The sequence below is a fragment of the Conger conger genome, chromosome 6 (assembly GCF_963514075.1).
Source record: "Conger conger chromosome 6, fConCon1.1, whole genome shotgun sequence".
Lineage (NCBI taxonomy): Eukaryota > Metazoa > Chordata > Actinopteri > Anguilliformes > Congridae > Conger > Conger conger.
In genome coordinates this window covers 39,728,221-39,872,399 of record NC_083765.1, presented here as the reverse complement: position 1 = coordinate 39,872,399, position 144,179 = coordinate 39,728,221, and the positions used below count along the sequence as shown (strand labels likewise).

The window sequence follows — 144,179 nt, the reverse complement described above, 5'->3', positions numbered from 1 at the left end:
CAAATCATCAGACCACACAATGTGTACTTACTGAGGCCAGAGTACCGTCATAAATACTGTCCACTCTGGCCAAGTGGAGTGCCGTCTCCGAGTGTAATGAGATTCAAACGGCCAGTTAACACGCCCCATGCTGAGTCAGCACCATTTAAACGACGGGAGCGTTAATGCTAATGAAAATGTTCGGATGCTAAGAGACGTGTGACGCGTGAAGCGGTTTCGCAAGGTCGTTGGGGACGTGCAGTACGTGCCTGAGCTGTCGTCTGTGCGGTGAGACATCGAGGTGAGAGGCCATCTTAACGTGCTGTAGAGCTCTGTTTGAGCTGAACGGGAATCATGACCACTCACAGGACTGATCTGGGATCAGTCCTTCCTCTAACTCCTAGAGGATAAAGGTGTGGTTATGGACTGGGCAAAAATGACCTCAGATCAGTCACAGGGCTCATAAAGCAATTGGCGTATGTACTCTGTTACACTGCAACAAATGACCGTCTTAACAAGTGTTTTAGTCTTGCAAGAAGAATTAAAAGCTTATTTTTTCTATCTCAACTAGAAATTCTCACCTCATTCCCACTGAGTTGCTAACCGCTACCATGAAAGCCTGATTTATACTTCTGCATCAAATCTGCGCAGAGGCTACGGTGTAGCCTACGCGTAGCCATGTTCCCTACGCCGTAGGCTACGCAGAGGCTACAACACATAGTTACATTTTCTGGGGAGGTGCGCATCAAGCTACGATGTAGGCTACGCCTTAGGGAACGCGGCTATGCGTAGGCTACACTGTAACCTCTGCATAGATTTGACGCAGTAGTATAAATCAGGCTTAAGGCTAACCGATACAGCTAAGGCTAACAGATACCACTAAGGCTAACTGATACTGCTATGGCTAACAGACACAGCTAAGGCTAACCCATACTGCTAAGGCTAACTGATACTGCTATGGCTAACCGACACAGCTAAGGCTAACCCATACTGCTAAGGCTAACTGATACTGCTATGGCTAACCGACACAGCTAAGGCTGACCCATACTGCTAAGGCTAACTGATACTGCTATGGCTAACCGACACAGCTAAGGCTGACCCATACTGCTAAGGCTAAGGCCAGCCATGGTGGAATGCTACCGCCCCAACTCACTGCAGTGTCTGTGTCGGTCATACAGGGACTCTCATACAGAGTAACGAAGACTGATATCTCTCTCCCTCTCTCTCTATCATTCTCTTTCTGTCTTCTTTCTGTCTCTTTTTATTGCTCCGTCTCCCTCTCTCCCTCACCCTCTGTCATGATCTCTCTCTCCTCTCTCTCCCTCTCTTTCTATCTATTTTATTACACTCTGTCTCCCTCTCACTTTCTCCCTCAGCCCTCCCTCTCTCTCTCTCTCTCTCTCTCTCTCTCTCTCTCTCTCTCTCTCTCTCTCTCTCTCTCTCTGAAACCCCAGCCGAGTGAGCAGCTATTATTACAGCTTTGCCCGGGTCTGTCTGAGGGGAGAGGAGGAGGGGAGGGGTTGGTGGGTATAGGGGGAGGGTGGCAGTTGGACCATATAAATTACCCCACTTCTAGAACATCCTGTTCTGTAGTTATGGAGATGGCATACGGGCAGACTGCTTTAGTCTGGGGGGGGGGGGGGGGGGGGGCAGCTCCTGTGGGCATTGTGGGGGCACCATTGTGTTGTTGTCGGGGGGGTGGGGGGTTGTCAGGGGGAAGTAGGGGTGATTTCTGGGGCTTGGGTGGTATTAACGGACAGTCTTTGCCCCCTGTAAATGCCCTGATGAGTGTGGCAGGGGTGGGTGTTCGGGTACTGGCAGCTCTGCCCAGTTCTGCACATAAGCACATCCTCACTGCTACATCTGTGTTCATCATTTTCCTTCATCACCCTGATTTAAGAGCACTTCATTACTTGGTGAGTATGATTTACAGTAAATCGCACAATATTAATATTCTGCTGCTCAGATTTGTTCTCTCCACAGCATGGCAGTTCATACGATGACAGGAGACATGGTAAAAATGATCTCATCATTTACAGAACAGTGAGATTCTGGTTTAGGATACATGAGGGTGAGACCTGGGTTTTCTCACACACACACACAAACACACTCACACTCACACACGTGTGTTTGAGTAAAAGGTTTGAGGGACTATGGCCCTGTCCCCAACCCTAAGAGCAGGAAGCAGTGCTGGACTGTGCTCCACTCTCTCCAGGGAGGAAGATGAAGATTCCCGGAGGGAGGACGGGAGAAGGGGGGAGGGGGATGGTGGGGGGGGGGGGGGGGTGATTAATGGTGGCTGCACATGAATGAATGTACTGGAACAATCATGACTTTGTCCTGGGAGTAATCCCAAACAACGGTGGGCATGGGGGAGAGGGGAGAGGGGGTGAACTGGCACTGTCAGTGGGGAGGGGGGTGAGAGCCCATTGGTTGGCTTTCTTTAAGTCTCTGCCTCCTCCCCACACACACACACACACACGCACATACACACACAGACACATACACACATACACACGCACACACACATACACACACACACACATATACGGACATATACACACACACGCACACACACATGTACGGACATATACACACACACGCACACATACATACACACACAAACACACACATACACATATACAGTCACACAGACACAAATATGCATACACACACACACACACACACACACTAAAGCCGTCATTTCACACCAAATTTCATTGGTGGTGTGGTCATTAGCCACACACCCTCCTGACCCCCCAACTGGGCTAGTAGGAGAGCCAAGCTCACACACTGACAAAGTTTACTTTTCATCATCATATCATAATGTGAACATGTAAACAGGCCAGGCCAACCTGTCGAGCCCTTTCACACGCTGACAACCCTCTGTACTTCATTGTTTGCTGGCATTAAAGACATAACAGTGATTTTTGTTCCTCCGTTTCCCCATGCCCTTTCACCCTGTGTCATCTAGGGCAGCGCTCCAATCAGTGTACAGTTACGTCGCCCATACCTGCGCAGGTAAGTTCTGCAGCCGACTCCTGGTCAGAAGCTACCGTTGAGACTCCGACGATATGCTCGACGCGTCACAGCGAATGCACACAAAAGACAAATGACTCTGCGGTGCATTTCATTTGTGTGGGTGGAACTTGTAGTTCCCTGTTGTAGTATTTATGTGACTGTGGATGGAATTAAAGTGATATGCACTGGCTCACAGCTAACTCAAGCATGAAGCAGGAGAGAGGGATATTACATGCACCGTTTCTCCTGAAAGAGAGAACTCTCTCTCTGCCCCGACGCTCATTCACGTACTCACACCTACACCTGTAACAAGTGTTTGGAACCCAGGGAGAGAGAAGCAGGTAACCTGGCGCTCTGAGTGTCTGACAGCAAGATGACCATCTCCAGTTTAATCTCACTTTTATCCACATTTATCTTAAATAAGCATCATCCACAGTGGGGCACATACTGTAGCAAAATAACACGGGCAAGCATGCAAGTCTTCGCCACTTTCAGATCTCAGTGTCATTATGTTATTTGAAGAATACGTTGTTGTGAAATATATTTATCTATTTATATTGGGGCTGCCTATATCATTTACAATGGACCAGCCGAGAGTCTAGTAGCTAAGATGCATGACTGGGGCCTGGAATGTTGGTGGTTCAGTGTAGCCATGATAAGATCAGTGCAGCTGTTGGGCCCTTGAGCGAGACCGTTAACCCCACATTGTTCCAGGGGGAATTGGCCTTTATTGGAGTCTAATCAACTTGTAAGTCACGTTGGATAAAAGCATCAGTTAAAAGTAAATGTTAGCTAATTTCATGTTTATTTCATATTTACCAAAATAAATCCCTAAATCTACAATACACTGTAGCATACTCCATGTCCCTTTGGAAGGCCGTAGGCATCTGCAAGTTACATCAGGCAAAGAATGCGACTCCGCCCCCTCTTCACCTCCTGGCGAATCAGAGCAGCGCAGCCGCTCCATCCAGTGAGAAATTGTTTCAGGAATCTCTGAAGCAGTGTCGGCCCCCTGCTCTTTGAGCCTGACCTGGCACTCCTCATTAAACCACAGCCAAGCCCATTCTCCTCCATGGCCAACTGTGGGCAAACTCCTCCGATTCAGCCACTAAGGCCCGGGGAAGGTCACCCACAGGGTAATGCCTGAAAAAATGCTACCGTAACAATATCTGAATAGTGGGGAGGGGAATGGGGAGATTCGAGAGATCCTTCTGGTGTTTCCCCCCCCCCCCCCCCCAGCCCTTAAGCCATAGAAACGTAAAAGAAAAACAGTCTCTTTTGCAACAAAAAAAAAAAAATTGTTCTACTGCAGGGGTCAGCAACCCTGGTTCCTTAGTGGTGGAGTGACCTGCCTACCACTGTCAAAATGGTAGAATTCCTCCCCATGTTTCAATGCAGACTGAAAATGCATCTTTAAAAAAAAAAAAGTGTGCCGTGGCACCAACAATCATTCCATGGTCAAAGTCACTGAGATCACATTTTTCCCCATTCTGATGGTTAATGTGAAGATTAACTGAAGCTCCTGACCTGTATCTGCATGATTTTATGCATTGTTCCTAATAAAGTGCCCCGTGAGTGTATATGTCATTATAGTTAGTTCCAACCTCGCATTGTGATTGGCTGAGAGACAGTCCAAGGAGTGTCATTATCTCATGAGAAGTCACTTCTCACTTAGCAAAACCAAACCACTATGTTTATGCTCAGTTGATTCATTGTATCAGAGATATCATAAACTCGTAACCTAGCAACACTTCAGAAGCAATGTTCAAATGGAATAACAAAAAAAGTTTTAATCTGAGTTCCTGTTTATTTTATATTCACTGAAGAACATCCCAGTCCTACCTACCACCAACCATATTACACACATGACATTTCATTTCAGTCAAGTCAATTTCTGATCTAAATACCAAAAAATTTAATCCATGAGATTTAATTATTACTTAGTAGTTCATATTTATTATTGGAACAAGAGCTTCTTGGCCAATCAGATGTTTCCTTTCAATATCACATTGCTCTGATAAACAGGTATCGGTCTGCTAGCAGAGGTGCTCCTGTGTGTGAATCCAGCCTGACTGGTTTCTGAAGACTCACGCCCTGTGTGTTTACTCTACCTGTACAGGCAGCGTGAGGCTCTAACAGGGATAGTGGACAGACGGTGGGACAGATGGCTACTACATGGAGGTTATCACTGGCAGACCCTCCCTGCCTCTTCCTTCTGATCTGGATCATATTTTGTAAACATGGCATTCTCCAGCGAAGGGGTTCAGTTTTGGGGTTCATCTGCAAAGATACCACGGACCCTGGAAGTGCTGCCCTGGAGGACGTGGTGAGCATCCCAGAAAAGTCTCTTTGAAGCTCCTCCTGTCCAGCGCCATTCGGACAGCCTGACAGCACTAACCACGTCTCCTGGTTTTATACTGAGTTTGACGCTTGCAAAAAAAAGGTAGAACAGCAGAATTGTATGCATAAAATGCAATCGTTAAATAAAAAGTCTAACTTCAAAAGGTTTAATTTCTGTCATCTGAGTTAATGAAATTTTACACGCAAGAATGTTCCCTGTAAAATATGCAGCTTCAGACGCTAAAGCTATATGCAAATTAAGATGTGTTTCTGGACATCAAACAAGACAAAAATTTAAATTATTCTGCTGGTGTTGGCCGGGCTTCTGTTCGTTGGGAACTAATGAAGAGAAACACACACACATATGGGGAATTTGTTCTTTTTTTCACAGCGACATCCAAGCACAGACTTGCACGCCATATGTGAGTGGGTGACTGAAAGGAGACCTACATCTAGCGCACGTACAATCGTGCTCCATCTTCAGAGAAACCCGCCCGGCTCTCTCTTCCCGTTATCGGTGAGGTCAAAGGTCATGCATCTCTGTCTTGACCTCAGTGCAATGCTGAAACTTCCCTTCTAAGCCTGCATCAGCCTTTATTTTAGATCATTATAAAACATATACATTTAATTTATTACACAAGGGGACATCACAGCATCATAAACTATATTATAAAGAGAATAAATAAAAGTATAGAACGGAAGTTAACGGAAGGTTGAGAATTAAAAACACAAAGGTATGGAGAATTAAACAGGTTGAACTTTGGGCTGAGAAATGGGGCCTGTCTGTACAATAAGTTTGAATGTAGTTATTGATTTTGGTAACTTTATTTTACAGCCTGTTAATTACCTAGTACTTATTGGGTAAATACCAGGTACTTATTAGGTAACTATTTTGATTTCAGAGGTTAATATGATGAGACTGGCTGTAAAATGTACAGTATTTATCTAGTACTAGCATATGGTACTCATAGTACTTACAACTGAAATCAAATGACTGAATAATGATACAATTAGCTAAGTATTTACTTACTATGTAATTAACTATGTCACCTAGATTTTTTAAATGAACCCATACCTTTAACCATTAACCTTTAACCAGGCAGCTCCATTGAGATACAGAACAGCTTTTACCAGGGATATCTGGCCAAGAGGGAAGCTCAAAATACAGAAAGAAAAAATGAGACAATTAGAGACATCAATGATACATGATTTAAGTAATGAATACCAGCGAAACAGTGCCAGCAATGCTTTCTGAATTCCTGACTTCAGTTTTTTCAGGGAAATGAAGCTCTCTACATCGAGGGTTTTATAAAGATTATTCCGGGGCTATGATCAAAATCTTCCCTGGTCTACTCTAAACCAAATTTAATTAAGGATTGATGGCACAGATTAAAAGAAGGAATTATGAATAAAAGATTTTTATGAGCAAAGATACGGCAGCAAAAGTTCTGTAAATGAAAGCATTCCGTGATACACAGTCAGAGTGTCTGTGAACACTGTAGCACCCCCTGTGGTGGGGAGGCATAGGTCGGGAAGCTCAGGAAAAGAGTAGTGCAAGGAAAAGGATGGTGTGATTAAAATGTAGTGTCATACAATATCATCAGTCTGACTAAACTTGTTTCCCATAGATATGTCTATAGAGCTTAAAAATCAAGGAAATTAACATTTTAGTACACAACCTGTGGCCAATATGACAGATTCCTGTGAGCAGCCATTTTAAATCAGTCATTTTGAATAAGTCATACTGAAGCAGCCATTTTGCATATGGCCTGTAGTTACTGCATGCATAAGGAGAGGAGCAACATGACATGGACATAAGCTGTATTGTGCCTTCACATTTGGTTATAGCAGGTGTTATGTCATGGTTATGACCAGCATTATGTCATGTTTATGACCATATTAGCAGTAGTCAGAGTCGTGCTAGTGCTGCTGAAGCAGAGTTTGTACATATTTCTTCAAGAATCCCAGAGAACAGGTTGTACTGTAGCTGCTAGGTCCTCTCTGACAGGAGAGAACAGTGAGGTGCTATGTGCGTGTACAGGTGAGGTGCTGAAAGCAGGTACACGGAGGAGTACAGGTACAGGTACATCTGTTCAGGCCTGGATCTGTCCTCTCCTGTACATCTATCAGGGCCCAGTATCAGAGCCCAGCCTCGCTGAGCCGGGCCACACCCACTCAGGGGCTCATTATGTGAAACCGTATGCCTCTCTGCCTGGAACACGAGCAGAGCTGAACTTAACAATCTCAGAGCAGTCACAGAGCCCTGTGTGTGTGTGTGTGTGTGTGTGTGCATGTGCGTATGTTTGTGGGTGTGTGTGTGTGTGTGTGTGTATGCGCATGCGATGATATGCACTTTCATTGTAATTTAGCTTTACTTCAGCCACTACCATTTAAACAGCAAAATTAATTTTTGAATCCAAAACGAAAGTCCCCTACAAAAGCCAAAACAAGAGAACCATTAGAAACAGTGATCATCCAAAAATTGTCTACAGCATCTGTCTTTTACTGTAGGCCTCTACTGGGTCTGTCTTTTACTGTAAACCTCTACTGCATCTGTCTTTTACTGTAGACCTCTACTGCATCTGTCTTTTACTGTAAACCTCTACTGCATCTGTCTTTTACTGTACACCTCTACTGGGTCTGTCTTTTCGTAAACCTCTCCTGCATCTGTCTTTTACTGTAGACCTCTACTGGGTCTGTCTTTTACTGTAAACCTCTACTGCATCTGTCTTTTACTGTACACCTCTACTGGGTCTGTCTTTTCTGTAAACCTCTCCTGCATCTGTCTTATACTGTAGACCTCTACTGGGTCTGTCTTTTACTGTAAACCTCTACTGCATCTGTCTTTTACTGTAAACCTCTACTGCATCTGTCTTTAACTGTAAACCTCTACTGCATCTGTCTTTAACTGTAAACCTTGACTACATCTGCTATCTTACTGCAAATCTCAAACCTTACTATAGACTCATATTGTATTGTACCGTAGACTAATGTTCTATGTACAGACATGCACCCGTGGGTCGCCCATCTGCGGTGCCTTCGCCCCACGGCGATGTGAACTCAGCGGAAGCTTCCGGACCCCCTCTGAGGAGTGTGGGTTTCGGTCCCCGTGGTGGTGGTACACACAGTGCGCCTCATCGCTCAGAGGGATGGGCTTCTCAAGGTAGCAGTGTGCCTGGGAAACATGCCAGAGGGATTTTTGGAATGCAACTCGATCTGCCGATCTGCTGATCACCCCTCCCCACATCCCCCGCCCTTCCCAGGGGTTACGAGCAACATATGGCTACATTTAAAACCCCCCACCTGATCTACACCATGCAGAAATGCTCCTGATAATTATTAGGGGGGGGTTAATACAGTATGGGACGGGGACAGGGGGCACTAACTACGGGGGGAGTTCAGGGTTAGGTGGTCACCACTCTCCAGACTGGTTGGGATTTGGGATATTTCCTGAGGGGGACAGGGGCTAGTGTTGAGAGTGATGGTGGTCAGGGGAATTGTGGGAAGGTGTGTCCCCCAGGCTATGGCTGCGATGGCTGGGACATATTCCCATCCCGCGGCTGCAATTCCTCTCCCCATTCCCCTCTGTTTACAAACGTCACACACGGCACACAAAATACCGACAAAACGCACTACAGCCCAGCGAATAAAGCAGGACTGGCAGCTGTTCACACCCAGGACAGTCCATAGTGCGTAAAAAGGATCCTTCTCTGGATTACTTCACTGGGACTAAGCCGAAATGAGGAGATCCGAAGCAAGTCAGAGCTCAGAAAAACAGCGAGGAGCGGAGAGGAAGAGGCGGCCGAACGCGCAGACGTTTCCGTTTCCGTCACGAGCGCGCACTCAGCACAAAACCAGGGCCGCCTTTGGGTCAGGAGGCCCGCTGTCTTTCTTTTTTTAAGTTTTCAGTTTTCAGGTTTTGTTTGGCTTTCCTTTTGTTCCTCTCTTTCGTAACTTGTCGTCGGCATTCCCGGCAGGAAGAGGGAAGACGTTGCTGTGATACAGGCTTCCGCTGGGAATACCCTGCACAGGACATGGGGGGAGGGGGGTTGAAATACCCTTCAGCAGTGAGCTACATGCACCCTGCTCTCCATCCCACTCAATAAAAACACCCCAGCACCATCTCCCAGTCAGAGAGGGGCCGGGGAAACCCCTCAATCAGCAAGAGGCCGGACTTTCTCAGAGCTCCTTACAGTGCTGACCAATAAGACACAGCTTGGTACAGTGCTGACCAATAGGATACAGCTAAATGCAGTTCTGACCAATAAGACGCAGCTCCGTGCAGATGTGACCAATAAGACCCAGCTAAATATATAGGTGACCAGCCTCCTTCCACTATAAATATCTGGACACTGTAGATGGCATGGTATAGTCCTTTTTTATAGCTGTAGTCAATATGTATTACTTCTCTTGGACCATGCCTTTCCATTGTAACAGCCAATACCACAGCAAACAGTGGTAATAATAACGTTATAACACATGTATAAACAGTACAGAGCAGCAGCAGATGTAATGCTGATTGGCTGTGGTTGCCATGGTTATGTTTAGTGATAGCTGCAACTTTACTCTGAGCTTCCTTATGAATGTATACAAACACATGTATATGTCATTTATAGCCATATGGATCAAGCCATGTGTGTATATACCTGTGACATAATTCAGTCAACAGTTGAACACAGAAATGAAATGCCCACCCGCAATACCTGGAATCTACAGAGGCTGTGCTTCATTGTTACATATTGTTTGTTTTCAATTTAAAATGTTTTTTCCTGGAATATTTGGTCTTGGACTTTGGGCCTGAGAGAGAGAACATTGACTGCAATACCACGAACAGAAGCTAGGGGGGCGGAGAACCATTTGAGTGAAAGGGGGAGGCAGGGCAGGCTATCAAAGGCAGCCCTCCTTTACAGAAAAGGCAGACCTTTTCACAAATCCAAGCCATCTATTGGTCAATGAGTATCCTCATTACTGAAAAAAAAGAGTAAGGGAAGGGAAAGTAAGATCTGTTGCATTCTGGGAAACAAACTGGCTTCTCTAACCTCTGGTTGGATCACAGTAGTGTGCTCTGAGACCCTGTCAATCAAAGCGGAGCACCTTCCGCACCATGGAAATCTCCATGTACTCTCCTGCCAGTGTGTGAAGGACAGATTGTCCTCTGTAGCGGGAAGAAAATGGGTGTAAAACGCACATAACCTGCCCCATTTCCCCATTCCATTACTCTGGCAGGTGTATTTATCGCTCAACACCAGCTGTGGCACAATCAGCGCAGCCTTCAATCCCAGAAAGCCACTTTTCCTGGCAAACAGAAACCTGCCCAATCAGTCACCTCATTTTACGGTTCCAGATGCGCCGAGGTCTAATGGAGGCGGTATCGTTTTTACACGCCCCCCCCTCCACGCACCCACTCGTGAAATTCGCTAGTTCAGGGGTCCCCCCCACTCAACCATAGTCCTGGAGGGTCGAAGGCTTCAACAGTGTCTTGTTTTTACCTTTAAATCAGCGACTGATTCGGACCCCAGAAACCGGGTGACATGACCTACGTTAACAGAGCATCGTGCTGCTGTATTCTATCAATTAAAGGTCGAGTCACGATTAAAACACAAAGTGTCCCTCCAGATTTACAGTCTCAGAAATAAACTGACAGAGGAAGTACATTTTTGTTCTTCAAGGATCAAATTTCCCGAATGCACCCTGAAAGTACAGTAATCTTTTCTTTGGGTACAAATGAGTATGTTTTCCGCAAATTAATTATATATTTCAGGCTTGGGGTACAATTTTATGTACCTTTAGGGTACCACCCCTGCGACAAGCATTTGTCCCTTTTGAGACACTTTTCATACCTTCATTTCTGAGCATGACTGGATGGTAAGCTGTGCCAGCTCATCAGAAGAGACGTGAGGCTGGAGCTCACTGACAGGCAGAGACAAGCACAGCGGTCGTGCCACCTGCATCCTCCACGGGTGCCAAACCGCAAGTCTGGCGCCCGAATCCATCGCAAAGAGGGGCACCTGCCTGTTCGACTCATCAAAATACATCAATATATCTGTGGAGCAGCAAAGCTATGTGCAACATCACTCTTATTCAGCACTAACGCAGGTCAACCAGGCACGGGTTAAAATACAAAACCAGCAAAACCGACTGTCCCATCAACCCGGGCTGGACTGTGATTGTTTACGCAAAGGTGTGTTGCCGTGAGACAAACCACAGATAAGTAATCAGGGCACTCACTCCATTGCCATTTGACTTCCTTTGACCTATGTGAGAGCGTTGTCCTGCTGTTAACACTACCCTTACACTTAGACGTTATCAGAGACCCTGAGTCACTATGTGACAGTTATTTCCTCTCTTTCCTTTCCATCCCTGCAGCTCAATCCCTCACTTCCTGTGATCTCAGTCTTACATGGCCTTTACATTCAGGTCTTTCACAGATGGTCTCATCCAGAGAAACTTACACACTTAAAGACCTGAGGCTGTTACCACCAATAAACAGAAAACCAAAACTGCTTCATGTTGCAGTTTCAAATCAGGGTATAGGGTTGCATTGACAAAGCATAAGTATGAATTAATCCCAGAAAACATAAATTGTTCTTCAGACAGTGCCTGCAGTTTTACATCAAGTCCTGGAGGGCCACAGTGTCTGTAGGTCTAACTCCAGTTCCGGTGGTCGGATCTCATACCAACAGCCACTGCGTATTTGTTCTGTATGTGTTTTGTATTCAAATCTTATAATATAAGGGTAATTATTAATCTATGGTGTGAAGATAATGGTGCAAAATCTATGGGTGTGGGAATACTAACTTGGTAAAACTGTGTACGATTTCTTTAACGCAAACACCTTTAAAAGAACATGCCAATGCTGGAAAATATCTTCAGAAAGAGCAGTACAAAGCACCCGCGATCTGAAAACACTCCTGCTCCTGCTGTTCATTAAAGTGGCATCCCAGCATGCACAGCGGTCCGAACAGCACAGTTGAAAGAGGCTTCTGTGCAGCCGGCTTTCTCTGCATTTGCCAAAATTTGCGAAAAGTATTACTTTATTGCTGTAAACTTTGATCTGTATAAACTCTGTTTAACACATTGGAATTTTTTGGGGAGGTGGGGGTCTACTGCTGTAGTTCATTGGGTGCTATAGAGTTGGCAGTCTACTGTCTCACAAACACATGATACTCTTTTGGCAACTCTCCCGACTTCCAAGAAATAGGAACCTGGGGTGGGTTTCTGAGTAATGGTATCGGCTAATGCCATACACAGCCCAATTCCAAAAAAAGGCTGCTGAGTTCAAACGAACTGGTTGGCAATCTCAGAGACAGGATCGACTCCTCAGATTATGAAATTTTAAACCACTACAAAGGAACGGAAAGGTCTTTAAGCTGGAGTACAAAAGACGCGGATTTATGCTTTTAATACCTCTTATTGTGATTAATACTTCTTTGGAGAAAAGTTTCTAACATGTGACAGGATGTCGGCCAGGATTACTGAAAGACAGACAACGAGATAGTTATACAGGAACTGGGGGGAAAAAACTGCAGACACCAGGGGATTTGTGTGTATCTGTGTGTGTCTGTGTGTGCATGTGTATGTGAGTTTGTCTGTGTGTGTGCAGGTGATTGTATGTGTGTGTGCGCGTGCATGCAAGTGTGTATATATGTGTGTGTGCAGGTATGTCTGTGTGTGTATGTGTGTATGAGGTGAGACACAGTGCTAATGTATATCAGAGGCTTCAGAAGCTCCTGAGAGAGCATACAGTACCTCGACCCCCCACTCCCCCCCTCCCCCAACTCACCTCGCACAGTATCAGAGGACTACCCCCCCCCCCCCATAACCCCCCTGTCCTTCACACAGAGCAGCCTCTCTCTGAGCACAGCACACAGCCTCCACTGACACAAGCTCAGAAGGTCAAGCAGGGCGTCCCAGATTCCCAGATTCCGGCTCTGGAATCCGCACACGTGTTCCCGTTCTCTGATCCGTGATAATGGAGCTCCTCAGGCCAGGCACTCAGCTTCTGGAAAAGCCAAACTCACATGTTACTCACAAGCACAAATATTACTTATACACTCTGCATATGTAAATATGCTACAAGCAGCCAAACCTGTTCTTTAGTTACTCACAAGTGACTCACAAGCTCCTAAGTTACTCACAGGTAACTTATATGTTCATAAATGACTTGCATGTAACTCAAAATCCCTAGGTGTGAATAATGACCCTGTTCTTCCATTATTATAAAGTGGGGAGGGAATGCAAGGGATTACTAAGCTGACCCAGCCCCTAAACAGCCACGACCCTCTCTCTCCAAATAGCCTCGCTCTCTCTCTTTTGGTCGCCATGGAAATGAGCACGAGCCGAAGAGTCAGGAACGAAATGAAGGAGCCCCTCCCTTTACCCGAAACACTGCCCTGCATCTGCCCAGGAGTGCAACCTGTCGCCATGGTGACCTCAGAAGTTACAGGCCTCCGAAGTGACCCATTGTTCAAAGCCTTCTGTAAATTCACCCATCCAACTGCCCCTGTCCCAGAATGCTGAGCACAGAATGCCCTGGTTCGGCTGCCTTGGCGTTTTACAAAAATATTAACTTTATTTACACAGCACCTGTCATATTGCACAAGTACTGGGGGTCCAAAGTGCTTCACAGTGGGGGGAAGGAAAAACGGAAAAACAAGGCGTAATACGAACACGTGTAACCCTTTGAGGTTCACAAATCACAGATATGCGATATTCTTAGCTGAACATTGTAATGCTGATGTAATGATCACTACTGAAGGCCATGGATTTCTACAACACAGACTTAGAATTTTGAAGAATATTATTATTATAATTTTTTAAACCTGCAGTACTCTTCAAAGGGTTAAAGAAACGTGTCTATGTGAGTACCCAGCCAGAGACCCTCGGTCACAAACGTGTCTGGAGCAGCAGAGCCTAACTCTGGATTAGGATTCACCATCTGACTCCCGACTGCCGGTGACATGCAGTCAGTTCAGGAGTCACTGCAGTCCAGCTGCTGATTCATTAAGGCGTGTACTGGAAAAAAAGGGAAATAAGATCGAAATCCCCTGGCACAAATACATTTTGATTTCATTCACCTGGATGAATGAAAGATAAAACATTATTTTTCACTTGGGCTACAAGTGGGGATGGTAACCAATGTCACCAATTCTTCAGCATAAAGTTTTAAAGAGAAAATATATCATAGTGAGTTTGCATGTGTTGTTTGATACGCATGCAGGGATGTGAGGGGGATGTTTTCAGGGGTAAGAATAGCTTTTACAACATGACTCTAAAACTTCCCTGTAAAGTTTTAAACTCTTGGCTGAACGCTTCCTGTAAGACATCGTCGCCTTCCCCAGTAGGCACAGTTTGAATGAGAGTCTGTGTGAGCCAGGCTGCCAATAAGAGGTCTGCAGGCTTCATTTTCAGGTGGGAGGTATGTACTTTTCTCATTTGTAGGCGACGTGTGGTGCAGTGGACAAGCATCATTGACGTGGTCATAAGTGATATTTATAGAAACATCATGCTATGGTCCTGCTTAGTCAGTGTGACACAAATGAGGATTAGAGTGGGGAGACGTGACATCAGGGCATTCATTTGTGTCCCTCTGTAAGTGCCAGAGGTCTTGGCTGTGCAATTTCAATGTAATTTTATTTCTATTTTTTAGCGCTGATGTCATTATTACAGTCAATGCAAGGAGAGGCGAGGAGATAACACGATGTTATGGAGGATGCTAACATATTCCTTCCATCGCTAAAAGTACTGATGAGCGTTTCATAAACACGGTTAACTATGTGTTGCAGAATCAACCCAGAGGATCCTCTTTTTCAAAATCATAACCAAGACCAGAACCGTTTGTTTTTCTTCTGTGTATTGCAGTCACTGAGATTAACGGCCCTCTTGAATAAGGGATTAAGAACAGTGTAAATCAGGTGTGAGAAAAGTCAATCTAAGCAATATGTTAACACAACGCACTGCAAGTGTGCAGAAACAAATGACTCATTAATGCTGCACAGTGTTTGTATGGATTTGCTAAATGGCCTTTTTAAATCAAAGAGCTGGGACCTGTGCAACAGATACAGTATTCCGCAGAAGTGTGTGTGTATGTGTGTATGCGTGTTACTGTGTGTGCGTGTCTGTATACATGTGAGTACTGTATGTCTCTGGGTATGTTTGTATGTGCATGTGTTTGTGTGTGTATGAGTGTATGTGTATGTGTTCAGGTGATTGTATGTGTGTATATGTGTGTGTGCATGTGTGTGTGAACATATATTTGTGTGTGGTTGATTGTGTGAGTGTGTGTGTTTGTGTGTACTTGTGTGTGTTTGTGTGTGTGTGTGTGTGTGTGCATATATGTATGAGTGTATGTGCATGTGTATGCTTGTGTGTACATGTATGTGTGAGTGTGCATATGTGTGTGAATGTGTATGCGTGAGTGTGTGGGAACATTTGTTTCTGTGCACGTGTATGCGTGAACATATTTTTGTGTGAGTGTCTGTGAACATATGTTTGTGTGTGTGCATGTGTATGCATGAGTGTGAGTGTGTGTGTGCATATGTGTGTGCACATGTGTGCATGAGTGTGCATGTGTGTATGCATATGTGTGTGTGCAAGTGTATGCGTGAGTGTGTGTGTGTGTGTGTGTGTGTGTGTTGGGGTTTTCTTGGCAGAAGAGGCTTCTCCAGCAGGTGTGCTGCTCTGCACCTGCACTCTATTAAACCCCCAGTAGTGGGGCTGGGGGCCGGGGGGCAGGGAACAGCTGGTGGGGGGGTTGGGGGTTTGTTGGGCGGGGGGGGGGCACAGTTTGTTTTCTGGTGACAGTGGCTATGGACAAGCTGTCAGTGTGCTACTACGGGCCGACAGACCCAATAAGAGTGTGATGGAAGATATCTCCGTGTCTCTTCAGCCGAACCTTGCTGAACCCCCCCAACCCCCCTGCCTCTGTCTCCCTGAGCCTCAATGGCTGCTAATTGTCCTGGATGGGTGTGATGCCGTAATTGCTGCAGGGTGTGGGAGTGTGGAATATGGCATGGCGTAAAGGATGGGGCTTTAACCGGTGTGAGCTCTGAGGTCTTCTCTGGGGCCACAGTTGACAGGAAGCTGACAGCTGGGAGCCTGTGACATCATATCCTGATAATTGCTTGATAACCAGATCTATAGATTCATACACACACACTCACAAGCAAAAACGTATACACAATCACACAGGCATGGCTGCCAGTTGCTTCTGCTTATTCTGTAAAATATCCATCCCCATTGCAGAGGCAAAGCACAACATGCAGCGCTCTCCCTCTAATAGACTGGTCATCTGAAATTCACAGCTCGACTTTGCCTTTATCTTTATTTATGTTTCCTCGAAACCACTGTCCTTACCTCCTCCACATTTGCAAACCTTACGCTCAGCTAACAAGCCAGGCAGTTTGAGTTAGAAAAGCATTGTGGGTAAACTATCTTGCCTCGGGTTCCTGCACGGACAGGAAGTGCGGGGAGAAGCAAAGACTGCTGATAACCCTGCCCAGACGGAGGAGTGTGGACGAGGGCGTAATAATAATAACAACAGGAGAGAGGACCGTGCTCGGCTGTCTGTGTACACAGTGACGTTACTGAGCGCCGGCCAAGAGGAGCTGGCCAAAAACAACAAAACCCAGGCTTATCTCTAAATTAAAACCTCATTGGCCGTAATCATATCTGACTGCGGTCTGCGGCCAGCTGTGGTTTTAGAGCCGTGTGTTCTCAGTCACTGAGGTCCATCACTCTGGCGTGTGTCACGGAGTAAACCTGCAACATTTTCAAGAGCAGCAGAAACACTGTGGAAATGTTAGACTTTAAAAATGAATGATCAAAAGACTTTTAAGACTAAGTAATTATTCACAGCACATATAAATTACAGTAGACAGTGCAATGTTTGAGGACCCCTATTGAAACCATTCCACACAAATAAAATGTGAATGTTTTAATACAGAATTGGGATTGAACTGATTTGAACATTCATATGCAGAATGTTGTAGGACTGATGGCCAAAAAAGATACTGTGTGCTAATGTTATGAAGCACCCGGTTACTTTAACCCACTTCAGTGTGTTACCCCACTAGCAACCTAACAAAACTCAGCAGTTTACTTACGGTTTGAAGAATTTACTCCCTGTTAAATATGCAGATCACAATGGACGATTTCTGTTTCGGAACTTAAGTGTTTTGTTAAAGTTACAGATTGGCTAAGGAGCTTGACACACCTTGTTTCCAAGCTCTAAACTGGCTGCTGATTGAAAGGAAACCACAGATATCAGCAGATCCCCCCAGGACTGAAGGAAATCCTGCAGACGCTGGCGTATCAACCTGGATTTGGAGTTCAACCTGCAGTAACTGTGGCATTCTGTGATTTGGAGTATGAGATCCCTGCCCCAGGGCAATGAGACAGGGAATGGCCAACCAACAGTGACCCTCCCTCCCAAGGAAACAATGTTGCCAAGATACTCTTTAATTATACCCACCTTAATTAGACCCACCGACCAATTTTCTCCCGTTTCCACTGTACACTGTCTTGAAAAAAATTGCAATACAAATTGAATTGAATTCCAGGAGGCCAATTATTTCTTGTTTGTATCTTTTATTCATGTGTATTCTCAGTGCTACGATGTCACACATTTGCTGTTTTTACCCTGCCCCTGATATGTAAAATGAAGTAAATTAAGAGTGAAAATAATCTTAGTTAAATTTAGTCTCTAGTCATGTCAAATTAATGTGGAAATGTATAATTAGTCATTTCTAAAATGTGAGAATTATATATTTCAACAACATAAGGCTCATTCCCCTGGACAGATGAATTATCATTTTACAAAGAAGTCAGCATATTTACAGAGTATCTGTGGAAACATCTGGATAGATTTACCAACAGGACCCAGTGCGCATTAAGCCGTGGGTTCAGGGCTGTTGCATTTGGTCTGTGGACATACAGTATTGTAAATAATAAAGTGAACCCCTGTTCCCATTCCAGGGCTTCAGTTTCCCGAAGATGAGGTTAAAACTCAAAGGGCTTTCCAAAGCCGGACCTGTTCTCAGGCTTCTGCCTGGATCAGTCAGAAAGTGTGTTATGGCAGTTATGGTAGTTATGGCAGTTATGGCTAATGTACATCGCCAACACGGGATTCCATCACTGGATCTCAAACCAGACGACAGCAGCTCACTGGTTTCTCCCCGTACTACAGTAGTGGTCGAAAACTCAAGGCTCCCGGGGTCGGGTTTCTTTTCGTTTTAAAATTGGGAAACCTTGAAAAGGCACACAGTAGCTACAAATGACCCTTAACAACATGACAGCAACTACCGAGTGTTTGCCAATGTCCTGACATGACTTGTCTGAGGAGTGCATGGACATGACATGTTTCTCTCTTAGATCACTTAATTGCTAATAAACCGGGGACCGTAAGTTCCAGTCCTGGAGGGCCGCAGTGTCTGCATGTTTAACTCCAGTACTGGAGGGCCGCAGTGTCTGCAGATTTAACTCAAGTCCTGGAGGGCCGCAGTGTCTGCAGGTTTAACTCCAGTCATGGAGGGTCGCAGTGTCTGTAGGTTTTACGCCTGGTTCTTTAGACCTGCAGTGTCTCCTAATTTTTCTGTAGTTGCTCAACCCTTAGTTAATCAAAAAAAAGCAGCTGAAGGAGTTCAGATCAGAAACAGTGCACTATAAAGAATTATGTGGAGGAGGGTAGATAAAGACTTATGTAGTGCTTTTCTCACACTTAATGGGCTTTACAGTGATGAGGGGGAACTCGCCTCAACCACCACCAGTGCACAGAATCCACCTGCAGCCATTTTGCACCAGAATGCTCAGCTAAGGTGGACAATTAAATCAAGGGATGATTAGGTGGCAGGTTAAAGGGGCAGGGTTGGGAATTTAGCCAAGACACCAGGGAACCGCCTACTCTTTGTGCAGGAGTCTCATGGGATCTTTAATGACTACAGTGAGTCAGGACCTGGGTTTAGCTTCTCATCCAAAAAACTAAATCTCAAACAGCAGGACTTCAGCTCCCATCATGCTCTCTGTTGTGGCAGGGCTTGGTTTAATGCTCAACTCCGGTACAGTAAAAGCAGCACAGGAGAGAATGGCGTATGGTAATCAGCGGAAAAAAAGATACAGGCGCACAATAAAGGCGCCTCTGTGTGCTACTCTCTCTGGGCGTTCGTCCCCTACCCAGAATCCTTTTCACCGACAGCACGTCTCCTGTCCCAGACCAGCCACCAGTCAAATGGTGGATCAAAGCGATTGTGTTTACTTTGCATAATTAGGTTCCCAGAGGCGGACGGGACAATAACGAAGAAAGACCGCCATGGAGAGCAGACTACAGACGTCTGGAAGGAGACTTTAGCATCGGCAAACTTGTATTTACCAACAGAAAATTCAGCCTGAAAGGAGAGAGCGTATATAGGCTAACTATAGGCTAATTTAATCCTCATCTTCAGCTGCGAGGTTCCACAAAACAACTGCATAACAGCTAAAATCAGAAATGTTCTAGGACACAGCCTACGTGTTTTTTGGAAATTGGACACAAGACAAATAATTTATTGTGCCCAGGTTGAGAGCAGACAGTGTGCAGATGCACTCATCCATGATTCATAGGGCTGTGTTCATCTGAACATCTGAAGACTGGAGGCGCTGCGTCAAGCCTCGTCCAAATGGATTCTCATTTACAGCGACTAAACTTTTCATCTTAACTTCAGTTCATTGCACTTGTTGATTATAATTAAGTGGCTTTTTTTTACATTTCTTTAACTTTGAACAAAAAATTATATTGGGTCTTCCTTGGACAGCATACATTACTGCCATTAACAGCAATATTTTGTAGCATGCAGCGACCCTGCATTTTCACAGTCGAAGTGTCCAAATTTATTTCACACAAGGCCTGACAGAGTGCTTTGCATACAACAGTGTAGTATTCATCAAGCTTTAAGAATGAGGCCTAGTGGAATATCTAATGCGTGTACATACGCTTAAACTCTGGAGGAGAGCATTTTAAGTAACTGTTGAAACAGACAACTTTTGTTTCAGAGTAAAAAATCTTTGAACTAGGCTGAGAGCTTGCGGTGTGGGACATGGCACCCCGGTTTCAGAAAACGGTATTTTATGTTGTTTGAGATGATCAAGAGGAGAGCACATACCGTACAGCACGTTTTTTTGCGCCTGATGGAAATATTAAAATGATACGTTCCATTAAACTCAACGGGGCATAATTCTCGGCCGGGAACTTTTCGACTGCCTGTGAGACATTTGGCGTATCAGCATCAGGAAAACGTACAGTATAATGCAGGGACTCAGTGCTGAGAAGTGGAGGGTGCTTGCTATGTTAGCGTTTCGGGCCGGCAAAGATTCCCATCGTTTCCTCATCCGTCTAATTCCCGGCCGATCACTCGCTTAACCGCGTGGATGAATCCCGACGTCGGAATAGGCTAGTGGGGGATGAAGTGAAAACATTCCTTGTGATGGGGTCAGCTGAGGTCCCGGGTCCTGCAGTAGACAGGTCACTCAACTCTGTCTCCACACCCACTTTAAATGGAGAAATACATTATAGCTAGGGTAGTTAGCTAGAGTCCTGAGTGGGAGTCAGAGAGGCTACGTGCGTAGTTTAATTCTACATACGTGAACGACGGCGAACCTATTCACAAAACGCACAGCTAACAGAAGGGATTCCAATGATAACAAACAGAACCAACACACATTCACAATCTGAGTTAAGATTAAGCTAAACACTGGCTGTGCCGGGGAGGTTTGTTCAGTCTTACTGAGTCCACACACGTTGCTGGCTCCAGGGATGGCAGGGGGCGAAGCAACGTGGGAGCCATTGCGGATGTCTCTGGCGGGGATACACGCAAAGCCAGGGTCCTTTGTCTGGTCTGTTTGGTCTTTGCAGAGTTCCAGTTGCTGGTTCCATAAGTTTGCCTTACTGTTCAGGAAAGTGGTTCTCTACAGTTTCTACTGGTGAGCTGATGCAGCAATATGCGTGCACAAGGTTCCATTTTGGTCAAATTAGGCCTATGTTACCATGAGGTAAGCCATGTCCGCGGTGCCTAGGCGCTGTGGGAAGTTTGGCCACTGTCCGAGTAGGAGGGCGAGACTCAGCTGGAGAGAAAGTGATCAAGAGCCAAGAGCCAAGAGAGTGGATAATGTGATTACTGCAAAAGTGTATTGCTTCCGGTGTTACAATATTGGTTTAACTGAAACTAGACGTCATGCCGGGGCGGTGTTGTAAACGTTGTGGTGTGGGTGTGGAATCCTGGAAAAGGTGGTCCCATGGTCCCTACATCCCCCACCCCCAGACTACAGGTATAACCCCTCAACCCCCCCTCCCCACCATCCAGACCCCCATCCACACCCATACAAAACACCAGTCATGGTCCTGTGGGACCCAGCGACCCCTTATTTTCCACTCGGAACATACTTACATGTTCGACCTCAAACCAGAAATTCTAAAATTTTCAACCTTCAACTATTACCGTCTTAATGAGCGACACATGAAAGCAAAACAAAACAGAGTTTATAGGAGTTTGACTCGTCTAAAAAACTAAAATGGCAACGACATTCTAAAGGAGAAATTTCAGCTCATGATTAGAATTTTAATGAATTTTCTGAACCGACTCAACTGACCCTCCCCCCGCCAAACTGGAGGAGGGTGTTTCAGTGATGGAACAGACTGACAGCTTCATTCTGAAGTGTGAAAACTGCACCTTGCAAAAACAATACGTGTTTTGTGCTTTTCTGACAGCGGGGTCACAGACGGTCTCTTCTATTATCTGATCAGCCACGTTGACAGATCAGACGTTCTCTGAATGGCTCAAATATTTTCCTTTTGTTTAGAAAGTATTTGAGGGAAATTGCCCTTCTACTCCACCTCCCACCAGGAGGCATTCTGTACGAAACGGTTTTGTTTACGTCCTCTCTCTGCGTTGAAAACACACAGTTTGCAGTTAGGCGCTTCCGTGAAATACGGGCTATACGGTTCTGCAAGTTCTGGAACGCCCTGCCGCTTTATCGCCCGACCTGGTCGAGCGGAAACTTCTCGTCCGAGTTCTGAATGCCGTCTCAGCTCCTCTCCTCTCTGGGATCGGAGCTAAACGATCTTCTCCCGCGGCTGCGGAATGTCTCACGTGGCGTAAATCATCGGCTCTGATGGGAATTTGGCAGGAGAGAGACTGCGGGGATCCGTGATGTACGGAAAAGTTCCTTTAAGGTGAACGCTGACAGCATTCAATGAAAGGAATCTACTTTGTGCGCTGACTGCAGAGAGAGCCAATACTCCAGCACTTTCTCTGATTACATCCTCCTCCGTCAACGACAAGCATCCAACCGCTACACTGCTTCTGCTACCCTGTGTACAAAGCAAAGCAATCCTTTCATTCAATTGATTTTTAAAAATGAACTACAGTACAAATCGTAATTTTCAGACACTCTTAACCTCTTGTAATTATTCAAAAATGAACCTTCACAATGTAGGAGAACATAACTGCATCCACCAGCATTATGCAAGCATTATACATAAAATATTTTTTATGTTCAGGGATGTGGGCACATTCCGTTGTTTTTTTTTTCCTTTTTTGGAAAGAGGGTGGGGGTCTGTAAATGTATTATTGTATTCAGCCAATATGATTCAGAGCTGGATACTGACTGTTGGATATAAGATGAGAGCATATAGGAGGAATAGCCTGTTCACAACATTAATATTTATGTTATTTTTCAATATTTGATATATGTTTTTAGACAGGGACACTAAGTTCACACTAATCACACATTTCCACAAGTGGTGTCTCTCATTATGAGAGTAGTCACATTCCGCTGAAAGAGCTGAAACTATCCCCGCAGAATTAATAAATATAGGAAGGAGTATAATATAGTAAATATAAGTGATAGTGGTTGAGGCAGGTTTCCCTCTCATCACAGTAAAGCACTTTGACTGTGAGGAAAGTGCTATATAAAACCAACTATCTATCTTGAAGTATTTATAAAAGAATAAAAAGTTATCTTTCACCCGACCCCACCAAAGTATGATTTCTCACTCCCCCACTTTCAGGTGCGTTAGCCCGAACGAACAACGCTTCTCTTTGAGAGAAAGGTCAGGCTCCTCGCTGCCCGCCTCCCACTTCTGAAGGTTGACTTCTTGTGCGCGTGTGATTGGCCCGGAGACGTGCGAATGAAAGGGCTGCTTGTAGGAACACACGGCTGGGTTACTTCAGTTCCTCTCTTGTCTACACCGTATGCAAATGGGCCGAGGGGCGAGGACTGCTCCATGGGAACCGGCGACCGCCGGCTAATCCGGGACTTTTGAAAGGCTTATTGATGCTCAGCATGGTGTCTGTTCACACCCCCTCCTGAACCCCCCCACCCCCCATCCTCCCTCCACCCACCCCAACACAATCCCTTTCCATATCTAAATACTGCACCAGACTCAAGACCTATTCAACACACTTTCAAAGATTATGTCTAATTTGAAACAATACTGGAATCATTAAAGAGTTTGGGTGGGGGGTGGGGGGAAAATGGTTCCCACGGTTCCTCTGTTGACCAACAGAAAGGCAGGGATCTGGTAAAGAACACACTTTTCAAAACAATGCATGAAGGAGGGAAATAAGTCGAGACGTTCCCCAAATTATCACATCACACAGCATCACTATCTCAACCTCCAGTCCTGAGGGCCGCAGTGTCTGCAGGTTTAACTCCAGACCTGGAGGGCTGCAGTGTCTGCAGGTTTAACTCCAGTCCTGGAGGGCCGCGGTGTCTGCAGGTTTAACTCCAGTCCTGGAGGGCCGCAGTGTCTGCAGGTTTAACTCCAGTCCTGGAGGGACGCAGTGTCTGCAGGTTTAACTACAGTCCTGGAGGGCCGCAGTGTCTGCAGGTTTAACTCCAGTCCTGGAGGGCCGCAGTGTCTGCAGGTTTAACTCCAGTCCTGGAGGGCCGCAGTGTCTGCAGGTTTGACTCCAGTCCTGGAGGGCCACAGTGTCTGCAGGTTGGTCAGACTTTGTAATAAGGTTCATGAAATGGCATTGACTAATGCAGTTGTTAACATGAATTAATGATAAACAAATACATTAAGCATGAATTTAACGTATTTGTTACATGATATTTATACATAAGCAAACCATAGGATGAACTGACTTTAATTCCGATATGAATTGGCAATAACTAATGTCGTTTTTAACATGAATCAATCATGTACAAATACATAAACAGAGCTGTACAGATTAACTTCTCAGTAGTAGTTAAGAACAATATGAATTCATGCCAATTCATGGAACATTATTGTAAAGTGTCACCTGCAGATTTAATTCTAGTTTTGTTGGGTTACAGTGTCTGGCACACTTGTAAATCAAGGGAAACCAATGAAAGCAGGTTGGGACCAATAATCAGTATAAAGGGAAGTTTTCTACCCTGAATATTTTCAACTCACCAGCCTACACTTGCCAGTCAGCACTGACATGGTCTGGGTTCGATCTGAGACTGTGGGCACACGCATACGCCACCCAATGTTATCCAAAATGGACTGATGTGGGTGCACGTTTCTGTTTACACTACAACACCCGATTCAACTAATTAAGTGACCATGGTCTTCAAAGAAGACCTTGATATGTAGAATCAGGCATGCTGGGCTAAAACAAAACCCTGAACCCACATCAGCCCATTAAGATTGGATTGCTTTATTAATTTAGTGGCTTCGGCTGAAGCCATCTGGCAAATGACTAAATTGTAAATAGCATCAATTCAATTTACAATTTACTGATTGGGCAGAAGCTCTTAGCCAAAGCCACTTACATACAAAAGCTGGTTTAATATGGTAAGCAAATTAGCAGTACTAAACACAGAGATGGCCAAAGCTACAAATGTAAGACCTGGGTAAGACAGGAAGGGTTATTTCTCCTCAATTTAGTCAATTCTTCATAAACATATGACCACGATATATTCCATAAAATTAATGAAATTGCAATACCTCTGTATTTTCACGAAGAAGTTTCCCATCCACTTCCTGGCAAACTATTTGAATTTACAATTAGATTTTACGTCATCATGCACCAGTGGCCATGTACAGTACAGGCCATGTTGCCGCACACATCCGTTTCAAGGCCCTAGTGTTGGCATTTCAGGCTGCTAAGGGGACTGCCCCACCTTACATACAATCCCTGATCACTCCCTACTCCCCAGCTAGATCACTCCGGTCTGCCAGCTCTGGTCGCCTTATGGTCCCCTCTCTACGTGCACCTGGCGGTCGAGCTGCACGTTCACGCCTGTTTTCCGTTCTGGTTTCTGGTTCCTCAGTGGTGGAATGACTTGCCTACCACTGTCAGAACAGCAGAATCCCTCCCCCTATTTCGACGCAGACTCAAAACCCACCTTTTCAAACTCTACCTTAGTCCTCCCTCCTGATTTCCCCTGCCCCTCCTTTCTGATATCCCTATCCTTGTCTAACCCCCCCCCCCCCAAAAAAAATAAAAAATAAAAATAAAAATGCACTTATGATGACAACTATGTTTAGAACAGCATTTCATGTGTATTTTGCTAGTTCTGGATGTGATGCTTTGACTTATGGTAGAACCTATGCACTTGTAAGTCGCTTTGGATTAAAAGCGTCTGCCAAATGACTAAAATGTAAATGTAAGGCAAAGGGTGGTCACACCAAATATTGATTTGATTTAGATTTTTCTTCTGTTCACTCTTTGCATTTTGTTAATTGATAAAAATAAACTCATAAAATTTCTATTTTTGAAGGCATTCTTACTTTACAGAATTTTTTCACACCTGCCTAAAACTTTAGCACAGTACTGTACGTCAAGCAATTTTCTGTTCCCCTCCAATTCCAATCAATGTCCTTTCACACAGTGTGGCACGAAAAGGACATTACTCCTCATTTGACATCTGTGGAGTAGTCAAATCGACTCCCCGTCCTTTCAAGACCCCCCAAAAGATTAGTTTCAAATGTCAAATTGCAGAAGCTAGTGCTTATCTAACGTCCATTTCATAGTGCCTTTAAGCTGTCATTTTATGTTACTTCCCTCCAAGCAAATTGCAAACAACAGCCAGGCCTTCGCCTCCCTCCCAGGCCACAATTGCCATGGTCCCTCCTGCAAAAACACAGACTTAGTTATCCTTACTTTTCTTTCACTTTACACCCCCATAAATACTACATTTAAGACATTACCCTGCATCAAGTTATTGACAGCTAGGCACTGATAACAATTAAAAAAAAAAAACAAGGGCAGGAAAAGTACGTAGGACAATGAAAGCCATGTCAGACTTTACAGGGCACAGATTGCTGTATCCAAGCCAGATGCTTACTTAACTGGCCCGTTTCGATAACGGCACTAGTGATAAGCGTTCTGTGCTGGGGCAGGGTTATATCAGCAGGGCCCCATACATGTTTTTCTTTCGAGAGCCAGATGAACTCCTTTAGTGCCTGCTGGTGAGGCGTTTATCTGCCTTTCAGCCCAGGTCCAGTCCCAATGTCCTTCTAGGATGTTGTGGTTTTTCATTTGAGTTTTTTCTTCCTGGAACCCCTCTCCACATAATCAGCGTATTGTGCACAACCAGAGATTGGGATATCAGTCCAGTTTTAGGCCTGCATCAGCTCTGTAGTTTAGCAGGCTAATGTGTAATGTGTATGTGTATTCAACAGGCCCCTGAAAAGTACTATGTACATTCCTAACTTGAGGGGCCTAACATTTTCAAATTTGGGTCCTAATATTAAAATGCTTATGTATCAGTGGTCTAGACCAAATCCGTTCCAAGAGTTTTGGTAGAAGATAAAAACAGAATTGAAGTATCAAACATGTACAGCTGTGTGATTAAACAAATATGTATGGAAATAAGTCAAGCGCAGTGTTAACAAAAGCGACACACAGTTACAACAGTTTGTAGCGTAGCTCATTTTATTGTTTAAACAGTTTTTTTGCATAGGAAATATATCCACTTCCAGTGAACTGAACTGGAGAACGAGCAGCTGCTAGCGGAATAGGCTGGATATAACTGTAACAATCACAATAAGTCAAGCTTTATTTACACACATTTTCATCTTGTGGCAATTTTAGCCCCTACACCAAATGCAACCGAATCGAAGGCAGTGCCTACTGTTTATAGCAAAGCAGAAAACTCATCTATAAAACCACGGGAACTTACTGGAGATGGGGGGAGGGGTGCCTTTTTCTACAGCAACAACACGAAGGACACCTTGCTTTTCCAAAAATAATTAAAAACACAAACATTGGCTTCTAAAGCCGTTCACAACATTACATTCAGCTACCTAACGCAAATGAGTGCACATGCCCACAGATTAACTACAAGAGCTTATGTATTTTTTGTCGACGTTGTTGCGTTTTGAGCGTCTGTTCGTTTAATCGCCAGTCGCCGATGGGTGTAAAAGTGCCACAAGACCCTTAAAAATGGATCAACCCTGCTGTGTAGCGAGCAAGCAAAAACAAACAAAAACAAAACAAAACAAAAAAACAAACAAAAACGATTTTCCTTTTATTAATTAATTTTTTTAAACTGACAACTGATCACCTACTGTTGTACTAAATGTAGCATTGACAATCTAAAGAATCACGTCCCTACTACGGTTTAATATCAAGAGACAGGGGCTCTCTCCCAACTGACAAAAAGCACAAAACGCTCAGCTGAAGACACAAAAAAACAGAAAAAACAAAAAACAAAAGATGGAGTCGCCCCGCACATTCTGTTTGTTAAAGTTTGTGACGACATTCCTACCGTATGAAGAACTTTATTTACAACTGACGTGTCTGAGACTCATCTTAAACAGGCACTGCTATTAAATAGGTTTTTTAATCCTTCTTTTTTATTTACTATGTATTTATTTGGTAAACATTAAATATGCTGGTTTCTTTCCCCCCCCCATTATGTTCTTGTTTATACCACCTGATGTTAAGTTAATGTCATATTCAATGCCTTCCAAACTTAAAACACTTAAATACGGAGCCTAACTCTCTCCCTTGACCCCACTCATAAAAAGTCAACTCTTCTGTTCACAAAATACACCTGTGGGATCAGTCAGTCGCTGTAGCACAGCTTCGCAACGCTTTCTGTTAAAGAAAAAGCCACGCAGAGATTCCTTGCATACTTAAAAACAAATCAAAACAACAGAGGAAGCTCCACGGCATCCAGTTTGCCACAAAATCAAGGTTCTGTCATTTCGCCAGTGTCACTGAAGCCGTTAACGACATAACACTGCTAAATTATTTCATACATGTATTTCATACAAGCACACAATATATTTCCGTATATTTCAACTAATCAGCCCTTTGAAATAAGGGAGAAAAAAAACATACGAAGACAACTGAAACAGAAAATATAAAACACAAACTACAATGTAAAAAGTACAAGCTTGACCAAACTCCTCCCCTTCTCCCTCCCCATCCCCCCCAAGTAATAGCTCACTGTGTGCCCTTAGCCAGGAAGCTGCGTTCAATTTACAGACACTACGGGCTCAGTCCAATCCCTTATTTTTCAATCTCCTTGTTCCAGAAATCGATCAAGGTCCACCACCTTTAAGAAAATTCCAACCTATTAAATGTTCCTTTTAAGAGCTTGAAGCCAAAGTTGCGAAGGAGGCTTACAAAGTTTTCTTGAGCAAGGAAACATGAGCGCATCCTTTGTGGAAGTATTTTCAACCTGTGGATCCACCTCTGCCTGCCTGCCATATCTGTAACTGACATGGCTTTGAACGACGTATGCAGGATCAAGGAGAATTCCATTTGCCTAATTTATGTTCTCAATTCCCTCATCCTCACCTTTTCTGGCTTCTTTTCCCTGCCTCTCCTGATGGGTGGAGCTAGGAGCAAGGAAAGGAGGCAAGGAAAGGCATAAGGAAGTGAAAAATAAGCCATTGGCATGAGCCCTAGCAGAGGGCTAGGATAACTCTTCTAACAGAGGGTCAAGGAGCACTCGACTGATCATTCTCCTGTTCTCAATAAACGTCCCGGATGTCTACCACACCGAGCCAAGGAAAAGGGAATTCAACATTTTTTAAAAGTGCAAAAATTAAGGTAGTTGCTTAAAAAAAAAAAAAAAAAAGGAATTTGATGGAGTTTACTGTGTGGAGGCAAAGCCTGTTCCTGCTTGGCTGAAATAATACACCTTCGTGCGTTGAGTGCCATGTTGAAATAAGGTAGCTAAGCTACTGTGACACTTCAACAGCCCGAGAATAGGCGGAGCTATTGTGCGTTCTCAGTTGCTCTCACTGTAACCAATCACATCATTTTGCTATGAAGAACGAATGCATTTTGTTGGCTTGAGAGTTGGTGACCTCCACCCATTACAGGGATCATGATGCTTCGCTCTCCAATCGTTTGCAAAAAAAACTCAACAGCCATTCTTGTTTGATGTAGCTCATCTTTTTTTTAACTGATGATTGCAACCGGCACGTATTGTAAACTGTATGCTCAGGATCAGATTGGCAAGAATCAGCCACTGCCTTCTGGGATATGTAGTTCTGGATACCGTACTATGGGATTTAATTTTGTGAAAGAATAGCTGCTTATTAACAATTTGCAAATCGGGATTGCTAAATATGTCTGGCTGTTTCTGTTGATAACTGTCGATAGCTTATAATAATCAACAGAGCTAAAAGCACTAAGCAAAAATCTTCATAAAATGACAACATTGATCCTGTTGTCCCTAATAATATTATGCAACGTGACCCTCATCTTAAATACCAATATATATAATTTAAAAAATGTAAAAAAAAAAAGAAAGAAAAATCACAAAAACTTTCTAAGGTCTTACTAACTAAAAGGGACAGTGTTACCATTCTTTCACCATTTACGAAACAACAAACAACCCCCCTAAAAACAAACCCTTCATAAAGTTTACCTTTTCCCCTTTCACAGTTCTGGAAAGGACATCCTTACTCCTATTTCAAGCACAGGAATAAAGAAATTGAGCGTGTTTCATTCTGAATTCAGGTACGGAGGGAAACTGGTGAGCTTAAATCAGTGAATTTCGTATGCCGTTCGTATGTCGTTGCTTGTTTGTTTGTTAGTTTGAAAGAGATATTACTCATATTCCTTTGCTCATTGAAAAACATTACCTTTACAATACTGGGAAGTACAGAAACTATACAGTGCTGTCTACTTTGCAGGGATGTCAACAGAAAGCCCGCCTGGGACTTCTGTAACCTGCAGCTTCAACATCATAAATGAACGATTCTCTTTTCTGAAAAGGATTTGCCACAGTAATACTGCCTGAATGTTTCTAAAACATGGCTGGCATTCTTGTCACACTGCGAGGAGAATGGAGAAACGCACTACACCGGCCGCTAATGGCCAAGAGGCCACAAAGCACTTGGCTTTTTGATTTTTGACAGGACAGTGCACATCAAGCAGGGGTGGGTTATTTTTGTATTCTTTCTCTGTGGAGTTTGCTTTTAAATGACTTATTTAAAAATAAAATAAAAACAACCTTCTTAGTAAAGGAAGAGTGGAGGCATGACTTGAGTTTCACGCTGTTTTACCGTGGTTTACAGAGGGGAGGGGGGGCTAACCAACGCACAACTGACATAGACCATCTGGTTGCGGTATAGTGCAACTGGCATTGAAAATAATAATCATAATAATAATAATAATAATTTAAAATTCCATTTCATGCTGGGTTTTTCATTATGTTAAAAGGCTTTACAGATGGTTTCGCAGCTAAACCCCTAGCACTGTGGGGGAAACACCTGGGTAGGTTAATTTGATTGAACATTCATGACTCACAAGGTTAATGCACTTTCTACAGTAGGTAGTGACCAGTCTAAGAGGACCTCAGTGACTGCTGGTTTTTGGTTTGTTCCAGCATTACATTGTGTCTTATATCACTGCCTGGCCGATTGAAAGGAAAACACAAACACCTGCAGACACTGCGGCCTTCCAGGACTGGAGTTAAACCTGCAGACATTGCAGCCCTCCAGGACTGGAGTTAAACCTGCAGACACTGCAGCCTTCCAGGACTGAATTTCAAGCTATGCATGGTGTGGAATATGCTCTAAGCCGTTATTGTATTGCACAGGTCAGCCACTCTATCCCCTGCATAACTAAATGCAAGTCAAAAGCTCAAATCAAACTTGTTAAAATGCCTCTGAAACACGACCACACAAAATGGACGCTCTCCTCTGGAGTTCACAGACAGACAGGCTGTCATGTGTGCATATGTTGTGATAAGCAGAGGGACACAGCAGGTACAGAAGGTACTGACGGATTGATGAAGTCATTTTCATTGCTGGTGTTGTCAGGATTCGTTAGCATCTGATTGTAGCACGATCACAAAGAAGTCACTTGGGTCATTAAGGCCTCGGCTTAAAAAAAGTAATTTGCATATAGCCGCTTATAACTCGACGCCGCGACAAACGCACAGGAACAGTGCGGAGATGACGTTTGTGGGAAACCACCACCCTAGCCACGCCCGCAGTAACACCAGCGGGGGAAAGGACCGGAAGATCTACTCCAGGGCAGCCCATTTCCACACTCTCAGCCTGTATTGCATTGTAAGCATTTTTTAGGACATGATTATTATCCCGTTCCTCCCTTTTTAAGTTTAACGTCGGTTTTGTTTTTTTAAATTCTGCTTTTCATGATTGTCACACTGAAGTCAGGACCTCCTCTGCTGTGTGAGATGAGCGTCTCGGGGAACTCCCCGGGCAGGCAGATAAAGTAAAGGAGCCAGTTTGTCACAGTCTACCGATCGGTGACGTTGCAGCCATGTCAGACCAAGAACCAAGAGAGCGCATTCTTCACAGACGTGCTGCAAAGATAAAAGTTTAAAATAATAATAATAATAATAATAATAATAATAATAATAATAATAATAATAATAATAATATTATAATAATAATTCCCCCTCCCGTGGAATTGAAACAGAATGAATGGACGCACATCTCCATTACTCAGTACACTATAAAAGACCTTGTCACACACTGCATAGAATACAGCTCCCACTTTGGTCAATAAAAAAATAGGAACAAAAAACCATCAATAACAACAAAACACATGTATACAATAGTGTCTATCTCCATACTAGCTTATAATAATCAACAGAGCTAAAAGCACTAAGTACATAGGCAAAACCTGGTATTGCATAATTCTTAGAAATCTGGCCCTCCCCCGCCCCCACCCTCAACCCCAAAAATAGTAACTGGAAGATGACAAAAAACAAAAAAACGAAACAAAAAAATACAGATTAGAAAAACCACCAAAACCACTGAGAATACTGAAAAATAATGCTGGTTGATTATAAACTTTAAAAGAGCAACTGTACACAGCCATGATATGCTTATTATAAACGTGAGATAAAATAGCAAATGTTAAAAATCAACATCACAATTTCACCAGAGTACAAAATACTTTTTTTATCACAAAGATGTTAATTCTTAAAATGGTTATAAATGCAGCCAAAAAAAAAAAAACAACAACCAAAAAAACAAACAAAAAAGTGTAGTGATGTTTTCTATATTTAAAGGCAAGGCACGTAATGTGGGTTATATGTCTTCGTGCAAATGAAGATTGTTGGACAGAGTCGGTCGTGAGCGGACTGGAGGGGCCAAGGCATTGGGTCTGCCATGCGGACTGTGGTCTACGTCTCTACCATCGTCAGATGGTACGGAGTCACCGGGGGAACACACAACGTTCTGTCAACGTCGCTCAAACGCCGCAGGGACGGTGTCTGAAGAACGCGTCAGGAACATCGCACACTCCCCAGGTGCCTGCGTTCATAAAGCACCATGCAAATGCCCCACACTCTGCCTCAGTGTGGAGCTGAGTACAGATTTTACAGAACTTCAACAGCCTGCTTTACTGGATTTCAAGAAAATAAAAACACCTTATTGTAAACAGTAGCTTTATAAGCTAATGGCCGAATGAGTGCTCTTTTTTTGTGATTCGGGAATCACAAAGGCCATTTATACACGTTTAGTGTCTCACCTGTATTTATTTCTTATAATAAATAAAATCTGCCCTGAAAAAGGGCAGGTTTCGCTAAGAGTTTAAGTGCTGCGTTATGTTTCTGTTCTGCCAGGTTACGCCCTCCCTGTGAAACATTTACATTTTTACCCCCTTTCCATTTAAGATGCGACTTAAAACGGTAAAATGTTTCCTTTTGTTTTCTTAAAACATTTAGTCTCCCTCTCTTTAGAGTCTGAGGGCTAATGGACTTTGATAGGTTCCCTTCAGTAATAACATTTTAATTGCACTTGCCTCCAGATCTTTTTTATTTTATGTATTTTATTCTTTTTTAAAACTTTTTTAATTCCTTGTTTTTAAAGGACAGAAAGGGGTATGTTTTCCAACCTATAAATTCTAGGTTTTTGATTGAATCATTTTTGAATACTTCGTGTTTTTAAGAGTCATAACTCTGTAATTGTACATGCTCAACTTTAACCACAAACTGAATATCAGCACTGCATAATTGGGATTAGTGTTTTGAGATAAAAACAAACAAACAAAAAAAAAACAACTGAAGTGTGGAAAACTGAAGAAAAGGAATCTGATTTCACGCGTTGTTCCTATGGAAATGCGGTGAAAGACTCTTTTAACTCTTTTAACTGCTTCCACTCGGAGACGAAGGCAGGCGGTCTGCTCGTTCAAACCACGTTAACCTGCTCGAAGACTGTGCCGGGTCTCCCAAAAACAACCGGGGAACGATACGAACAGAAACTAGCATTTCATGCAAACATTAAGGCATCTAAAGTACTGGTACATCACAGTATTGAAGAGGGAGATCTTCAGCGAGCGCCGCGAGGCGGGCGTGGGCGGGCCCGTCTGCAGAGCTCTCGGCCAGTGCCCCGGTACGCAGGGACACTGGGGATTGTATAAGTGCTGCATGCTGGTTGTCTCAGTTGCTGGTCTCCGCCTGGAGGTACGGCTCACCAATGATGTTTATGCTGTAGTTCTGCACATTTGGAGGCAGCATCGGAGTCCCGTTCGACACTCGGAATGGAACTAAGCTCGCCCAGGTACCAGGACTGCGAGAAGAAAAACCAGAGAGAGCGAGAGAGAGAGCGAGAGAGAGAGAGAGAGAGAGAGAGAGAGAGAGGTGGAGAGAGGAAGAGAGAGGGAGAGAGAAACATTATTTTCACACGCTTTCCTCATTTTGTACACTGGGACTTGAACCGCCAAACTTCCGGGATCCCGGTCATGCACCTTGGCCGCTAGGCTACATGTGGTGAAAAGCCTTGTGCACAGCTGCCGCCAAAAGCTATTCACAAAGTCTGAAGAAAAGCATATTTGGCCTTTGTCTTTCATCCAGACACTGTCCACCACAGGGAAAATCTGAGTGAAGTATAAAATATATATTTAATAATATGTTCTTGATACTCCTGATATGTCCAAATTAGTTCATGTTTGCTTAGGAGTATTAGAAGAGGCAGGTGCTGTTTGATTGGGCTCGACGGCGCCCTTTCGGAAGGGGTTTTCAGCCCTCGCGCTGAGGCCGGGTGCAGATCGCTGGTTCATGGTTACTCAGCACTTAACTGATAAATTAAAGCCGGAGATTACACAGTTCACTCGCCTCATTTCATTTCTGGGGCCTGAACTGGTGACAGCAGATCCTGCAGCTCTCCAGGACCAGGGTCAGAGACCCCAACTTGAGAGCTAGTGATGAGAGATCGGTCTTTCACAAACCCCAAAGTTTGGTGAAGCTATTCTGTGCTTTTAATGACTCACTGAATCCAACAAATCATAGCACTCAACCGCAGGTCCTGCAGTGACCAGAGGGGTCGCTATTGAGTAACGAGGTGCTTAAGTTAGCCCTGCCCTACAGGGTGGACAGCTTGATTGGACTTTGAATTTTTCCCCCTAAGTAGTCTGTATAAAGTAAAGAAAAATGTGTCTAGGTCTTTAAAAAACCCCAAAATACTGTAGTTATTAACAATGTTTAACAGGATATGGAGGCGTTTTACTGGCTTCAAAATCCAAAAGCAGCAGTCAAAAACTTCAGTTTCCCTTCCGTTGATGAGTATTTACTTTGCACTAAAAACAAACACTTCTTTCCATTTCCAAAACGGTTAAGCCGCCTCAAAGTAACCTGTGACCTATTCTGTTTTAAACATACATTTCCCGTACATATTTTCAATGTTATTCCTTACATAATGCATGTCTTGTGGGAAAAGGCCAGGAGTGCTTTGTTTAAAAGTATATATATATACACATATATATATATTTGTGAAGAGAGGGAGAAATAGAACCAGGCAACCGATCCAAGTTTCATATTAATGGAATTCCGTTTCACTTATCAGTCTGGGCGCAGCAATAACGAGTGATATGTTTGCACATTCCCAAGCCGGCCAATGCTCCCAAAAGATTCCCGGGCAGACTGATTCTATTAAAAATAAGCTACTGCCAATTTTTTGTCTTCTTTCTATTTGTGTGAAAGCAAACCATCTCCAGATAAAGTGTTTCCAGGGAGGGATGTAAATAACTGAGTTAAACCCCTCTCTTTCCAGATGGATGAAGCCTCAATCCACAATCACCACGCAAAGTGAAACCAGGACAACGGACAACGGCCCTAACGACACCATGGAAAACTTCAACATAAATCCCAGCACAAATAAACAACTGTGTTTGTATTAATAATTACATGCACTTGAAATACTTGGAAATAAAATGAGTATTTATTGTGTTTTTTAATGTATCATAGATGGTTTTAATGTATGCGCAGCTTATGTGTGTTTTTAAAACTGTCCAATAAACAGACAGTACAGAGCAGACACATAACTGACAGGTGAGCACCCAATAGAAATACCCGGACAGGTGCATGGTTCCCTCAGCCCCCTACCCTCTGCAGACGTGGTGAATTTGAATAAGGAACCGGACTGACACCAGCATGTTTTTAAAGCTGCATTCTGTTACCCTGGGGCAAAGCCTCTGCTTTGTTTGTTTGTTTTTAAGCGTTCCCACATCGCTCTACTGGGGGGGCGGGGGGGCTTTTCTCACGGGCCGGGGGCGCTGAATATCTCCAGTCGCGCTAAACTCCCACCTGTCCCTCCCCCCTCTCACCCCCGCCCCCCCCACCCCCAGGGGAAGATTCGGGGACGCACAATGGGGCCCCAGTGTAGGCCGCCACACCGTGCCCTTTGTGGGGGACACCAGAGGAGCTCGCTCCAGACATCGCGCTTCCAGCCTCTTTCGCTTCTAATCCGCGGGGGGAGAGACCTCTTCATCCGGGACCGGGCGCGAGACAAAAGCCCCACTGTCAGTCCAGGAGGCGCGCGGGACGCCCCGAAAACGTGGGAGCAGACAGACACCGTCGCCGTGTCGTCCTGCAGCTTAACCCCAACAGCACGCGGTGAATAATCAGGGCGACGCGAACCCGCCCGTCTTAAATACCTGTGCGGCACAATGAGCGCTCTGAGGATTAGAGCGCTAACGTGCTAACGTGCTGCTCAATGAGCCTCATTCTCTCTGAAGATTAGAGCGCTAACGTGCTAATGTGCTGCTCTGTCCACATAGTCTTGGGGTATGCTGGCCTACCTTTGCTTTAAGGGGGGGGGGGGGGGGTGGTCGTTTGAAGGAGAGAGGCAGAAAAGGGAAAGAAACAAGGACAGAGCAGAAGTTTTTGAACCCTGGAATTTTCTTTGTGTTTTGTTATTTATTTTTTTGCAGGTGCAAAACCTCAGTAAAGGGGGATTACATGGACATGGGGGGTGGGGGTGGGGAGCTGCCTTCCGGAAGGGAACTTTGGGGTGAGGTGTGGGATAGGGGGGGAAGACGTGGAACAGTGATTTTATTCTCTGAGGGGGCAGCTCGAGCTGACTCTGGGGGCGGGTGCTAAGAGCAGGGCTGAATGCTGCTAATTACTGGGTCTGAGTTTTATACTAATCACCTCCCCCAGACTGAGAAGCACTGACAGATACTCCGGAGGGCCCCAGTGGAACCAGGAGAGCTGGCCTCTCTTCAACACAAACACTCAACACACTGTTTTTACTACTTTTTTTGGGAGGGGGTTACGGCTAGGACTAAGTAGGGTTAAGGAAAATCAAGATTATTTCTACATTGTACTACACTCCCTTCCCACCCTCACAGACACACACACACACACACAAACACATATGTATGCACACAAACAAACAGACACACTCACAAATTCTCACACTCATGCACTCACATACACGCAGACACACAACCACGCACAGCCACACACATGCACATACACATACACATACACCCACACTCAAACACATATGTTCACACAGGCAGGTTGAGTCAGACAGATGAGAATATCTGGGACGGACAGTGATTTCAAACTGCTCCATTCACAGGGCTCCCCACCCCGCGTGTGGGGAGGGGACTGCAGTGATATTGGGGTCTCCTTGTCAACCCCCCCCCCCCCCCCCATAAAGTCACCCCCCCTTAAACTCCAGCCCAATCTGCCATTACCTCATGTCTCGTTTCCCTGGGATACCAGACGGCCCAGGATGCGACCGCCACTCCAGTGAACACAAACTTTCCCCCCTTCTGCTTCACCTCTCTTACGGACTCAAACTCAAACCCCCAATCCCTCGCCCGCACCCCCCCTCCCCAGAGCAGGCCGCCTGCTTCATTTAGGGATTAGGTTCCAAATGAGATTTTCTAATGGCGTCTTACTGGATTACTGCCCCATTTCCTGCAGAACAGCAGTGTACTGAGTCTGGAGCTGATTCAATTTGGGGGGTCCAGGGAAGACCCCGCAAGACACTCGATGAGATGAGAGAGAGGGGAAGGTTTCATTTCATTCACAAAAGTACTGTAACCACACACACACACTCTCTGAACCGCAGAGTCCTTGTGAATACGTTACACTGGAGTGATCTCGCTCAAATAACCATCTGCTCTAATGTGAGCACCTACATCTACGACGCCTGAAAACGGGACCAAACAATAAATCTTCAGCCGTTTCTACACCTGAAAATAGAACCAAATAACAAATCTTCAGCCTTTTCCTCACCTAACGACAGAACCAAACAACAAACAACGGAATCAAACAACAAATCTACAACTGTTTCCTCACCTAACAACAGAATAAAAGAACAAATCTTCAGCCGTTTCACTTAACTGCAGGGAGTGGAGCAGACATGACCGGTTATCACAGGAAAGCCAGCCAGTATAAATATGAGATAAAACACTCATCTGCTTATCAGATTTCCTCCCTAAACAGTAACAGAGAATACTGCAACATACTGTAAATATGTTTGACTTTTTGCAAAAAGAAAAATATGATCATCCATATGATCTTCCACAGCAAGATTTTAGTGTTTAAAATATTGCAACACCTCAAGGCAGCAATCATTTATAATTTGCCAACCAATTGCGCAGTGTTACAGTGTTATGGGAACATATTTCAGTTGGTTATCAGTGTTTCAGTAAGGTGGGAGTACATCACGCTCCAGAGCTGGAAGCCCTGCCAAGTGCTTGACAGCACGGGCGTGATTCGAACCTGAATCTGAGAATATTCATAAACAGAAATGGACGTTAAAACCATTAAACCTTATTGCCCATTTTATTTGGTTTTTTGTAGGAAAGCACAATATGGATTCTGCGATCAAAATAAATAACTGATATTAGCTTGCAATACCTCTCTTGTATTATATCACAGCACAAATGCAAACTGCAAAGTCTTCTCGTTTATGGAAAAACAGAAGAGAACGGTCCAGATAACTGTGCTTAGGCTACTTTGTGAGCATGAAGTCTTCACTTCACTTACAGCTTCAACCCATCATACCAGCCATAATCTTCCATCACACTGATAGTGATGAGTTTGATTTCAGCCATTATCATCCCTTTTATCATATCCTTAGTTTTTGGATATCAAAGTAAACTATAGAAGGCCAGAACATTATCAACAATAAAATAGAGTGCCACACAAATATAAATTACATATGCAGCAGCAGAATTTATAAGAGGAAATTCCCCCAGACTTGGGCTGACATTGGTATTTATTGACAGGTAATCGCAATACCAGATTTCCAGATTTTTCCATTCCGAATGAGTGTTATTGTTTGGACAGAGAGAGAGAGCAAGAGAGAGCATGAGTGTGTGTGTGCATTCATGAGGTGTCACAACGATGACCTTGACTTCTGAATAGCAACCTAATGATTATTCAATCAATCAAATTATGAAATGAGGAATAGAAGATTCACTTATCTAGTTAAGAAAATAATAAAAGTAAACAAGTTAGCAATTAAGTAAACAAACAAGCACCTACAGTATGTACATAAGTATGGACGTATAGTAAGTAAGTAAAACAAATACATAAGTATGTACGTATAGTAAGTAAGTAAAATAAATACATCAGTATGTACGTATAGTAAGTATGTATGCAAGTAAAGTAAGTAAAGCAGGTAAATAAATTAGGACCTTTCCCATAATCCCACAGGCTCCCCAGAGGACTAAAAGCAGCTCTCCTCATGCTGTTGTTCTGGTGTGTGCTCAACACCAGTGGCACACGACAAATTGGATCTTACCGGGGTACATGCCAGCCAAGTATATTTCTGTTTTTTAATTAACTGCTGAAACGGGCAGCGGCTGGCAGCCTGTGGGCTGACTGCCTCTCCACAGGGCCTTCGTCTCGCCGCAGCCCAGGAAAGGCCCGGAAACTCACATCCCTGCTATCTGAGCCTGGCTAAGCAGCCTTTCTCACTGACCTTTACAAATATGCTCCCTCTGTTTCTTCAAAGCCCTTAACAGATGTTGGTCCATAGATCTTGGCTGGAAGCTGAGCGAGTGTGTGTGTGTGTGTATGTTTAATGTTAACAGCATTCCTTCTTATTTTCCCGAATAGCAATGCAAATTGATTTTCCACACTGTAAAAGCAGAGATGCACTTTTGCTTAAACATAAATAACCAACCAAATCCCAAAGGGCTGGTGGCCACGGCGACCATCTCCAATGGTAACCAAGCTCAGCTGACTGGCAGGCCGTGAAGAAGCTCAAACAGGTGAGCCGATTGGCTGAGCATGAAGAAGCCCAGACAGATGTTTTATATGTGATGTTTGCTCAAGACATCCCAGGCTGTGCTCTTAGTTTACACTGGGCTGAACTTAAACATAACAACTCTGAACACAGAGAGAGGAGAGGGAGAGAGGGGGAGGAGAGAGAAAGGGAAGTGTGTGTGTGAGAGAGAAAGGGAGAGGGAGAGAGAGAGATTGTTAATTGTTTTCGGTGGCATTGTTAATTGTTTTATTGTTAATTGCAATATTGTTTGTATACAGCCATGCCAATAAAGCAGTATTGAATTCAAATGAATTGAAAGAGAGGAGAGGACAGAGAGACAGAAGGAGAGAGAGAGAGAAGAGAGGGAGAGGTAGCAGCCCAGCTGTGTCTGAAGCAGTGCCCACACACCTGCACTCTGACTGGCCACGCCCACCCAGGGGAATCTGACTATTATTATTTATTTTTTGGACTGACATCCAGATGTTTGCTCTCACTAATTTTTTGTTTTGTCTGTTCATACGCAAGACTCCCAGGCCTTTTGAACACCTGTGGGACAGGTATACTCTTCCGCAACAGTCACAAACAGCACGCATTATTATTATTGTGTTATTATTAAACGCGTCATTATTATTAAACATGTTATTACACACGTTATTAATACACGCGTTATTATTACACGCGTTATTGTCATGTGACATGCTGATGGAGCGATTCCGTTCCGTCCACACAGTAGGATCCACTCTTGAGAAACTCCGGAAGAGTGTTGTGAGAACACACTTGGGCAGCCAAGCCATTACCAAAAGGGTTCTACAAGTGAACACCAAAGCTTTTAAAAACATCATAAAAACAGGGTCTACAAGATGACCCCAAAAAAATTAGAAATGGTTGGAATCAGATCTGATTGAAGTTTTCAGGCCGGGGGATTGAGCTGGCCACTCCATTACCTCAATCCTTTTTGTCTGGAACCAAGGTGTTGCACGCTTACTCATGTGTTTGCGGTCGTTGACTTCAGGGGCATTTCCTCTTCGGCACATCGCAACATAATTATTTCAAGTATTGTAATGTATTCAAACTCATCCATGATCCCTGGTATGTGACCCCAACACCGTAGAATGAAAAACATCCCCATACCATGATTTTTGCGCCACCATGCTTCACTGTCTTCATAGTGTACTGTGGATTGAATTCCATACCCGGGGGTCGTCTGACGTACTGTCGATGACCACTAGACCCGAAAAGAACAATTTTACTCTCATCAGTCCACAGAATCTTACCCCATTTCTCTTTGGGCCAATCGATGTGTTCCATGACAAATTAACTAATTCTGCACATGCCCTTTTTTCAATAATGGTGCTTTACGGGGGCTTCTTGCAGACAGATTAGCTTCGATCAAACGTTTTCTGACTGTAACAGCACAGTTACAATTACAGGTAATTGTAGATCATCTTTTGATCTTTCAGGAGCTGACTATTCTTCGATCAGTTTTAACAGTAGCTGCTTGTTTTCTTCCGCTTGTTTTTGTTGCTATTTTAAAGCATTTTAGCATCCTATAATTTGCTGCACTTATATGTTTTCCCCTCTCCAATCAACTTTTTCATCAAATGACTTTGTTCCTCTTTTTTTTTTACTTAGCAATTCATAAGGAAATATATTTTACAACAATGTGTGAAACCTTCTTCCTTAATAAAGGACAATTAATGAGACCTGCTTTTTCACAAAATTAATGAATTCTCTAATTAAACTCCACACTGCTATTATTTTGAACATGTAATTGACTCAATGAATGAGCAGCATGCATGTCATGACAGTTGGTTCTGTTGTTTTTTTATTACACTACTACATCTACAAGTAAAGTATTTGCCATGCAGAAATATCACTACTACTAATAACAGTTCATCAGGTTACTGATGTTGTACTGCTATTTTCTTGAACACAATTGTATATAAAACACTCACAATGACTCAACACCTCCCACAATCCCCTTCTACCACCCCCAACTTCACACACGAGAAAAACGTTTCACTCCAGGACCCTAAATCCCTTCTAGTGCTGCTTGTATATTTATGTTCTTTGTGTCCTGTAAACACTGAATACTCAGTATGCATGATAATATTATTATTTTCAATATTATTATTTTTGTCATCAATATGAATTTAACTTATTATTATAGTTGTTTTTTACTTTGCCCGGACAGAAAACAAAAATCATATTTCGTTTTCTTTCCTCTCCAGTAGAATTGATTCCCGCGACTCGTATGCACAATCAAGACAAGGCCCGGCCAAAAGAGACGCTGCAAAGCCACACTGAGATATGAATAAGTATTTCTTCATAGTAATGAAAACGTTACCTTTGCCAAGATATTCCCACAGTATCCTCAGTGTCCCTGGAGTAACCCTGCCTGGAGCTCTGAGTCATGGTCCAGTCACATATCCTCAGCTGTCAATCAAAACCTAGCAGTCAGATACGGGCTGGGCGGAGCTACAGCTCATATCTACACACAAACATGCATGCAGCAAGCAAAAAAGCCCAAAAACAAAACTCACTAATCTGACAACATTCAACTCACATTCATTATATTACTGTACACAGGCTACAGCGGTTACAAAACACAATCACACAAAGCAAGTGACAATATATGTGCATTATGTCACGTGAGGCATGCAAGCATATTAGTAGTGAAATCATTAAGCAACCTGGGAATAAAATGAATGTTAGTGAAACCAAAAAGGCTCATGGTTAAAACAGCTGTAGTGCCAGACCAGCTGTAGTGCACGGGCAGTTAAACTGCATGCATTTGTCCTATCAGCACATGCACATTCAAAGCAGACACCTGGGCTACAACTGCATTAGTGACTGCAGGAACACAGGCCAGAGCTCAGAGTGAGAGAGTGGGTGTGAGAGAGAGTGGGAGAGAGAGCGAGAGAGAGAGAGAGAGAGTGAGGGAGAGGAGGAGGGGGAGAGGGAGAGAGAGGGAGAGTGAGAGAGAGGGAGAGAGATTGAAGGAGGGAGAGAGAGAGGGAGGGAGAAAGAGAGGGAGAGAGAGAGTGAGGGAGAGAGAAAGAAGAAGCTCAGAGCACTTAATGCAATTAATAGATAGACAGGTATATTAATTTAGTAAAATCTATCACAATCTGGTCCATTCGGGTATAACACTCTTTGACAATATTATACAGCTCATGCACCCTGTATAGAATCAAGATTTTTGGGTCCACGCAGTGAGCACAACTACACAAGTAAGGACATGCATCTTACAGAAACCCTACATGCACAATTCTGCAACATATGAACAAAGTTTAAAGAAAAACTCCAAATAATACATGTAGGGAAGGATTAGGCCAGTTCCCATTGTTAATACCTATCCAAAAAGAGCGCTAAAATTCTGGATTCACCTAAAATCTAGTTCTCGCCCTCGAGCTAAACCCATTAAAAAAAGTCCCCAAGCCAACTGGTCTCGAATCTTACTCACCAAATAACACATACATCAAAATGAGTAATACCAAATTATGAAGCAAACCGAAGAAATCATTATATTTGAAACATTGAGACTATACCACCAAAAGGAACACATGAGGATTGCTATTGGGCCCTAAAATCTGGCCCAAGTACAGTATCTCTTCACTGTCAAAGATTAAAAGCAGAGTCAGTGTGTTTGTGAACGCGTGTGTATGTGTGTGTGTGTGTGTGTGCGTAATAATGTGTGTGTGCACGCATTATGTATGTGCATATGTGTATGCATGTCTATGTGCGTGAGTGTGTGTATGTGCCCGTGTGCTTGCATGTGTGTGTGTGTGTGTATGTGTGAGTATGTGGGTGTGTGTATTATTGCATGTGTGTGTGAGAGTGTGTGTGTGAGCCTGAGGGTGCGTGTGTGCTTGCGTATGTGTGTGTGTGTGTGAGCATGTGGGTGCGTGTGTGTGTGAGTCTATGGGTGCTTGTGTGTGCTCGCGTATGTGTGTGGGGTGTGTGTGTGTGTGTGTGTGCCTGTGTGTGTGTGAGTCTGTGGGTGCTTGTGTGTGCTTGCGTGTGTGTGTGTGTGTGTGTGTGTGTGTGTGTGCCTGTGTGTGTGTGTGAGTCTGTGGGTGCTTGTGTGTGTGTGTGTGTGTGTGTGCCTGTGCGTGTGTGTGAGTCTGTGGGTGCGTGTGTGTGCGCTTGCGTGTGTGTGTGTGTGTGTGCCTGTGTGTGTGTGTGAGTCTGTGGGTGCGTGTGTGTGCGCTTGCGTGTGTGTGTTTGCGTGTGTGTGTGTGTGTGTGTGCCTGTGTGTGTGTGTGAGTCTGTGGGTGCGTGTGTGTGTGCTTGCGTGTGTGTGTGTGTGTGTGTGTGTGTGTGTGTGTGTGTGTGCCTGTGCGTGTGTGTGAGTCTGTGGGTGCTTGTGTGTGTGTGTGTGTGTGTGTGTGCCTGTGCGTGTGTGTGAGTCTGTGGGTGCGTGTGTGTGTGCTTGCGTGTGTGTGTTTGCAGACTGGACTGGCAGGGCGCTTCTCAGGCTCTTAGCGGACAGAGTTTGGTGTGCACACGGCTCTCTCTGGCCCGGGCTCAGCGGATAATCTGTGGAGTTTGCGTCTTTCCCACAATCCACCTCTGCGTCTGCGCGTTTCTCTCACATACGTGATACTGACGGGCCTGTCTGCTGGAGCGCCGAGTCATTCGGGGATACGGGCCGGGCTGCCCCCCCCCGATCCTCCCCCCGCCCCCCCGGGGTGAATCCGACTCCTTCTGAGGGGCCCACTTTTCCTAGATTACCCCTGAGCCCCGCCCTGTTTTCAGCAGAAGAAGCAGAGCAACTCTCTCCCGGGATCTCTTAGTTCAGACCTCGGCCAAACAAATGGGAAAATAGACCGTTTGATCGGAGCTATTCACACAATCTCAACGTGAGGTAAGGACACTGCCACACGCCCAAGTACAGTGCACATACACACACACTGACACACACAGTGTCTTATCAACATGCTTTCACACACTCTCCCCATTTGTGTTACCCCCCCCCCCCCCCCCCACCACATCACACACACACACACACACACACACACACACACACTCTCTCTCTCACGTACAGGGGCAGAAAAACACATTCCAAGAAATGTAAACATAGAACAGTGTATGACTCACATACTGTAGTATAAATTATTCTGTCAAGAACTATTTATTTTACTTAAGCCTTAAAGGCACACCATCTTGTTCGGGGAGTTCTTGACATTTAAAAAAAAGAATAATAAAAAAATTAAACCCACACACACTAATCCTGAATTTGATCTCCTCTCCCCATCGTGCACCTCTTACCCCATAAGAGCCCATGGGCCAAATACTGCCTCCAACAAGCACCTGAAATACCTGAATGAACACACTTAACCCTTAATGGAGTAAGAACACACATGTGATTAGAATACTCTCAGCTGAACATTCTAATGCAGTTGTAACCATCACTACAGGTGATTGAAAGCAGAGGAGTTCTATAACACTGACAGTATCTATGTGACTGTGGGTGAGTGTCTGTGTGTGCATGCATGTGAAACTGAGTGTGTGTGTGGGTGTGTGACTGTGAGTGTGTGTGTGTGGGTGTGTGACTGTGCGTGTGTGTGTGTGCGAGTGTGTGACTGTGAGTGTGTGTGTGTGTGTGTGTGTTTGAGTGTCTGTGTGTGTATGCATGTGAAACTGAGTGCGTGTGTGGGTGTGTGACTGAGTTTGTGTGTGTGTGTGTGTGACTGTGAGTTTGTGTGTGTGTGTGTTTGAGTGTCTGTGTGTGCATGCATGTGAATGTGAGTATGTGTGTGGGTGTGTGTGACTGAGTTTGTGTGAGTGTGTGTGTGAGATTGAGTTTGTGTATGTGGGTGAGTGTTTGAGTGTCTGCAGGCATGGGCCGAGATGTAATCAGGAATATGTATGTATTGAATATTAATTTAATTCCCCACAGGTTTTCAAAGCCCCGTCTCTTCTGAATCACTGCATTTCCTTAGCCATGAATCTGCAGAGAAATCATCGATTTCCTCCCCGTACTTTAATGATTGCTTACTCCTTCCTGTACCAAACCTCAAAGGTCGGAAAGTCGTCAATCAGGGACCAGCAATTTCACAAAGTAAAAAGCTAAACAAATTAGTTCAGGACATAAAAAATAAATCATAATGGCACACTGAATGATAAAATAACTACTTCAGTTCACCTTTGGGTCACTGCAGGCAGAATTTATCCAGGTGCGTATTCTGACCAGTTATAGTTTCTGATCCCACATCCAATCAAATATGACCCCACCACACTCCCCATCCAATCAAATACCCCACCCCACCCCTCCCGGGAAGTACGCTTAAAAGACAAAATGCGCTCAATTTAGTCAATGCATCAGACCCATACAAACATGTGTCTTAAAGATTCCATAAAATGTATGAAATTGGAATACTTGTGTATTTGCACACCAAATCTTTTTTCCATCCACTCCCTGGAAAACTATTTGAATTTAGATTGTATGTCATTGTGTACCAGTGGCTGCGCATTAACACCAAATGTCTGTCAATTCTCATTCCCCTCTCAATCAATATATCAATCAATCAATACACACAGTGGCATGCCCCATCCTCATTTAACTTAAGTCAAATCCAGTCCCGCCTTTCAAAGACCCCCTGAAAAGATCTGTCTCACTCCCATACACAACATAAACACGGAAGCTAATGCTGCTCTAACTGGTTTCAGCCTCCCCAGGAAAACACCCATCACTACTCCATGAATCCTCAGGCGGTGCCTCATTGTTAGAGGAATGCAGTCTGCACACACATTAACTCAATTTCCTTTAAAGTCTTAACATCTTCTCATGTGCCGCGAAACAGCCTGAACGGGCGATAGCCTCAGCTGACCTGCACACAGAGAAGTTAAACATGACTTTTTCTTATCTCGTATTCCCAAGTATATCTGCACTGCGATGAATGCTATCAGGAGTATTATCAGGAGGCAGGAATACTCTGTTTAAACCCCTCCACACACATACAAACACAAGGTACCAGGCTAAACGAGTGATTATGGGAGGAACGAAACAGTGTCAGATGGAGAGGTGGATCTGTTTGGGTCTGGGGGGGGGGGGGGTATTTTTTAGGGTGGGGGGTGGGATTTGGAGGGAGTGTTCTGAGGGTCAAGGTCGACAGGGTGCGTGGTTGCCGTGGAAACTGAAGCTCAAATTTACTCCTGGCCTGTGGAATGCCAGCAGTGAGGCCAAACGTTTTTTGAGAGAGAGAGAAAGAGAGAGAGAGAGAGAGAGAGAGAGAGAGAGAGAGAGAGAGCAAGAGATGGACAGAGGGAGGGATAACGATGGTGAGTGAGAACAAATGAAAGCATGTGCCAGAGTGAGCGAGAGTGAGAGTGTGTGAGAGATAGTGAGTGTGAGATAGAGTGAGTGTGTGCGTGAGACAGAGAATGAGTGTGCGAGAGAGTGTGAGAGAACGAATGATTTGCGAGTTAGAGAGCCAGTGAGTGTGTGAAAGATAGACAGTGAGTATAAGAAAGATAGTGAGTGTGTGCATAAGAAACAGAGAACGTGTGTGTGCGAGAGAGGTAGAGTGAGTGTGAGAGAACGAATGATTGTGCGAGTTAGAGAGCCAGTGAGTGTGTGAAAGATAGACAGAGTATAAGAGAGATAGAGTGAGTGTGAGAGAACAAATGAGTGTGAGTTTGAGAGCGCCAGTGAGTGTGTGAGACAGTGAGTGTGTGTGAGAGAGATAGAGTGAGTGTGAGTTAGAGAGAGCCAGTGAGTGTCTGTGAAAGAGAAATGAATGAGGGTGAACTGTGTGTCTATGCGTGTGTGTGTGTGTGTGTGTGTGAGAGAAAGAGAGAAAGCGGGAGAGACAGAGTGTATGTGTGCGCGTGTCTTGGCAAGATATTTTCACAACAAAGAAAGAGCCACAATTAAAACATTGAGCTCTCAGGGCCTTGGAGATTGGAGACTACAGTGAGTGGAAAAGGGTGGGAGGAGAAATCAGTCAGGAGAGACAACCCCAGTGGACCTCTCTTGTCTCTTTGGATGGATGGAGTGAAACGGGGGATATCTTTTGGCTGGGGTAGGGGTGGGGGGCATTAGAACTAAACCACTGAGAATCCTCAAATCTGACCTGCCCCCCTCTTCAAACCTGGCCCCAGAGATCAATTTGCAAAACTGAGTGGTCCCTGCATAGGTTGCCATGTTCACCAAAATCCCTCCCTACAGTGCTGAATTCCCCCTTCCTGCAGCCCTTATTTACGATGCTTAAAGTGCATTAAAAGGTCCTGTCTGGGAACGAACAGCAGCACATACACAGCCTTACTGTGTATTCTCCATTTTAACAGACCAGGCTGGTGTGTGTGCATGTATGTCTGTGTGTGTGTGTGTGTGTGTGTGTGAACAACTGGTTTGTGTGTATGTATGCGTGTGTGTATGTGTGAGTGCTCTGCTGGTCCTCTCATTACAGCGCTTTAAATAAAGCAGAGTCCTGGAGACACTCTGACTCCAGGAGTCAGCGCTAACGATGCTACCGCCGCAGCTCCATGCCCCCTGCCGAGAGGGGCCCCAAATCACCAACAACGGCCCTCGTAAACCACGGAAAAGAAATTAAAAACCTGAAGAATAACTAACGCCGCCCCCAAGAGCGGCTTTGAGAAGGTAATAAAAACCCCGGCGAATAAACGCTGCACGGGAAGAGTAAACGCGCTCAACGACTCGAAAACACGCCCGCGTCTCCTTCCTCTCTGGCCCGGGACGTTTCCGTGGCGACCCGGCCTGATCTCGCCATGAGCGGGGCTGCTTAAAGTCTCTCCCTCCCTCTCTCTCTCTCGCTCTCTCGAAAGGAACATGTCCATTAACCCAGCGACTGTATCCGGCCTACTGAACGAAGGCTGTGTTAGCCTTGTGTCCCCGCGCGTCACTACTGTACATTAACCCATAATCCTGGTGTTTGTGTTGGACCGCGGGCTGGAATGCCTTGTATCTGTTCTGTAAGCGCAGTGTCAGCGCTTGGTGATATACGTTCTTGGTGCGCATGTGGTATATGACTTAGGCCACATTTTACGATTCCAGCTTTAGGAAGTACAGTATTGATCTTGGCACATTTAGACATTGTTAGGGATTTAAGGGATGTTATCCACAGTGACATACATTATATTTATAACCTCCCACCACCCCACTACCTTCTGCCAAAAATACCATCTTAGTCACAGGTGTGTATGAAAAGCAGGAACTAAAATAGTTCCGAGTACAGTTTAGTGAACTCCTGCACACATACTCTGACATACCAGCAAAAACAAGTTCTATTTTCCATCATTCTATTTTCATACAGAGACGATGGAAGGCCAATTTTTTTATTCCTTCTGTAAGTTTCATATATTTCTGTATGAAAGAATAACTAACCTATAATACCCCCCCCCCCCCCCCATATAGGTTGAGGTGAGGTAGAGATATATGAGTGGATTGGTCATGAGCTCATGTCTCTGAACATCAGCCCAAGGTCCCCGGGTTCATGCTATCCAAACGAGACCGTCAACGAAACCAAAACAGCGTGACCGGTCTTTAATCCAATTTATCTTTAACAAGCGCTATAATTCCACTAATGCAGCAATACGCTAGGCTTTGTACTCTTGGACTTCAGAAAATTTGAGCAACATGAACAAATGCATTACAGCAAAAAAATAATAATAATAAATAAAATGAAAAAAGATAATAATAATAATAAATGAAAGGGGAAGTAGAAGAGCAGGGGGCTCCTGGTTTAATCGTTTCACATCACTAACGAACTACAAATCTCGCACACATTCCAGCACTGGCTGGCTCTGGAGCAGTGAAGTCAGGCCTGTAATTACGCAGCGCACGGTCGGGGCAGAAGAAACCGCTAATTATTATTATTTAGCTGCCCAGATGAATTCAATTAGCGCCCGGCAGTAAAGGCTGGGACCAGACCAGCCCTCAAGACTACACTCAGACCCTGTATTTCAGCAAGCAAAATAAACATGGAGCACAACCACCCACCCCACTGGCTTTCTGCTAACCAGCCCCAATCCCAGAATGCAAAGCAGCAGTCCTCACAAAATGCACCCCCCCCCCCTGCCAATTAAAAGCCAGATTCAGAGGTTTGGCAACATTTGCAGTTCTACTGATGTGGGCCAACTTTGAGGTCACAGTTATGGCGCTCTCCTTTTAAAATTTAGGAGCAGACGGCCATTAAAATAGTTTAAGAAACCCGACCAACCGACCCTCATGTTAGGAGAGAACTATTTAAATATCTAAAATTTGGTCTGAAAAATAAATACATTTTTCAGACCAAACGTTTTTCAATCTTATTTTTTCTTTAAGATTTAAAAGATAAGTGTATAAAAACCACTCCTCTTCAACACCCCTTACCTTTACTCTAAACCCCGCCCCGCCTTTCCAACACTCCGCCCCTTCTTCCAACACTCCTCCTCTCATCTATAAAACCCTGCCCCTCCTCCCCAATGCCACACCCCTTCTCCCCAAAGACCACACCTCTCATCTCTAAATACGCCCCTCCCCCTCAAATTCCACCCCTCCTTTCTAACTCCGTCCATCCTCTCCAACACAGAAATGAGGCATTCATACAGAACTCATTGGATGAGGTCCACCAAACACAGACAGGAAATCTATGAGGACAGTCCGGCTGTTTTATGTTATTTGTCTGAAAAACTGATCTTCACCCTTGTGAGAAAGTCTCATCACGCTACAGTGCTGGGAGTCTGTTTTTTCTTACGGACATAAATGATCTTGACAGGGACACTGGTGGCAAGTTAAATCTGCAGAGGATGCAAAACTGCAGAGATCAGCCAGTTTGGGGTGGACTAAAGTAACCCAAGGACATTTCCCACACACAGAAGCCGTTTGGAAACCTGGCAAATCACACTCAATAAAGCGTGTTAAGTTCTGCATGTAGGAAATACACTTTATTGTATTTGTTGGAAGAACAACTTGTACAAAACGAAAAAAAGATTGAGTAGTGGTTCATCAGGCTTGCGTGAGAAAGTCCTGAGAATAAATTAAATTATATCCTAGATGGGCTGAATGGCCTGTTCTCCTCATTATGTCTTCTTATGTTCTAGATGGGCTGAATGGGCTGTTCTCCTCATTATGTGTTCTTATGTTCTAGATGAGCTGAATGGCCTGTTCTCCTCATTATGTGTTCTTATGTTCTTATGTTCTAGATGAGCTGAATGGTCTGTTCTCCTCGTTATGTGTTCGTATGATCTAGATGAGCTGAATGGTCTGTTCTCCTCATTATGTCTTCTTATGTTCTAGATGAGCTGAATGGCCTGTTCTCCTCATTATGTGTTCTTATGTTCTAGATGAGCTGAATGGCCTGTTCTCCTCATTATGTCTTCTTATGTTCTAGATGAGCTGAATGGCCTGTTCTCCTCATTATGTGTTCTTATGTTCTAGATGAGCTGAATGGTCTGTTCTCCTCATTGTGTGTTCTTATGTTCTAGACGGGCTGAGTGGTCTGTTCTCATTTTGAATTCGTATATAGACCTAGCCACAATAGGTTTTTGTTTGGACAGTTTCAAAGAATCACTTATCTGTTCTTCAAAAAAGTCCTTCAGAAAATGAACATGACTCTCAAGAAGAATCAATGGTGTTCCAGTCTCGCAATGATGAAAGAGCCTAGCTGGCTGTCTGTTTCTGCTAACGTAAAAAGACTACAGGGACCAATAGAGAAAAGGACACAAGAAAATATCCCAAATTACAAAGAGGAAGAAATTGCAATGATACAGTCAACTCCTTATAAATGCATATTGAAAAGAACACTCATTTTCACTGTAGCATTTCACTTGCTATGGGCACACAGTGGATAAGGGTCCAAGATCACAAACATGGGCCATTAACCCTGGTCCTGGAGAGCCAATGGGCCGCTTTTTGCAACTCGGCACTTAATTGATAGATTTAACCTGTTGATGACAGAGGTCTGTGATAGGCTGGCTTACGAGCAAAGATAATAAATTCAGCTGTGTAGGACCAGGGTTGGGTAGTCCATACTCCCAGCAGTTGTGATGATATGCAGTTACGATGAGTTGACTATAGGAGGGGCTGTTTCCTAAATGGAGGACACCAAGGGGGGGCAAAGGGTGTGGTCAGGTAAGTGGTAGGAGCTTACCTGCTGCTGGTGGAGGAAGGCCGGATCCCGGGGGCTCAGTCCCACGAAGCGGTTCGATGTGGGGGTGCCAGGCGCAGAGTAGGCTGGGAAAAGAGTGAGAAAGTCAGTTATCACACACATCTAAAAGAGGGGGAAAGTCAGTTATCACACACATCTAAAAGAGCGGGGAAGTCAGTTATCGCAACTCTAAAAGAACAGAAAAGTCAGTTACCACACACCTCAAAAAGAGCGGGAAACTCAGTTACCACACATCTCTAAAAGAGCGGGAAACTCAGTTACCACACACCTCTAAAAGAGCAGGAAAGTCAGTCACACACACCACTAAAAGAGTGAGAAAGTCAGTTATCACACACCTCTATGTTGGCCACATGCATATACCCTAGTAATATGAGCCACAGAGTACGGCCCAACATTCACAGACCAGTGAGTGTATGGACATCATCACTGAAGCAGCAAATGTAAGTAGACTAAGCTAACCTAGAATCATGACACAAATCATATATACAGCGAAGCGACCAGTGCCATAAAAACTGAATAAAAACACCTGAACTTAATACCCTTCTAGATGTTGTCCTTATCTCTGCTATCTGGCTGAGGTAGTCAAACGCCAGCGGGGTGTAATGCTTCTTTTATGATTTAATTTACATCCTGAAAGAAAAGGGCATTTTTGTGTGAAGGCTGAGCGAGTCGAGGCAGATTCTCAGAGCTTTGGGAATCTCAGGACGCTCGCGTCACGCGCAGAGCTTAAGCTCCTGCAGCAAGGCCGAGGTTTCTACTCTTCAACGGAGCGAAGACAAGAACTGCTAACAGCATTCTCTCAGTAAAAACAAGCGTAAAGGCTTGAAAGAGTGACAGCGAGAGACAGTGAGAGTCAGCGAGAGACAGAGTGAGAGAGTGAGTAATGCAATCAACTGTCAAGTACAGGTACAAAGTCTTATTTTGTGTTGACGTCCTGGAGGGCCACAGTTTCTGCAGGTTTAACTCCAGTCCTGGAGGGCTGCAGTGTCTGCAGGTTTAACTCCAGTCCTGGAGGGCTGCAGTGTCTGCAGGTTTAACTCCAGTCTGGAGGGCCGCGGTGTCCGCAGGTTTAACTCCAGTCCTGGAGGGCCGCGGTGTCTGCAGGTTTAACTCCAGTCCTGGAGGGCCGCAGTGTCTGCAGGTTTAACTCCAGTCCTGGAGGGCCGCAGTGTCTGCAGGTTTAACTCCAGTCCTGGAGGGCCACAGTGTCTGCAGGTTTAACTCCAGTCCTGGCGGGCCGCAGTGTCTGCAGGTTTAACTTCAGTCCTGGAGGGCCGCAGTGTCTGCAGGTTTAACTCCAGTCCTGGAGGGCCGCAGTGTCTGCAGGTTTAACTCCAGCCTTGGAGGGCCGCAGTGTCTGCAGGTTTAACTCCAGTCTGGAGGGCCGCAGTGTCTGCAGGTTTAACTCCAGTCTGGAGGGCCGCAGTGTCTGCAGGTTTAACTCCAGTCCTGGAGAGCCACAGTGTCTGCAGGTTTAACTCCAGCCTTGGAGGGCCGCAGTGTCTGCAGGTTTAACTCCAGTCTGGAGGGCTGCAGTGTCTGCAGGTTTAACTCCAGTCTGGAGGGCTGCAGTGTCTGCAGGTTTAACTCCAGTCTGGAGGGCCGCAGTGTCTGCAGGTTTAACTCCAGTCCTGAGGGCCGCAGTGTCTGCAGGTTTAACTCCAGTCTGGAGGGCCGCAGTGTCTGCAGGTTTAACTCCAGTCCTGGAGGGCTGTACAGAGCTTCAGTTTGAGATCCTTGTGCTACAGTTTTTATTTTCTCCGTTGTGAGAAAGAGAGCGACAGAAGATAGCTCAGGCAGTCCCAGGAGGTGAGAGATGAGAAGGATCTCACGTAGCATAGAGGTGGCCCAGCAGTGGAGCAGTGTGTAGGAGCAGTACTCACAGCTGTGGCTGGGGGACGCTGGCTCACCTTCTGAGGATGTGGTGATGGGTTTGGTGTCGGGCATGGACAGGGACACTGGCCGGACACCGTGGTGTGGAGAGGGGGCCAGAACCGGGGTGAAGTGCCCCGGAACCTTCCCCACCACCTGGCCGCTGCTGTTGGGCTGCGGGGCAAACAAAGGAGCCAGTGTTAACGGGAGGGGGTCACACTTTTATTTTACATGAGTTATTTAGTTGAGGCTTTTATCTAAAGATACTTACAGTTCATTCAACTAAGCAGAGGCCAACTCCTCCCTGGAGCAATGTGGGGTTAAGACACTGTGGCCTTGCTCAAGGGCCCAACAGCTGGGCGGATCTTATAGTGGCTACACTGGGGCTGGAAACACCAATGTTCCGGGTTCAAGTCATGTACCTTAATCACTAGGCTACAGGCTGCCCAGAATTACTTAAATGAATGAACATGCACTCACACACAATGCTGCCCAGTCACACACAGAACTGCCTGATCTCTCACACACACATACACATAATCCAATGCCTAATCACACACACACACACACACACACACACACACACAGAACTGCCTTTGCGTGGGCCCCAAAAGTTGAAAGCATTGGAAGGCCTGTGAATGAGAGAGGTCTCAGCAGGGTACCTTAATGAGAATGTTTCATTACAGCATCATATAATCTGTATTAAAATGTCCCTGGCAGCCCTCGGCAGGGTTACACACACAGCGTTATGAACACTAATTTCCCACAGTCCTGTGGGCCCCACAAACAATGCATGTCTGCCATCTTTACTGGTTACTGTGGCCTCCTAACCAACAAATATACACATAATCCCACTGTCAGATACATACAACATAACCCCTAACAACCACTGTCAGGTATACACAGCATAACCCCTAACAGTCACTATCAGATATATACTATAAGACTAAAATACTTGTTATTTTTTTTGTTTTTGCCCGCCTCCCTCCTTCTCTCTTTATCTTTTTCTCCCTCTCTCTCGAAAACCACACAGCCATTTTGTGGTTAGGGTTTTTTTCAAGCTGTGTGAACGGCTTAATCATTTCCAAAAATCCAGCATTGCGTATGCTGCGTTTCCAGTCTTACGAAAACAGCTCTTAAAACCATCAGCTAAGTGTGCTGACGTCTTTACGGTTGTATATTTATGTGTGTGTGTGTGCGTGTGGGTGCTGACTGCTAAGGTTCTTATTGTTTTAGTGTGAAAATCACACGGACTTCACTGCCCTCCCTTTACTGCTGAGAGACCTGATCTGTGGTCCAGCAGTAGATGTATCTGATGAGTTCATGTCGTAAAACAGCCCTCTCTGACACGTAACCAACCCCTCAACATGGGTCTTATATTTCTCACCTGTATGGCCAAGTGGCAAGAATCTCCCACAGCAAATGAACACCCCCCAACACACCCTCCCCAACCACAAAATAATATGTGGAAATTCTCAAGTTTTGCAACACTAAATTCTTAGCCCTTTCTCCTAACGCTGTGTAAGAATCGTACAAACACTGTGAGGAAAGACATGGGCCCTTTTCTTTCTAGAAGTTTCATTCTGACATGACATACGCACACAGGAAATGTACAACAGATTCCTGAGAAAACACTCAGGAGACCCGACATTTCCACACTCTGCTTTTGAGAGAGTTTCAAAATCAACAGATATTTTATGTCAAAACACAGAGAGAGACAGAGAGAGATGGACAGAGAATCAGAATGATAAACAGATGGGCAGGGAGGAGTGAGAGGGGAAGAGATGGACAGAGAGAGAAAGAGGGAGAGAGAGACAGTGAGACGGCGATGGATAGGGGGAAAGTGAGAGTGGAGGGGGACATATGGACAGAGAGAAAGAGGGAAAGAGGGAGAAAGAGGAGAGAAAGATAGAATGCTGTCTGCAAAAAATGACCATCTTAACAAGCGTTTTAGTTTCTAAAAGTTCACTTTTCTTATTCCATTGACAAATCCTTTTTTTTGCGAAACATTTAGTGAGATAAGATTTTACGTCTCAATATAGGACAAAAGTACATGTTATTTATTAGATTTCTTTGCAGTGTGAGAGAGAGAAACAGAGAGCGGTCATACCCGGTACGACAGGGCACCACGGGGCGAGCAGCGCCCTCTGAACAGCGCTACGATGGCGCATAATAAAGACATCACTCATTACTCCGGTTTATTTCCCTCCCCCCGGCGTTCCACACATCCACACACTGTTTTTCTGTCATCCTCCTTTAATTTAATCTTCCGATGCTGTAACGCTCTCCGGGCCTGAGAAAATAAACAGCGTAATTATTTTATTGTCTTTATCGACGCTACGGGTCGGGGCCCTGGGGTTACAGCGGCCAAGACCGTCCACCGTGGGCGGAACTGTGGCTCGGAGTGAGGAATCTAAAACATATGCGTTCCCACGGAACATATTTCACATTAAACGTTCGATGTAACGTCAGCTTGGTGAACGGACTGGCGCACGGTGCAGACACTCACGCTGCATGTGCGTCTGGTTCGTGTGTCTCTTGGCCGTTCGGCCTCTTGGAGCTGCCGGTGTGAAAAACACCGGCAGGCACAACACGGCACGAAATCCAGCCTACAACCGGCACTGTCACGGCTTCCACTGCGCCGCGACTTATAATAACATGATAAATACATTGTTATCTAGCTGATGCTTTCTTCCAAACTGACTTACAGTTGATTAGACTAAGCAGGGGACAATCCCAATGAAGCAATGTGGGTTTTAGTCGGTTTTTGATAGGGGCTCAAAACAATAGTATAGCAGTTGTTTCGATCAGTTGAAAAGGTACTTTGGGACTGAAAGGGTTAAACAAGAATTCCTACATGTGGGTTTTACTGGACTCTCAAGTTTCTGAATACTAACTACAGTACACACGTTAAAGCATATTTAGTACCATGAAAATGACATGACAATCTCCGGTGAGATTTACAATGCTCTCTTTGTCTTAGGTTTTTACCAGGTGAGTGGAGTTACAAATGATTCTACAGTACCAGAAAGGTAAAGCAGTTGGAACACTGAGCTTATAGTTCAAAGGTCATAGGTTCTGTTAAACTGTTGACTGCAGTCCTTGAAGAGCTTCAATAAATATTGTAGGAACCCGGCTTTATAAAACTGTTGGAATATAAAGATGTAAGTTGGATCAGGGCATTAGCCGAATGCCTAAAGGCAAACATGCCCAGGACATCCCTTTCCTGATTTTTAAGAAAATAAAACCAGAACACGCTGGAAGACTTGAACGGCTAATGTGATTTGCATTCAAATCCGGGAAAGGAAAACAGGGATGTTTTCATGCCGTCACCGTCGAGCGGGGGCCAAACCGGCCCCTGGCTCCGGATCCCAGGCGAGGGGCCGAGCGGATGGTGATAAAGTGAATAATTTATTTTCCGCAGAGCGCAGATGAATGAGTGGAAATGTGTTTCTGAACTGCCATAAAACTGCAGCAATCAGAGCGGGGGCCTTGCATGAATCCATCAGCAATCATCAATTATTCCAGAACGTTCTTCCCCTAGCCGCTGACGGTGCAGTTTCGCGAGAAAAGGCACGGACATCTCCGCCGCTTCCTGTGTGCCAATCAGCTTTCAGATCTTACAGGTGACCTCACATAACCCCTCAGTCGTTTCGACAACCAATCAGACTGCAGAGCGGCAGATGAGGGAGGTGATAAAGCAACCAGGCCACTCCCCCAACACGGTAAAGGCTGGAGTTGGTGGTAAAGGCTGGTTTTGGTAGTAAAGGCTGGAGTTGGTGGTAAAGGCTGGTTTTGGTGGTAAAGGCTGGAGTTGGTGGTAAAGGCTGGTTTTGAGACTGTAGCGGTATCGGGCTGGTATTGGTAATTACGTTTTTGGGGGTGTAGTGGTAAAGGCTGGTTTTGGTGGTAAAGGCTGGTTTTGGTGGTAAAGGCTGGAGTTGATAGTAAAGGCTGGTTTTGGTGGTAAAGGTTGGTTCTGGTGGTAAAGGTTGGTTCTGGTGATAAAGGCTGGTTTTGGTGGTAAAGGCTGGTTTTGACAGTGTAGCGGTATAGGGCTGGTGTTGGCAGGTGTAGTGGTATAGGGCTGGTTTTAACGGTAAAGCCTCACCTGGCTGCTCTGGCCACTGGACGGGTCGTAGGGCGGGACGTAGCCCTTCAGGCCGTCGGGGGGGTTGAGGTGGGGGGGGTAGCGGATGGTGGGATGAGAGAAGTAGCTGCTGGGGGCGGGGGGGAGGATGGCGGGCGCTGAAAACTGCAGGGGCGATGGTGGCGGGGGGCTCCTCGTGGAGATGACTGTGGGGGGGGAGAGAGACAGGTAAAAACATCATCAACAACAAGGACAACAGAGGAGCATGTTCCCAATGGATCTCCCCTGGTTAAATAAAGGGTTAAAACAATGTTGTCAGTCATTGGGGAGGCTAACCCACACCCCTCCGCGGCCACTGAAACTACAGGAAGCGCTCAAGGACAATGCAAATGCAGACATTCTGTGAAAGTTGAGAAGTTAAAAACAGCTTTCAGCAACTATTTGAAGGAGTCTGTCCGGAACCAAAGGCAGCAGATAGCGTGTGGCCCTGGGACTGGAGTGTGCAAAGCCTTCTCTGTAAGGATGTGATTTTCCAGATTTTAGTTCCAGATTAATCAGGAAACACTCATTTTAGATCCCAAAATTTCTCCGGGGGCCCATGGATGTACTGACTTTGTTCCTGAACCTTCTCTCCTGTGGTCAGCCGAACTTGTGATGTGTGTGTGCGTGTGTGTGTGTGTATGTGTGTGCGTGTGTGTGTATGTGTGTGTGTATGACAGGCTTAAGCTTCACTCCTTGCCTCTGGTGGAGACATTCCGGCTTGGAAAAAACAGTATTTCCTGATTAATCGGAGGGGAAAAACACACATCCCGGGGGAATATCCGTCAGCCACAACGGATCGATGAACGTGAGTGAGTCAGGGGGTGGAGGGCGGTCAGAAAACCCGACCGCACTGCGGCGACCGGAGCGACCGCAGCCGCAGAGAAACGGTTTCAGTGGGGGAAATAAATCAGACACGTCATAACGCGCTTTTACGGGCCAATAAACACGGCCCTTCGTCTTCCCGAAGCACCGCCTCTCTCTGCGCAGGACGGGCGCAGAGATATCGACTAAACCGCGCGTCCCGCCTGACCGCAAACGCCGCATCGATCCGGGAACGGTTCTGCCTGGAAACACGACACCTCCTCTCACTTCGTCTTCAGACGGCAGAGTAAGAAGAACTTACCGTGGGGTATTTACAGGATAGTAAGTGTAGGGGGGTAGTTGGGGAGAGGATAAGAAGCAGGGGACAATCCTCCTGGAGCAAAGTGGGGTTAATGGCCCTACAGCTGCACTGATCTTATAGTGACTACACTAGGTCCCAGTCATGTACCTTAGCCACTAGGCTACAGGCTATGGGGTCCCCCCACCCTGTGCCTCCCCTCCCTCAGTACATGGCCTTACCGCTGTGTCCGGGGCCCCCCAGGCCCGGGTGGTGGTGGGGGAACGCAGTGATCCTGGGGGAGGAGTCCTGTGGTGAGGTGGGGCTGAACAGAGGCTTTTCCTGTTTCTTCATGGTGGGGGACGACATATCACCTGGAGAGAGAGAGAAACACCATCCAGGTCAACATCCAGGGCCTTCACATACCTCCAACATCCAGGGCCCCCTCCCACACACACACACTGGGTAAAGGTTCAATAACTCATTACAAACACTTCCTAACATGCCGCTGCTCCACTAAGTCTCCAACTGCATGTGGGTAACATGTCAGTCAACCACAAGTGGTGTGGAGTACGACAGCCTGCAGCACCGTCGGGGTGAAGCAGTGTAGGGTTACTGCAGGATTACGGAGTTAGCCGGACAAGTGCACTGAGAAAACCCAGAATCCTCCCAAATCTGGAACATGGACTGAAGTAAAAACAGCTGTTGGGGTTTTATTCAGTGAATTTATCCAGCTAACTCTGTAATCCTGCTTCGTCATATACACCCCTGATCTCAGATTTGAGATAATTTACCTCCTCTCCTCCAAACCCCACACAAAATGGCAACCCTGTGATTCTTTATTCTCTTTGGATGCCCAAATAAGGTGGGCTCTGCCCGGCTGAGGGGACATCTCTCCTGCCAGGTCCAGGTGAACAGTGAAGCTGAAGATGCCGGCGATGGGGGGGGCTAATACTACAGAGGGGCGGATGATCCTCCTAATATTGCGGCTAGGCGGAGGGGGCAGATCTGCTTACAGATCGCTCCGGAGATTAAGCCCGTCTGCCCGGGGGGAAGGGGGGGAGAAAAAGGGGAAAAAAGAGAGAAACTGGCAGGAGGTAATGATGCGTGTGAGGAAGAGTGTGTGTCTCTCCCAAGCCTTAAACAGACCTAAAGCACTCTCTCTCTCTCTCTCTCTCTCTCTCTCTCTCTCAGAGGCACACGGAACACAGAAAAAGCCTCCAGAGGTCGGCACGTACACATACTGTACACACACACCTACTGTACACACGTACACACACACTGTATGCACATACACATACTGCACACACGCACTGTACACACACACACACACACACACACACATACACACATTGCACACACATACTGTACACAGACATACTGTCTGCACATACACACATACTGCACACGCACTGTACACACACACACATATATTGTACACACACTGCACTCACTGCAGCAGCAGGTGATGTGAACTCATACCACTATGGGACAATCAGGGTAATTTCCAGCTGTTTTTGTTTCGAGAGCAGCTGAGTGCAAACTGCGTGAGATACTAGCAATATCGACGGTTATACGATTAAAGAGCAAATAACAGCCTCAGCTAATGCTGTTATGTTTACACCTATACTTCCTTCTACAGGACAGTGTGCAATTAATTACACAGCCTCACAAAGAAAAAAAGATTAGTGTCTGAAAGTGTTTTAGAATTTAAAGTGGAATTTTGGCTAGGAAAGGAGTAAGGAGACATATTTCAGAAACACAGCAGGGCCGAAACCAGAAAGCCCATATTTCTTCATTGCAAACAGCTGTTTGCTATCCCAGTTTCCCAAGCAAAATGCACAGCACCGCACCAATTCCCCAACAGTACGAGAGCTCCCGACCTTCCAAGAAGAGAGGGAGAGCTACAGAAAGAGAAAAGGAAGAGGTTGGAATCAGAATCAGGCTGGTGCGTTTAGTGCCAGATATCCTGCTTTAAGGGGCTGGCTGAGCTGTCCGTCATCCCACTAAAGCAGCAAGGGGGGGGCGGGGGGGCAAGGCTTCCTGCTACGGCCTCATATGGAACTAATATTTCTCCAATTTTCTCTCTAATATTTTCTTTAACAAAACAAACACGTTCTCAGGAACAGCCTCTCCTTTCTCCTACCCCCAAACCGCCACCCCCCCTTCCCTACCCCACGGCATTTAAAGATGACATCATCGGGCTGCTGTGTCAGCAGGGTAAGTAGTTTTGGGGAGTCGTGGGGGTTTGGGGGCGGGGGTGGGGAACCGCTTGAGCGCTTGTTAAGAAGGAGTAAAAAATGACAGGGTGGGAACAGTGTGTACCACCCTCCCCCCCCTCTCTCTCCCCCTCCCCTCTCTCCGTGTAATGCCCCGGGGCAGGTATTCTCACCGGCCCCCATTGTGGGTGAAAGGCAGAGGTTCACTTTCTCGTTCGCTGGTGGAGGCTTAATTAAAAGTGGCTGGGTTGTGTCGTGTCGAGCGAGACTGTGACCAGACTTCTGCTGCAGCTGCCCTATACCCCCCCTACACCCACCATCAGAGGAACCACCTCCGAGCAGCCTGTCAGCGATCGCACTCCAGGGACCCCAGTCATGTGACCCACCAACTGGCTGGCCAGCTGTGAGGAGAGAGGCGTGTGGCTGTGGAAGCCTGGTTCAAACACACCTGTCTGTGCGACACACACCACACACCTGTCTGTGGGAGACAGCACACCTGTCTGTGGGACACACCTGTCTGTCTGTGGGACACACACCTGTCTGTGAGACACACACCACACACCTGTCTGTCTGTGGGACACACGTGTCTGTGAAACACACACCACACACCTGTCTGTCTGTGGGACAGCATACCTGTCTGTGGGACACACACCACACACCTGTCTGTGGGACACACACCTGTCTGTGGGACACACACCACACACCTGTCTGTGGGACACACACCTGTCTGTGGGACACACGTGTCTGTGAAACACACACCACACACCTGTCTGTCTGTGGGACACACACCTGTCTGTGGGACACACACCACACACCTGTCTGTGGGGCACACGCTTGTCTGTGGGGCACACACCACACACCTATCCATGGGACAGACCCAACTAGACTGAGTTCTGAAGAACTGGGTTGTGTGCTAATGTAATGTATGGAATAGTGGACTTGTTTTTTGATGACGCAGTATGGCCTATAGCAGGAACGGGGTTATTTGGAGGAAACACAGGCACACTTAGAAGCAGAAGCCCTCAAGGACACCTTGGGCGGAGGGGGTGAGCGATGGGTCTTAACGGACATTTACGAGTGGCCCCCGAGAGCACATTATCGCACGCGGATCAGCACTTCCCACGCAGTCAGGAGAAGCCAACTTTACTGCGCTTAAAAAGCCCCACTCAGACCGCCAGTTTAATTAAGGCCAGGTTCCTGATGGACTGAACTTCATGAGCTCCTTTCTGCGTGTTCTGGTAAGAGCAGTAGGTGTTTTAGGACCAGACCTGGGTCACATACTGTATAAGCTCAAAGTACTTTAAATATTTGGATAATGATAACATTTGAAGAAACACTCCTGTCATGTCCTATTGAATGTTCAAATGTGTTACTAAACCAAAACACTATTATTTTCTCATGGGCAGTCTGCCCTCCTTATGTATTTTATGATGTTATTCAGACGAGAAACACAGAGGGGGTATAGACAGAGACGGATTTGACAAGACAAGATGGCTGCTCTACGAACTGCACTGCTCACCAGACACATCTCACCAAACCAGCACTATTCTTATAACATTAAGAATTTTGATCTTAATATCAGTGAAAACAGGCATTTAATTTGAAATTTGTCACTAATCTGCAGGAAGCTTGCTGGTGTCTAAAGGGGATGGGTAGGGTGACCAGATTTCCCGGATACTCTGGACATAATGCAATGAGAAGCTACAATAGTGGCAGTTACAGTCAGAAAACTCATTGAAATATGGCACAACCAAAATAAGATGAAAATTGGGATTTATCAGAATAAGTCTGGACAGATAAAAGGGGCTGAAGTACGGGGGGTCTGGTCACCCTAGGTAAGGGTTGAATTATTTTTGCCGCAGGTGTATTCTGTAACCACGCCTAATTCCTGAGGGGGGTGGGGTTTCCAAATTCTCTGGAAAGAACCTAACCACACTTAATGCTACACTATCCTTTCATTCCATTTTTATATTTCCCATGAAGTATTTTAGATATGTATTCAGTATTCATATGATAGTTGGGTCCTGCTGGAATCACTCTCATACTGACACTTGCACTGATACCCCCACGCTCACACACACATGCTCACGATCTCACACACACGCTCACGCTCACACACACACACTCTCACACACACACGCTCGCACACACACGCTCACACACTTGCGCTTTCTCACACACACTCTCATACACACACACCTTGGTCTCGCTCATGCCAGTTCCTGCTGGCCGGGGAGTTGGGAGAGGAGTAGAAGTCTCCTGAGGGGCTGGTCTCCATGTTGTCCTCAATGGCGATGGTCTTGGGCCGCTTGCTAAAGGGAGGGGCAGGAACAGATGGAGAGAGAAAGGCTCAGGAACACAAATACAAACACAAACACAAACAAGAAACAGCAAGAGAAAATGGCCATCATGTTGCATTTTCCAACTGATGTACTGAATTTTAATCCATTTCCTGGGACAGTTGGGTTGACAATGACCACAAGCTCTGCAGCACACACTAAGAGCCTGACAACAACAGAAAAAATACTTATTAAATTTCATCAGCTGCTGTGGGTAATCTATACTGCTGGGGGCTAATAATCTCGGCTGTTATAACTTGGTGTTGATTCAAAAACTACTGTGACCGATTTGCATTGTAACAGTGGAAACCAGTAGACCCTGCAGCTCGCCACAACCAGGGTTAGAGACCCCAGCACACCCTGTGGCTCTCCAGGACCAGGGCTGAGGACCCCAGCAGACCCTGTGGATCTCCAGGACCAGGAGTGAGGACCCCAGCACACCCTGCGGCTCTCCAGGACCAGGGCTGGGGACCCCGGCAGACCCTGTGGCTCTCCAGGACCAGGGCTGGGGACCCCAGCAGACCCTGTGGCTCTCCAGGAACAGGGCTGGGGACCCCAGCAGACCCTGTGGCTCTCCAGGAACAGGGCTGGGGACCCCAGCAGACCCTGTGGCTCTCCAGGGGGGCCTTGTGGGCGGGGTACTGACCTGCCGGGGGGAGACGAGAGGGACCGGTGAAGACCCACGCTGGAGTTCAGGTCGTGGTAGTATGGCTGGCTGGGCATGTCTGCCATGGAGAAGTTCACCCCAGCTCCCTGGGTGATGGGTGCTGTGGACACACGCACAGACACGAACACACACGCACACATTAAATATTAAGTTAAACCAGCAGTACAATGCAATGCAATTTATCGTCCAACAAAAATTGCTAAATTGAAACCATACTCAGTAACACTGTATTACAGTCACAACTGGAAAAAAGGAAGGGTAAATTAAAGCCAACCCACAATATAATTTCGTTATTTATTCACAGAATTATAAGCTTGGCAGACGGCCATACCCAGGATGACTAACAGGGCCCATATTTTGGCTTATCTGTGAACACAGCTGGGTATATACCAAAGCAGCTCAGGTTTAAATCCGCGCTGCACCTCAAAACCCATCTACCTGCACCCGCAAACCCCAAATCTAGAGCTTACTCCTGCTGCAGCAGTCCCAGAAAAGTCAACCAGGAAATCTGCACACACCCAGAGGAACACACGTCACCTTCCTACCTGCTGAATTTCAAACTTTAGACTTGTGTCTGCATTCATAAAGTATGCGAAAACAGGAGTGCTGGTCTAGGATCAGCTGTTAAGCTCATAATGATCATCAACTCTGGCCTGCTAAATCCAAACCCTGCCCTGGTTTTCTTTTCTCCCAGGCAATTAGTGCTATTTATTGGCCAAACTTCACACCAGAAACCTCCAGTTCTCAGCCCTCAAGGACCGTGAGTTGCTAATCCCTGGAGTATGGGCAGAGGAAATGGCGTTCTGAATGAGCGCTTCCACTGTGAGACACTTCTATGGACACATTTACTGATCTAGGAGCAGTTTTATCCTTTCAGCTCATAAGGAATAAGGGTAGGGTGTAGACAAGGGAAACCTGAGGCTCATTCCAACCGCTTATTTTATACTTCCCCGTCTCCTCCTTCCTTGACTGACCCAGAAATCTACTGAGGTCCACAAGCTTGAAGGACACTCCAACCCCTTAAATTCTCCTTGAAGGAGCTAAGAGCAAGGAACTTAGGAGGATCCCAAAAAATTCTTGAGCCAGGAAACATGGTTGCATCCTTTGCGGAAGTAGTTTTTCAGAATGTGTGCCATATGAATGATCACCCTGTGGTTCCACATCTCCCCATCTACCATGTCTGTAACTGGCATGGCTTCCAAGTGACGTTGGAAGGGGCAAGGACACTCCAAATGCCAACGTGCCAATTTTTCTCAATTCTTCCATCCATTCCTTTCCTCATTTCCTTTCCTTGCCTTCCCGAATGGGTGGAGCTAGGAAGGACGAAAGGAGGTAAGGAAAGGAAACGAGGAGGTGACATAAGCCCCTGATCCTAGGTCAGCCCTCCTACTCTGAGATCCTTTATAGATTTGAACAAAGAGAGGCAGCAGACCTGAACGCTGGGGGCTGGGACTGATCAAGCCACGCGCATCTCACCATGAAATGATGTTTGAGCAGAAGATTTGTGTTTGGCTTGTATGGAAAGCAGTGTTTGCCTTAGGGGGAAACACTGGGGTGAATGCAAATTTGAACACATCACTGATCTGACCTCTCTCTCGGGTTAGACCTTCTCAGAGACACACCCAGCCATGAGCTGTGGGACATCCTAGCGCGAGTGTTAATAATCTCTGTGGCCCGACTCATTTAGGTTGTTTGTGCATACTATACAATGCAGGTCAAAACAGGTAGGGAACCAGCTCAAAGTTTGCTGGTTTGAATCCCCGCAAGAATCATACCCTTGAGCAAGATACTGACTTCTACAGTAAAATATACAGCTCTATAAAATCACTGTACATAAAAGTGTCATCTAAGTGGATAAAAGGCTAAATGCCAAAATGTAAATGAACAACTTTGCTACTGTGATGTCATACTACAGGGTTCCAAGTCTTCCCCCAATAAGTATGCAATATGCTAATTCTAAAAACTTTCATCCCATGAATTCCATCCAATCAAAGCAAGACAATGCAAGTTAAGGGTCCACACTTTACTTTACTGTGCGTGTCATGGCTTAACAAATGTCATGGCAACAGCTCTGTGGACATGCTCCAGGTCACACGCAGATGTTGGCCGTCTGCACAAGACAAACCTTTTAATCTTTCAACAGGACAGCACGTGTGCATTACGCACACACATCTGGCAAATGGAGAATAGCCTTTATGTGTTTTTTTAAGACTAAAGGCCCATCCACACCAATAACAATAACTATAAATATGTCATTTTAAAAACTGTTCTAACTCAAGTGGAGTAACACCACACCTATAATGACAATATCATAGGGATAATTTTCAGAATGATTTTTTCCAGCTGCATGAACGATAAAATACTGACAATCAAAATTCATCCCAATACACAGGGCTTCACGTCAAAAAATGGCAGATGACATAGCCGAGAGACAGAACGTTATCGCTCATCAGTGTGGATGCTCACATCCTTATGGTTCTAGTTACAGTTCTTGGTGCCGATGGCCTATAAACTAATAACACCTGCACATTTAAAAGGTGATCTCGACTAAGAGGTATCCAAATAAATCCCTGGAAATACACTGCTGTTGTCACGTTTCAGGTCTGTCTCGCCATGTTTTATGTTGATTTATGTTTATTTATGTTGTCTTAGTCACGTAGTGTCTTATCATGTATTATGTTGTCTAGGTTCGTCATGTTGTTTAGTTATGTTTCGTTACGATTTATTTTCTTGTCATGTTTAGTTATGTCTCGTTACGATTTATTTTCTTGTCATGTCTAGTTATGTTTTCGTTCGATTTTATTACCTGGTTATGTTGAGTGATTATCGTCTTAGTTTCGCTTTGTGTTATGTTTTGATGCATGTTTATTGTTACGTTAACTGGTCGTTGTTATGCATACACTTTTACATGTTTTTCCGCAAACCTTGCGTTCCGCCTTTTCTCTCTCTCTCTCTCTCTCTCTCGTTCTGTCATTCACTCCCCTAAGTGTTTCCATTTGTCTATTTACTAAAACTACTAACGCTAGATCAGGATTGGGTAGAGACTAACAAACTAATCATGTGTTCATGTTACCTTACGTTTCTCGTGCATGTCATTTACTAATTTACTAATGCTAGGGCAGGATAGGTTTATTACTAACGATTACTAATCTCCTTGTTAAACTTGTCATCCATCGCACCTGTTTTCCATTTCCTTGCTACGCTCTAACTAATTGTCTACACCTGTCTACACCTGCATTTATAGCCCAGTCGCGCTACTGTTCACTGCGAAATTGTCTGCCTCTGTTTTCCACGCAACTCTTGAGCATTTACTGTTTTGATTACACGTTACGATCCAAGCCCGTTACCGACTATTGATTATTGATTTCTGTTTTGTGACCATCGTTTGTTTTTTGACTACGTCCCCGCCTACCGTTTTTGTACTTTTGCCCCGCTGATTGTTTCATGGTTTCGACTCCCGCTTCGCCCACGACTACGCCTCTGCCTGCCGTCCACCTGTTCATCTGCCCCGCTGACAGCTCTCCTGCTACCGGACCTCCCTGCACGCCTACCGACTACGAGATTGCCTCTTCCCTCGGCACCGTGCTTTTTGTTTGTTTTGTATTTGTTTGGCTGGATCTTCGTGTATGGACTTTGCTTGTGTTGACTACGCACCTGGGACTCGTCCCGAATAAAGCCCCTACGGGACTTTATTTTACTATTGTTTCTGAGTCGTGCATTTTGGGTCCAACCCCCACGCACCCGTCTCAGTTGTAAGGTGAAGAAAGTCCCTTTGAGGGACACCAGAGTGCCATTTCAGACACATCTCCCATTCGCTCCCTCTCTCCAGGTCAGGGTCAGGTGACCAATGAGGCCGGCACTGACAGACTGAAGGCCCCGCCCCTTCCCCTGAAGAAATGCATGCTGGGAGGAGAAACGGCGCTTACTTCGAGACACCCGCACCAGTTCAGACACGCTGAAGACTCCGGATTTGATGAAGCTGTCCTCCAGGTAACCTGAGGAGGGGGGGAGCAGGAGAACAGAGAGGTGAGAACGGAACAACCGCTGTCAGCCCAGTCACCCATAATCATTTGTTATTTAGCAGACACTTTTATCTGAAGTGACTCACAGTTGATTAGACTAGGCAGGGGACAATCCCCCTGGAGCAATGCGAGGTTAAGGGCCTTGCTCAAGAGCCCAACAGCTGCACTGATCTTATTGTGGCTACACAGGGGCTTGAACCGCCAACCTTCCGGGTCCCAGTCATGCACCTTAGCCACTTTCCTCCTCATCACATAACCCAGCCCATTAAATGGGGGACTTCAGAAACTTCACTTTATTCAGTACTTTACTTTATTCAGTGTATTCTGGACTTTGATGAGCCCTGAATTTGTGTTTCAGTAGCTCACACACAGCATGCAGAGCAGGTGTCAGCCAGTGAAGTTTAAACACAAAAACCCAACTAAACTAATCACTGTCTGACCTCACAGTGAGGTGAACTCTGCCAGGCCCAGGGCTATCCCTGCCTGGCCCCAGTAATCCCATCAAGGAATAATCCCGTCTCTTTCCGGACTCTTTCCCTCTGCGTCACTGCGGCTAAACTTTAACCATTCTGCAGACTGGGGGTTTGGGGAGTTTGGAGGCCTGAGGGATTGGGTGATTGGGGTTTTGGGGAGATTGGAGGCTTGGGGTTTTGGGGGTTTGGGGAGTCTGGAGGCTTGGGGTATTGGGGGTTTGGAGAGTTTGGAGGCTTGGGGGATTGGGGTATTGGGGTTTTGGGGAGTTTGGAGGCTTGGGGGATTGGGGGTTTGGAGAGTTTGGAGGCTTGGGGGATTGGGGTTTTGGGGGTTTGGGGAGTATGGAGGCTTGGGGGATTTGCAGGTTTTTGAGTTTCCCCTTAAGTGACCCCAGGAGGGGGCTTCCATGCAGGGTTTTTATTAGGCAGGTTGACGGGAGAACGGAAAGTGTCTGAGAGAATCCTTCTGACCACAGCATAATGGAGCCCGCCCATAGCCCGCCCATAGCCCCCAGACTCCCCTCCCCTCCCCTCCCCTCCCCTCCCCAGCCTGCCGGCCCTGGGGGGTGGTCCGGGGGTCTGCGCTGAAAGAAGGCCACTTACACACACCTGGAGGACTCTTTCCAGCCTCATTGTTGCTGGGACTTCCTGACTGCTGCGCCTCTGAAAAAGAAAAGGAGGAGAAAAGAAGGGAAGGGAAGAGAAGAGAAGAGGGATTAGAGGAGAGAGCGGCTTTGAGCTCCACGCTTTCTTTCCGGCTCTCTGTTAACCCCTTTCATTTGACCTCCCCGGCAACACGAAATTAAACCACAGAGCTGCCTGTGTTCCTCAGGAGGGCTTTCCGGCTAGCCTGGGGTGGGGGGGGCATGTTCAGCCAGCAGTGAGAAAATGTTCAGGAACATTTGGGTTTTTTAGAGTTATTACTTCCAGTCCAAAGTCTGTGGACAGTTGATACAGTGGGGGAAACCACCTGTGATTCTATTACAAATAGTGTTGTGTATGTGAATGTGTGCGTGTGCATGAGTGTGTGTGTGTATGTGCGCCTGTGTGTACATGTACAAGTGTGTGTGTGTGCGTGCGTGTGTATGCCTGTCTGTATGTGCATGTGTGCACGTGTGTACAGTCTGTGTGCATCTGTGGCTGTGTATGAAAGTTTGTGTGTGCATGTGTCAGTATGTGTATATGCATGCATGTGTGTGTGTCTGTGTTTGTGTGTGTGTGTGTGTGTGAAATCCACAGAAACCGTATTCAAACGAGTCCCAGATATGATCAGAAACGAGCAGAAAAGTCATAAAACTGCTGCCGCAGAGGCGGACATATGAGAGGAATTTCACCATTTCAGCAACCGGCGTTTGGCCTCAATATTTCACCTGACTTCCCTTACAGACAGGAAGGTAAGCTTCCCCACTACCGCAGAGACACAGCCCTGACAGCAGAAAGCTCCACTTTGATTTAAACTCTAAACCTTAAACCCCAGACTGCAGCACTGCGCTTAGTGCAAATGTAGAACACAGAAGAGCACCATACACAGGCACCCCAAATTAGCTTAGCCACTTTGGGAAAGAGAACATGGTTTAGCAGGAGAGCTCTGAACAATCACACGGTTATTCACAGAAGTTTGAGCAGATGTGCTCTCGAAGATGTGTCTTATGAAGTGGTTAAGTCTTGCCATAAGACTTAAGATCCTATTTTTCTCTCAAGTAGAAAATATTTGCTTGTTTTAAGTCGATGTTTGAAATGTGTGAAATGTTCTTATTCCATCGGCAAATCTTGAAATCAGTCAAATAAAAGTCCATCTTTAATAAGTCTGTCTTACTTAACTGGCATATATTTTCTTATTTTGCAAAAAAGTTAAATAAATAAGATTTTAAGTCTGGATATAAGACTAAAATACATGTTATTTGCAGGTTTTTGCAGCGAATCGACAGAAGAGAGCGACTTCTGGCCCCGCTCTGGTTTAGCCCCTCTCAGCACACAAGCGCACTCTGGTATTTTTATAAAGCCTCTCACAAGCTCCGTTTTCACAACTTAATGGCGGGGAGGGGGGAGGGGAATAAAAAAAAGAAGAACGGTGGGATTTATTTTCTCTTCCCTCCAAAACTGACCATTAAAACGGCGGAGCAGCAAAACGGAATGTTCTTGGCCAGGACTCAACAATGAGATGGGGGGGGAGGGGGGGCATACGTTTCGCGATGAACGGGAGGAGGAGGACAAACATCCTCCACAGCATTTAAACCCCACCAGCCCCTCCTTCATCTCCCCTGTAACACTTTTCCCGCCTTCTTTAACTTTCCCCGTGCCGTTTCCATGGCGAGAAGTTTGACTTTCATAAAACTCCCCGCAGTTCTTTTGGGGGGGGGGGTCAGTTCCAATTCAATTTAGGAAATGAGTTGAAATTCAATTCAACTGGAGAAAAAACGCCCCTCATGTTCTATGAGCCTTTTTCCAACTATTAACTGAGTTTCACTTCAAATCCTGAATCACTGAACTGAAACTGAAATGACCCCAACCTCATATTCCCCCAGAGTGAGAGAGACAGACAGAGAAAGAGGGAAGAAGAGGGTGAGAGAAGAGAGAAAGAAAGAGAAAAAGAGCGAGAGAAAGGGAAAGAAGGAAAGAGAGAGAGAGAGGGGGATAGACAGTGAGAGACAGTGAAAGAAAGATATAGGAAAAGGAGAGAGAGAAGGAGGGAGGGAGAGAGGGAGAGAGAAAGAAAGAAAAGGGGAGAGGGAGAGAGAGAGCATTAGAGACCTTTCCCATTGAGAACAGGCCTTAAGGATGCAGGCTAACGCTAAGGCTTGAAGAGCTCTGGATGAACTCTCCAGATAAAGCACAGATTCCTCCGCAGGGTGTGAAGAAGCTTGTCTGACCTCCGCAGCGACACACTCTGCAGATGAGCTGTGAGCTCCCTGTAACGCCCCGGCGATGCCCCGTGCCTGCTCCAGACGCAAGGCCAGGTTCAACACTGATGTGTGTGAATGTGTGTGTGTGTGTGTGTGTGTGTGTGTGTGTGTGGAGTGACAGCTAAAGATGGGTAACTCTGGGGGGTGGGGGGGTATTTATCAGTCTGGTTCCACGCCCCTCGTGCCTTCACACCCCAGGAGGGGGCAGGAGGGCCTGGGAGAGGGGTCCTCCAAACCCCCCACCCCCCCTCAGCACTCAATCAGCTCACTGTCTCATTGTGATGAACAGGCGGCCCCAACAAAAGACCAGCTGGCACACCCCCCCCCCAAAGTTAAACTACCGGTTTACACAGTGTCACACAGTACAGCAGAGAACCATTACCATTTCACTGACTGACTGACTGACATATTGATACCGACTGACTGGTCGATACTGACTGACCGACCGACAGACACACCAGGAAAGGGACTAGTCCCATCCTAGGCAGAGGTCAGCACAGGTACTGTCTACTAAGCTGAACAAGGGAAGGGCCAGACTCCCCGCTCCCCTGGCCTGTTAGCTGAGCTTCAGACACACTGATTGACACAGCAATCCTATATTCCCGTTCCGCTTCAAATGAGTTCTGAACTGTACATTACTGTTGCTTCATCAAGTCTCGATTTGGGTACGGTCTCCATTTTGGCTGAAAACAGGTACAGTAAGGTCTCCATTTTGGCTCAGCACAGGTACAGTAAGGTGTCCATTTTAGCCCAACACAGGTAAGTAATCTATTCCATTCCTCGCTCAGGAGAACAGCGTCTGCTCTACGACTATGCGGTGATACATGTTAGCAGCGTCTGATCTGATTAGTAAAGATTGATCCAATCCCCAGTAAACTTAACCCCACAGTTCCAGGCCCACTAAAATATAAGGCTTTTTTGAGTGCCAGCTCTGTCAACATGAACCCAAAAAATATCTAATAAAATCGGCACATTATGGCCTTTTTTCATCTTGTGAATTGATTTTCAATTAATTTCATGAACTGAGAGTTTGATGGAGTGAAGCACTAGCAGAGAGAGAGAGCTAGAGAGCGAAATTGAGATAGAGATGGAGATAGAGAGATAGAGAGAGCGAGCGAGGGCTGGAGCGCGAGATAGAGATGGAGATAGAGAGATAGAGAGAATGAGCGAGAGCTGGAGAGCGAGATGGAGAGATATATATAGAGAGAAAGAGAATGAGAGTCATAGAGAGGGAGGTTGTGCAGGAGAACTGCCTCCAGCCCATTGGGGGAGTGCGGGAGAGAGAGGCTGTAAGTTTATCAGCTCTTTGCTGCAGCACCTAGGGGCTGGCAGAGTACTGACGGGAAACTACATTTCCCACAGGAATACTACATTTCCCACAAGGCCTCTTCTAAAGCAAAGTGAGCCAATTCAGGCAACAAGCACCTGTATTCCACAGTATATATTAACCCCCAAAGCTCTCCCCATCCCCCCTAAAATGCACACAGACCAGAAGACGAGATTCTGAGGAGTGTGTGAAAACTACAGCCATCTTTTTTTCATTCGGGATTCCATGTCGTCAACTGAAATAGATTTGCTAGCAACAAAAAAAATACTCTTTGTAAGCTCATGTTGCTCAGCAATCTCAACTGGCCAAATAACAGTTCTGCACGCCCACACACAAGCAAAAAGTCAAAGGTAATTATCCAAGGTCAACAGTCAGAATAAACTGCGTACTTTTGAAACGGCACAGATTAATCTTTTACCGGCAGTGGCAGTGAGATGGGAGTGACAGCAATATCTCAGCCCATGCTGAACGTTAAAGACGAGCAAAGGTGAGGGTGAAGACCTGGGGAGATTATATAAGCCATAATGAGCTAGTTTCCTCGAAAGGCCACATCAGGCAACTAGGTCAACGTCCTAATGTGACACTGTTACAGTGTGGGAGGTTACTGCTTAAGCAGGAGGGCAAGGGACATGAACAGGCAGAGGGAGAGAGAGAGAGAGAGAGAGAGAGAGAGAGAGAGAGAGAGAGGGAGAGAGGGAGAGAGAGGGAGAGAGGTAGAGAGAGAGAGAGTGAGGGAGAGAGGCAGAGAGGGGGAGAGAAAGATTGTGGGTGAAAGAGAGCAAAAGCAAAAGATAGCTTTTTGGAAATATTTGGAAAATACATTTCATGTTCATGAACTGTCCAAAATAGAGAACAGATTTTTAGAACAAAAATATTTTTGGAAAAGATGTGTTGCAGAGGAAAATGAAATATGAGAGACACAGATTTTTGTAGAGAGTGACTTTCTCAGGGGTAATCTGCTCACTTACTGGTTCCACACCCCCAATCCCCAACAAAGGGCAGTTGGGGGAGGGCAGACTGTCTGAGGGGTCAAAGGGGCCAAGGGCAGGAGTGACCTCATCAGAAGATGAAAGTAAAGCCAACCCCCCCCAATGGGGCCCCCCTAATCCTAATCCAGGTAAACCCCACAAAACTGCTAATTGGACAGACACCGCCTGCAGTGTGCGAGTCTGCAGGTACATTCTGGGACAAAACCAGAGAGAAAGAGAGAAAGAGAGGCCTTTCACATCTAAAACAGCCAAACACCACGGTTTCATAAAAAGACAGAACTTTCTTCTCTTCAGAGAAAGAGTGAGGGACTAGAAAAAGACTTCACTCACCAGTGTGTCCCTAGTAATTATTTTATATATTTGGTGCAAGTGTACCTTGCAGTGTAGAAGCAGAGCATCTTTACATGCTTACACACACACACACACACACACACAGATGCAGCCACACACAACTTATTCCCCAATGGGTAAAGGATAACACAGTGAAAACGCACAAGCACGCACTATCAACATTGCACACGCAGCTTGGCAGCCATCTTAGATGGACCCTACGCATGGTATATACAAGGCAATGCTTTAACAGTTCAGCTGTGTCTGCGTAAATATTTGATTTCAGGTTCTCTCTCTCAGTTAAATTAAGTTCACGTTATCAGCATGACAAACATACATGCATGTTGACAAAGAATTTACATATAAAAACAAACAAAACAAAAAATGAACACAAACTATTATACCGACAATGCTCTCAATTACGCTCTCCTCAAATTATCTCTCTCTCTCTCTCTCTGTGTTGACAAAACAACTCCCCTTATCACGCAGAGGTAGCCCAAACAAGAGGTGATGAGGAAGTGTGATGTGTACACAGAGGGGATTGTATCCTATTCCCCTACAATGCCTAGCAGCATGCTGCCCCAGCAGTGCCAATGAGCAGCTTCACCCAGAGTCTCAAGGTCAAATAAACACAAAAGAAGGAATGGGCCATTCTATGGTGCTTTCCACATGATGGAATTCTATGGTACCGATATCCATTAAAATAGGTTGTGAAGTACTGCTTTTAAAAATTCTGCAATGTTACACTGCACAAAAGACATCGCAGTGCTCAATTAGCCATCAGTGGCTGATACTCCTGACTGCGCGCACACACACACATACACACAGCATTTGGAAGGTTGACAAAAAGAGATGTTCCCCACTTGTGTAAGTACTGCATCTGTGACAATGCTGCGCCGTAATGTGTGTAATGCACAGTAGCGCTGCTCGTGCATCGGCAGACGCTCCCTAACTCTATGACAATGGCGGTGTGTGTAATGCACAGTAGCGCTGCTCGTGCATCGGCAGACGCTCCCTAACTCTATGACAATGGTGGTGTGTGTAATGCACAGTAGCGCTGCTCGTTTGATGTTTGGTCGTAGCGTTGGCAGACTCTCCCTGACTCTGGGCCCGTTGTGACAAGCGTACAGAGGGCACATGGCGGGCCGGCTCTTTGTACAGTGAGGGTTACTCAACACTGCCGTCTCCTCCTCACCACCCACCCTCTGGGAAGCACACTGCTTTACTGCGCCGAAAAAACAGGCTTCTCATTCAGCCTAGTGGCATTGCCACGGTTACGCACAATGCCAACCCCCCAACTGAAGAACACAGGATCAGTAACTTTAGCACTGTCTCACACACAGACACACACACAGGTATGTGCAGACACACACAGGAATGCGAGAGTGCACACACACACACACACACGTACACACACATGCAAACACACACAGTGTAGAGAGACCATCTGCTCAGTGTATTACATGTGTGGGCTATTTAGCGCTTGTCTGCCAAAGCGTGACACCCAACATGGCTCACCAAATGAGCCAGCACAGCTGGAAGTGCATCCCCAGGAAAGGGTCTCCATTTCATATCCTTTTCAATATAAATACAATCGTCATCATCTGTATGCAAACAGTGTATACTGTGTGTGTCTGTGTGATTGTGCGCAGTATGAATTATTATTATTAAAATGACCTCACAAGAATCTAAGCAAATTCTTGCCAACGGTAAATTCAAAATGAGGCAAATGGCAGGACAATGTAAAAAAATCAATAAATAAATGCCATGGGTTGTCACTGTCTTATTGGACCGAAAGAGGCGCCATTTTGCTATTGGTCTGAAAGCTCTGTGCATCTCGCGGGCGGAATGAGGAGCTCCGCTCTCAGAGAGACATCCGGGGAGCGCAGGGTTAATTACGCATTCGGGGCCCCTCCCTGCATTCAAGGAGGGCAGAGGGAACCAATAACCCCCCCCCCCCCCCCCCCCCGCCCAGGAGGACCGCTAATGAGGTGACACACAGATCCTGAATCCCACCCCAAAAGTGCATTAACTCTTCACAAGTAGTTAAGGGGCGGGGGGGGGACAAAGTCGAAATGAGGCGTGTTTTTTTAGTTGTGAATGAAACAGCGGGCAGCTGGAGTGGGGGTGTGGGGCACTACCAGCACTGTGTGGGAATGACTGGCAGTCAGGGGGGCGTAGGGGTTCAACCAAACACTATACAGGCAGGCCAGACAGACAGACAGACCTTTTGCAGGACGTCAGTGAGATTCTGCCCTTTTCAACCCCAACCCCCCTTCGCCCCTCCTCCAACGCAACCCCCTCCCCCCCACCATGCCTCCCACCTACCCATCCAGTTAATTATGAGACAAAGGTGCCATGGTCGTTTCTCTTGCCAATACCCCACCCCCTCCCTCCACACACACACCCTCCCCTTATAACCAGAGCATGCTTCCAGCCTGTGGTTAACCCTTTTCTCCCTCAGAGATAGAGAGAAAGAAAGGGGAAAGAGATAGAGAGAACGAGGGGGGAAGGAGGAATAAAAGCCTGAGCCCCAAACCCAGCCCAGGCTGATATGCCCTTCTGAGGTACAGGTTGTGTGTTGTTTGAGGTCACGGTCATTTCATCTTCATCTTCATCTGCATCCCTCGACACGCGACAGTTCCTCAACCCCTGTACTCTTCTGGCCCACTCGGTTTCTTAACCACAGGAAGTTATCTGGTTGGTAACGGACCTGACTCAAATACATGCAGTAGGTCTGTTAATACTTTTCTGTGCTCAACTGATCTTGCCTGCTGCTATGGAGCCAACCAAGATTACCAGAAGGTGGGGCTTGTCCTTTTTGTAGTATTTAATATGTTCCCTTACACCAGACAAGCTTAGTAAAGCATAGAAAAGTGTTTGAATCCAAAATAATTACATATTTGTTTTGGTTGGTAACAGGAGTTTCAGGATGTATTACTGCACAGCACAAAATGGCCACTGCCATATTCATGCACTTGGTCACGCCCCTTAATAAAGTTTCAGAAAATGCATCAAATTGTAATGATTCGCCTTTCAATGTTAACTCTCAGGAGCCGAATGTCTGAGGGGTTGACAGAAAATGCGAAATATTAAAAAATTTGCCTCTTCGTGACACTAGCCAGTCAAGACTGAAATTACCCAGAATCCCTCTCTTCGGCATACTGCATGGGAAGGCTGTGGAACTGGAAGAGGAACTGATAAAAATCCAGGGTTTATAAATAGACGGGTGCATCTCGGCTCCAATGGGACACACTCGCCAACACTGAAACCTGCCCAATCACGATTCAGAATCGACAGTAACGTCCAAGACTCAAAGTTTTTTTTACACATCCTACAGTTCCAAAAATGTTCTGAACAGAAAAATAAGAGCCCACTCTCTAAACACATCTTGCTCGTTCTCCTCTCTGTTTCAGTCGTGCTGCACTGAAGGTAAGGCCTGCACAGCTGTCAGGGCAAGCCACAGCATCAATCCACAGCACAACCCCACAATTACACACAGTCAGGCAATTATGCCCACATTAAATTACAAGGTAACGGCGTGAAACTCCCTGTGTCATCTTTCTGAACTCACGCCATGTGGGAATTCCACCTCTCCTCTGCCGTTATAGCGGCCCCCGTTCCCCCTTCCTGGAGGGAATTCTGCGGGAAAACCAGCCGGCTCCACTCAGCAAAAACGCTTCCTTCTTAGCGAGGATTCACATGTTAGCTGGGGAGGTAACATGAGGCTTTCTTCAGTACTGACGTCCAACAGACAGTCTATGGGACTGTGGGTAGGGTGCTGGACTACAGACCGGAGCAGTGCTGGTTTGTGACATGAAACTGAAGTTAGAGCACTATATTAGTAGATATTACGTAGACGGGAGTGAAACTGATCTTTCAGGGGGAATTTCTGAAGGACGGGGAGTCGATCTGATCGACATCAAATGACTAGGGGAAGAATGCATGCCACTGCATTAAAGGATATTGATTAGAGGGGAACAGGAAATTTGCTGGTACATGATGACGTAAAATCTAAATTTAAATTGTTTTCCAGGAAGTGGATGGAAAAAAAATGCTTAGGTATGAAAACAATTTTATTAATTTTGTGGAGTGGTGGAGACAGAGCAACACTTCCTCACAACATTTCTACCCAAAGTTAAACCTTAAATGCCCACCAAATGCTCCCCTATTTATGAGGAGAACACACAAAATGCAACAAAATTGCAGCAAATTACCTTAGTGAGCCTATTTTGCTAGGCCTACATTGTCTGTAAACTGTATGTCCATATACATATATGATCATGTGTTTAATGGTGTATGTTATTTATATGTACTATTCTATGCTTTGGCAGCATGAGGTCTATCTTGTCATGCCAATAAAGAATTTGGTGGCTTACTCCCGTCGTTTATTAAACAGAAATACGGTTCAGATGGAATATCCGGCACCACGTGGGTCAGTAAATGGCGGCCACCCTGCAGTGTGGTTGGTCCACATCCCTGTGAAACACACTGGCACTCGTCCGTGTGCTTTTGGACCTTCGGGGACGGTTTTTGGGGGCTTGCTCATTATTTTGGCTGTCACGTTTGGCTGTGTTGCACTTTGTGTGGGAGGTCTCTGTTTTGGTGGGAGACCTCCCAATTCTGACTTCTCCTTTTCAAAATACTCACAGATGTAAATGTGTGTCACATTTCTGGTAACTGGCAGTTGTCCTGGAATCGCTGTTAGTGAACACCAAACGGACTGGTCTACGCGGGTAAAATAAATTCTTAGTGGGGGGAAAAAATGCTTTCGGTCCACAAGAAGACATTTTCAGGAGCACCCACTGCCAGGACCGGCCAATAAATAAACACAAGCAAACAAACAAATCAGCACTCTGAGCTAGAACCAGTCTTTTCCTTTGACCGTTAGGCGCTCACACAAAAAACAGATTCAGTTTCTATTTATTTTTCCCCCTCCAAGAAACATAAATGTTTAAATGTATTTTTCATAATTTAATTAGGACCAGAGCGAGGACTCTTTTTGGAAGCAAGCAATTGCTTATGAAACATTCGGGAGGTGGGGATTCATCCATCCCTTTTGTTCCCGATTGCCGAGCGGCTATCAATCATGTGCCCAAAAGCTGACAGGGTGCCCTTCGGAGGCTGGGCCAATAGGATTGCGGTTTCCTGGGAGGAGGCGGGGCAAGGCGCCAGTGGAGTGTGGAACCCCTCCAGCCGGGCGAAAGGTGACGGAGCAGCACCATCGCCCAGGCCCTGTCTGCACCCCCGACAGAGCCCTCCCTAAAGGAAACAAGCCTAGTTGGGAGGCTGAAGGAGTGGTTATATCATACCAGGCCACATCTAAGGGCTCCTGCCTCTGCAGAGGGCCCAGGCAGAACAGCTTGCTCCGACGGAGGAGGGTTCTAGAGCAGGGAGAGCACACCTGCCAGGTTAACCCGAAACCACAGCCCCCACACAGGGCCGAGGCAGAGCTCCGTCGCTTATTCTAAAGTAAAATAAGGAAATAGCTAGGTTCAAACCAAGGAAAATTGAAAGTAATACTTAAAAAGAAAGGTTGCGCACTCTTTACTCCAAACGCAGTTTTAACTGCCAGCGTTTCGGCAGCAAATCAGTTTCTTATCCTGACGCCGCAGCTCACAACACGCCCCCACGCCCCAGCAGCAGCTGTAACGGGAGAGAGAGTGGGAGGTCCCAGGCAGGGATATGGAGCCACACTGAGAGTGTGTGCTCCACGGCTCTTAAGCTCGGCATTTCTGAAGCAGCCTCACATGCCAGGGTTAAACCTCTGCCCTCAAAGTCTGGGCAAAAACAGCCCAATTCACAGCAATAAACTCAGACACTTTTCAGGATGCAAGATTTTGTTTTTTGTGAAGGTAGCAATTCAACCCTGAACAGACTGGACTCTTACGCAGGGGAACCCTTACTCTGGGGAACCCTTACTCCAGGGGACAGTTACTCTGGGGAACCCTTACCCCAGGGGACAGTTACTCTGGGGGACCATCGCAACAACAGAAACATATATGGTAGGTTTGACTGGAAATTCACCAACCAATGAAATTCACCAACCTTGCATTTTGCAATGCAATCATTTCACATATTTGTTTTAGTGTGTATTTGTATGTATGTATCTGTATTTCTCAGGGCAATGTTTAAAATGTCACAATTCAAACATCGCGTCATCATTTCATCCCCATGTCCAAACCAAACCAAGTTGGCAGGGAATACAAAAAAAACACAGCCTGACCTGACCACATACCTGCGTTGCGCATAACACAAGTGGTGATTTAGCAGGTCGGGGCTGAACCTGACACATTATTGGGCCAAATGTTACTCTTTCACCTCTCGTCTCTGACTGCTTGGGGTTCACCTGTTCTCCTCCTGTCCCCACAGAACCCACCACCTCTCCACTTTGTACGCTCAGCCTGCTGCCAAACCACAGCATATAGGCTGCATGAGCCAAACCCCTAAAAACACTCACCACATCTGCTGATCAAAAAGACGCTAACACTAACGCTAACTCCGGCCAAGCTTCCCAGCCAATTATATCAGCATTATATCCCCAGGTGAGCGTCTTAAAATTCCTCACTATTTTTTTCGCTAACTTATTTAATTCCCCCCCAAACCCCCCACTACAGTACAGGAACAGAGACGCACAGAGCTAATGCAGATCGCCGTGGTAACCCCCGGTCCATTAAGGCCCGTAAAAAACGCTCCTTTCCTGCTAAAGAGGCCAGGAATGTGACCGCAGATTTAAACCGCAGGCCCGGGCCTAAGCTAACTCAAACCAGGCCTGGGGTGGGACTACGCTACCAGGCTAAGAGGCAGCAGTGCCTGTTTTTTCAGGAGTGTTAGAAATGGAAAGACCTTGTTCAGGAAGAGAGAAGCACTAGCAGAATTACACTGGGTCTGGATACGGTCTCTACCTTACAGGTACACTCTCAGAAATAAAGCTACAGCACAGGTACTTCTTTGTTCCTGAAACCGTTCAGTCCCAAGAATGCCATATGGCACTCAAGTGTAACCACCATAAAATCCCAAGTGTGCCATATGGCACTGTCAACCTTATACCTTGTCATCAACCAATCAAAATGACTGCTTGACCATTGTTTTGAGCCCATTTTAAAACCCACCAAAATTTTCTCAACCAAAGCCAAAACCCCTTTTTTCTTTTTATCCATGGATAGGTTACTACACCATTGGCAAGTGTTGTACTTTTGTAGGCACTTTTTAGTGCCTTTGTTCTTAGTGTACAGTAATAAAACACATTAAATGACGGGGGAAAGGAACTGGACTGAGAAACCCACCAGCAATAATGACTTCAGCGAGGCTAACGTGCTAAGGCTACAAGGCAAGGCATCCATGCAGTATATGCTTGTTTTCTCAAGAACTTAGCAATGGGGTTATGGGCTTTTAAAAGTATATGATGCACAAATTTGTTGCACTCTCACAAACAGTGTCTTTTTTTTGGGGGGGGGGGGCCTGTACGTTTCTAGCTATGGGTGCTGAATCAAATGTTTTTGCGTTTCTGTCATACTCTGCAAAACCCAGCATTTGATTTTGGCACTGGACTACAGTTCCCATCAAGCCCTTCACCAACATCCTGTGGCATCACAAAGCTCCTCCTGTTGCAGGTTTTTGCTCGGGGGCCTCCAGTCGGTCTCCTGCCGGAAGCTTCTGGAAGCTTGTGGCTTTGGCTGGGTGACTGTGTGCGCGGGTGACTGAGGACTGGAAGCCCTGAAATTCACCGCGGATCCTCCACAGGCCCGTCCCCCGTCCTAACCGCTGTGGTCTGCAACCCGTGACCTTTTATACCACAAGCCCCAGCCACCCACCCCCACCCCAGAGACACAATTAGTGCATTGTGCAGAACACTCTCACACGCTAGTGACTACCCGAGCTCTCGTCCATAGCTTCGAGAGATCCCCCACTGTTATTTTGGAGAGTCGTTTTTTTTATTTCCGAATTTGTTGCTAAAAAACAAAAACTTTTGACAGCAGAGATCATTACATTACAGTCATTTAGCAGACGCTCTTACCCATAGCAAAATACAATGACGCGCAAATCAAAACCAGGGACAAGTGCGTTGAAGACCCTAGAGGAAAGTACAGTTCCAAGTCCGAGACTGATCACATAGATACAACTTGAACCCTTGAAGAGTACATTGTTTTTCCAACTTGCATACCACGGTTTGGCAGCTAGAATACTGAATGAATGAAAACCAAAACATTTTTACTGCACACTTTTCTATTAATATTATATTGTGTTTTGTGTACATGCAGGACAATCTCCCAAAAAGATTGCATAATTATTTAATTTGAAAGCATAATTATTTGTACAGCCAAGCTATTTATAGAGCCAGGTCGAGCACGTTGTCCAAAGGTCCAACAGCCGTGCCCCTATCGAGGATTTGAACCCGTAGCCTTCCAGGAAAAAAGCCTCACTTCCTCAACCGCTAACGGCACACTTCCGCCCTCAAGAACGCAGAACAACAGACAGGATCTCAGGGCCGGTTCTCTCCAGGGCGTCTCCATGGCGACGCAGCAGGTCTGCGACACCTTCGGCCCCAGAGCTCGGATAGCCTGTGTGTGGGGGTTAGGGGGGGTTAGGGCTTTGAGACGGCGTTTCCTCCCCCCCCCCCCTCCCCTCCTCACAGCCGAGGTCAAGCATCCGCCCCCGCTCCGGGGCCCTCGTCCACACAAAGACAGGAAATGGCCGGGGGCCCCAGGGGCCACGCTGTGACGAAGACTGTAAATCACGGCTCGTTTCATCGCCTCCCCCCACCGCTCCCACCCCCGCCGCCCCGCACAGCGCTCTTTATGCACGTTTCGTCAGAGGAAACTATAACCATAACCACTGCACATAAAACCTCTCACTAGGAAACGCCTCCTCTGGGCTACAGGAACAGCCTTCAAATGCAGCATCAAACAGCCTTCAAATGCAAGTTACACGTAACAGCCTTCAAATGCGGTTTCTAAGAGCCTTCAAATGTCATTTCTGGTAGCCTTCAAATGGGGTTATTATGCAACACCCTTCAAATATGGTTTCTAACAGCCTTGAAGTGCAGTGCGACAGCCTTGAAGTGCAGTGTGACAGCCTTCAAATGCAGTGTTAGAGACCTGGAGAACAGGCTGAATCTCCAACATTTCCTTTTTCTAGGCCCCAGTAAGAACCTCACCTGGCTTCTTTAACAGAAGCCAAAGGCATTAAACATTTGAGGAAAATCACTGCACTTCTGAGGACTTTATTCTACATTGAGGGGGGTCTGAGTGTGTGTGTGTGCAGTGAGGGTTGTTTTAGCGGTCACTCATCTACAGCAATCTGTAAAAGTATAGATGTCAAGCCTCTGTCCTGGAAGGCTACAGTGGCAAGGTTTCTCTGGTTTCCTTTCAATCAGCATCCAGTTTGGGCTATGGAAACAAGGTGCGTGTTTTTAGCCAATCAGTGACTCGAATTCAGTGCTTGAACACACACCACAGCCCTCCTGCATTAGAGTTAGACATCTCTGTTGTCCCAGCTAAACAATGACTTACATGCAGTTAGCAAGTTTCCCTCATACACCCATACGTGCAAACAAGCAAACTTCCTCTTTGAGCAAGCCCTAACGGAAGGAAACAAGCTTCCTGTCCGCGACGTCTCTCCAGGAAAGAGGGGACGTAGTGTGGGGGGGGGGGAGGGGGGGGAGCGGGCGGAGCGGAAGCCTCTTCAACCACCCGTTGAAATATGGTCTGGGCATAGCTTCCTCCAGTTTGAGTAAAGAGAGACAGTAGCTCCCCTCTGTCAAAGCGCTCCACAAACAGTCGCGGGGAACCCCGTCATCTGGAACCCCAAAAGCAGGTCACAATAGGACAGCGACGCAGCTGAAGGCTACTGGCCGGCCAACGTACGCGTTGCTGCAGGACCTGGCTGTTTAAGGGAAAAAACGCAAAAAAAGAGCTACCAAATAACAAGGGATAAGACGCAAATTAAGTTGGCTTAACTTCTTTAAAGTCAGTTAAATCTTAAATCCGCAGGCGATTCAACAGCCTTAGAGAAGAAATCTTGTTTTTACTTTGAGGGGGATGGTGGGGTGGGGGTGTGTGTGGAAAAAATAGCAGGACGACAGGTTGCTTAAGAAGCTGTACTGAAGTGAACTCTCCCAATAGGCCCTTTCAGAGCGCGGGGATTAGCGAGAGGCCGGCCTACTGTACCGTACCTGTCCCAAGTCCTTTTAGCCAGTAAACAATTCGCCACGGCCTGATTTAACCTCGGCAGCTGCGGCTCTGATTTCCCCAGCAGATGTCGGCAGAGTTAACCCCTGCCACTCCAGCCAAACCCTGGGCCCACACGCTAACGCTAGCTCTGTGGTGTTAACCCCTGCCACTCCAACCAAACCCTGGGCCCACATGCTAACATCAACTCTGTGGTGTTAACCCCTGCCACTCCAGCCAAACCCTGGGCCCACACGCTAACGCTAGCTCTGTGGTGTTAACCCCTGCCACTCCAACCAAACCCTGGGCCCACATGCTAACATCAACTCTGTGGTGTTAACCCCTGCCACACTCCAGCCAAACCCTGGGCCTACACGCTAATGCTAACTCTGTGGTGTTAACCTCTGCCACACTCCAGCCAAACCCTGGGCCTACATGCTAACGTCAACTCTGTGGTGTTAACCCCTGCCACTCCAGCCAAACCCTGGGCCCACACGCTAATGTCAACTCTGTGGTGTTAACCCCTGCCACTCCAGCCAAACCCTGGGCCCACACGCTAACGTCAACTCTGTGGTGTTAACCCCTGCCACTCCAGCCAAACCCTGGGCCCACACGCTAACGTCAACTCTGTGGTGTTAACCCCTGCCACTCCAGCCAAACCCTGGGCCCACACGCTAACGTCAACTCTGTGGTGTTAACCCCTGCCACTCCAGCCAAACCCTGGGCCCACACGCTAACATCAACTCTGTGGTGTTAACCCCTGCCACACTCCAGCCAAACCCTGGGCCTACACGCTAATGCTAACTCTGTGGTGTTAACCTCTGCCACACTCCAGCCAAACCCTGGGTCTACACGCTAACGTTCACTCTGTGCTGTTAACCCCTGCTACTCAAGCCTTTTCTGGGCCTGCGAGCTAAAGCTGTTGGGCCCTTGAGCTAGGCCCTTAACCATGCATTGCTCCAGGGGGATTGTCCCCTGCTTAGTCTAATCAACTGGAAGTTGCTTTGGATAAAAGTGTCAGCTAAATAACAAAATTGATGAATTCACACTGCTGAAACAGACAGTCTTACAGAAAATACTCTGTACTCATCAGTAAGTAACATAAGAGCACAACTCTGACATGGACATCGAGGTGCATTCGTTGAGTCTCACCAAGCTACATACATTGCCCATGGTTGGAATAGCACTTGGAAAGGAAGGAAGCTTCACATCTCTCCCCAACAGCACCTTAAAGACGTGAGGCAAAGGCGACCTCGGTCCTCATTTCTATCCAGAAGCAAACCTCTAACCAGGACAACAAAGTTAGTCCGCTAAGAGGTCCAATCACCAAAAATCCTGCCGCCCACCATGCCAGGATGCAACTAGAGAAAGAGTGGCAGCCCTACCATGCGCTTTAAAGCAGTCTCACACCGTCCGCCAACACAAAGTGTGTTCCAGCATTTCCCTGCCACAAACTCACACCATTCACACCAGCAGGGGGCCAAACTTTCCAAAACAACCTTTAAAAAAAGTGTCAATTAATTTCCACAAGGAATTCTGCCAAAGCTTCTGCCATTTTCACTCGTTTTAATTTACATTTTTACTGTACAAGGCATTAAGCATTCATTTTTCTTGTGGCCTACCCAGTAATTTGTCATATTCAAAAATTAGTTGATTGTCATGTGACAGGTTACGGGCACGCCCAACAGCTGGGTTATCCCCAAATAAACCCAACACCTGTGCACCGTCACTGAACTCAGAGGCGGTCGGGTCAGAACTGGGCTGTATCACGAGGACCCAGAACATGACTGGGTGTCCAATCAGATGCCTGCCCAAATTAACAATGGACAGACACACACCATATAGAGCACCAGTGTATTATAATAGTTAGGGAATTAGGAGCTTGTAGCCTATTAGTAGCCAATGGGGAATTGGGCAGCCTGTAGCCTAGTGGCTAATGTACATGACTGGGACCCGGAAAGTTGGTGGTTCAAGCCCCGGTGTAGCCACAATAAGAACGGCACAGCTGTTGGGCCCTTGTATAAGACCCTTAACCCCGCATTTCTCCAGGGAGGATGGTCCCCTGCTTAGTCTAATCAACTGGACGTCACTCTGGATAAAAGCATGAGCTAAATAACACATTTACTATGATATTATTTTAACCTAAAATGTGCAAAATGTGCAGTTCTTATTCCCAAGTAGGACACAGTCATTGTAACCATAAGCAACAGTACTTCCTTCAGTATGTATGTATGCAGCTGTATTTACATGGAAACTATGTAAACATGGTAAAGTTGTGTAATACAGTATGTGCCTTGAGCCAGTCCCTCGATGGCCACTTCACTCACGAAAGGCTGGCAGTAGCAGCTGTGAAGTGAGGTTGATGTTTCAGACACATCAGGGCAGGATGTGAATCAGAGCGCTTGCCTCCTGGACAGACCCTGGTCAGGGCACAGTAAACACATGCCTAATCAGCTCTCTGCCTCAGATAGAGGCCGAGCGGGGAACAGAAAAAACAAGAAAAAAGAAAGAATGGAACAGGAAAGAAGAATAAAAACCCACCACTTCCATGCACAGGTTGATAGCAGGTTGAAGTTTAGTTTAGGACTAAATGTTTTAGTTTAGTCCTAAACTAAAGTTTAGACTTTTTTTCTTGCCATGGTTTCAGGGTTTTTCTCCAATTAGGGAGTTGTATACTTCATAGGCTATTTGTATTTCCCATTTTTTATTCCCTTCTGTTAAGGTTCTTTGGGATGGCCTTCTATGAAAAGCGTGATACAAATAAAATTGAATTGCCTCTATCCGTTCCTGGAGCTCCTGCAAATGAATGATTTATTCAGCGCTGTTGTATCTGTTGTATGTTATATCTGACATTTATACACAGGGGCATGAATACCAGGAGACTGCTCCTGTGTCACTTCATGAGACGTTGAGCTGGCCTGGTGGGTTAAACGTGGGGTGACATCCTGGGGTGGCATGGTTCACATCATTGGCCTATGGCCCTCACCAGTGTAGGTTGCTTTGCACACCCCTGGTCCGATCTCACTACCCTGATCCACAGTGGCATCTCCCCAATATCCAATACCCCTCCCCTTATCTCCCCCACCCCAACCCCCAAACTCATTATTTCCACCCCTTCCATCCTTTCAGTAGACTGACCGCTTAGTCACAAAGTCCCCCCTACCCCTCCCCCTCCAAACCCCCCTCCCGTACCCCCTATCTCCAAGGCCAAGTCTTTCATTTGGTATTCCAAATTATCCCAAACTGATGAAGCATTGCAGAGAGCAAACAATGATGCCCCATAAATCGGTCAGGTTTTTAGAGAGTGTGGAGGGGGGGGGGGCATCGCCAATGAAAGGATATTTTGTCCACCCTGGCAGATGACAGACGTCCATTTCGAGGACAACTATTATTTATGTGCTTTTTTTGTGCAACAGATCTTTCTCTCCCATTTGTCTTGTGTGGGCGGACGGCGGATGAAAGCGTTGATAAAAACCTACGCGCAAACACACTTCTGTTCCTTTTCATCCTGCAGAACTGGTGTTCTTGCTGGTGGCCCATGTGATTTCGGTGGCATCTGCCACCCTGCAGACAGAGGCCAGCCGGTGCCAGGGCATTACATCAGGCCCGTTAGGCAGACGCCCTCATCCAGAACCTCACACAATGCAAACGCAACGGCTCAGATCTGCAATCAAAGTGCGGCGGCACTCTAGAGAGAAGAAGTCCAGTCCTAAGAGACAGGAAGTGTGAGACGCCAATAAAGTTTCTCAAACCAAAAGAAAACACAACAAAAAATTTTGAACTGGGACAAGTTAGAGTTGTGGACTGATGCCCAACCAAACCACTGCAGCATGTCAAATGGACCAATAACACAACAGCAACAAAGTCAGCAAGAAAATGAATGTTCCGCAAATCAAGACCTGGCAATCTCCACAGAACCCACAATCTAGCAGAAAAGTAGCAATCATTAATAATATTATTTCACCACTAATTTAGCATCAAATGAATGAGGAAAACCATATTTTACAAAGAAGTATATACATTCACAGTTGCAAGGTGCAGGTTCCAACATTGGAGTGACAAGTCTAGTTCCACTACATTACATTACACTTTACTAAGCAGACACTTTTATCTAAAGCAACATACAAAAAACAACACTACCATTATAATACAGCTTCTGACACCTGCTGACACAAGATAATGTACGTCTAACCCCCCAGCAAACAAACCTGTGTGAGTTCTAACACACTCTTTCACACACAGGTGTGGCACAGGTAACCTCACCTGTCCTAATGGAGCCACACCCGCATGCAAAACACAAAACGAGTGACGTGCCCTTCAGCTATTCCTACCCCTGACCCTAGGGGAAGGTGATGTCATCACTGGTGGACTCAAAGACATACAGTCCACTGCTCCACACATTATAGCCAGCTGAGTGTTATCTGCGTTTCCACACTACTAAACACACAAAAGAGCACTTTGTACATTTCACATAAGCATGAACCTAGCGGTTAATGTTTCTTGGCACATTGCACATATCATGCGTCCCCGTTAAGCATTTTCTCATGTTCTTAGTTTTATTTCTAAAATATGAAACCGATGGTTTATCCTGGCCTCTGCGGAGACCCCTCCGGTTGGTATCGATAACAGTGTCACGCGTTTGGGAAGGGGGCCATCCTACTCCGCGTGTTCAAATGAAATAATTCAGGGGTGGGTTGCTTGGATACAGCACACAATCAGGATACATACATCTCAGCATAGGAAATGTTATATCCAGCACAAATGCATTTGGTGCGGAGACTGCATTTCAATCATCACAAACACTTAACCTGAAGCGCAGGGTTGCAGGTTAGCGCAGGACCTTATGAAAATGAGCGGGAAAATGTGTGTAAGATTAAAAACATGTCTTATTCCGCCTCGTTAATCTTCTGTTTTTACCTTGAAAAAGTAACGCAGCGTAATCCAGACGCCGTCAGATCCTGTTAGGGCACTTCGGCTGGGACGGCCCTTAAGAGCTAGCATCAAAAGGACTTTGTGAGATTTAAGACCTAACGGTGGCTTAAGTGCAGCGAACCTTACAGACGCTTCCCGTTTCGTGTCACAGGGCCGTACGCAGCAGCTTTAACTGCAGCGGCCCCGACTGAAGGCACTGACTGAAGGCACTGACCGAAGGCCAGGCGCCGCAGTGGGAGAAACCAAGGAAGGGACGGTGAGGTTAGCGGTGTTAGAGCTGCCTGTCACTTAAGAGCGGGTGGAGACGCACTGTGGACGATGCAATATAGACACGCTCACCCACTCACACACACACACACACACTCACCCAATCACACCCATACCCACACTCACACCCTCACCCACTCACACACCCTCACACTCACACTCACACTCACACCCACACACACCCTCACACCCTCACCCACTCACACACCCTCACACTCACACTCACACCCACACTCACACCCACACCCACACTCACACTCACACCCACACACACCCTCACACCCTCACCCACTCACACACCCTCACACTCACACTCACACTCACACCCTCACCCACACCCACATCCACACCTACACCCACACTCACACGGCAATAGGCTGTCATGCAAGGCACTGACCAGCCTGTCAGGAGCAATTGGGGGTTAGGAGTCATGCTCAGGAAAAAAACTAACCAGCAACTCTCTAACTTCCAGACGACCGCTCTTATGCTGATGTTGCACCCCACATTAATGTGTTAGTATGTTCTCACAAACCTGAAAGTACCATTCTTATCAAGGTTAAAACACCAATGCCCCACCCAGGAACTGAACTAGTCCAGTTTCGTCTACATGGAGACATTGATTGCTTGGATTCATGGAGCTAATTACAGAGAATTGGATGCCTGGCATTCGGCAGCAGCTGCTGGTGAATCTTTGTTAGGATTTCAGTTGTTTTGAAATTAGATTTTGGTTGTTTTAATGGGGAAAAGGGACTGTTGAATGTTCTACTGATTTCTTTATTGAATAATAAAAATAATCACAAAAAAAAGTCCAGTTTCCTAAACATTTCGCTACACTCCCTGGCAGCGAAACTCCAAACTGTCCTGGGACAGGCTCCAACTAAACCGGACAGCATCTGCGCCAAACCGCTCCCAAAAGTGAGCAGGAACCCCCAGTGGCCCGGGAGGACTTGTGGCCACCAGCCACATGCCTGGGCAACGGCGGTAACCCGGGGCAATGGTTGCCGTGGTCTTGGTCGGCGCAGACCCACAGGGTCGCTAACGCGAAACGAACGCGCCAGGCCGACTGTCTCTGATTAGCCTGCGCAGCCGCGTAATGGCTGCTCAGTTTCTGCGGTGGGCGGGCGGTGCATATGGTTCCCATAAATCTCTAGGAGAGGGGAGAGTGACACAGCAGCCCGCTGTCAACCAGCACAACCACGGTTACCAACGCTGAGCTTCATTATTATTTATTCAAATCCACCGTCCATCATACACACACAGAAATGCACAAACAGGAATGCACACATACATGCACATATACTCACACATAGATATACACTCACACAATCATACACACTTATACTCACACAGAAATATTTAATCTGGAAAGTCTCTCTCTCACACACGCACTCTCACTTGTACACTCTCACAGGATACCCACAGTGCTCGTTCCGGATCGTTCTCCAGCCCCAGGCTGTGGGAGAACAGCTGAATCCCCCCCACTCACAGTACCGTGAGGTCACCCGCCTCCGCGTCTCCTAACCAATCCCAGGCATACACTGCGTCCCATTTTCTGCGCTTCTGTGGAGACACTGCAGCCAGCCAAGTCCTCACAAGGAACCTTATGAGGACTAATGCCATTATATCAGTAGCTCTACATACACCATATGGCACATTCTCAAATACACATACACAGATACACACATCCGCACAAACACACACATTCACACAGACATGCCGGTTCATGCACACACACTCACTCATACATTCTGTCAAACTGTGATCTCACCTTTGCCCTGGAAGTACCCCGAGAATGACAGATTACATGTTGCAAGGGTCTACTACGAGTATAAATCAGGCTTCAGTCTCGCTTTCTTCCTTAAAGCAAAGACTAACCTGACCTTGTTGAATGTGGTTAACAAGCGTGTAATATGTATCCTGTTGCGCTTGTGGACATGTGTATGCGTATTTTAAATGTTATCTTTTTGTAAGCCAGCAGCGTTCACTCGCGAAACATGGTGGCCTGACGGACAGCTGCTCTGCTGAGGGTCACAGAAAGGTTCTCTCTGCCCGGGGCAGCAAGGCCCTTAATCCCACATTGCTAGGGGGGACTGTCCCCTGCTTAGTCTAATCAACTGTAAGTCACGTTGGATAGAAGTGTCAGCTAAATGGCGTTCTGGACAAGGGATTCAGCCATTCTAGTGCTCATTCAGGTTCACATTCAAGGATAATATTGCTGTTAAAATTTCTATTGTTAATAGTATGCCCATGAACGTGACAAAGTGGGCTTGCTTATAACATTTAAAACAAGTGGTGAGATTTTTTAAAACAAGCCCAAAAAAGAAACGTGACCCGGGACCTCCGGTTTCTTTCAACTGGCTGAGCAACACGGCTCTCCCTCTCCTCTGCAGAGATGAGTCCGGCTCCTGAGGGATTCTGGGTAATGTGTTCCTTTATGACTCACACATACCCCTCCCTGCTTCCCTGGAAAGAATACCGAAGACCTTTTCTCAGGAAAGGGGTGGGGCCAAACCGGCAGTGACCTCATTCCGGATGACCAATGGGGGCCCTCCGAGGGAGCCAATTGGCACAAGCCTGTACAGCCAGAGGGAGTAGGCGTGTTTTTAACGTTGTCAAGTACAGCATTCATAAAAATGTGATTGTGAGAGACTACTTGTTTTGGGGTAGTGATGCTAGGGTTTGTTTGCAAGAAAAGAACCAATGCTGGTTCCCAGGAACATGGTTTTCAGCCACACATTCAAACAGGAAACTTAGGTTAAAGGGGTAGGGCTTAGCCACACCTAATATAAACAAATGCCACCTAATGACTACTATCAAAACTATGCCCAGTGTTTTTACCCAGACAGGTTTTTTTACTATATACAATAGCCAAGCCATTGTCTGTATTGTCTTTTAAAACTAAAAGACAATACATTTTTGAAATCATTTCGGAGGGGGGGATCCACATCAGATTCTCAGACAGGAAACACAGCATTGCCTCACACTCACCGCCTTGGCAACGAGCAATCCCATTGGCTGAAAACCTTCTCGCCTTCAGCCAACAATCTATCAGACTGGACTGCGGACACACCAACAACATCAGCCACAGTTATCTAACACAGTTATCTAACATGAGCCTTATCACAATTCAGCCACACAGGTATCTGACAGCAGCCAGAGCACAATTCTGCCACACAGACAGTTCTCACGTCAGCCTGACCACAATTCAGCCACACAGACTGTCTAGTTTCAGCCTGAACACAATTCAGCCACACAGACTGTTATCTAACATTAGCCTGAACACAATTCAGCCACACAGACTGTTATCTAACATTAGCCTGAGCACAATTCAGCCACACTGTCTAGTTTCAGCCTGAACACAATTCAGCCACACAGACAGTTATCCAACAGGGGCCTTTGTGTTGTAATGTTTATTTAGCTGAATGAAATGACTCTGTATCCTCTGAAGAATTATAAAAGAAACAAAAAGATATAAAAAAAACATTTGGGGGGGGGGGGGGGGGGTGTTGTACTGTTTTCCATTAGCGCAGGCTGTCCAGATCATTAATGTTGAGTGCTGTATGGTGACCCCCCCAGGACTGGGAGATCAGTGTGGGTGTGAGAGAGAACTGATGGGAACCACAGAGGTTATGGCCCATGACTCCAGGAGCACCACAATAAAGCAAACGGCAATTGGCCACTGGTCAACTAATGCAGCGCTGTGATTGGCCATGGGGCAACTGGTTGAAATTTGTGACAGGCGAGAGAGTGAGAGAGAAGCAGAATGATAGAGAGAGCGATAGACAGGGAGAAACAGAGTGAGAGTAAAGGGGGGAGAGATGGACAAAGAGAAAGAGGGAGAGACAGACAGACACAGTGTGAGAGAGATGGACAGGGAGATGGAGAGAGAGAAACATAAAGAACTTCCATACATACAGAGAGAGAGAGAGAGAGAGAGAGAGAGGGGCAACATCTTTCCCAGAGGTTCTCTTTTTAAACCCCCCCCCCCCCCCAAAGGAGCAGTCTAGGAGAACAGGCGGAATGCTGACACAAGCAATACGCCCTTTTAGGGGAAAGCTGCAGAGTCGCATAGCGACCAGAATCAATCAAGTGGAGACGGCCGTTCTCCTGAAAGGTGACCTTGGTTTTAATCAGGGAAAAATCAAACGCCATCCGGCAGACTGCGGTGTGAAAGCGCCTGTGTACAGCGAGAGACAGACACCGAGCCGCCCTATCTCCCCGGGCCGAGGGGGCCTCGCTGCACTTCCCAGCCTCTATGCACCAACGCATTTAAGAGAAAAACAGGTGCTTAAAAAAATAAAAATGCTCTTCAAAGAACTTGTTTATAAATTGCTTGAAGTGGTTCAGCTATATTCAGATCAAAGTAAAATGACCACAAAAAAAAAAAGAAGAGAAATCCTGTGTAACTTCCTGTGCAGTTACAGGTCCCTAAACTTGCGTTCCCAAAACTTGCAGCTTTAGCTATTTTTGTAAGGAATGGAGAGAGGAGGAGGGGAGGAAGACGAAAAAAGAAAAAGAAAAGAGAGAAAAAAAGAAACTTTCCAGGCGGGCTCCTTATACACAAGCAGCACATACATGGCTGGCTAGCGGAGCGGACATGGGGGGGGCTGGGTGTGTGGAGGACAGGGGTTCTCTGAGGTGAATTAAAAGAATTTAGGTCACTCCAGCACAGGCCCTGGGCTCCAGAGGAGGCCGGACAGGGGAATCGCCAACTAGCGCCAACCTCAGAGACTCAGAGACTTATACACACCCTGCTATACTGCATACTGTACTCTCAAAGAAGAGTGAAAACACACTGTGTACACTCAGTGATCACTTTATTAAGTAGAGTTTGCAGAGAATGGTGACAAAAACAAAAAACATCCAGTGAGCAGCAGTTATGCGAACAGAAACACGTTGTTAATGAGAGAGGTCAGAGGAGAATGAGCTGACAGGAAGGTGACAGTAACACAAATAACCACAGATTACAACAGAGGTATGCAGAAGAGCATCTCTGTACACACAACACGTCAAACCTCTAAGTAGATAGGCTACAGCAGAAGACTTAATTATAGAAAATAAGACTAATAAATACCTAATAAAGTGCTCCCTGAGTATACATGTACTCTCAAATAAGAATAAAAACTCTCTCTGGTCATTCTCTTTCACTCTCACGCATTTGTCTCCATTGTTATTCTCTCCCACACTCACTCTATCCATCTTTCTCTCTCTCTACATCTCATTCTCTCTCTTGTTCCCATTCACTCCCCACTCTTCTCTCTTGGTCTGTTTTCTCTCCCTCTCTCTCTAACACGCGCTCTCTCTCACACACACACACACACTCTTCCCCTCCTGTTTTTTCTCAGCCCTTGTTCTCTCGCTCTCTGACATCTCCGCAGTAACGAGCCTATATCACTGCTGTCCGTCTCAAACAATGGCCCTATTCATCTGCTGCAGGCCCCGCCCCCTTTTCCCTCACAGCAGAGTGTGTGTTGGAGGGTCCCACTGCCTTCTGCCAGTGCACACACCTCACGCACAGACACTCTACACACACACACACACACACACACACTACTCATACACATACATACACACTGACACACTACTCACACACACACACACTCTCACACACACTCTCACACAGACGCAGTACTCACACATACACACGTAGACACTGACACACCACTCACACACACACATACATACACACACACTCTCACACAAACACACACACTACTCACACACAGCTCACACACACACACATGCACACACTCACACAAACACACACACACACACACACACACACACCCCACACAAACACACTACTCACACACACACATGCACACACTCACACACAAACACACACACATAATGTAAACGCTCTTATTAAGTCATGACTCATTGTATAAACACACATACAGAGGACCCGTTCCCAGACTCCGGGACCAAAAGAAAATCCCAAAGAAGCCGGGTCTCTCCTCACGGACCGAATCCACAAAATCCCATTATGGGAGCTGGGAACGGCGGGATTAACATTCCGGCAGTCTGGCAGGTGACAGCTCCTTCTCCTCAGCCGCGAGTCACCGGATCCGGGTACCCCACATGGGCACCCCACACGGGCACACAGCTCCGGGCTCCAGCACTGTGAGAACTGCATGAAGAGCTGTACTGAGAGATAGATCTCAGTGTTCATATGCACCTCAGCGTGATTCAGCAGCCCTCTCCATACCAACACATTACAGTACAGTACAGTATGGAACAGCACACGGTTCATGCATGTACACACATTCATTAACACACACACAAATAGATATACATGCACACACACACAAATACACGCATGCTCACACAGCACACATGCATTCATGCACATATTGTAGGAGCATACGTATGTGTACTTGTGTATGCGTGTGCATGTGTGAATATGTGGATGCATGTGTCCGTCTGACTGTGAGTGAGTGTTTGTGTGTGTGGCTGAGTGTTTTTGTGTGTGTGTATGTGTGTGGCTGTGTGTTTTTGGGTGTGTATGTGTGCGTGTATGTGTGTGTGTGTGTGTGTGTGTGTGTATGTGTGTGTGTGTCTGTGTGTGTTTTTGAGTGTGTATGCGTGTGTGAGTGTGTGCGTGAGTGTGTGAATGTGTGTGTGAGTGTGTCTGTGAGTGTGTGTGTGTGTGTATGCGTGTGTGTGTGTGTGTGTGTGTGCGTGAGTGTGTGAGTGTGTGTGTGTGAGTGTCTGTGTGAGTGTGTGTGTGTGAGTGTGTGTGTGTGAGTGTCTGTGTGAGTGTGTGTGTGTGAGTGTGTGTGAGTGTGTGTGTGTGCGTGAGTGAGTGTGTGAGTGTGTGTGTGTGAGTGTCTGTGTGAGTGTGTGTGTGAGTGTGTGTAGGAGGACAGGCATCTGGATTGATGCGCAGTGAAAGATGTGAGCTGTGCCCAACAGAGCAGCAGATTCATCCCCAGCCTGGACATTCTCACCACAACTGTACCCAGCCAGTTACAGCGCACAAATGTTGCTTTAAATAATATTTACCATAGCCTCCAATTTCTTATCTAAATAAAAAAGCCTACATTCCTGATACGTGAGAGCACAAAGACATGTTTTCCTTCTCCGAGATGAAAGGAATCCTACCGCCATAAGGAACCGTGGCCGAGCCGTACCGTTTCATAACATTTAAAATTCCCTGTTTTCATAATCAAAATGCGAATAAGCCCATGGCAAAGCAGCCTGGCTCTCTCTGCTCAACGGAGGGGATGCGGGGTCCAAAGACAACAACGGCACAGAACCAGCGTTGGTTTCGTCACGGCCCCGCCCCCCAGCGGGCCACGAGCATTGGGCCTGTCTCAGCTCAGAGACACAGCCAAACGTCACTGCCATTGCTCACCGCTGAGCACCATGGGTAAGTTAGCATGACACAGCTCTACTGTCTTCTGGCTGGTCGGTGAAAACCGTGCTCCATTTCTGGCAATTAATAATATTTGTATTATTTACAATAGTCACAATAATAACGTCTAGTATACTAATATATTCATTGAGGTCCATTGATTGACGGTTTTGTCAAATACCCAACCCTCAAACACATTTCACAGTTTCTGCTTCGACAACACTATTTATTTCCACAATGCTATTTATTATTAAAAAGCAGGCTAGCTCCTTATTTATAAAATGGGGTCACGACAATGAAAATGCCCTCTATTGTGGAGTCAAAGGTGTTTTCACTGTCTTCCTCAGAAATATAAAAGATAAAAGATTCCTTGGAAGTTCCCCAAATCAAGTCCGCTATTTAGACGTAGGCACTGCAAATTTGTTGTAAAACCTCAACCCTTTTTGGCCATAAAATCTCAAGAACAGTTTTTGCCGAAGCGTAACAGTTTCAGCGTGCGTATCGAAAAGGCTGCCATTTCGTTACGCAGACAAAATAATGCTGTGTTGTTTTATGAACGCCTAACAAACTAGACACTGTTGAAAACCTTATGTCATTATCTAAAATGCTTCTCAGTCCTTACCTCAGTACCATACCACTAGCCGACTCTAGGTTCAGCTGAAGTTATACTGTATTTTTTGCTCACAGATGGGGATCACGCCTTTACAGGATTACCAATACAGTTCAGAGAAGTGCGTACGATGGCTCTTGTGTTCCAGAGAGCCTATACGGAACGCAGGTGATAGGATTCATATGCACAAGTATGCAGTGGAAAAAGAGACAAGCTGAACAGGTGTTTTTACTTCAGTCCACATTCCAGATTACTTCTTAGTTCTTACACGAAGAACTAATCCAGCTAACTCAGTAATCCTGCTTCCTGATACACCCCCCTGGGTTGTGCTCAGACGTGTGTGACGGACAGGTGAAGCTGCAGGCCGCTGTGGAGCTATGAAGCAAGCCGGTCCTGCCTCTTCAGCAAACAGAATTCATGAGCGTTGCTGCGACGCCCTGGTCTTTTGGCACGTATTGGGAGTTTGCAGCGAGTAAACGGACGAACAAAAACAGAAGACGAAAATTCAGAGCCCTGGGCGCACGAGGAGGCGCAGGGAGGAAACTCAAACCTGGGGAAACGGTTTGCTCCTCCCTCAGCCGGGGAGGAGAGGAGAACGTGAGGGAGAGCACGTCCCCCAGCGTCCCGCTTTGACCCCCGGCCGCCTCCCCCCCCCCCCCCCATCTCTATATTTAACCCCCCCACGCCATTCAGGACACCTCCGGAATGTCATGACCACCATTTTGTGCTATGAGCTTCAGACCCCTCCCTCCCCACCCCACCCCTCCCCACCAAAAAATGCGGAGAGAAAAGCCCTCCACCCCCCACCCCTAACTCACCACTCGAGCCTGCCTGACATAAATAACCCTGTCACTGCTTTACATCATCACTCCATTCAGCCAATCATCAGATGCAGTCACTGTCCCCCTGCTGAAATACTGTATATTTATTTTCCATTTTAAATCCACCGCTCCATTAGCTGTGTGGAAAAGGAGGAAAAAAGTAATTTATCCTCGGTTAAATTACAAGAAATTAATAAGGAAAAGTTAACAATTTGGGGAGAATTTGTGCCTCCATGGGGCGTCAAAATGAGTGAAAAGCTGCATTTTGCTAAATACCCCAGTCAGACTGTTCAGCTGCCCCTGCTTTCATGGAGGAAGGGTCAGAGATGAAGTGCCAGAAACTGCTGTCCCAGGAATACAAGAGCAAAGAGACAACCAGAGGTCCTGGAGGGCCGCAGTGTCTGCAGGTCTAGCTCCAGTCCTGGAGGGCCGCAGTGTCTGCAGGTTTAACTCCAGTCCTGGAGGGCTGCAGTGTCTGCAGTGTCTTTAACTCCAGCCCTGAAACTGAACTGAAAGGGTAAAACTGATCCAGAACTTTGAGAACTAGGCCTGTAATGCTGTGCTTTAGCTCACCGTGTGAGGAGCAAGGCTGAGAGACAACAGTCATCTATAACTCCTCTATAACGGCCCAAAGATACATGTGGAATGAGTTCAGTTTGGTACATAAATCCCAAAACACCCATTTTCCATGCACTGCCTTCACTGAGTTATCAGTGGGGCGAACAGGGGGGCCAAACGCAAACATGTCAAGAGCCGAGAACTTTTCAATTTTCCCTCACAGCTCAGGAAACGACCGATAAGTTTTGGGGTATTTTTAAACCCCGCACCGTCGTTAATGAAGCTCACATCTGCATGAATGTTTTTGTTTCACTCTCTGTGGGCTGGGGGGGGTTTCGCAGAAAACGCTTTCCTCTCCAGCTGTCTAAATCCTGAGAAACAAACCCTTCATCATGGCTGCCCTACAGGGATTACCTTTCTGACAGTCCGCCTGTACAGTACAGCAACGGGCCAGCTGTGTGTGTGTGTGTGTGTGTGTGTGTGAGAGAGAGAGAGAATGTGAGAAAATGTGTGTGTGTGAGTGTGTGTGTGTGTGTGTGTGAGAGAGAATGTGAGAGAATGTGTGTGTGTGTGAGTGAGAATGCGTGTGTGTGCTGGTGTCTGTGTGTGAGAGAATGTGTGTGCGTAAGTGAGTGTGCGTATGTGAGAGAGAATGTGGGTGTGTGTGCACACGTGTGAGAGAGAGAGAGTGTGTGTGGCGCTTACATTTCCTGCATTTCTGAATTCAAATGCAACCATTCAAAAAACAATGGAAAGGAAAAATATATGTAGAGAACAAGACAGAAAGAAACAGCAGCTGGCCCACCACTCCAACAGAAACAACCCACCTCACTGGACATAGACAAGAGCACACACACACACACACACGCACATGCACGGGCACGAACGTGCACACGCACGCACACATGCACACACACGCACGCACACGCACACGCACGTACACACACACGCACGCACACATGCACACACGCACGCACACGCACACGCACGTACACACACGCACACACACACGCACATGCACGCGCACGCACGTGCACACGCACGCACACACACACGCACACACACGCACACATGCACACACACGCACGCACACGCACACGCACACGCACGTACACACACACACACGCACACGCACGCACACATGCACACACACGCACGCACACGCACGTACACACACGCACGCACACATGTGCGCACGCATGCACACGCACACACACACACACACACACGCACACACGCATGCACACGCACGCACACACATGCACAAACCTGCATCCATTCCCTAGAGCACAGACATACAGCAGAAATGCTAAGCTGTAAAGACATTTTCAGAGGCTGGAGGAAAATATGAAACATGAAAAACATATTTTAAGGTTCATTAACTGTCGACCAACCAGCTTCTAGCAGAAACTAAATATACTGAAAGAAAACGCATTATGAAACAGATCTTGACAACACTTACGCAAATATACAAATATACAACGTATTACTGCTTTCACACATTGCCAATTATTACAGTATCTTCAGTTTTTACTAACACACTGCTGTGAAATATAATTTTATAAAAAGTATATGTACTTCTACATTTGGAATATATGGCAGTACATAGCTTGAGTTTAAGTGGCTGAGGAACTGAAACATTCCTGCTCACAGGCCTGTGGTCTGTCCAGCCCAGAGAGAGCTGTGCGCTGGATTATACTCCACAGTGGCCCTTTGTTAATTGGCTGCCATAAGCGACAGCTATAGAGAGATTCATTTATACAGCTGCTGTTTTGGCAAAACCCACCCTTAACAAGGCAACCCCACTTTGGCCAAATATGGGCAAATTCCCCTGGCCTGGAGCAGTTTGAAGCAGGAGCAGACTTTATTCAAGCCCGGAGAAAGGTGTTTCCCGTAGAGACGCGTTCTGGCCCGTAGAGACACGTTCCCCGTAGAGACGTGTTCTGGCCCATAGAGACACGTTCCCCGTAGAGACGCGTTCTGGCCCGTAGAGACACGTTCCTCGTAGAGACGTGTTCTGGCCCGTAGAGACGTGTTCTGGCCCATAGAGACACGTTCCCCGTAGAGACGCGTTCTGGCCCGTAGAGACACGTTCCCCGTAGAGACGTGTTCTGGTCCGTAGAGACGTGTTCCCCGTAGAGACGTGTTCTGGTCCGTAGAGACGCGTTCCCCGTAGAGACGTGTTCCCCGTAGAGACGTGTTCTGGCCCGTAGAGACGTGTTCCCCGTAGAGACGTGTTCCGGCCCGTAGAGACGTGTTCTCCATAGAGACGTGTTCCCCGTAGAGACGTGTTCCCCGTAGATACGTGTTCCCCGTAGAGACGTGTTCTGGCCCGTAGAGACGTGTTCTCCGTAGAGACGTGTTCCCTGTAGAGACATGTTCCCTGTAGAGACGTGTTCTCCGTAGAGACGTGTTCCGGCCCGTAGAGACGTGTTCCCCGTAGAGACGTGTCCTGGCCCGTAGAGACGTGTTCTCCGTAGAGACGTGTTCCCCCGTAGAGACATGTTCCGGCCCGTAGAGACGTGTTCTCCGTAGAGACGTGTTCCCCGTAGAGACGCGTTCTGGCCCATAGAGACGTGTTCCCCGTAGAGACGTGTTTTGGCCCGTAGAGACGTGTTCTGGCCCGTAGAGACGTGTTCCCCGTAGAGACGTGTTCCCCGTAGAGACGTGTTCCCCGTAGAGACGTGTTCTGGCCCGTAGAGACGTGTTCCCCGTAGAGACGTGTTCTGGCCCGTAGAGACGTGTTCCCCGTAGAGACGTGTTCCGGCACGTAGAGACGTGTTCTGGCCCGTAGAGACGTGTTCCCCGCAGAGACGCGTTCTGGCCCGTAGAGACGTGTTCTCCGTAGAGACGTGTTCCCCGTAGAGACGTGTTCCGGCCCGTAGAGACGTGTTCCCCGTAGAGACGTGTTCTGGCCCGTAGAGACGCGTTCTCCGTAGAGACGTGTTCCCTGTAGAGACGTGTTCCCCGTAGAGACGTGTTCTCCGTAGAGACGTGTTCCGGCCCGTAGAGACGTGTTCCCCGTAGAGACGTGTTCTGGCCCGTAGAGACGTGTTCTCCGTAGAGACGTGTTCCCCGTAGAGACGTGTTCCCCCGTAGAGACATGTTCCGGCCCGTAGAGACGTGTTCTCCGTAGAGACGTGTTCCCCGTAGAGACGCGTTCTGGCCCCTATTGACGTGTTCCCCGTAGAGACGTGTTTCGGCCCGTAGAGACGTGTTCTGGCCCGTAGAGACGTGTTCCCCGTAGAGACGTGTTCCCCGTAGAGACGTGTTCTGGCCCGTAGAGACGTGTTCCCCGTAGAGACGTGTTCTGGCCCGTAGAGACGTGTTCCCCGTAGAGACGTGTTCCGGCACGTAGAGACGTGTTCTGGCCCGTAGAGACGTGTTCCCCGTAGAAACGCGTTCTGGCCCGTAGAGACGTGTTCCCCGTAGAGACGTGTTCCCCGTAGAGACGCGTTCTGGCCCGTAGAGACGTGTTCCCCGTAGAGACGTGTTCCCCGTAGAGACGCGTTCCCCGTAGAGACGCGTTCTGGCCCGTAGAGACGTGTTCCCCGTAGAGACGTGTTCTCCGTAGAGCCGTGTTCCCCGTAGAGACGTGTTCCCCGTAGAGACGTGTTCCGGCCCGTAGAGACGTGTTCTGGCCCCGCCTTCTGAGCCTCTCCAAAAATAAACAGTCCACGCTTTTGCCTTTCATCCTCCTCAGCTTGCCGATAGCCAATCACTAAAGTTCGAGTGCCGAAAGCAGCCAGGTCACTGCCACTGAAGCCCAGTTCTGACTGGGCACGGGTCCAGTGATGTACTGCAGAATCAAAGTGGCTGCAGGAACTGCACAGCCAATCTGAAGGTGCTGTAAAAACTGCACAGCCAATCAGATGTACTGTAGGAACTGCACAACCAATCAGATGTACTGCAGGAATTTCACAGCCAACAGGTGCACTGTTGGGGGTAGCCTAAGGTGCATGACTGGGACCTGGAAGGTTGGTGGTTCAAGCCCCAGTGTAGCCACGATAAGATCAGCACAGCAGTTGGGCCATTGAGCAAGGCCGTTAACCCCACATTGCTCCAGGGGAGGATTGTCTTCTGCTTAGTCTAATCAAATGTAAGACTCTTTAGATAAAAGAGTCAGCTAAATAACAAATTATAATTTTGTAGGAATTGCACAGCCAATACGAGACAGCTCTTCTAGCTCCATTAGCCAGGTCTGGCTCAGTCAGTTATTCCAGCTCCATTAGCCAGGTCTGGCTCAGTCAGCTCTTCTCCCTTATCTCGGAAAATATTCCTACACGACAGCGCTCTAACCTGACCAAGGCTCATCTCCCAGAATTCCTTCTGCTTCCTTCTCCCCTATCAGGAAAATGGTGCTCTCTGTCACTGAACCCTGCCCCCCCCCAACCCAGCCTCCCACCCCCCCCCCCCCCCCACCCACACCCCTGAAACAAACATGCTTACACACACACCCTTTACTCCCCTGCGAATAAGGGAAAACATATGGAAATCACACACACGCACTCATGCATGCACACACTCACACCGGAAAGTACAGGGAAACCCACGGAAAATATGAGACATTTGTTTGGCAAATGGTCACCTGCATGGAAAATGACTGCACATGTGCAGATTCACACACACTCACATACAGACACACACACACACGCGAACACACACAGGCGCACACACAGATAACCTGACAGCTCATTAAATGCGTGTTGTGAGTTTAGTCTGCCGACGGCATGTGATCACAGCATAACCCTGCATGAGGAGGTGACCTTAAGAACCAGGACCAATGAAAACTGCAGCGCTGCGTACAGCCCAGGGCTGCGATCCAAGCCAGTAATCACACTCTCGCGTGTCACTTCCCCTGAGGTTTCCCCCGGGGCCACCTGTGAACGTGACCCCTCCCTGTCCCACTCTGATGGTAGAACGTTCTAGAACGGAGAGCGAACGTCCCGCAGAACGCCCTGCAGCTCCTCTCCTCCTGTGCGAGGACACACAGGTTTAACAAGGTGTGCTAGCACTCAGTGTTCGCAGTGTGTGTGTGTGCGTGTGTGTGTGTGTGTGTGTGTGTGTGCGTGCGTCAGGGATGCACAGAACCGGTCGGATCACATTCACTTCGCTCAGATCCCAAGCTCTGTCAGGAACTGAAAAGACATTTTTGAAGCGTAGAACTGAAAAGATTTTGACATCTCTACACGTACACCTGTACCTTCAGCAACATGCAGCAACCTGTAGAAATGTGTGTGTCTGTGTGAGCGCATGTGTGCAAAAATGTGTGTGAGTGTATGTGTGTGAGAACGTGTGTGTGTGTGAGACAGGTGTAGGGATGAATATGTACAATTGCTTTTTTACCCCTTTGTGTCATGTGTTTAAAGGGTTAAAGAGAGAAGGAGGCTGTGGTGAAAGGGACTATAAAAGAGCCCAGCACAGCTCAGCTCCCCTAAAACCTGTACCCTCAGGCCTCCAGGGGCGACATTGGCTCAGGCGGTAAGAGCAGTCGTCTGGCAGTCAGACGGTTGCCAGTCCGATCCCCCCCCCGCAGGCTGAGTCGAAGTGACCCTGAGCAAGACACCTGACCCCTAAATGCTCCTGACAAGCTGGTTGGTGCCTTGCATGGCAGCCAATCGCCGCTGGTGTGTGAGTGTGTGTGAATGGATGAATGAGAAGCATCAATTGCACAGCGCTTTGGATAGAGGCGCTATATAAATGCCAGCCATTGACCATTTGTCCCACAGGAACACACACAGGAAGGCTCCGGGAGGGAGGAGGCGTAGCATTCCGACCCGTGCTTGGACACACTGCGCCCACTTCCCCTCAGTCCACCATCCTTCTGCACAGCAGCAGCCATTCCACAGTTTCCACTCACAGTTATGTAAGCGATCATCTACCCTAAAACATTTACAGCAGGAGGTTAGGAGAGGTCACAGCTCTCTCATACACACACACGCACACAGATTACTGTGAAGCAACATTTGTGGAACATTAACTTGTTGAGTGGCCTGGTTTTATTTTTTAACAGATAAGAATTCATGGTGAACATATTGTACAGGCCCTACCTCCAGCAGGAAAAGCAGGAAGCGCCTATATACCACACCGTTTACATCATTTCTTATGGGAAAAAAGAGCAACTGCCCTCGACCTCAAAATGAGAATGTCAATAAAACAACCTTATCTTTTATGTATGTATGTTTTAAGTATTTATGCTCATACAATTGAAGACTAAAGCACGCCAACCACAAACAAACAAACAAACTTGAAAATTGTAGCCAGCAGTACAGGAAGAACATAAACTGTATGCTTGTGGGTAATTTATCAAAGCCAAATACTGCACACCACAGAGGAAGAGACGCCTGGAGGACCTCTCACCCTTTAGGTCTGAAATCAGTGGTTTGAAAAACGTGGACGGCGTGCAGTCTACACGTCTGCATGCTTACAGTTTCAAACCACTGTCTTCACAGTATAAAACCAGCAAGTGAATGTTCATGCTACAGGCTAGGGCTGGGGTCAAACAAGGACGCATGCAAAGTTTTGTTTTTTTTCTTTGACAGGGAAGCGCGTGCAAACAAAGGCTTTCTTGTTTGTTCTTCTTCTACTTTTGAAACAATGGCGTTTCAGAGACGCCGGGCACCGGTTGGCTGAGCAGCCGTTGCCAAGGACACAGCCTCCAACTATAGGACAGGCCATTTTTGGGGGGGGGGGGGGGGGGGGGTGTTTAGGACAGACTGGTCCTCACCTTTCCACTGTCCCCAAAAGAATAGCAGCACTTCTAATAATTAATAACAATTTTGACTGTATTTATATCAGTTATATCCGTTTCTGTACTATGACAGAAACCAGCGCCCAAACTGGAAGGTTTATGGCAGCCATTTTGGGCCAGAACGCCTCCACCACACATCAGCTGAGATGGGGGAGGGAGCCAGTTAAACTGGGGACTGGTCACAAGACTGAGCCAAAATGAAAACTATTGAGAATAGAAAGAGTGACTTGTGTACCAACTGGTTTTGCCTGGGACCCCCTGTTCCAGGCGTTTGGCGATCCATCATGGCGAGACAGGCTGGGTTGCGAGACGGGGTGGGGGGTGGGGGAGTACTGTACGCAGGACAAAAGAAGAGCACCACCACTAGAGTGGCGTCTGGCGGGGAATAAAAGGTGGGGCGGGGTCACCGTCTCCCTGGGAGACCATGGCAATTGTGCTGTGGTCCGATCTCACTGTGCTCTCTCTCACCCTCTCTCACTCTCTCTCACTCTCTCACACCCTCTCTCTCCCTCTCTCTCCCACTCTCACTCACACCCTCTCTCTCTCACCCTCTCACACCCTCTCTCTCCCTCTCTCACCCTCTCTCTCTCTCTCTCTCACCCTCTCTCCCTCACCCTCTCATTCCCTCTCTCTCTCTCACACCCGTTCTCCCTGTCCCAGAGCTTGGACTCTGCCCTTTACCCCAGCTCAGCTGCGTGATGAGCGAGTGACTCGGAGTGAACTGGAGTGATTACACTGTAGGGATGGAAGGATGAAGGGATAGAGAGGAGGGCAGTGCTGCCATGGTCCAGACAGGCATTAACGGGGGGGGCACAGCCCATCTTTGTGAAGGACGGCAGATTGTATGGTGAGGCAGAACGCTCATTTATCTTCATTTAGAGAGTGGGGGGGGGGGGGGGGGAAACACAGCCCCCCCCCTTGCAGAGGGCATCGTCAGGGTAACTGGCACCGTGATTTTAATCAATAATTCCATAATAATCCTGATTAGAGCTAACGTAAGCATGTTCATCTAAATAGAGAGATCGCCCACCAGCATGTCACTGCCACGACTGCATAGCACTGCACTTTATATTAACCTCAATATGAAGCACAAATCAATGTCGGGCAGAGAGAGAGAGGGGGAGAGAGAGATAAAGAGAGAGACAAAGGGAGGAAGAGAGAGCATGAAAGAGAAAGAGAGAGAGAGTAAACAGGAGAAAGGGAGCCTTTCCAAATCGGTGTGGTTGTCTCGTTCCCTCCCCGGTGGGAGCTAGCGTTTGTCCACGTTAGTGCTAGCCTGCTGGAGCTCTGCTCTGTTGGTGGGGTGGAGGGGGGGTAACATGATAGCAGAGTGCAGTAGAGGAGATTTCCGGGGACTGCGCTAGAGGGGGTGGGGGGGTCGGAGATCAATAATAAAGGGGAAAGAACTACTTCACTGCAGTGAAGATATTCATCAGTACAGCCCTGATGTACAGGATCACACACACACCGGCACACACACTGCCAAAGTCTGTTTCCTCTCACACAAACACACAAACACGCACACAAATCTGCACGCACATACATGCACACATACGACTGAGGGTAAAGCCAGGACAGAGCAGATTCCTGTTGAAATCTCTGGTGTAAAATACAGTTATGACCAGCCTGAAATTACCAGCTACCAGCTGCTTCAAAACATAGCTTGAGCTGGTCAAACCATGTTGAGCGGAGCTGGTTTGAACTGATCAACCAGCTAACAGCTGTTTAAAAACCGAGCTCAAGCAATTTTATTCAGCAGGGAAAGTCTGGTTTGAAATGAAGAGGTGTGTTTGGGGCAGTACCCTGGGTTCAGCAGCTCTGACAGAATGAAACTTCAGTACCCACTGCCTGGACTCTTCTGCTGACATAAAGCTTTCTGCCAGCATCATGTCTATATAAGCCACTACAAACACTGAGCTGCATTCAGCCCAGAGGAACACAACCACACAACAGCCTGGCCTAAACACTCAGATCTCTGAAATGTCCCCTCTATTTAACATTTTTTCATTTAACCACTGCAATAAACACAGGCTAATGTTCATTAGACAGAGCCATAAAACAAAGCGAAAGTGGCCTGGCACTGAACGTGAAAGCTATTCGGCTAAAAGATAACTTTACTGCCGTCCAGGACAAGCTCATTGAGAAGTTAATAGGAGGTTCTCTCTGGACTGTAAGAAGGCCTCAGGACAGACGCAGGAGAAGTGCCGGACGCTGGGTCATACTCGCATCCCAGAGTGCCGTGCCGCTGGCCTCTGCGTCAGTTCTGTCAGTCTGTCCGTCTTCCAAATGCCCCATCTATCCATGCCTCTCTCTCTCTGTAAGTCTGTCTGTTTCTGTCCAAACTAGGGCCGGATGATATGGCCAAACCCCACATGATATTGTATCTATTTTTGACAGTATGATCATGATACGTGATGCCATTTCATTGACTAAAAGCAAACTGAAATACACTACTACAACTGTGGGAGTATAAGGATCAATCCAAATGCAGTGATGAATCGATTTGAATTGGGAACATGAACACTAAAATATGGGAAATATTGAGTAACATTAAAAAATTTGACAGTAAGAAACAAAGTCTGAAGTGCAACCTGAGTTGTTGATGCAGTACATTATTTACTATTCTGTTGCAATGTTCAATTTTTAATGAAAAACAATAGAATATGTTGATGACAGTCGACTGCTTAAAACTTGTATCCGTCTATAAGTCTCTGTTTGTTTGTCAGTGTGTCAGTATGCCCATATTAAAGTCTGCCCTGCGTCCATTTTATTGCCTGCATTTCCGTTCAGATTTTCTGCCTGTCTTAATGACTTTCTGAGTTTCTGTGAACCCCTTCACAGTCCTTCTGTCCACCCATCCCTCTGTCTCAGATCATCACCCTGAGAGATGTCACTGGAAGATAATCCTCCCTTAATTAACTCAGCCCGCTGAGACAAAGGGCCTTGTTGCATTCACGGTAAAAAACGTTTAGCCGAATCAAAGCATTCCTTGGCTTTATACGAAATGATTCTCCAAACTACAAGGGAAAGGGGAAGTGGATACAAACACTGTTTTTCAGTTTTAGCTAAAATTACAGAAATGAAGGAAGTTATATTTTTTTCCTCTGCAACTTCCTCGTCACCTCACTAAAACTACAATCTCCCAAGATGCAATTATTTATCTGCCACTTGCAACAAGGCAAAAACAGTGCACAGCAGTCTGGGAAAATGGGTTGGGGGTGGGGCAGGCAGCACTGTGGGATCGATCTGCATTGGCCGGTCCAAAGGTGCAACCGGGGACATAAACATGATTCGTCACGTGAGCGGTGCGGTGCAGAGTTTCCGAGGAGTGGCTGGGGCACCGGCAGGTAAACACGGCTCAGGTAAACCCAGGACAGGAGACTAATCACCTAAGTAGGGAGTCACATTCTCTGTTTGGCGGGGGAAACGTGACCTCCCGTGCCTTGGGCGGGGCAGAAAGTTCCATCCCTTTGATTACATTACCAGCCAGTTTGGAGGGGGGGTTTTTCCCCCTCTTCTGACAGGTAACATGAAACCAATTCAGGATATTAGATGACAACTTTTTACACACTAGTGAATTCATTCAAATGCAACCAAATCTACACTATCTGGAGTCAGCCATTAAGTACCACAACACCACAATACTCTCCTTTATCAGAAGTTACACAATACTCTCCCTTATCAGGAGTTACACCACAATATTGTCCTTTATCAGGAGTTACACCACAATACTGTCCTTTATCAGGAGTTACACCACAATACTGTCCTTTATCAGGAGTTACACCACAATACTGTCCTTTATCAGGAGTTACACCACAATACTCTCCTTTATCAGGAGTTATACCACAATACTCTCCTTTATCAGGAGTTACACCACAATAAACTCCTTCATTAGGAGTTATACCACAATACACTCCTTCATTAGGAGTTATACCACAATATTCTCCTTCATAAGGAATTACACCACAATACTCTCCCTTATCAGGAGTTACACCACAATACACTCCTTCATTAGGAGTTACACAATGCTTTCCTTTATCAGGAGTTACACTACAGCAATGGGTTCTGCGCAGACACACACGTACAAAGGCACACACAACCTCTAGAGAATCCAACCTCTAGAGAATCCAACAATTCCTGCTAAAGAATGCCCTGCTAGGTCAATCAACCCACCAGCTAAAGGTAGCCAATAATACTTGCCCCCCAACAAGCCGACAATAAAAATAATAATAATAAAAAAATTAACATTTAAGAGCTGAGTATTTCTCAGTATCTGATTTTTTTCTGTCCCTTCCTGGGTTTATGTCTGTGGGGGGGGGCAGAGTACCAAGCAATTAGAAAAGCCTCCAGTTAACAAAGCCACTGAACTCTTAAGGACCGGGCAGCCAGCCTGCTGTATGGAGGACTTCTTGGAAATATTTGGGGGATCTTGAAGAGCGAGGGGGTGAGGGGGGGTTGAGCACATGCAGAGAGTGGTTGGGAGGCTGCCCCACTTTGGGAGGGGGGGTAGCTAATTTGGGGCCATCACTGTCAAAGTAGGAAAAGAAAGGAATGACTCTGACCAGACCACAGACGGCACAAGCCACAAAATGGGAGGGGAGGGAAGGGGTGTGTGAGGCTGTGTGAGGGAGTTTTAGGTGGGGGGGATCAGAGGCATAAGGCCCCCCCCAACCCACACCAGTGGCTGGTTTCAGTCACAACAGCCAGCAATGACAAGGTCATGGGTCAAGTGGCTGACTGTTGACCCCGTGACCCCTGTGGCTGGGGGTCAGAGGGCCATTGAGGAAGTACAGCCAGGGGACCATGCCACCCGCCCCCACACCCTCCTCCAAAAAAAAAGCACCACAGGCTCAACATCGATTTGTTTTCACAGATCCGTTTTGGTCAATTAAACTTCAGAGGGCACATCGCTCTGCAGGGGTCCCTGACACAGGGGCCATGGGGCCAGGCCGGGACTCATAAAACAAGCCCTTTAACGGAGCAAAACTAATTAGGAGCAATCGGACCGAGACCAGGGGAGGCATGGAGCTCGTAAACTGCGGTTTACCAGACGCAGACCGCAGAAACGGGACAGACACTAACACAACCGTGCTGGACCGGGATCTGCTTTTGTTTTGTTGTTCCATGGTAATTGAAAATAATTTGGTCTGGAGAAAAAATTATTTTAAGGTTTTCCACCACATCTGCTGCACAGAAGAATCCAAGCACAAGGTTAGAAGGTTAAAAAATAAATCAAAGTATTTTCTTTCCTTTTTTTTCCCAAGAATGACAAGAAAGTAAAAACATTAGTGTTTCACATTTCTATCAGCGAGTAACCACAGAAATAACCTATGTATTTGCTTTAGTTTTTTCCCCACAGTGTCAAAATAATTTTAAAATATTTATGAAACACAGAAATCCTGACTGAAATAATGCAGAACTAACATTTTGTCTTTACACAACAAAGCCTCCATTTGGCCTACAAGCTAATCAATTCTGAAGGACCAGCATATAGTCCTGATACAAGTTTATATCAGAATAAAATAAATAGCAGGAAAACTCTTCTAGAAAATAGGCATTATAGTACTGGAAATATATATATTTCTACGCGCAGTTTCTGCTCAGCTATTTATGCTCTACCTTATACTTTTATCTGTGTATATGATAATACATATATCTATGCTAAAGCTGCATTATGACAGTTTATTTAAAAAATCTATTTCCCTGGTTAAGGTCATATCATACTTAAAAAAAACTGAACTTGACTGACCATTTAGGTTATATTGAAAGCAGTTCATGACTGTGCAGAGCATTAAAATTGAACCTAGCTTTGGAGGTAGCATTAGCAGAAGGCTGCATGTACGTTCTCGGGGGAAAGCAGTTACCGATGGAAACTTAGTTGTAGAGTTTGAACAGGCCTTGAACGAAAGCCTGAACAACAGCTGAGCACATTATGAATTTTATTTTATTTTATTTTTTTAAAGAAGCTAAAATACATAAGAACTGTCTGTCCTTTTCTCAAAATGGCTCTTCGCTAAAAATGAGGAAAACCACAGAAGAACAACAGCTTATACTGGCTGTGACTGCTCTACAAGCCATTTTGCTCTCTGGTGCCTCTGGTGGTGAAATAGCATTACTGCTGCACCTACACCTATACCTAAGTGAATAAAAAAGTAAAGATGATTGCCAGTCAGCCAGCTTGCATGTGATATTTCACAGTACAGTATTTTACCGTCAGCAGTCTTCCCTCAGAAAGATGCTGAAAGACACAAAACTTTTTTTTTCCCAGACGAAAAAAAAACGTAATATGGTATAAGAAGATGTTGTTTTGACACAATATTGCCTTGCTTTCCGGGGGTTGCTTTCAGGAGCTGGCACTCGGAGCAGACGCTCCGCTTCGGAGATATGAAATTAAAAACCAGGGGAAGAGATTTGGTTTCCCGCAGGTCCTGACTCGACTCCAAGAGCAACAGCAACCACTAACCTATTCGGTGTCCTTCTGTAGCACAGAGCAGCCTGCTGACGCTAATGCTAATAGCGGGGGAATGAGCAGTCTGGGCTTAACTGCTGATACACCCGGAGCTCTGGGCCATAGACAGTGCCTCAGTCTTCCTCTGGCAGAAGCAGTAGGCTAGTGCGCACATCCAACCCTTTACATTACAGGCATTTGGCTGACGTCCTTATCCAGAGCGACATACAACAAAGTGCGTAACCATAACCAGGGACTAGTGCGCTGAAAGACACGAGAGGGAAGTACAGTTCCAAGTGCTAGAAGTGAACACATGGATAAGAACATGGACCTTGTAGACGAATCCCTTGAGAACAAACAAAAGCAGTAATAAAGGAGTCTTGGCAAATATTGTTTACATAGCTAATGACCTGGAGGTAGGGAAGGCTGGGGAGAGGTGCAGCCTGAACCCAATTGGGGCTCAGGTGCAGTCCAAAATAAACAACACAATGTGAGAAAAAGAAGATGTCCGCCCACTGAAATATGTGCTGCCAAATAGGATAATTTACTGAGACAATGTTTTCATCAGCAAAGTTTTTGTCAGGCCAAACCATGTGTCTGTACGTGTGTGCGTGTGTATGTGTGTGTGCGCGCGTGTGTGTATTTTGCCTGATCGAGACATTGCAGGTTGAAATGTTATGCAGTAATAAATGTACCTGTTGGGGAGCATATAGTCTTTGTTTGAGCCAGCCCACGGGTTCAAATCAGCCATCCACTGAGGCAGCTAAACGCCTGTGTCTCTAATCAGAAAAGGATCGTGCAGAGACAGTTTGCAACTAAAATCAATTTCTCATTTCTTAGAGAGAAGTGGGTGAAGCCTTGGTTTTGTTTATCAGAGGCTTTCTGGAAACAGTCGAAGTGATGTGATTTCTTTCATCAGAAGCTAAAGAGGCTAACATAGAGGACACAGAGGGTGACAAGCATGGCAAAGTAGCGGCAGCCATTTTAACTGAACGCAGACCGGACCGGAGGGTTGCATCAGGACAGCACCTCGTCCCGTAAAAGGCTCATGTAAAGGGCTGGGGGAGACAGCCGAATATCCCCTCGGTTTCTGGAACAGGCCACCAGACCGGGGCAGCCAACCCTTTCATGGCTGCCCGCCACAGGGCCTCTAAAGCTGGGGCTGGCACAACGCCCCAAAAACACCCCCCACCAACAGGCACTCATCTAAGCAAGACTGGGGGGGCTCTGGTGAGGGTCCGCCTGGCCCCCCTGTGGAGTGCCTTAACACTAGCCTCAAAACACCCCCCCACCCCCATGGGCCCCAGGAAGGGGAACATTGCCAGAACCGGGCCAAAACCCAAGAGTGAATGGGAGAGGTTCTCCCATGGCATGGTGCAAACACTCACATTTCTTACAGCTGTACTTCAGACTGGCCATTTGGAGCCCTGCCTTTAGCCCGCCTCATGACCAGAAAATCTTACTACTTCATAGAGAAGTGTGTTTGTGCGTGTCCGTTTGTGTGATAAAGGAAAATTTGTAAAAGACAATAAAATGTAAATTCACTTAAAAGGTCAGTTATCAAAACTGAGTTTGCTAAATTGTGTGTGTATTTGGTTGCGTATTTTTGGCTTTATATTAATATTTTTCAAAAGCTAGATGCCCGCTATCTCGCAATAGAAACACATAATAACTATTCACAAAGTAATCCGCAGAATTTAAACTCTATTCTTTCGTACATTAGCGCGGGACTCGGTTGCATATTTTTATGCCGGCTTTTTTTTCGGGAGGGGGGATTAATGAAAGAACAAAGTGTGTCGGCAGCGGCTACTGTTTTTGTAACTGTCAAAAAAAAAACTTTGCCGGTGTGCCCACTGCATTGCGGTGCCAACCGACGAATCAAAGGCAGGCTGAGAGGAGACAAAGCGGGTCCGATGCCAACCTCAGCATCGCTAACGGCCATTACTGGCATCCCTCTTCTCCGCCACTCTCCTCTCCTGGCACGGCACAAACAAAATGGCGTCCCCCTGGCAGGGCGCACAATATGGCCGCATTGTTCCGCGATGGGCACGACCGGCTGAATGCAGAGCGCCTTTTCTCTCCTCTTCCCCCCTTTTTTTCTCCCTCGTTGGTTTATTTGTTTGGACTCAACCCCACCCCCCCTCCACCCCGGCCCCCCAAAAAATGCCATGGCAGAGTGCTCCATCCATTTCAGACCTTTCTGGTCTGCGCAATGCCAGAAAAAGAAAAAACGAATTCTCGCTCAACGACACATATTTCAGAGTGTGTTTCCGCGCTTTCGGAATAAGCCCGCGTTTCGACTGCCCCGGACAATTCGGCTCAGGACGGTATGCCGAAGGAAGGAGGATTTTGGTAGCTTAACGGCTGGCTGTACGAACAGAGATGCGCTCTAGAACTTGCAATCCAAACTCAGCACAGAGGTGAGTGATGCTCACAGAGCTGGCAAAATGGCTCCTTCTGCAGACTCTGATTATTCAAAGCTCTTAACGCCATCAGCCAACAAAACCAACAAGACCTTCTCATTGCAGTGCTTGACTGTTGTACTGTAGAACATTAATATTGTAGCAAAAATAATCAACCAAAACAATTATTAGTCAAAATAATTTTTATACATTTAATATAAAAAATGTTAAATTGCTAAGGTGAAATGAAACAATTTGAAATGCTCTAAAGAAGGGCTTGACATCACCCTCTGTCCACCTTCTCAGGTAAGCTCCAAACCGGTGGGAAAAATCAAGCAAACACTGTACCATTCCCAGCACACGGGCAGGGTCATGAAGTTCCCGCTAAAGGAGCGGATACCAACGGGCAAATCGGCAGGCACCCAAACTCAAAACAAAGGGGGCCTAATGTCAACCTTGTTGCCCGTGCAACCATTATGACTCGCTCTTACCCCTCTCTCTCGTTCACGAACACAAAATGGACGTCGAAGAAAGCCCTCAAGCTTATCATTTCAGCTCCTTTAGCTTTTCACCCTTCGAGTGTGCCCCTCAAAAATAATTATCCGCACACTGTGTGTACAGCCTACAGTTTTTAATAAAGATGGAACAGTGGTTTTGCACCAAGAAGGTTCTACTGAGACTCTGAAAATAAACTCACAGTGGGTAGTGGAGTAGAAGCCTGCAGGACCATGGTTTAAATACAGCAGTGCATTTCCTAGACAAACTGAATAAAACTGGCATTAGATAATTTACCGTGCCTATTGTTTCTTTTAATCCAAGCCAAATAATTGCTTTGAAGTAAATTAATAATAATTAATTGTAATTACTGTACTTTTCATCAAAACTAGCTGCCACTGCATTACAGGGTCTCACAGTGTGATCATTAGTCCACCGATTCACAGGTTTCTATTTTAAACAGACTTTATCATGTCTGTCTCTTTGGCCTTCAGAGTGATGCACAAAAGATGCATATTTTTAAAGCAACATTTTTCTTAAAAAAGGGGGGATTCTACAGCCATATCAATAATCAGTTTGTTACAATGTCTTTTCCTCACTTTATTAAATTTTATATCATTTAATCAAGTCCCCTTACATGGCTGATTTTATAAAGGCGTGTGCAGTGGTGTTTGGCTGTGATTTTGGGACAGTAATAAGTGGGGAGTAAGAATGGCCTGGCTGGTTATGCTGAATGTTGAATGACCCGACTCAGCGTCCCCCCTGTGAGTCCGCCCTGTGAGTCCCCCCTGTGTCCTGCGGTCTAATTTAACTGCAGATCACAAAACTGCAGGGTCAAGAAATGCCCCGTCCTGAGTCTTTGCAAAAATAAAAAAAATCATAAAACCCACATTTTCAGAAGACCACTGTGTACTTGAAAGTAACATATCTTCCTTCAAACAAAAACACACACACACACGCACACACACTCACACAGATATACTTTAGGAATTAGTTTATTAAATACAGTCGCTTCAAATGTTTTTTTTCTTCATCTAAAACAATGCATTCTTTTGCACAATGACCCCAGTTCCCAGGACATCTTGGGGCAATCTTTCTCAGGCAGGATCTGATTTCTGACAGACTAATCTCCAACGTTATTTGCAGTATTAAATGCTCTGATGCTGGAGTCCCCCTAAAGTAGGGATTTTTTTCTTAGAAATAAAATAATTACCATCACAAAGAACACTGCCGTGTTCAGCAATTTTCTGGGATGACTGGATAAATATATAAATATTATTTGGCTACACCTAATATTTGTGAGCGGGCACGCACAAACAGAAACACAAATCAAATTCTCCCAGACACTCAACTGATGTGCAGATTTATGCATAATATACATTTAAAGTATGATTTACATAACCTGTCAAAAATAGTCTTCCATCACTCGCAAAAACAAATTAAAATTCAGCTGCCGCAAATGTTTTTCTTCGACTGGTGGAATATTGCAAATCAATAACCACGAGCAGAAAAGATCCGTGTTCAGCACTCTAGTTAAAATGGACGCAACAAGATTCCAATACTTCAGGACATCACCTTCAATGGTGAAATCAACTTAAAATACCACAGATGAAGACAACATGAACACAGAACATAAACTAATCAGGAGTGTCTCATTAATATGTGCCGACTGGGGCCTTTCTGATCAGTCACAGTAGGCCCCGCCCAACCCAATCCAACCCGACCCAACCCAACCCAACCTGACCTGACCTGACCCAACCCAACCCAACCCAAACCAACCCAACCCAACCCAACACAACACAACCCAACCCGACCCGACCCGACCCGACCCAACCGACCCCGCCCCTGCGCCCATCGGCCGCACCTACCTCCGTCGTGGACATAGTAGGCGAGGAACAGGTCGAGCTCCTTGACGGAGACGGTGATGTGGTGCGGCTGCACGCACAGCGTGGGGTTGGTGCAGTGCTGGGCCTTCACCAGCCTCTCGCCGTCGGTACTTTCCAAAGGGATGCCCTTAAACAGGATGACCATCACCAGGTCCAGCCTCCACACCTTGTCGGCCTGCCGCAGGCAGTCGATGCGCCGGATCTTGCCCTTCTGGTCTGGGTTGGAGAGCACGCAGCAGGCGTGCTTCTTCCCCGTGACGGACAGGACGAAGTCCTCGCGGTACTCCTGCCGGATGTCCTTGCGGAGCTTGGCCAGGAGGCGCGAGGCCCACTTGGTCTTGATCTCGGCCTTCTCCCCCAGCAGCTCGTCCTTCACCGCGCGCTCCTCGTCCTTGGACATGCGCTTCTCGTGCTTCTTGAAGTACTTGCGCTTGCGCGCCTGCAGGTTGAACCAGGTGTAGGCGATGGCGCGGACGTGCGGGAGGAGGGCCTCGATGAACGGGTGGAACTCGTCCTGCGTTCCCCGGGAAAGAGGAGGAAGGGGGGTAAACAGAAGATGGGGGGGAGGACAGAAAGAGGAATCCGTTAGATAAAAGGGGGAGGGAAGACGGACGCGGAGCAGGCAAATGCTTTTTAAAGTAGGCAGTGTGGTTAATGCCAACCCTGCATAGAAAGCCGCAAAGTGCGCTGGTTACTCAGCGCTTAATTGGTCAATGAAAGTAGTCGATTACACAGTTAACTCACCACACCTGGTTTATTGGGTTGCTGATTTTTAAGGTGAAAACAAAAACCAGCACACCCTACGGCTATCCAGGAACTACAGTTTCGCTTTAGCCATCATAAGGCACTCAACAAAAACAAAACAAAGTTTAAAAAAATAAACAGAAATTCTCCACAGCAGACGACTCCTACACCGCAAAATGAATGATACTTAACGCTACGTACCGTTAGCAACAAACAATAAGTGGAAGACTCCATGTTCACTCTGCTGCTTGCTGCCAAGGCAGTTTTTTTTGCGGTCCCAGTTTAAAAATATGGCAGAACAGCCTCGCTACAAAGCCCAGCGGATAGCCGTTAGCATAGCATGGTGCCAGCTGACCCCAAATCTCAACCCCAAATACAGAGACGCATCACAAGGCTGTAGAGGGGGGTGGGGAGGGGGGCACAGAGTTATTGTTCGGGCCGGAGCAGCATGCGTACTCAGTCACAGTGGGCTGTTTCGCTCGTGTTTCTCCCAGAATGCTCTAGGGGAGGGAGAGAGAGGATGTGTTCGAAACCACATACTAGCATACTATTCGTACTAAATTTCAGGTGGATTTTCCTTTAAATGTATTACGAGTAGCCTGCCAAGTATGCGGTTTTGAACACAGCAAGAGATAGAGAGAAAGAGAAAGGGAGGGTAGGGGAAAGAGAGAGAAAGGGAGGGGGAAAGAGAAAGGGAGAGGGAGAGAGAGTGCCAGGGCATGCTCCCTCACACCTTGTTCATCTTTCATCAGCCCAAACCTGCATTCCTGTGGAGTATCACCGCCCCTCAGGATACTATTCAGTGTCAACTCCCATACAGAGAGCCATCCAACTTTAGACAATTCAGGAGTACAATCAGAAACCCCTTCACTTCAGTGTGCAGTTGTTTTAACTGAATGTTGTTCCCTTTCGATTTGTTTCACAATTGTTTTAACTTTGCATCTGGACATCATTGCAAATGAGCGAAACCACAATGCTAATGATATGAAAATACCCTGGTCTGCTTCTCATTCCCTGACATAACCCCACTGCCAAATACATGCATTACAATTAGAAAATGCATTTCTTCCACCCAAGAAAATGACAAGAGGAACAAGGCTGTTCCTTCCTCGCCTGAAGTTGGCTCAAACCCAACTTTTCTTTTCAGCTACGTTGCTGAAATTACGACGCAGAAAAAAAAGGTTTAAACAGGGCAGGCGGGGGCACAAGGCCAAGGTTAGGCGTTGAGCAGGGCGGAAAGGAGAGGTTGTCCCCACAGAATTTTCTCTTTTTTTTGTTTGTTTTGGTTTTTTTTGCTTTAAATGGGAGGGGGAATTTGGGGTCCCTCGAAAAAAAAAAAAAAACACGGTTTGTCTGTTCACTGAAGCCGTCACAGCACGGAGAGCCAAATCATTCTGTCCACTTGAAAATCCACCGAACGCTTGCAGCCTGGCACAAGCAGGGGCATTCCTGCGGCTGCAAAGCCCTAGAGCAAAGGTGCCAACCCCCACCACCACCACCCCTCCCCTGATCCAATGACTGCTCCCTGAATTTCATAAAGGAATGCATGCACAGCTTCCACTTTCAATATTTTAATACATGCTCTCTCACACATGCTGCCCCATCTGCCTGTTCCCAAGCAGCTACGAGTTCAGCGACAACTCGCTGTTTAAGCTTCGTAGCTCAAGAAAAGTTGGGTTACGACGTCTGATGTGCTTTTAAAACCCTTTGAAGTGCAGGTTTTCTAGAGTGTTTTTTTAAAGATTCAACATTCTAGAACTAATTCACTTTCAGTCACCAGTAGTGATTACATCAGCATTAGAATGTTCAGTTGAGAACATTCCAATGACACATTTGTGCTCTCACACCTCAAAGCAGGTTAAAGCTCCCAGTAAAGCAACTACCAGTGACAACATACCAACAACATCTCCATCAATATTTGAGGGATTTACATTATTTTGTAACTATCATTCATTCATAACTGCACCATATGCATGATTTAAATATGATTTTGCGTTCATGATTTTGATTTCACAATGTTTCTTTCCCTGGGAACTAAATGCAAATGCCGTGCTCTGTTTACCTAATCTGCTGCTCTTAAATGGCGTGAATAAATAAATAAACACACTTCTGAACCTTGAGAGGTTCTCATAGTATTTCATTTGTTTTATGAAGTTAAATGTACTGCCAGGAATGAGAAGTGTTTCTGGGCCAAAGGAAGGGTTTACACGTGTACACACGCGCGCACGCACACACACACAAACACACACACACAGGAAACGGAGCTTTAGCAGAGGCAAGGGAGGACATGTTTCCAGTCCTCATCCTGAAAACCAGGGAGCGTACATACATACCCGCACAGTCACTGACTTCTACAGGCCAGGCTATCGGCAGAACATAAAGGCCCAAGTTGAATTGTGTGAAGTTACTGCTCTGTAAATAAACGCACAAAGGCCTCACACACTTACAGTGCATGTGTCTTTCGAAAGAGCTGTGATTTTTTTTAAAAGACCCAGTAAATAAATATGTTATTGGAAGAAGGGGAGACTCGCATGGTGCTTTAGAATTGGAACATATCCATACTTTTGTGGTCACTTACTTCAACAGGCCAAGCTATTGGCACAAAACAAAGGCCCAATTTTATAGAAAACATCCAAGAAAAAAGCATGCATGTTTGTTCGAAACATTTCTGATACACCCTCGGTGATAGAGCTTGTCAAACACATTTAGCTGTTCTCAAACAAAAAAATATATATCATTCAACACAGAATATATGGCAACAGTAATGACTCAAATCCACTCAATAAACAATTACAAAGCAAAAAGGAACTGAAAATGTTAACCAAAAAAAAAACATTAAATCATTTCAACATTTCAAAAATCTGTTTCAGTCTGTTGTTGCACCATATTACTAAATGCTATCGTTGTGGCTGTCAGAAAACTAATATAAATTACTATTCCTAAACAGTACAAATTATACCTTAGATCATTAACTAATTAATGCATTGTAAGTAAAAAAAAATATGTTTTGTTGTGGTAGTAAGTAACCGTATACTAATCGTTGCCATAGACCTGCGCCAGGAAGGCAACGCGTCTTTGCGCAAAATAAACCGTGTCTTAGTCAATCCCTTTCGGAAGCCAAACAAAATACAAACAGTGGGAATATGTCAGCCAAGAAGCGAGAGGACCCGGTCCAACAGATCAGACGGGTGCCTCCACTTCAGCTTTTTAAATTCCTCTGGGCTGATTTTTACGAGCGTTAAGGGAAGACGCGCTTATCAGACGGGTTCAGGTGCTGGCTGTCATCAGGAGGAACTGGAAGATATTCCCGCATTTGAAACAAAGGTCTGAGTGACTTTTATTAAACTTTATCCAAACCGATATCCTCTCGTAGTAAAAAAGAAATAACCGTGTTATACTAGAAATAATATACAGGTAAGTGCCTATGTCTCAATGTTGCGTGATAGGCTATATAAATCACTCAACTCAAAACTAGGAATGATTCTGCGAAATAAAGGCATGCATGTGTAGGCTATGGAAATAACACAGACTCCGAAGTAAATTAATCCATCAATTGGACCGTCAAACACAAAACATAGCGAAACGAAAATCATAAATAGGCTATTTGTAACCCTGGATACCTGGTCGTTTACATTAATAAACAGGCTGTGCGTTGTTTATTTTTGGTTACACGTTCCGAAAACGGGAAATGAAGTAGGCTATGCTTTCCCGAGCGTGAAAAGCAGCTCGATAATTACACGTTACAGACGCACATCACTTAAGTTAAGAATTGTCACAAATGCCATGTTTGTTTATAGATCAGCGGTCCTTTGTTGACTAAATTGTGCACTTCGGTTAAATAACTAAGTTTATTTTCACAAGGCCGTCAGAAGCACAGAACAAATACCAGCTAGAAGCTCGTCCGAGCAGCATTTCGGGGGCAAGTGTAACCACATTCGGCACAATCTCCTCGCTGGTCAACATGTAATCTCAAAGCTAATAGTGCAGCCATAATAGATTAAAGAAGCAGAAAAGCACGGAGCTACTATACCTGTGTTAGACAAATTGGAGAATACATCATGACCCTGTTCGACAACAAGCTTCACCCAACCGCCAAAGTCCCTCTGAATATCAGGTGGAATGGTCTTATCGATTCATGCTCCCCTCTCCCGTAGCGTAGGCATATGCAGAAGTCTTGTAGGAAAGAAGGAAAGGGGTGCAAAAACCGCCGATTAGTCCTATCCACGACTTGAACTCGAGTGTAGCTTCGGTCGATTTTATGGTTTCAGATTTGTCCCGTTTTGTTTAAAGGCTATTGAAGTAACTTGATTCATTCCGGTTACATGCAGAACACGCCAAATCCTCAACTGCGGAGAAGGGACAAAAACTCCACCGGAATATAGAACGTTCCTTTTTCTTTTCTTTTTTCAGTGAAGAAATGTTCGCAAGTGTATTATTAAAAGCAGAAGGCGCCAAATTTCTGGTCCCGTGTTTACTTTTCAAACTTGATATAATATCGACCCGGCAACACCCTCCGGGCTCTGCGGTCTCAACAAATCAGTCTCAAAAGATTTTTCACCTAATTACACAGTCATACTCCTCCTCTTCCAACGAGCCCGCTCCGTCTCTCCACCCCGCACTTTCGCTGATCCCCCTCCCTCCTGGAAATCCCGGTATTTTAAAAATATGTATTTCCCTTTTCGTTGAAGAGTTATTATTGTATTCGCGGACGACTTTGGGCCAGCGCCCCGTTCCGTAACGAAACGAAATGGAAAATTCCTTCACGGGGTAGAGCTCCGGGGCCTTACTCGAACTTGAACTCACAGCTTTTGCATGCAGCTAAAAGCCTCAAGCTATCCCGTTACAAAACGCTCCAAGACCGTCAACGTATAAAAAATAATTCATTCTCAGATCACCCGTTCACCACAGTCGCTGGTACAAAACTCCTTGATGAGAAAGCACCCGTGTCCGCATCGCAGCCTATATATGCATTCACTGGAAAATATCTACGGGTTTAAACCGGATGGGAAACGACGTATAGGCTATATAAGCTACAGTCCCTGTACAGTGTTCGTCTGCACGAGAGGACAATGAGTACAGTAGGCTACTGGAGTGGAGACACGTTGTGAGGGACTAGGAAGAATCTAAATGCAAGTTACGACTAACAATTCGCCGAATACAAATAAAAACAAATTATTAACTAAAATATTACAAGAAGCCCATTTCTGGTCAAATGCAACGAAGTGGCACGCCGTGTGAATATTGTCACAAGTACACAATGTTACAACGCATCTCATTTTTTTTTTTTTGGTGCTTGGTTAATAACGTATATAGGCTAACTAAGGTCGCTCGTCCCAGCTATAGCAATTCTGGTTAACGCACCTGCAGTCGAGCCATTGCAAACACAGACATATCAGATGAGATCTAAATCAGAAGGGTTGTAGAATCTAATTTCTGGAAAGCACGTGGAAGTTTCCCGAAGTGCAACCTTGCGTCATGGGATAAACATTTAATATTATTGTATTGTTATATCCAATTAAAGCACAGGTTCACATAAAGTGTCTATAACTGTAAGCAGTGTGAGCTACGTACCCACAACACAGCCCACAACCGCAGACAGAGAGATATCATAGCACATATTTAAACTCATCCTGTAGGTTTACGCACAAGTACCGACAAGGGCGCATGTCTCCAAAACTAACATTTATTGATTACAAATAGTACTGCTTAAAACGATACAAAACTAAAGCCTTAAAACACGTAGTCTAAACGCCCTACCACAGCAATATCAAAATATAATGCGCCCTAAACTCAGTCTACAGAAACAGGCTGTGCGCTTTGCAATCAGCCAGTTAATTGACATTTTCACAGTAGGCTAGGCCAAAGGGATGTGAACGTAAATTGCAAACCGAAAACATGGAAATAAAACTTTTTATGTCCTATATCTGGTGACATGCTTTAAAATATAATTATTTTATAAACGGGGCTCGATCAACCAATGATAACGTGTTCTCTGGTCTCAAGTTCAATTGGGGGGCCCATGGGGGAGGCACGAGAGTAGCTACTGTGATAAAGGGAAAATTAATTCACATCACGCCGCACCGGCGTATTGCGTAAAATTCGAGTCTGGTGGTTCCCCATCCCCCATCCCATCCCTTGAGTTGCAAAATGTTCACACGCTGTGCTGAACCGCAACTTTATGGAAGACGTCTCCACTGAATTTTAATAGGGTGGTCAACACACAGGGGAGAAGTGGGCGGGGGGGCAGAAAACAATATTAAGTCACTATGGTTCCTGACAGACGCGCCACGGGTTAAGAATCAATCTGAGCCTATGTGTGTCTCTTAGTGTATAACACCAACAAGAAGTACAACTTGTATGGAACTATTGCGCACATATTACACCCATTATAGCCGTTCGTAACACTGAAGAATAAGGCTCAATTTCACCAATAAATTCACACTTAAAATTATTCGTATCCTGTGTGCTAAAATATCAAATTGGTCTACTACAGTGACTAACGGGCAATCACATACCCTATAATATCCGCTAAAAAAAATAAGTAAATAGCCAACACACATAAACGCAAATCCAGAACCGGTGATTATAATCTTATGTGGTTGATATTATTAACTCAATGTAGCCTACGAGGTACAGCATAATACAACTAGGTGACTGTAGCAAACAGCTGCCGCTAGAAACTGAAATCGGCAAAGCCAATGCAACTTGCCAGAGCCCAAGCTGCATCATTTCAGAATGTAACTGACGTTCACTGGCAGAAGAGAGGGGAGAAAAAAACTTAGCGCAGGAAATATGCCAACTTCAGCTCTTTCTGGATGTTATACTAGTCCCACCATCGACTCATGACACATTGCCGTGACCCGGATAGAAGACGTGCCAATACCGAATAAATACAATCGAGTAACACAATTCTGACATTGTGTTAAACACAACATCCACCTTCAGAACCTGGCCGTGTCCGTTTTCCTCAGCCACGCGCGTGACCAAATTCAGGTGTGGAAGAGGAATAAGTTAAATGCAATACAGGAGTTAACAACTGATAAACGTTAAGCACTGGTTCCAATATTAATAAAATGTCAACGTACCATTGCACTGTATTGCATGAATTAAAATGGGATCCTTGAATCTGGGTGAAACAGAAGCCGGTACCTTCACATTTCTGAAGTTCAAATTTGTGCTTTTTTTCTCTCCTAGAAGTTTTTTTTTTTTTAACAACACCGGAAGATAAATCTTGGCAGAAAGGCGGCAAAGTCAAAGTGAAGGCAGTGAAAGCTGCGGATTGTCTTTTTTTTTTTTTCAATCTTCCTTTTTCCTCTTTCAGTTGGAAGTTTTGGAGAGGTTTTCGGTTCTTGAGTTGAACGCGATCCAGAAGAGGCAGAGGTCTGCGTCTTTTCTTTCTTTCTCTGTCTGGCGACGTCGGTGCGTCGAGCAGCAGGCACGGGCTGTGCACTTGGACTTGATCCCTGCTCTCTTATTGGTCGGAGCTGCTGCGGCCCTTGGAGCTCCGAGACTTCAGCCCCTCACTTCCGCTCGGCGGGCACCGTCCTCATTTGCATATTTACAGACCCCTGAGCCTATCATAAAGCAAGATTGGACGAAGTTGAAATGTTCAGCGCCAGACGGGTCAAGACCTGACAGCTATGCTTAACTCTGGGAATGAGAAATATTTTCCATTATAGATGAAAAGGGAGAAAAATGGTTCCAATCAAATCAAAATCTATTACAAATTCATTTAAACCAAATAATATTAGCCAAGAGACACACACAAATGGCTTTAATGCATTGACAATTATTATTGTTATTATTATTATTATTATTATTTTAATTTATGGCACGTAAATTTGTCATTACATATGCTTGAATGGATAATCAGTAATCAATACCAGTTTTTGTTTGTCTGCTGGCATGAAATATGTTTTGTTTTGTAGAAATCCTAATGGAAGCTCTTTTTTTAAATCATAGCATTACATATGAGACATTCTAATTTTCTGTTTTGCATATAGGCCTGTTTATGATACTAAATGAGAATAAAGGATTGGTCTTACTGTGTCCCTGTTCCAAATATTGGGAGCATATGCCGCCTACGGTGTGAGTCGTAGCTTGTGTTTTTGGAGATACTGATCCAACTGGCCGTGGAGTGGCAGAGACCCAGCCTGGCACTGCCTGGGAGAAAGTCAGAGCAGCCGAAAAGCTCCATGCCAGCACTGGCACCGAGGGCAGCCATTCTCACACCACAAACACGGATAACAACAGTCAATACAACAGTCCGTCCTTAACACTGAAGCCAAGCTTTCTTTTCTATTTTTTAAAACTTATATTAATAGCTTATTCCCTTTAGACCCATTGTTTATATATGTCAGAAAACAAAGGTACAAAAAAGACAGAACAAAATTACTTGTCACTGGGGTGGTACCTTGTAGGTATATAAATTGGACCTCTAGTTAGCAATACATAATTATTGTAACTTTTTTGCTTGGAAAAGGTATGTTAGTTAGTATATAGGCTAGTATATATAACATTAATGTACTTTCAGGGTACAAGCCATTTTAACTCCACTGTACCTTTATTTCTGAAAGAGTGATCAGTTTTAATTTGTGGAATGATACATATAAACCGCATCAGTCTGAACCAGTGACAATGAGGTTCACAAGCATGTGAAGGTATTTTCAACCTTAAAAAAGTAACAGTGCCAAACCTTCTTTGTCTATCCAGTCTGAATACAGAGTACTGTAATGCAAGTAGGACCTCTAATGGTCCACAAAGATAGCTGTTGAGTGGAGTGGAGAAAAATGCTATTTCCAGTCAAATGTGTTTTTCGAATAAGAAAAAGTGTACAAGAATAAATCTATTCCTGGAAAGGCAATGAACAAATAATGTATTTATATGAACACTGTATCCAGTCATAATCTAAATGTGTTCTAATTATATTCATTTTAATAATTACAATCCATTAACATGATCTTGGTAATACAATTTAGGGACATTAGCAATGTGATGTTATTGCTGGATTAACCTAAATAAGTAAGTAGCTTAAAAAGGCACAACATGTACAGAAATAAAAATATGACATTTCAGTGTTCTTGTGATGAACTATTTTTACAAATAAACCTATCCCAAAATGTATTCCTACATTATGATTCTAGAACTTCACAATTGGCAAATTGGCAAATGAGTAGCTTCTCTTATCATGTGTGTGGCACAATAGATGAGCAAATGATATGGGATTTAAAAGTGCATATGTTCAACTGGCCATTTTTAAAACTGATTTAATAATTGATTAATTATTTGTCACGTTAAGCCTAACATCAATTAACCGTGTGCTCAAAATTCTGGAGGTGACGGAGGATAACATAAGAGGATACGCACAAAAGTAGGCTATCCTAATATGAAATAATTAATAATCAAAAAAAAAAATTAGAATTCTAAATGAGCTGCTTACTACTCTGACTTCAAAAGACATGTCTATATACTGAAACTTTCAGTTTTTGATATAAATCAAATGTATAAACTCTTCAATTTCTAAATTGAAGCCTTTTTTACAATCGCATTTGCAGTATGTATTGCAATGTTGCATGTTAAAATATGTATATTTTATGAATAATAAAAAAGTAATAGAATTTGTCAAACGAATCAGCTGGACTGGAGTCATTTGACCGTTCTTTTTTTTTTTTTTTTTACCAGCTTACAACTTCACTTTTGAGCAAGTCCAACAGCGCAGTCAGTCCAATCGCGCAACAAAACAGGCTAAACTTATGCAAACTCGAACAGATAAGTTTGGTGGTGCGGCAGAGCAACAGGGGGAAATAAACTTCCGACTGATCTCACAAAATTAAAAAGAAAATGCATAATTTCACTGGAAACCATCAGTTCAGGTAGGCAGTAGGCTACGACTAACTGCATTGTGTTAAAAGCTGCGTTCCGTCGCTTAGTTTTTAATGCGTTATTGGTGAATTAGATGTAGGCTACCCCTTTCTCTCCCCGTCTCTCTTTCTACAAAAACGGGCTCGATTCCCTCGTTAGAACTTGTATACTCCGTAGTTGGGACAGGACCCTAACCCTATATTAAGCTTAGCCTTAAATTGCACCTTCACAAATATACGCTATTCTTTTATTTTACGCAGTCCTGGTAATATTCTTAGTTGTGTTCAGTTTGTCTATCGTTCAGAATTTGGCCTACAGATAATTATAGTTCATTTGAGCGCAATGATTTTGATAACATGGGTCTACTTCCATCTATTTAACCTTTTCAGGTAGATGACTGGTTATAAATCAACAACATCGACAATGTCATCTTGAGTAAGTTTAATGTGATACTGTATGATTTATATGCATGGGTAGGCTTTTTATGCGTTGTTGGAGGTTTTAAATACTTCTGCTAAACAAATGTTCTTTCCATTTGAAGCGCTAGGCTACGTACTGCATAGCTAAGTAACAAACAAAAGCCTGCACCCCCAATAGCTGAATACATTAATGTGAATGGATTTCAGCAAAACAAAACGTTGTTATATTCGGTATAGGCATGTGCGTTTGAATTGATGCAACCGACCTATTTTGTCCAGGTATTTATTGCTGGAAATTGTTATATATTGTGATACCCACATTTTGGTCGCCTACATAGCATCTCAACTTCAAAACTATTTAAGAAGAAATCCATTGGTTGGGTTACCAAATACCCTTATAACACATTTGATATTCTGAATCGAATTATTATTATTAGATTTATATATGTAATATTTAAAAGGTATTCAAGAAGATCACCTCCATCGACAATAGGCAAGTTCAGGTTCTGTAAGTCAAAATGCTTCAGACGCATGTTAAATTGAACCTGTTCGCCAAATATGCGATTTAATCACTAATAGAACAAAGACTACATTTTTGTTGATACACCGGAAAACAAATGTGGGCATATAGAGCAGCAGCGGGAAAATGAAAAATAGCGTTGTGAAAATAAACATAGAAAAGTAAATATAGAAAGAATACGGAATTGCATAATAGAGAATACCGAATTCTATAATTGCATCACGTTTTTCCAATTAGAAGTAAAATATTTACGAAAAAGGTGAAAAGTAGAAAACGTTATTTTGCCAGCTGTTCCTAAAGTTTCAAAGTGTGTGTGTGTGTGTGTGTGTGTGTGTGTGTGTGCGCGCGCGCGCGTGTGCGCAGTTACATTAAGGGCCAGGGTAATTCTGCTGCTCCCTAATTGACAGGTCTCCGTTTGACCTGTTTCTGCCCATGAACTCCAAAGCAGCATCATCTGCCTTATCTCTGTTTCATATTCTACTTTTTAGTAATTCTGATAATAAAACATTAAAACGAACCACATATGTGCATATGTGTATACAACCCAAATACTCTGATTATAAATATTTCTTATTTATCATTATTTATGACGGTGATTCGGGAACTGGCTTGTGAAGGTCGCTGGTTTAATTCCAGCGGGCCATTGCTATCATATCTAGTTATTACTTTTTTATTAGTTTGCCTGAATTACTTAAATATCTGGCTGTATAAATTGTTAATTTGCACAAGATGAAAAAACAGTACGGGTGTCAGAATGGCTGGTCTCTGCTATGAAATGAATACATTCAAATGATTTCCCGTCATACTGTCCAGTAGAAAGTGCAAAAGTGCACATTGCCATCCTGTGTTACATTCTTTTCAGGAAAGCATTCTTTCCAGAGAGGATTAACAGGCAGGCCCCCTCACACACCTGCAGACCGTACCTCCACATACAGGTGCACTGCAGACGGTGCCTCCACATACAGGTGCACTGCAGACAGTACCTCCACATACAGGTGCACTGCAGACAGTACCTCCACATACAGGTGCACTGCAGACGGTACCTCCACATACAGGTGCACTGCAGACAGTACCTCCACATACAGGTGCACTGCAGACGGTACCTCCACATACAGGTGCACTGCAGAGCATACCTCCACGTACAGGTGCACTGCAGACGGTACCTCCACGTACAGGTGCACTGCAGACGGTACCTCCACATACAGGTGCACTGCAGAGCATACCTCCATGTACAGGTGCACTGCAGACAGTACCTCCACATACAGATGCACTGCAGACGGTACCTCCACATACAGGTGCACTGCAGACAGTACCTCCACGTACAGATGCACTGCAGACTGACCTTGCAGCAGCAGCCGTCGTGTCCATATCGAGGCTTCCAGGCCAAAAGTACGCTGTGGAGAGTGTTTAGGGTGTGTTGATTGTGTGTTAAGAGGTGTGTTGTATTTGGTTGTGGTAGCAATGCTGGAACATTGTGGCTGTGTTAAGGATGCACTGCAAAATCCAAGCAATAAGTCAATCTCAAGTATTTTAGTCTTATATTCAGACTACAATTCTTATTTCTTTTACTAATTTGCTAAATAAGACAAAAAAATATTGCCAATGAGATGAGCCAATTCACTCATTTCAAGATGTACTAATGGACTGGTCATGTACTAATGACGATGCACAGGTGACCCAACCTAGATGGTGCGCTTTCTCAGCAGTGCACAGGGGGCGCCCCAGTGCCTAGCCTCTTACAGGAGCAGGTGGCAGCCCCCAAATTAGGGAGGAATACGATGACCCTCAGCAGTTATCGGTTCTCAACGTTTTCTCATGATTAGCAAAACGTGCCAATTTAGATTCAACCATCGGTAAACGATTTTGCTCTTCAGTCCTCAGCTATGTAGTGTAGCTTTAGCATGTGTCAGATCAACATCATCATCATTTAAACTGTAACCAAGCCATCTGAGATAGGAGTTTGAGTGCTGTAGCATAGACTTAGCATGCTTCAGATCAACATCATCACCGTTTAAACTGTAACAAAGCCAGCCGAGATGAAAGTTTCAGTAGTGTAACGTAGCCTTTGCATGCCTCAAATCAACATCATCATCGATTAAACTGTAACAAAGCCATCTGAGGTCAGAGGTTTTTTTTTTCATTTTGTTCGTTACTGCTGATGCGACAGCTTGTGAGATGTGTCGAGGCAGGGCGGCCATCTTTGATGTAATCGAGTGAGGAAGGACTCAGGTGCAGATGGGCGATGCTCATTTAAACTGGCACGCTTGCTAATTGTTACGGGACGGCTATCAGGCAAAGGTGTGCCTCCTGCTTTTTACTCCCTCGATCGGCCAACCCTGGGCCCGGTGCCATTTATGATGTCACAGCCAGTGGGCCAATGAACGAGGCGAGGGACTGGCCTCCTAGCATTGACGGCTGTCTCCATGGAAACAGTGAGTTCCCCTGAAGTCACTTGCTCATCGCCCATTGCAGCAATGTGGAGTCGCAGCCAAAACCTGACCCATGGTGCATGCCAGGGACCTCAAAGCCCCGTCTTGGGCCAAAAGGTCTGCTGGGATTTAGCGGTTTCATTTAAATTCACATGGCCTCATAGGGCTTTAGAAACAGGGTGTTTAAGAGACTTATATTAAGCACTTAAGTGCTGTTGCATGCCAAAAACAGCAGATGCTACAGTCATCCTGGACTGGACTTGGTATTCCTGGTGCCCACAAAACCAAGGAGTTTAAATCAAGTCTGCTGCCCAGACAGGCACAACGTCTGCAAAGCAACCCGTATTTGCAAAGTGGACCCAGTAACAGAGGATAAGAGGTTGTGTTTGTAATCCAAAGGTTACGGCTTCAACACCCACAAGGGGGCAGCACTACCCTTGCCTTAAACACACTCCATCACAGATAATTTTACCGTGTGACTTTTTTGCAGTGTATTGTGTATATGATATTGAATCCAACAGCAATGCATATCATCCTCAAAACGGACAGTAACACGTTATTTTGGCTCTGTACTCAAGGGCAATGAATAATAAAAAAAAAACTATTTCTCCTGAAATAGGGGACTATGTATAAAAGTGACTATAATTCATACACTGATGACCCTATATGGATGGAATCATCCTCAAATTAAAGAAAAGTTTGCACTTTACCTGCATGAAATGTAGCCTGCAAGGCTAGGGGCAAACTTTTGCCTCCAAGTATTTTCATGACACGATCACGTCAGGAAGGGAGGCGGGCTGGGGGTGAATCAAAGTAAGCGACCTTGTGTGACCGTCAGATATAAGCCAGACGGATGAAACCGAATAGGCTATTGGTGGAAAAATGGGAGACAACGAAAGTGATCTCCGGCTTCCACGGTTCTTAAAAAACACTGGGTTTTACTTGAATATCGTCTGGCCGACGGGTAGCCTACATCACAGACTGTTGTGCCGTTTATATGTAACTAATCGCCCGCCTGGATGACAAGAATGCGTATCTCTTCTGCGGGAACACAGGGGACCCGACACCGCCACCGCTCTGGCCGCGCCTCACTGCATTGTTCACTCGCCCCGTTACAGTATCACTTTAACGGCAGGTTTTTTTTGTCTTTCAGTAATGCGCGTTAACAACACCATTCGTATGCCTAACTTAGAAGAAAAACAGAAGAAGTGTTTGTTCGACGTGCCCCAGTTATGACAGAACGTGTTTTTGTCACTTATGTCATCAACGTAATTTGTACACGTGAATGCTATTCATATTTTCAACCGTTGAAATCACTGTAGGCATAGCTGTTTTATTAATACTCCAGAAGAGGTCGCGCTTTTCAGGTTGTTATCACAGCCGACATTTGTCCCAACAAATCCCAACAGAGTCGTAGAGAATGATATATGTAGGTAATTGTTACATGAGATGTGTGTTGTCAGGCTAATATCCTTTCTGACAATGAACACGTTGTCGACGTTTGACAAAAAGTTTCCTCAGGGAATATATTGAAGAATTGCTCATAAAACTAATTATATTAGAAAAATATAACTAATTCAGATTTATACAGCAGCTAGTCAATGAAAAATGTCAAGTATTTGTGGTAATTTCATTGAAATCTCAATAATAAAAAGTGTGTATTCGAAAATACTAGCAGTCAATAAAATGTGAGAATACTGCTTCTTTAAAATATGACAATTAAAATACAAAATTGTTATAAAATATATATTGTGAATATAGAGATTTGTCAGTAAATATAGAAATATAGAATATCCAATAGGAATGTCAATAGACTAGAGTAGGGATCAGTATTTTAAGGAATATACAAGTCATTCCACAAATAAAGGAAACACCAACCACCACTTCTCGAAGCACTGTTCTTGATGAAACACTCCAGATTGACATTTGTTGTCAGTTCAGTTCCTCCTCTAGTTTGTCTTACATCTCTAACCAATGCACATCACAGTCAAGCAGTATGTGCTTTCAACCACAATTGCTTCTAGTTGATGTCTGTGGAAGGCTGACTACACCTAAGGAATCATTTTAAAATAATCGTGTGTGTTTATCAGCCATTATTATTATAATTTTTTTACCCTGTCATAAGATGTGTTTCTTAGGTGCCGATTTAGCGGGAACTAGAAGAATGGCTGGATCAATGTAGAATGTAATAAAAATGTAGTTTTGACATAAAACATTGAGTATATCAGAGAGCTTGCTGCTTTGTGTCAAAGAAAGCACCGTACTGATGTTTTGGGAATTCTCTCCATGTTAAGTTTAACAAAGAGTGCCTTATCACAGTGGTCCTAAACTCAGAATGAATAATAACCAAATAATGGATTATTTCCTCAACAATGTGGATTATATTTTACATACAGTTCCCTGTGAAACCTCAGCAAATTCACCGAAAATCATGCCAAATATGCCTCCCTGAGCTCCCTTATTTTAGGTGTGTCAATCAAAATAAAAGGCAGCCAGGCTTGCCCAGCGTTTTTATAAACAACCAGAGCATGCTGGGATGCGAATTGCTTAATTAACCCACAAACCACACCTGTGTGGAAGCAGCTGCTTTCAATTCTTTCGGAGTTCAAACCCAACGTTTACTCAGGTGTGTCCTTAATTTCAGCAGGTACCTGTATCTGTCATATATAAATAGAACTACATCTACAATATCTATCGAAGATGAACCTTCAGCAGTCCTTTATAAACATATTAGTATATGAAGCTGAACTGTCACACAATATAAAAAAAATGATTGGCGTTAATAATATTGAGAGTTGGGTGTCTCGGTGGCGCAGCCTGTAGAGCACTGACCGCATGCTCATTGCGAGCCACGACGTCGGCGGTTCGAATCTGACCGTCCGACATTTGCCGCATGTCTTCCCCTCTCTCTCGCTCCCATTCATCCTGTCTCTCTATACTATATACTGTCCAATAAAGCTGAAAAAGGCCTAAAAAATATCTTTAAAAAAAATATATATTGTGAGTATAAATTAGTGAAATCCATGAGCACAACACAACCAGTTCCCATCATCCTCTGTTTTAATGGATGAAACCTAACAGACACAATTATTGATGAGATGGTACTGTGTCAAATGAAATGCCTGAGGGACTGAGAAGCAGTCATAAGAAAAGGCAGAAGAACGGCTAGCCATCAATGTCTAAGTTTGGCATTCCAAGAATTCAGAAATCCTCTGCAAGAAATTCTGCAGAGTCACATGAAAACCACAAGGGGGAGTGTGTTTGCGGCTGAGGCCCGATTGTGTGACTACATGGAAAAGCAATGACCCCCGAAGGTTTTCTCTTCAGCGGAAACAAAGGGACGTTTTGTCAAAGAAACAGAAACAGTTTGTCCTCTGTGTATATTAAATCAATCACATGTAAAACCCAACCGTCCAAGTGTGGGGATTTTTTTCCATTCTAAATCTGGAATTTACAAATACAGGATAAACAGAAGTAGAAACGCAGACGCTGCAACAAACTCAAGTGTTTATCAAGAGATCCCAGCGTGTTACCCCAGCACAAACATTTTTAGATAATAATTGTGCAAGTTTGGAGAGTATTTCCATTCAAGCCATCCCTGGGCCTGGTGCCACTTGTGATGTCACAGCCAACAAACGAGGTGGGGGACGGGCCCCCCAGCATTGAGGCCTGTCACCATGGAAACAGTAGAGTGAGCTCCCTGAAGTTTTTTGTTTGTTTTTTGTTTTTTTGCCTGATCATTTTTTTCTTGGTTTGCTGCAAAGTGCTCCGAGATCTGCCACCACAAATGAGAAGCGCTATATAAATTGAATTTATTCTTCTTCTTCTTCTCCTCATTTTATTACCTTCTCATCCTCACACAAGAGTACATAGTTCCAGAGGAGCAAACAACCAAACACAAGTGGTTCACTATAACCCGTTCAAACTCTGTGCATTCAGATCACATACATATAATAAAGAAATGGGAGAGCAGGGCACAGTTGGGCTAGATGCAAGAGCCCCGGAATGGTGACCCCTGCAGGTTGGGAGGTATAATTGCACCAGGACACTAGGAAGCAGGTATGGCAGTGCCATCATTTTGTGGGTGGTGCCCCCGACAGGTGTGATATAGCATGGCACCAGGTAGCAGGTCTCAAGTGTTCTCATTAAAATCAGGAACATTTGTTGTGAAGATGTGAGTGAACCATATCCATACAGTAAGAATAATCTCTTTTTATAGGTCTATAGGTATATAAACTGCACCAGCCAGCCCTGTTTGGCATTTTTTGCAGCTAGGAAAGTCCATCCATCCATCCATTATCTGAACCCGCTTATCCTGAACAGGGTCACAGGGGGGCTGGAGCCTATCCCAGCATACATTGGGCGAAAGGCAGGAATACACCCTGGACAGGTCGCCAGTCCATCGCAGGCCACACACACCATTCAGCTAGGAAAGTAGTTCAAAAAATTCCCAAACTCTCAGTAATGCTACTCAAAGTCATATGTTCTTGACGATTCATCCCCAGACAGAAAACTCCAACCAGAAAACTGTGGTAACTGCTCAGCCAATCATGTGCCACTCCTTTAGAAGCTCTCAGAAAATGCACAGCGCTATGGCAGATTATGAAGATTCACCAAGATGCTCAACTCCTGTGTTCCTTCCATCCTCTCTGCTTCTTGCCTGCAGGGGGATCTGGTTATTTTATCATTTATAGTATTTTATCATTTAAAGTTCCATATGCCATAATTACAGATGCATTAAGTGGGTACATATTGGGCTACAGCAGTAATTACAGAATTAGAATAGGAACACAGACCCGATTACCAGCTCAGATTTCACTACAGACGAAGCAGATGGTCAATTCGATATTCTCAGCTCCAGATTTTACACCTTGTCATAAGTGAATGCAGCAATAGAATCACCTGTTAACCAAAGCCTCCCATTGTTAAGACCTGCTAAATATTATTAAAATGAACACCATCTATTTAGTCAATAGAGTAATATCTGTGGTTTCTGGTGTGTCTGTAGAATCTCTGGCACCACCAATTCTGCATCATGTGACCTGTGACATCACAAAGGAGGCATGGCCATTCCCTCCCAAGGCCCCTCACCTGCACCTCTGCCACTTCCTCCTGCACAGATCACCACGGCGACAAGAAAACAATGGAGGGTATTGTACCCACATGCCCAATCAAGAATCCAGAAGCTTCTCTGCTCCGTAGACCAACTCAAGCGACACTCTAGACCCCAGCCGCAGCGAATCCAAAGCCTGCACTTATGAAAGATACCTACAGTACAAGCTGTTCCCTCAGAAACAATCAGTACATTATTAGAAAAGTACATTATAGCCACAGTAACGGCAAAGATATTATAGGTTGCCCAGTTTGTCAACCCCAAAATTCCTTCTTCCCCCCTTGTTCTTAATTACAGAAGGATCTCTGAGACTGCACCTGGAAACCATGTTTCAGAAGGTGCATTAAATTGTAACATTTCAGCCTCAACATTAGAGAGACGGAGATTTCAATGTTAAAAATACAGAACTCACCGTGTGGTTTTGGGAATAGAAAAATGTCAAAATCATCAAAAAGTGTAATTACTTTTCTGTTAGGTTTGATGTGGCCAGTCTGTACAGCAGCTCACCCCTAGCATGTATATTTAAAACTGCTATTGCACCTCAGGGACAGGAAGGCTAATTGAAATGATTACAAATGAAATCATGGGCAGTTTGTTTCCTAAAGAGAGTGAATTGGACTCAAATCACTAACCCTGCTAAGTTCAGGCATATGGGTTTCCACCCACAGTTTTGCTGTAAGACAGAGTAATTAAAGTTTTGCTGTAAGACAGACTAATTAAAGTTTTGCTGTAAGACAGAATGATTAAAGTTTTGCTTTGAGAAAGACGGATTAGAGTGTCACTGTGTGACAGACGGATTAGAGCTTCATTGTATGACAGAGTGGTTAAAGTTTATCTGTAAGACAGACTGAATACAGTTTTGCTGTACGTATGTCATTAATGAACGACTGATTAAAGTTTCACTGTACTGTTTCTGTGACACAGAATGTTTGAAGTATTACTGTAGGACAAAATGCTTAAAGTTTCACTTTATGACAGACTGATTGAAGTTTGCTGTGAGACAGTTTTTCAGTGAGACAGAATTCTTAAAGTTTTGCTGTGAGACATAATGATGTCAGCCAGAGTGTGGTGGTCTCCTGGGCCGCAGGGCTTAATCAATAACGTACCACACAGCTCCACTGCTAATTGGCAGCTGGTCACACTTCAGGGGCAGAGCTGACACGTATCCAAGTGTCTGAGAGACACTCTCCGTTTCTCTCTCCGGTAGTGGTAGTGTGTCTGAGGAGCAGACTGCCAGGGGGTCAGTAAACAAACTGACATTAGGCACTCAGCTGTAGTGACATTCGACTGGGAGCCACAAACAAGCCCACTGCAGCCAAGATGAGTATTAGTTTGTTCCCAAGCCCCCTACACACACCCACACACACCTCATTCAGATATGCATGTGCATGTACACTCACACACGCAAGCACACACACACACACACACACACACCTCATTCTCACATACTGTGTCCTCTCACACAAACAAGCTCAGACACACACATTCAAATATGCATGTACACACATGGGCAAGCATTCACATACAGTACATTGCAAGCAGGGCTAGACAGCTGAGTAGGGAGGCTAATATTTTTGGCTAATTCAATTAGTTTCCCTTCAGTGTGCATGTCCCCTTGTTTACTTTGACCCCATTATGCTGGCAAAAGGGGGGCCTCAAACCGTGGGATGTTCCGATCCCGGCCTCGCCTGACCCCCCCCCGCCCTCCGGTGACCCCACACAATGGGTCATTGTGACATCAGTAGTCACCGCTGTCCAATCCTGCTTTGGCAAGGTCACTCAAGTTCAGCCTTCAGTTTATTATCCAGAATGAAGGTCAACACACCGCTGTCAGAGATCCCGTCAACCAATCAAATAGTGCCCTGTACTCTCAGGCTGTCAGAAAGACTACAGAGGGTACTCAGCTCCTGCATTCACTCTGACCTCTCGGCTTCTTAACTGCAGGTGGATCTGGTGCTGTATTACATCATTATCCCTCCCCTTAAACACAAGCTGAAGTCAAAATTAACTTTTTTCTCAATTCAGCCAATTCTTCATAACCATACAAAAAGTAGCCTATATATATAAGAATATAAAGTATATATTCTATAAAATTGTAATACTTGTGTATTTTCACACCAAAGATTTTTTGGATCTACTTCCTGAAAAACCATGTACCAGTAGGCATGTATATCCATCAAATGTCTGTCAATTTTTTGTTCCCCTCTAATCAATGTCCTTTCACACAGCAAAGTGCATTCTTCCCCCAAAGACATAGGCCCACTTCCCCCTCCTCATTTGGTATCAGTCAAATTGACTCCCTGCTTTTCAAAGATGTGTTTCACTTGCATACATCATATTGTGAAAGCGAGTGCTGCTTGTCTTTAATGCATTTTGTATCTCATTGGAACATTTGCCTTCTACAGTAGAGAGACGGAACTGTGAATGTTTAGATTAAGTTAAGGAGTATGTGATGCAACAAGCAACCAAAACTTTCTGTTAAAACTTGAAATTTCTTTCTCTAAAAGTGTGAGGGGTTTTTCCCCTGGTACAGGAGGGGGACACCTGTGGCATGCTTTGAGCACTATAAATCATCTTAGAATCACACAGGTACAAATCTTAGTCAGAGCAGGTAACTGTCATTCTGCAGCGGGAAAATTGTGGCAGTGAAGTGCTGTGTGACATGATGAATGGTGACACACAGAAACAAGGATCAACTGAGTGAATAACTGACTGACTGACTTAATTACTTAGTGACTGATTTATTGACTGTTTGACTGGCTGATTGACAGACTGATTGAGAGTGACAACCTTGATGGAAAGAGCACAGGAATGAAATGCACATTTGAACACTGATCTGAACACTGATCTGGATATATCTGCTGGTCTAAAGGCCATGAAGTATGTCTCGTGAAAACTATGCTGATAGTGGCAGCACAAAAGGGAAGCACACATAATACACAAATAGATGTTACACAGATGGCACATGCATGATTGTTTTCAACTGAAAAAACTCCCGAAAAGTTAAGAAACATGCAAGTGATTACCATTTCTTTCATAAATGTAAACATGTTGAGTATTAATCTTTAGATTGTAAATATTACATTCAGTAAGAAATGTACAGAACAGAACGAGTAACTTCTGAACAGAATGAGTAACTTGATTAGAATTGATTAAATTCTTAATTATTCATATTAATTATTAATATTGTTATTGTGGATTGTAAAGAGTTTAAGTTTTTTCTCTGTGAATTAAAATGTCACATGGTGGTGATACAGTCTTTACACTGTGAATGTGTCTGACTAGACTCCACATGGATGTATGCGTTACATAACTACAGATTAATATTTCACACAAGTTAAAGGAGTAGAGTCAGGCACAAGGCCTACAGTACACTTGCACATATTTCTAAATTTGACAAAGTCAGAAAATGTAAGTTTTTTAACATTAAGGTAACATCATGTTTAAACATGTGTAGGGCATTCTATTAATAAATCTGGCAATATTTAATAATATGTTTTCACTTTAACACATAGTGGGGAGATGCCAAAAGAGGCTATATTTACTGAGGGCATATTACTCTGAATCTGCATATGATAATAAACTGGTGGTGTGGTCTCTGTGCTGTGTAATTAATATAATATATCAAATGTATAAATAATGTTATTATTATAACATGCTATTCACATTTACTGTATATAATATATAAAGTTATTAGTGTAACACATGAATGTTATTAATGCTATTACAAATTTACAATTTTATATAGTAAGTTTATATATTTAAATGTACAACTAATACTTTTCCTTATAAGAAGATGAAGAAAATAAAATCAGAAGACTAATATAGGTAATTGTATTATTTTTCCATTAAATGTTCTGTGCTGCAAAGTAGCTTCCATAAGGTACTATAAGTATGAATTTCAGTTTATTAATTTATTATTGATGCATTTGTACAATATTCAGAAAATTCAATTGAGTGAATATTAATCATATCTAAGGCACATAACTAGTCTTTCTGTGTACAGTGTGTGTACGTCTATCAGACATTCTGCTCGGTGTCACGAACATAAATAATGTCCCATAATTCCATGCATCCTCAATAGACTGATACAGAAGGATTTATTAAATGGTGAATGGTAGTCCTGCCTACCTGTGCAGGGTTCAGCAAAATCTACACGTTTCAAACACAGCCCAACAAAAATACAAAACACAAACACACAGCCCATTAAATAAAGAAACTGTTTTTCACCTTTTTTTCTTAAATGTGAATTTAAGAAAAGAAAAAAGCTTGTTATCTTACGTTCAGGAACTTTTCACAAAGCAGCCATTTTGTGCTTAATATGCACTTAAGTTAAATTCAGGACTTAAGCAGAAATCCACAGCTGCGTGTAAAACCAATCACTGCAAACTGTTTCTCTCCCTGAAGTCACTCCCAATTGTAAGCAAGAGGCTTAAACATGAAAACCTAAATGCAAAAATACAAAAAGAAAGTATTCTGTCACAAAATCTGAAAAAGAGGAAATGTAAGTCCTCCACTTGACTGCAAGCCCTGCAGAGGAGATCATAGGAAGTAGCAAGCGCTCTCAGACAAGAAGCAGCATTTTAAAACACCCCCCCAAAAACCTCATTCTGCAGGAGGGGAGCAGGCGTGAGAGAGCACTTTCTCAGTGTTCAGATGAGGACCTGCCGTCCGGAGAGCTTCGCTGCAGAAATAAGGAGCCTCATTGTCTGTAAACGGCGATCACAGGAGGACCTGATCAGGCCAGTGATCTCGATAATTACCCAACAATGAGAGGAGAAGAAGAAGAAGAAGAGGGGGGAAACTAGCGCTCCTGCTACCAGACCCAGAGACCTGAGGACGAGATTAATATTCATGAAGGAATATCCGCCAACAGACGTTTGTTCCTTGCTTGCGTCGAGGCGTGGGGGGGGGGGGCAAGCAGCCGTTGTCCGTAGCCACTGATAAACACACACACACATGCATGCACACACACACACACAGGCAAACCTAGCGCATCAGCCCGCCGGTAACGAGAGAGGTTAGAGAGGAGGCGGAAGGGAAATCTGGAAGTTCTTTATCTTTCTGAAAAATGACTTGTTTGAGGGAGTTTGTTGGGTGTGTGCGCAGGAGTGCGTGTTTGTGTGTATGTGTGTGTGTGAGTATGTGAGTATGTGAGTGTGTGTGTGTGCACATGTGAGTATATGTACGTGAGAATGCATGCATTTCTGTATGTGCGCATGTGTCTGTATGTATGTGTATGTGTCTGCATGTACATGTGTGCATGTGCGTGCATGCATATACACACACAGCTCACTGTTAAGCAATTGAACAGCTACCATGTGAATAGTCACAGGCATGTTTGAGAACGGTGTGTGTGTGTCTGCACAAATCAAAGTGAGAACAAGAACCCAAACTCACAGCACACACTCTATTCCATCAGCAATCAAACAAAAGCCCCTTTCTAACGCCAGCCAGGAAGGTATTATTTCTGCCTCAGAAAATAACTACAGAAATAATAATAACACTAATAATAATAATTGATATTATTATTATGAAAACAGAACCTACTGCAAAGTTGCTCCCAAACTATTGTCTCTTGGTCACAAGGCAAACCCTCTACCCTCACAACAAAAAAAGAAAGGAAAACTTAACAAGCCAACTTACCATCCACCAGGTCCTGGCAGACATGTCATAGCAGAGCTGCCATTTCACCGAGCTGTCCGCCGCCTGCCCAGCCATCACTCAATGAGCAGCGCGGCGAGAGATACGACACCTAACCGTCAGGCACGGCACGCAGTGCCACACGCAGGCCGGTCCTGACCGCACTGCATCATGGGAAAAACTCACACAACCACCACTCTAACCTCACTGCTAATAATGAGGAGGATCCTCTCTCTCTCTCTCTCTCTCTCTCTCTCCCAGTCTTTTCCTCTCTCTCTCCCCCTCTTTCCCTCTCTCCCTCTCTCTCTCTCTCTCTCTCTCTCGGGCTCAGTTTTTGCGGAGTCCAGCTCGGCGATGCCGGTCTTTTGTTGGCACGCGGAGAGCGGGGGGGATCCAGCGAGGCCAGTGGGCTGGCTGTTCCGTGAGGCGGCGTGAGCCAAAGTTTATTTGCATTCCCCTCTGCTGTATGTGGTTCATCCATCTGTACCCCCCACACACACCCTCCAACAAACCACCTCCCACCCCCAAACACACACACGCATGCACGCAAGCAGGCACACATACACACACACACATGTGCACACACACACAGATACACACACATGCATGCACAGTTGCACACCGTACACACATCCAAACACACAAACATGCACGCAAGCGGGCACACACACACAAGCAGGCACACATACACACACACATGTGCACACACACACAGATACACACACATGCATGCACAGTTGCACACCGTACACACATCCAAACACACACATGCACACACACACTTGCATGCGTAGTTGTACACTGCACCCACAAACAAACATATACACGCACACTGCACACACACACACACAGACACACACACATTCATGCAGAGTTGCACACCTCACACACACAAACATACACTGCACACTACACACACACACACACACACACACTTGCATGCATAGTTGCACACCATACACACACACACACACACACACACACACTGCACACACACAGAGGCCCACTCCACAGGCAGTAATATCCGGTGAAAGCCACACAGCTCAGCTGGGGCGCTGGGGAACACTCTGGTGGTGAACACATGGTAGGAGCCAGGTTACCGTGGCAGCCGGACACACCACATCAATCGTCACCGGGGGCAACCGCAAGCACTCATATGGAGGGAATTTCATCACGCTTTGAAATAGGGTGTGATGGAGTAGACAAAGTCATCCTAATCACAATGGTCAAGTGGCCCTTCCTATGCCAATCTGGAGTGGCATGTTAATGTCTGCTATATAACAGAAGTTAAATCTTCCTACTTTGGAACTTTGACCTAGATCAGCATTTGTACTTTAATTTTACTTGCAAATTAACGCATGCATTTTGTACGATATTTCGTAATGATTTTATTTACAGTGCAAGCTCATTTTTGTCATAACTATATTTATGAAGCATAAAACTAACACTTGCAAAAAAACCCAACAAAAGTCCAACCAAGTGGATTTGAGAATTAATAGCCTGCTTTTTGTTTGCTTGTTTCTGTACCCCTTCATAACAACTTCCTTAAAACATTAAAAATATAAAAATACAGATCATCAATGTTTCAGATTCTCAGGCATGAAAATCATCCATCTTCTGGAAAAACTGTTTGAATAAATAAATACAATCAGAGATATTCTGTCTGGCTCAGGAATATTTAAGTCAAATCAAAATCAAATCAACTTATTTTGCATAGTATATTCTTCTAGACAATTGCACAGAAACCAGGCCTGAATCCCAAAAAAACAAGTGAGGCACTCCCCAGTGGGTGGCAAATGGTGGCAAGAAAAATCTTCCCAATGGTAAGAAATCTGGAGAGGAAACCTAACTACAGAGGGGAGCCCATCCTTCACTGACCGGCTTTAGCATCAAGACAGAGGTCAAGATTTTTTTTTTTGCCCATCTTGGGAGTAACTTCCCCTAGTTCAATAGCACCAAAGCAGTTCCTGACAAACGTACGTATGTCTCCCAGATCAGGTAAAAGAAGGTGATGGTCTCGCTC

The 144,179-nt window shown here is 45.5% G+C and overlaps 1 protein-coding gene and 2 long non-coding RNA genes across 8 annotated transcripts; 1 reads left to right on the top strand and 2 right to left on the bottom strand.

Annotated features, from left to right (window-relative positions):
• Positions 1-32,482: 32,482 nt before the first annotated feature.
• LOC133131171 (nuclear factor 1 B-type-like) lies at positions 32,483-125,560 on the bottom strand. Of its 6 annotated transcripts, XM_061246372.1 has the most exons (13): positions 125,257-125,560; positions 122,202-122,344; positions 117,410-117,941; positions 69,786-69,845; positions 68,614-68,682; positions 64,667-64,787; positions 63,881-63,993; positions 59,705-59,836; positions 58,343-58,527; positions 54,243-54,405; positions 52,342-52,424; positions 42,591-42,679; positions 32,483-34,300 (listed from the first exon to the last, which is right to left on the bottom strand). In XM_061246372.1, the coding sequence occupies exons 2-13, from the start codon at positions 122,229-122,231 to the stop codon at positions 34,171-34,173; spliced, it is 1,707 nt and encodes a 568-aa protein (XP_061102356.1). In that variant the 5' UTR covers positions 122,232-122,344; positions 125,257-125,560; the 3' UTR covers positions 32,483-34,170. The 6 variants fall into 6 exon arrangements, with proteins under 6 accessions (XP_061102356.1, XP_061102358.1, XP_061102359.1 ...); XM_061246374.1 differs by lacking the exon at positions 122,202-122,344 and having other exon boundaries at positions 69,792-69,845; XM_061246375.1 differs by lacking the exon at positions 125,257-125,560 and having other exon boundaries at positions 54,270-54,405; positions 122,202-122,688.
• LOC133131172 (uncharacterized) lies at positions 61,876-63,848 on the bottom strand. Its single transcript, XR_009708990.1, has 3 exons — positions 62,405-63,848; positions 62,263-62,294; positions 61,876-62,194 (listed from the first exon to the last, which is right to left on the bottom strand). It is a non-coding gene; the product is annotated as an uncharacterized LOC133131172 (long non-coding RNA).
• Positions 125,561-127,925: 2,365 nt separating the features above from the next.
• LOC133130045 (uncharacterized) lies at positions 127,926-137,253 on the top strand. The gene is made up of 2 exons (XR_009708900.1): positions 127,926-128,043; positions 136,409-137,253. It is a non-coding gene; the product is annotated as an uncharacterized LOC133130045 (long non-coding RNA).
• The last annotated feature ends 6,926 nt before the right edge of the window (positions 137,254-144,179 follow it).

Coding starts and splice junctions, on each gene's coding strand:
- LOC133131171 (XM_061246372.1), bottom strand. CDS start 122,231: ATGATGTATTCTCCAATTTGTCTAACACAG. Junction 69,846..117,409: donor CTACTATGTCCACGACGGAG/GTAGGTGCGGCC, acceptor TTTCTTTTTCAG/AGGCGCAGCAGTCAGGAAGT. Junction 64,788..68,613: donor ACTGGTGCGGGTGTCTCGAA/GTAAGCGCCGTT, acceptor GTGTGTCCACAG/CACCCATCACCCAGGGAGCT.